Source organism: Leucoraja erinacea, chromosome 1 (genome assembly GCF_028641065.1).
Source record: "Leucoraja erinacea ecotype New England chromosome 1, Leri_hhj_1, whole genome shotgun sequence".
Classification (NCBI taxonomy): domain Eukaryota; kingdom Metazoa; phylum Chordata; class Chondrichthyes; order Rajiformes; family Rajidae; genus Leucoraja; species Leucoraja erinaceus.
Window position 1 is genome coordinate 64,144,772 of NC_073377.1, and position 111,345 is coordinate 64,256,116.

The following is a 111,345-nucleotide window of genomic DNA, read 5'->3' on the forward strand; positions in this document are numbered from 1 at the left end:
TAGCCTGTCCAACCCCTTAAGAATTTTGTAAGTTTCTATAAGATCCCCTCTCAATCTCCTAAATTCTAGAGAGTATAAACCAAGTCTGTCTCGTCTTTCTTCATAAGACAATCCTGACATCCCAGGAATCAGTCTGGTGAACCTTCTCTGCACTCCCTCTATGGCAATAATGTCCTTCCTCAGATTTGGAGACCAAAACTGTACGCAATACTCCAGGTGTGGTCTTACCAAGACCCTGTACAACTGCAGTAGAACCTCCCTGCTCCTATACTCAAATCCTTTTGCTATGAAAGCCAACATACCATTCGCTTTCTTTACTGCCTGCTGCACCTGCATGCCTACCTTCAATGACTGGTGTACCATGACACCCAGGTCTCGCTGCATCTCCCCCTTTCCCAATCGGCCACCATTTAGATAATAGTCTGCTTTCCCGTTTTTGCTTTTGGGAAAGCAGACTATTATCTAAATGATCTAAATATCTTTCCTTTTGGGAGCATCTGTATATCCATGGCCATTTTACGTTTGACTTCAAAGGTAATATCAATGGGAATATGAAAACTCAGTAAACATGTTCACTCCCAACCTCTTACCCCCTCAAGCTGGTTGCTTTCCAGCCCCTTATCCCCCCACCCCACCCCCCCCCCCCCCCCCTCAGGCAATGTGTGATTACACATCATTATATTGAAATAATTCAGTAGTTGAGTAACTGAAAACTAAAAGTCATCTCACCAACAAGACTCTAGGCCTTCCTCCAGATCATCTTCCACATCTTCCATCAGCACATGGATCCAGAGCATTACTTTCCTCAAGCAAAATCAATTTGATTGTGTCGGAATATATTTCTGATGTCATATGATGCATTGTTATAATTGAATGAGGTATGAGGAGCTCGTAATCACAAAGTAAATCGAATATTTTCTCGATTAATACAAAATTTCCTTCACCTTTCTTTCATGATTCCAATATTGAAGGAGAGTACCTGCCCTATTGCAAGATCGCGTTGTGCAAGCATACACGCATACCTATTGAGAATTTAGTCAGATGTCAGATATATTATGAATACGTATTTTTATTTGTTTAAATAGAGCAACATAAATAAAAATGGCTTAGAATTAGGACCATCCTGAATGGAACTCAAACTCTATGACTATCATAAACAGAATATAAGCTCTTTCATTTAGATCGAATGATAAATAAGCAAAATTTTCAGCAGCTCCATTACTTTGGCATGATTTTTTTCTGATTTATTTTGCTCGACAGATTATTAGAGATTTGCTTCAAAATATTTTCAGAGTCTGATTCAATTTGAAATAGACACAATTTAGATTTCTTCTTGTATGGGAATACTGGAACCAGTTTATATCTAATGATATTTGATTTTTAAAAGTAGTAACAGTGCACCATGAATACAATGAGGTTGTGTGTCCTGTTGTTCTCATTCTGCAAGCACCTTTAATGCCAAACAATTGGTTGTGCATCAAGCAATTTTATGAGTTTTATGTTTACTATGCTGGACAGTTAACTGAAAGATAGATCATTTTTCGTCATGCTAATGCCAAATGTGTTCATATTCAACAGCCAGCAATTATCTTTCAGGATTTATATGGAATTTATAATATGGAATTCATGCCATTTCACCGAAAGAGCACAGTAGTGAAAAGAAAGGCTACTCCTTTTTTCCGATGGACATCCTTGATATGGAATTTAAATTTGCTATTTAGCTCCCTAGTTTAAATCAAATATGGGGAGGATTGATGGGTTGGGCACCAAATAAGATCCAGAATCATTTTGAGCTTCTGTACTCATAAACAATTTCTCATTTGGCGATGATCAACAGATAGACGTTAAATCAATAGCTACCACCTTCGGCGCAGAGCCACCAGGTTCTCTGAACAAATGATTTTCTCCAGTACTTTTTTAAAGCCCTACATCCAATCAAACTTTCAATGATTTGCTCCATTTTCTCCTTATGGGACCTGATATCAAGTAACCTGATAATACTCCTGTGAAGTGCCTTGAGTGGTTTTACAAAATTAGAAGTGCCATATACGTAGGAGTTATCTCTAAAGTATAAGATGGTGTTAGTGATCCATCACTGATACAAAAACTTCTCTGATAATCATTTTCATTGAAATTAATCCACTATTATATATTACTAGACTAAGTGGGAGCTGTTGGGTGCCTGTCACGTGGGAGGCCTGGTCCCCCAACGCAACCCGTTCACCAACGCAATATTCTACCACTTACCCATTCCCCCAATGCAACCCATTCCCCCAACGCAATATTCCACCACTCACGTCCATCCCCTCCCCATCAAATCCACCCCTCCCTATCCCCCTCTCTCTGTACTGCCCCCCCTCTATCCCACATTGTCCATCACCCCAGACCCCGTTCTATCCCCCTCCCCACCCCCTGCACTCCACCATCCCTCTACCCCCTCCCTCCTTCTCTCTCCCCCCTCGCTCCCTCATCCCTCTCTCCACTGTCCCTCCCCCCTCCCGTCGTCTTCTCTCCCCCCCCCCCCCCCCCCCCCCCCCGTGCTGTGTCCCGGAACCTGTGGTATCCCACGCCAGCGTGTAGATGGCGGTGCTTGGCACTGTACCCCCCGCCCCCCCCCCATCTCCCTCTCCCTCTACCACCCCATCTCCCTCCTCGCCATTTCTCTCATCCTCCTCACCTCACTCCCATTCCCTTCCCCAGCAACTATCCATGTCGTAGAGCAGTGCCAGGGCCTGGAACTTGTACTCAGCCCGGCCTTAGCTGTAGGCAGCTGAAGCACTCGCGGACCTGGGCCTTGGGCAACAGCGCCACTCCTTCACCATGGCAACCTCCAGCTGATTGACAGCGGACGTAGCTAATGAGTGTGGTGGCGCCCCTTCCCGACTGACAGGTGAGGAGGCCAATCTGCATGATGGGGATTTTTACGATTTTTAAACCTTAGTAATTTTTGCAATATTCCACCGATCGGAACAAAACTTGTTGCACTCATGGCACAGGAGAACGGTTGAGTAAGCTGGTGAAAAATCGTAGCGCTATCACGTTTTTGCGCAAATAGAAAAACCACGCAAACCGGAAGAACACTGAGTTTTAGTTATGTATAGATTTTATTGAGATTGCAAATCTGAAATGTATTTCCTGTTTCTCAGACAAAACGTTCATTGTATTTCAAAAACAATGAGATGCAATGTGCAACAAATTTTTTTGTGATTGCTGAACACTACATTTTAACCAGCGATTTGCTCACATAAGCAAAACATGTCTCACAATTTTTAGTGGTTTTCATTTAGGGAGATTTTATAAAATAGGATATCAGTAGAATTCCTTTTCTTTAGCACTTCTGGTGTAAATGAATAGATTTCCAGTTTAATCAATCTGGTGATGTTAAAAATATATATTTAATAAATGTATTCTGCTGAAATTGTGGCACAGGGTCTTTTTTTTTAAATATTTTATTTTATTAGAAGTAAGTACAGTCATATGGCACCAAAGTGCCTAATATATATTTTCATAATACATTTTATGTACAACTTCTTTTTTTTTTTGTTACATTGAAAAAAGATGAAAATAAGAAAAAGAAGTTAGATAGTAAAGGATAGAAAGATGTGAAATATATAGTGTGTGAAGAAAGAAAACGAGTAAATGAAGAAAGTTGAGAGAGAAAATAGTGAAAAGAAAAGGAGATCATTATTTATAATCTTGACCAACCCTCGTCCAGTCCTGAAACAGTTATTTTTTACAATTGTGTTGCACCATATGATTCCAAAAAAACGACGAATGGAGACCAACTCGTTATGAATTGGTCTGATTTATCCATTAGGAGGAATGGCACAGGGTCTTGACCTGACACAGATATTGTCTGAACTGCTGAGTATTTCCAGCATTTTCCGTTTGTGTTTCAGACTTCCAGCATCTATGATTTTTTTATTTTCAAATAGGTGTTTATTATTGGGCTCTAAATTTGTTAAAATTTAAGAGAGTAAATTGGCATTTTTTTTCAAGGCTGTATTGTCCATTAAGTTACTCCTTCAATTTTGTCTTCACTTACGTACTTTTGCATGAAGTGTACATGGAAAATTGAAATAACTTTATTTTGGGTGAGAAGCTGATGATATGAATTGATTTCCCTGTCTTTCACCGTTTGATATTCTATTTGATATTTCAGCTTAGTTCAAAATTCTTTAAACCCATCTCATCTTGTTATATGCACTGTCTATGACTTCCGCTAGCACTGTCCACAGGGTGCAATTAGAAACAGCCAGTGTTGATAAATAAATACCATTGAGCATTCACCTGATTAAGCTATTTGAAATATTTGACAGCCAGAATCTAATAGCAGGAATGTACTCTCCTTTAAAATGAATACATTCATCCACTGTAAATTTCTCAGCAAGGAACAAAAAGTACTGGAAAATAAATAAAAGTAAACACAGATATACGTATGGACAAATTATAGCACAGTGGCACATCTTTCAAGTTTATTTAATTTGCAGCCTTGGAATATTTTCGAGGATTTTCCGCAAGATGGCAGGGTTTTCACCAGAATAGTGTAATTTTTTAATCAAAATTTAATGTGCTTAATAAAAACTGCAACTGCAACTCTCGAAGCAGAATGGGCTTTCTGGGTTGTTGTTCAGTTCTGGTATTTCTTGTAGCTTCTCATAGATTGTTTTCACCATCTCTCAGCCACACATCTATATGGTCCCACATTTTTGTACATTCCAGCAACAGTTTCACACTGAATTCATTTCTATTCCTGCAGAAAATAATGATTTACAAGAGAATGAAGTGAAACTGCATTTAATATCCAAAATGGGACTATGAGCCTTGAAAATCATAGGTCCTTTTGTTGAAAATTGATAGGTCGCAAACAAGATATCCCATAGTTATCATAAATGAATAGGCATAAATTTGTCGCAAGATTTATAATGTGGGAAAATATGAGCTTATCGACAAGAAGCAAGAATCGTGGATTGCTCATTGTATTGCAAGGCAACAGTTTGCTTGGAGTGCATAATGAGCACAATGTCTGTCTCAACATGTTCCTCTTCTACTGGGGCACGCACTGGAAACATGGCCGTTTCATGTATGCGTTAAATGTAATATTTATTTTATCAAGTCATTATGCAATATCACCTGATAACAGCTTTCTTGTAGAACCAGTTTTTTTTTAGAATGGATCCTACAGAAGTTTAAACTATTTTAGAATCAGTGGAAAATCACAGGGTTTTCTACCTGCTAAATTATCTCTCTCCAGAAGAAGTGCATTCCTTTGAAAAGAGACATCAAATTACAAAGATCAAACCACTAACTACATTGATATTGGATGGCATTTATCAAGATCACATCAATGCAAACTTAACAATGCATCTTCCCTAAATGAGATAAAAACACAATTTTTCCAAAAGCAACGATTCAAAAACTGAATGGTGAATAGGTTAATGAAGTGAACCTTAAATGTCACAGTAACAACGTTCAGAGATGAAGTAATCACCGGCTTTTGATGGTGCCCAATTTACAGCTGTAATACTGAAAAAGAGCACGGCATTTTAAATTCTCAGTTCAATGTTTTTGATGTCTCTGGTGCAATCCTGTTGAATTATCGATATGGTCTTAGCAATAGCAGTTAATTAGAAAACTCTCTCCAAAACACAGCTGATTTGTAATTGAATCAGTATAAGTATTCCAGTCTCTAAGGTAATAAACAGTTGTGTTAACTTGGAAAATAACATAATTGTCCGTAATGTACACCTTCCATCTATATTACTCTTTAATAATGGTTAACAAAAGACAAAGGTGCTGGAGTAACATAATGGATCAGGCAGCATTCTGGAGAACATGGATAGGTAATGCTTTGTGTTGAGACCCTTCTGATTGTGGTGGTGGGGGGGGGGGGGGGGAAGGGGGTGAGAAAGATGGAAGAGAGGATGAGCACAACAAAACCCAATGAGTGATAGGTGGATACATGTGTGGGGGGGGGGGGGGGTAGTTGGGTGGGAGTGGTGTTGATCCAACCATCCCACCAAGACTTTCCTCCATTTCCTGAGACCCATTCCAGTCTGGGCTGTCAGTATAGGACCCTGCAGGCCATGCCACCTTCTTGCTGCTACCATCGGGCAGGAGGGTACAGAAGCTCACTACCTGGTTCAGGAACAACTACATTCCTACAATCATTAGATTCTTGAATTGACTTGCACAACTGTAATTCTATCTCGATATCATGACGTTATGGAGCACCTCCTGCACTACCATTGACTTATTCTCTAATTGTGTTTTTGCACTGGCTTGTTTATTGCACAGACTTTTTCTTTTCACTGAATAGATTCAAGATTCAAGATTCAAGAGAGTTTATTGTCATGTGTCCCAGATAGGACAATGAAATTCTTGCTTTGCTTCAGCACAACAGAATATAGTAGGCATAAATAAATACAGAACAGATCAGTGTGACCATATACCATTTAATATATATATATATATATATATACACCCACATAATAAGCCTGACGCCTGTGGGGAAGTAGCTATTCCTGAATCTGGATGTTGCAGATTTCAGGCTCCTGTACTCTCTACCTGAATGCAGTCGGGAGATGAGTGAGTGGCCGGGATGGTGTGGATCCTTGATGATGCTGGCAGCCTTTTTGAGCCAGTGACTGCGATAGATCCCCTCGATGGTAGGGAGGTCAGAGCCGATGATGGACTGGGCAGTGTGTACAACTTTTTGCAGTCTTTTCCGCTCCTGGGCGCTCAAGTTGCCGAACCAAGCCACGATGCAACCAGCTCAGCATTCTCTCCACTGTGGACCTTTAGAAGTTAGAGAGAGTCCTCCTTGACATACCGACTCCCCGTAATCTTTCCTGGAAGTGGAGGGGATGATGTGCTTTCTTTATAATTGCATCAGTGTTCTCGGACCAAGAGAGATCTTCAGAAGTATGCACGCCCAGGAATTTGAAGCTCTTGACCCTCTCCACCATCGATCCGTTGATATAAACTGGACTATGGGACCCCATCCTACCCCTTCCGAAGTCCACAATCAGTTCCTTGGTTTTGCTGATGTTGAGAGCCAGGTTGTTGTGCTGGCACCATTTGGTCAAACGGTCGATCTGACTTCTATACTCCGACTCATCTCCATCAGTGATACGTCCCACAACAGTGGTGTCATCAGCGAACTTGATGATGGAGTTCACACTATGACCGGTTACGCAATCATGAGTATAGATTGAGTACCGCAGGAGTATAGATTGAGTACGTCACCTTGCTCTTCTTGGGCACCGGTATAATTGAAGCCCTTTTTAAGCAGGTGGGAACCTCAGACCTCAGAAGTGAAAGGTTGAAAATGTCTGTAAAAACTCAAGCCAGTTGGTCTACACAGGTTTTTAGAACACGACCGGGTATACCATCAGGTCCAGGCGCTTTCCGAGTGTTCACCCCTCTGAAGGATTTTCTGAGGTCGACTCTGTGACTGTGACTGACATACCATCACAGCGAATGGGGGCACGAGAAGGCACATCAGTGTTCTCCCTATCATAGCGTGCGTTAAACGCATTGAGCTCATCAGGGAGTGAAGTTTCGCTGAGCTTCCTCCTGATTTCGCATTGTAGGAGATTATTGCATTCGGGTCCCACCACAGCTGTCAAACATCCGTCTCATCCTCCAGCTTGGAGCAGAAGTCCCTTTTGGCCTTTTTGATGGCCTTACTAAGGTCGTATCTGTAATCCTCAGTATCTTCAGACATGAATGCCTGGAGTCTGCCATAGACATGTCACATTTATGTATGTTATATTTTTGTGTGTTGACTGAGTCTCTGTGCCTGTGATGCTGCTTCATTGTACCCGTACCTTACCCTATCTGTGCTTATGACAATAAACTCAAAACCAGACGATCTCCCATCACACAGCCGTATAGATACACTGAAGATTCTCAGCACAACTTGGATATCGATATTGTAGGCACCCACAAGATACAATTCAACATTATCTGATGTCCTTAAATACATAATACAGGTGCACAACCTTTTATCCGAAAGCCTTGGGACCAGACACTTGTCGGATTTCGGACATTTTCGGATTTCCGAATGGAAGATTTTTAGCGTAGATTAGGTAGGTAGCGCGGGCGGCTTGAAAAGTCTGGAGCAGCTGCTTCCTCCCCGGAGACCGGGAGAATCATTGCATAAATGTTAGTCAGTTAGTTTGGAGGGATTTTATGTGGTAGTGGTGGAGTAGGGGTGAAGGGGGAAACTTTAATTCTTAGTCCCCTACCTGGTCGGCGACTCCCAACCTCGCGGAGCTGAGGGCTCCGTCCGGCCGCGGGCGGCGCCGGTTGGAGCTCCGACCCCGGCAACTCTACCCCTGGCTGCGCGGCTCCAAATCCAGCGACGCTCCGCGAACGTTGGGAGTCGGCGGCCACAGCGCTCCGGAGCTTGCCGCACGGCGACCCGGTAAGGCATTGCCCGCTCCCCGCTGGTATCCCAGCGCTGCGACGCCGCCGACTCCCGACATTCATGGAGCTGGGGCGTCCGGCCGCGGGCCGCGCTGGATTTGGAGCGCCTCGCAGCCAGGGGTAGAGTTGCCGGGGTCGGAGCTACAACCGGCGCCGCCCGCAGCCCCACCGGCCACAGCGCTGCGGAGTTTACTGCACGGCGACCCGGTAAGGCATTGACCGCTCCCCGCCTCTCCGACCAGGTAGGGAACTAAGAATTAAAGTTTACCCCTTCACCCCCCCCTTCACATAAAAGCCCTCCAAACTAACTGACTAACATTTAAGCAATGATTTACAGATGTTTAAGCGTTTCCCGGTCTCCGGGGAGGAGGCAGCCGCTGCAGTAGTACGGACCTGGGTTGACCGTGGGTCATTTCGGGTCAAGTTTGGCGCCAAACGCGAGCTTTGGTGCGCAGACGACATCTGGAAAAAATGGCCGGTTTTCTGAGTTTTTCGGTTTCCGGAACACCGGATAAAAAGTTGTGCACCTGTATAATGCAATGGACTACAACCTCTTGCAGGGAAATAATAAGGTGATGAACTTAAAATAACATTTTAATTAAAGTATTTACTGTGGCTTCTTCAGACTGAGAAGGGTCCTGACCCAAAAAGTCATTAGACAATAGACAATAGACAATAGGCGGAGGTGTGGGCCATTCGGTCCAGCACCACCATTCAATGTGATCATGGCTGATCATCCCCACTCAGCACCCTGTTCCTGCCTTCTCCCTATATCCCCCGACTCTGCTATCTTTAAGAGCCCTATCTAGCTCTCTCTTGAAAGTATCCAGAGAACCGGCCTCCACCGCCCTCTGCGGCAGAGAATTCCACAGACTCACAACTCTCTGTGTGAAAAGTTGTTTCCTCATCTCCGTTCTAAATGGCTTACCCCTTATTCTTAAACTGTGGCCCCTGGTTCTGGACTCCCCCAATATTGGGAACATGTTTCCTGCCTCTAGCATGTCGAAACCCTTAATAATCTTATATGTTTCAATAAGATCCCCTCTAATCCTTCTAAATACGAGAGTATATAAGCACTGCTGCCCCATTCTCTCAGCGTATGACAGTCCCACCATCCCGGGAATTAACCTTGTAAACCTACACTGCACTCCCTCAATAACAAGAATGTCCTTCCTCAAATTAGGGGACCAAAATTGCACACAATACTCCAGGTGTGGTCACACTAGGGCCCTGTACAGCTGCAGAAGGACCTCTTTGCTCCGATACTCAACTCCTCTTGTTATGAAGGCCAACATGCCATTCTCTTTAATCACTGCCTGCTGTACCTGCATGCTTACTTCATTGACTGATGAACAAGGACCCCCAGATCCCAATGTACTTCCCTTTTTCCCAACTTGACACCATTTAGATAATAATCTGCCTTCCTGGTTTTCTACCAAAGTGGATAACCTCACGTTTATCCACATTAAAGTGCATTTGCCATGCATCTGCCCACTCACCCAACCTGTCCAAGTCACCCTGCATTCTCATAGCATCCTCCTCACAGTTCGCACTGTCACCCAGCTTTATGTCATCTGCAAATTTGCTAATGTTACTTTGAATCCCTTCATCTAAATCATTGATGTATATTGTAAATAGCTGCAATCCCAGCAGTGAGCCTTGCAGTATCCTACAAGTCATTGCCTGCCATTCTGAAAGGGACCCGTTAATCCCTACTCTTTGCTTCCTGTCTACCAACCAATTTTCTAACCATGTCGGCACTCTTGATTCGATTTGATTTGATTCAATTTATTGTCATTGTCTTCAAGTAAGACACAACAAAATGCTATTTCCCATACAGTCATATGAATAAAAAAAACAATAAAACACAGAACAAAATAGTCCACAACACGACACCCCCACAGCGGCACCAAAGTTCCCCACTGTGAGGGAAGGAACCAAAGTGCAGTCAACCTCACCGATGTTCCCCGATATTCACCCGTGGTCGTGGCCTCCCGAGCCCCCTGTAGTCGCCGCTATGGGCGGCCCGATGTTCAGGCCCTCTCGCTGGGAACGATGGAACCCCCGACGTCGAACGGAAGAACGTCCTCAGCGGCCTGGACCTCTGAATCGGCCACCTCCCACGTCCGCGGTTCCCGAAGTCCACAGGCCGAACTGGGCGGAGATTCAATGCTGGGGGGCCCCGGCAAAGGGTCCCAGGACTCCACGTTGTTAGTCAGCGCAGCCCACGTTGAGAGCTCCTCGAACCACAGCTCCTCGATATCGATGCAGCAGGCCCAACATTCCGGAGCTTCAAGGGGCGATCCCAGGTAAGGCATCGCCCGCTCTGGGATGTTCTAGTACTGCGCCGCCGCTGCTGAAGCTCTGGTCTGGTCCCGGCAGAAAAGGCCGCGCCAATCCAGGTGGTAGGCTGCAAGGAGGGGGGCGAGGGCGCGACTCGTATAATAGTCGCGTCCTCACCAGGAAGTGACTGAAGGACTGAAGGACGGTTTCCCCCTTACCACACCCCCCAATCGCCACATAAAACACATTAAAAAAAACCCAACATACTTAAACATACTAAAAATAAAAAATATAAAAAAGACAAAGTGACTGTAGGCGGAGGCAACCATCAACAGTGCCAACACCCCCAATACCATGTGCCCTAATTTTGCCCCATAATCTCCTATGTGGGACCTTATCAAATGCGTTCTGAAAGTCCAGGTACACAACATTCACTGGCTCTCCCTTGTCCATTTTCCTAGTTACATCCTCAAAAAGTTCCACAAGATTAGTCAAGCATGATTTCTCCTTCGCTGACTCCGATCGATCCTGTTACTGCTATCCAAATGTGTCGCTATTTCATCTTTTATGATTGATGCCAGCATCTTCCCCACCGATGTCAGGCTATAATTCCTATAGCCTGGTCATGGTCTATAATTCCTTGTTTTCTCTCTCCCACTTTTCTTAAAAGTAGGATACCATTAGCAACCCTCCAATCCACAAGAACTGACCCTGAATCTATAGAAGATTGGAAAATGATCACCAATGCATCCACAATTTCTAGAGCCACTTCCTTAAGTACCCTGGGGTGCAGACCATCAGACCCTGGGGATTTATCAACCTTCAGTCCCATCAGTCTACCCAACACCATTTCCTGCCTAATCTGGATTTCCTTCAGTTCCTCTGTCACCTAAGATCCTCTGGCCACTACTATATCAGGAAGATTGTTTGTGTCCTCCTTAGTGAAGATGGATCCAAAGTACCTGTTCAACTCCTCTGCCATTTCCTTGTTCCCCATAATAAAGTCACCTTTTTCCAGTCTTCACGGGTCCAACTTTGGTCTTTAATTTTTTCCCCCTTCATATACCTAAAGAAGCTTTTACTATCCTGCTTTATATTCTTGACTAGCTTACCTTCGTACCTCATCTTTTCTCCCCCTATTGCCTTTTTAGTTAACTTCTGTTGTTCTTGAAACATTACCCAATCCTCTTGCTTCCCGTTCATCTTTGCTACATTGTAAGTCTTCTCTTTTATTTTTATACTGTCCCTGACTTCCCTTGTCAGCCATGGTCACCCCTTACTCCCCCTTGGAATCTTTCTTCCTCTTTGGAATGAACTGATTCTGCACATTCTGTATTATTCTCAGAATTACCTGCCATTGTTGTTCCACTGTCATTCCTGCTAGGGTATCTTTCCAGTCAACTTTGTCCAGCTCCTCCCTTATGGCTCCATAGTCCCCTTTGTTCAACTGTAACACTGACACCTCCGATTTACCCTTCTCCCTCCCAAATTGTAGATTAAGTCACTATACATTTTCTCCAGAGATGCTGCCTGAATTTCTCCAGCATTTTGCGTCTATCTTTGTTATAAACCAGCATCTGCAGTTCCTTTTTATTACCATAACGCTGTCTGGATTAGTGGGTATTCGCTATAGGGAGAGGTTGGACAAAGTTGGATTGTTTTCTCTGGAGGGCAGGGGACTGAGAGGAGACATGATAGATGTTCATAACATTATGAGGCATAGATAGCATAGCCAGAAACCTTTCTGCAAGGTGGAAATTTCAAAGACTAGAGGGCATAGATTTAAGATAAGAATGGGGAAGTTTAAAGGAGATGTGTAGGGCATGTCTTTACACAGAGTGCTTGGAATACACAGCAGGAGAGGTGGTGGAGGCAGATATAATCATGGCGTTTTAAGAGGCTTAGACTTATTTCACGTTTGAGGCTTGGATTTATTTCGTGCAATAGGTAAAGCAAAAGGAAAGAAGCAGAGAGCAAATTATAAACCTCAGTATTATCGCACAACTATTCCATCGTCGAAGTCCAATGACCAAGATGGATTAAATATGAATCAGACTGCACCCGAGCTTATGGAAAGAAGATGCCTTATAACAGAGTGGAAGAAGCTGTTCCTAAACCTGGTAGTACCTGCTTTCAAGCTTTTAGCTTTTAGATTGGCTCGGGAATATGCAGGGAATGGAGGGATATGGATCACATTCAGGCAGGAGGGATTAGTTTAATTTGGCGTCATATTCGACATAGACAGGCTGGAGGGCTGCTGTGTGCTGTACTGTTCTATGTTCTATGATACATATACCCTGAACTCACCAGAGAAGGTTTGGGTCTATCCATCCCAATGGAAATTACTTCTCAGCAGTGTGTGCAGACTTTGTTACTGGCAAACAATGTAATTGTCAATGGAATTAAATTTTAATGTGTGGATCTTCAAATTGTAATTATTGCTGGAAAAGGTAAACAATTTTTTTTAATTGTTTCGCTTCTACCCCATTTATCCCTTCCAATGACATAATTGTTTTCCTCGCATTTTTGCTACTTTTTTGTTCATGATTTGATATTGAATTGGATATTACCTGCTACTCTCAGATTCTGCAATGCATATTAATATTCTTTCGTCAAGTTCAAATGTGTACAGATGAAGAAGGTCATTTTGCTCGCCTCATTCATCCAGTTTGTAATCTGACAGGGCATGTTTGCCTTGTTTCACACATTAGATTTGAGGGTGACAGTGAAGATCATGTTGAATTCTTACATGGAAAAAACGGAGACAGTTTTCATATTAGTATCTTGAGTTGTGAGGTCTATTTAAAGGTCTATTTGAGTTGTTTAAAGGTCTATTTTGTTCTCTATTGGCAGAGCTTTGCTCCGAGTAGTTATAGTTCTTTAATTAGCAGAAGGGAAGCATTTTTATATTTTAGTTTAGTTTAGAGATACAGCTAGGTAACAGGCCCTTTTGCCCATTGAGTACATACCAACTATTAATCATCCCTTCACACTAGTTCTATGTTATCCCACTATTGTCTCCACTCCACTTACATTTGGGGCAATTTTGAGAGGACAATTGACCTCCAAACCTGCACGTCTTTGGGATGTGGAGGAAACCAGAGCACCCGGAGTAAACCCACGTGAAAACTCCACACAGTCAGCACCTGAGGCCAGGATCGAACCCCGATCTGACGCTGTGAGACAGTAGCTCTACCAGCTGCACCACTGTGCTGCTCTGCTTCTTTGCAGATTGGCCCTTGAAAGGGTAACATTTAATCACGAGACTGGAAGTTTGTGTTTCCTTTTCAATTGTGAATTGAAAGACTTAATTAAGGCTTAAATAATTAAAATAAATAAAAAAACAATTACATGTTTTACAATTAAATCAGTGTCATATTAAAATTAACTTATGTATAAACATTAAAATTATTAAAATAAGTAAAGCAACTACCTTTCTCAAAATGTTCAGTGACACTTTGAGGTGAATGGACTTGCTGTTCCATGCTATGGTCCCTAGATTTAAAGCTGTGGGCAGACCATAGACCATAGACCAGTGCAGAACTGGAACAAGCCCTTCAACCCACACTGCCTGTGCTGAACATCTTGCCAACAGCAACTAATCGTATCTGCCAGCACAGAATTCATTTCCCTCCAATTCCCATCATATCAAAGTGTTTATTAAAAAGCCTCTTAAACGCTACGGTCATATCTGCCTCCACCAACACCCCTATTAGTGGTTCCAGGCACGACCCATTCTGTGTGTAAAAAAAGTATACCGTACATCTCCTTCAAACTTTGCCCCTCTCACTCTAAAGCAATGCATAGTGATGCAGCGTGGAAACAGGCCATTCGGCCCAACTTGCCCACACCAACCAATCCATCTGATCTATACTGCCCCACCTGCCTGTGTTTGGTCCATACCCCTCTAAACCGGTCCTATCCATGTACCTGTCTAATTGTTTCTTAAATGTTGCGATAGTCCCAGCTTCAACTACCTCCTCCGGCAGCTTGTTCCATACACCCACCGCCCTTTGCGTGAAAAAGTTATTCCTCAGGTTCCTATTAAATCTTTTCCTCTTCACCTTAAACCTATGTCCTCTGGTTCTCGATTCCCCTACTCTGGGCGAGAGACTCTGCGCGTCTACCCGATCTGTTCCTCTCATGATTTTATACACTCTATAAGATCTCTCCTCATTCTCCTGCGCTCCAAATAATGGAATACCAGCCTACACAACCTTTTCCATCTAGTCTTTGATATTTCCACCTTTGGAAAATTGTTCTGACTATCTACCCTATCTATGCCAAAGAAGCAAAATGCAAGTGGATCCTTTCCACCACATTTCACTGTTCCACCATGGGACACAGTGACGAGTGCAAGGCGGAATGAGCAGCCAAATACATGTCATCTGCTCTTCTGTAGATAACATATGCATGGATGGCAATGCCTTTGGAAATGCTAGTTATCAGACACATTAATGCAAATACATTTATCTTCTGAATCACTCTTGAAGGTGCATGGATGCAACTAATGTGGATCTCTGGTTATTTGCTTAATTTACAATATTTTAAAGCTGGTTATTGGGGCATATGTGAATGCAAGTATAGAGAAAAGAGAAAAGAGAGACACAAAGTGCTGGAGTAAAGAGCCTGTCCCACTTGGGCGTCAGTTGCACGTCATTTACACAACATCATTTATGCATCACGACGCACAACGCATATGACGTGCATTACGCGCATGGCACGTGGTGTAGGCAGTGACGCGTGGTCGCGCGCGGCGCCCCCAAGATTTTGGGATTCACAAAATCCTCGCGAGCCACCTGCGTGACGCACAAATGACACCCAAGTGGAACAGGCCATTAACTCAGTAGGTTAGGCAGCATCTCTGGAGTCATAGGATGGGTAACGTTTCGGGTCAGGACCCGTTTTCAGACTCTTGTTTGTGAGACATGGTGGATAGAGTGTCGGTACCTGTAATCCAGGTTAGGTCCGAACTGGGAGGTCTGGAACCAGAGTTGGAAGCCCCGAAGCACAAGATGGAGGTGCAGGCAAGCACCGTGAAAACACACGTGTCTGTGTTAGCAAGTCCGGGTTAAAACATGGTCGTAGAGTTGGAGGAGAGAAAAGGCAATTCAGTTACATGTGGAGCGAATCGCATGAAAATGTGACAGTATTAAGTACAGGCTCTACATGTTTTACAGATGCTGCATTTTCCCCTTAATTTAAAATTTAGATTTAATTTGGTATATCTGACCTCCTTGGAGAGCATACAAAACAAAACTGAAGAAGGGTTTTGACCAGAAACGTCAACCATTCCTTCTCTCAAGAGATGTTGTCTCGCTGAGCTACTCTAGAATGTTGTGTGTATCTTTTGTTTAAACCAGCATCTGCAGTTCCTTCTTTGGTGTCAACATTGAATTATCCAATTTTAAGTAACCTCTAACAACCCTGAATTTTTGCGCAATTAAAAATTGGTCGGTATGGTTCTTTTGAACTCGTAGTGCAGTGGAGTGGGGTCGCTATGTGGTTATAGGCAGTCGAGGGTAGCCGTAGGCAATATTCTTTGCTGACCGGGCATTTTAATTTGCTCATTGGAGTTTTCAGAACCAAGGAAAACCGACCGGTAATGTTAAATGCCCGCTAAACTTTATTAAGTTGTCTGTAACCTTTATTATAAGCAACCCCCCCCCGTGCTCTATCCCCCCCCCCCCCCACCACCCCTCCGGGCCGCCCCCCCCCCCCCCCCCAAAATATTTACCGTACATTGTGCCAGCCATATTTTACCTTCCTGTTCATTGCGGATGTGAATTTCAGATCCCGCTTTCCCTGCCCCCCCTCCCCCCTCCCCCCTCCCCCCTTTGCGATGTTTGCGATGTGTGTGTGTGTGTGTGTGTGTGTGTGTGCAGACGGTCGATCCAGCTCGAGGTTTTTCAGGCGAGTGCCCTCGAGCTTGAAGGTCGAAGACAGTCGCTGAAAAGTCGCGTTAGTGGGACAGGTCCTCTCATTATCAACTCGCCGAATAAATAAATAGCAGAGATTCAGTCTTTTGTGTGTGCAATTGTTTCTTTACTCCAGACGGCAGCAATGAACCATCATCGAAAATATAGCAGAGATTGAGTTTAAATTGTTATTCTAAACATGGGCAGTTGATTTCAATGAGAAATAAGATTAGGTACATTTAGACCTGAATACTGTTGGTATAACAAGATCGGAGTCAGATCTAACGAGGGCTGGGTAGCTTCGCTTTCAGAAACACTGCGAGCGAGGGAAACTATCTCTAATGAATGAACCTGGAACTGTGAGGGTTCTTCACAGCGATGGGCATTTTCTGATTTGCGGGCGGTTTCGGGGTCTCTTCTTTCATGCAAACCTTCGCGATTATATAATTCATTTGGACAAGTTATGTTGAAGTCGCACAACTCTGCCCTGTGTACTTGGAGCAAGAGCTTGGAGCAGGCGGCCGCTGTGTGTGGAGAGCAGGTGACCCACCAACCACCACAGTGAGTGAGGTGGCTGCACTCACTGACCGCGGAATGAATGCAGGACCGGGAAGATCTGGATGTCGCACAAGTGTTTTCTGAGAACGAATGACATATCCATCTCATCGATGTTTACATGATGCTTGACCTGTTGACGATGACGTGTATGGGATCTGTGGGTTGGTTTAAGGGTCCCTGAGATGCACGGCAATAAAAGTGAGGAGGTGTCTGAGCCGCAGCGACACAGCGCCACCAGCATGAAGCACCCTCACTCCTGCGCCCTTGCACTGGCAATGCATCTCCTCTCCTGGAGCTCACAAGGTACTGCTCTCCCACCCCTCACCGTCTCCCTTCTCCGTTTCTTTGCTTTCCTTGTGCCATTTCACCCATCAGAATGTTTCTTCAATTCCTGTTGACTCCTTTTCTGCTTTTGTTATAACTGCTTCACCTTTTTCGCTCTTGAAAGATTGACGAGGCGTATCTGTAAACCTACTTATTCCGCTGGTAGACACAAAATGCTGGAGTAACTCAGCGGGTCAGGCAGCATCTCTGGAGAGTAGGAATGGGTGACGTTTCGGGTCGAGACCCTTCTTCAGATCCGAAACGTCTCGACCCGAAACGTCGCCCATTCCTTCTCTCCAGAGATGCTGCCTGACCCGCTGAGTTACCCAGCATTTTGTGTCGACCTTCGATTTAAACCAGCATCTGCAGTTCTTTCCTACGTATTCCGCTTTTCGTTTCATTACTTGTTGGTAAAGAAGACGCTTAAATTGCTAATGCTAAAACTAGTAAATTTTCAATTGGTATGGTCCATACAATTGTTTTTGCTTACTTTCTGTTACAACGGAATGGATTATTTCTCTGGAGCTTTGGAGGTTGAGAGGAGACCTGATAGAAATATATACAATTATGAGAAGCATAAATAGTGTAGACAGTCAGAATATTTTTCCCATGGTAGAAATGTCAAATACAAGAGGCAGACAGCTTTATGGTGAGAGGGGTAAAGCTGAAAGAAGTATGAAGAAAGTTCTTTGCAGAGTGTAGTGAGCGACTGGAGGAGTGGTGAAGGCAGGTATAATAAGGGTATTTAAGAGGCTTTTTGATAGACCAACTAGAGAGTTATCATCTACCTCATTGGAGACCCTCAAACTATCTTTAATCAAACTTTATTGGATACGCGGGGAATGGAGAGATATAGATCATATGAAGCCAGAAGTGATTAGTTTATCTTGGCATTATGTCCAGCACAGACATTGTGCATTGGCCTATTCCTGTGCTGTGCTATGTTCTAATGTATTATTTTAGTACATATTTTGAGTTTATTTTGAACTAGACCAAAAACTATTACTTCTTTTTCTGATGTAATGTATTGGATAGATTTAATTTGTACCGCGTTTTATAAATGTGAACTTCTAAATAGACAATGTTTTGGAAGTAACATGAAAAAAATGGTTGAAAAAAGATTTGAGATTTATTTATACAAATATAACCTTTGCACTTAATTATTTAAACTGTTGCAAATATGATGGATGCATTTGCAAAACAGTGCTATACTTTTAGCATTTGTGGTAATCTGCAAAAGTCAGTTTTTGTATTCATTTCAAGGGGGCGGAGCAGGTTTGACACCTTAAACTCTAAATATATATTTTTTTCTCAACATTTAAATTATTGTCCATGTCACTCTGCATAATTTAATATGGATAAGATACTATGCTTTATCTTGATAACAATACACATCCTGTGATGCACTGCTCCAGTCCAGGAAAGTGCTTCTTGCCAAATGACAGAAATTGGCAATTGTTTGCGTTTGAGTTGAGTTTCAGTTTGAGTTTAGTTTATTGTCACATGTACTGAGGTGCAGTGAATAACTTTTGTTGCGTGCTAACCAGTCAGCAGAAATACAATACATGATTACAATCGAGCCATCCACAGAGTACAAATACATGATAAAGGGAATAACATGAATAACGTTTAGTACAAGATAAAGTCCAGTAAAGTCCGATCAAAGATAGTCTGATTGTCTCCAATGAGGTAGATAGTAGCTGGTTGTTGGGAGGATGGTCCAGTTGTCTGATACCACATGTCATAATTGTTATTACTTTATATAGGTTATTTTGGAACATATAACTAAGAGATGTTGAACCAACATTGCAATGCTAACAATGACAGTTTTGAAATTGGAGTCCTTAATATTGAACAATATTCTTTCATAGACTTGCTTTGTTACTTTTTAACAATTTATTACAGACACACATACAATTGTAAAATTATGGGATCAAACCTTTATTGGGTGATCTTGTACTCAAGTTATGTACTATACAAAATCATGTTTAACCTTTAATACCATTTCTCCAAGGCCACAACGTTCCAAGTATACTACCTGTTCCATATGGAATGATAAGTGAGCTAAGCAGAGGAGTGATATGCTAAATATAGTAAACCGTTAATTCATTTTGATAACGGAAAGCCTATTTAATCTCTGTTAATCTACTTGGAACCATAAAAGTATCTTGACTTTTATTGCTATTTTAACTTTTTTTGATGTCGTGGAGAATGCATTTGCCTTGAAACTCTAATAATCTAAATGTGCATGTAAAAAAGTAAGCTCATGATCAGTTTGGTGAATTGTCACTTATCCAGTTGCAGCCATTTTCAAAAATGTTATACGTTGGATTTTAAAATAAAAGCAGATTACTCCTGGAAATGAAATTGTTATATTTCCCTACAGCTCTGCTTCTCCACCCTTCTCCTCGTTAAGGATACAAATAAAAACTGCCTCTCTGTCCAAACTTTTGACAAACTGTATGAATATCTTTTTTCTGTTTATTAACTTTTTCTCTGAATTTATTCCTGTGAACTGCTTCAGAATGACAATTAAATTGACTCTTGACTCTTGACTCTTGAGAATGTTTTATTGCATTACAGGGCATTTTTTAATTATTTAAAAAATCATAAACTAATGAAAGATGTAGAAATTCTTTGAAAAATATTGTTTGTGATTATATAAATGGATAAAATAACTGCACATGGACACAAAGTTGGAGTAACTCAACGCGTCAAACAGCATCTCTGGAGAAAAGGAATAGGTAATGTTTCTGGTTGGAATCCTTCCTCAGACAGGGAGAGGTCTGAGGAAATGTTCCGACCCGAAATGTCACCTTTTCCTTTTCTCCAGAGATGCTGCCTGACTCGCTGAAGTATTCCAGCTTTTTGTGTCCATCTTCAGTTTAGACCAGAATCTGCAGTTCTTTCCTAAACAAATAACTGCACAGCACATTTACATCTTCAGATTTTTATTTCCATTGAATTAATATTTCCTAGTCCATAAGTTTATAATTGATACGAGTAGAATTAGGCCATTTGGCCCATCAAGTATGCTCCGCCATTCAATCATGGCTGATCTATCTCTCCCTCCTGGCCTTATTCTCCTGCCTTCTCCCCATAACCACTGACACATGTACTAATCAAGAATCTAGCTATCTCTGCCTTAAAAATATCCTTTGCCTCCACAGCCTTCTGTGGCAATGAATTCCACAGAATCACCACCCTCTGACTAATTACATTTCTCCTCATCTCCTTCCTAAAGGAATGTCCTTTAATTTTGAAGCCATGACAATGGCTATGAGGCTAGTTACACGTGCGGTTTAAATTAATTCACTGTCAATATTACCAAAGTCCTTAAAAATAAAAATGAAAACATGCTGAATGGAAGTTAATAATGGTTGCTTCATCAACTCATATCCATATGTTTGTTGAAGTATATGAATTTCCTAAATGGTAGTGCACACATTCACAAGTCTGATGTATTTTACAGGTGCTCCAATATCACACGAGAGATTTGTAGAAGTGCAAGGGTTACGTCTATGGACTGAGGTAATCCTAGATAAACTGAATTTGAAGAAAATTATATGCAATAATCTTTTTTTCTGGGTTTAACATAGGGAAAGCAAGGAGAAAAATCATTCTATCTCATGTTAAAGAGTGATTATCTTGGGCATCTGTAAGCAGAGAGGCTATGATTTTCTTGGAATCATTTCCTACATCCTGCTGGAAATGCTAAATTGTGGAATCCCATCAGTATTATAATTATTCACATTTCATCCCTGTATAGAGTCATAGTTAGAAAGTCATTACGCATGGGACCAGGGTCTTCGGCCCAACATCCACCTTCCCGCATTTGGCCTATATCCCTATAAACCATTCCTATCCATGTACCTGTCCAAATGTCTTTTAAACATTGCTATAGTACCTGCTTCTGGCAGCTCGTTCCATACCACCCTTGGTGTGAAAAACATACTCCTCTTGAATTTTTGCCCCTCACCTTAAATCTATGTCCACTGGTTCTTGATTCCATTACTTTGGGTAAAAGACTCTGCATTCACCGAATGCTTTCTTGATGCTCTATCTTACTTGTGACACCACTTTCAAGGAACTTGCAGTCTGGATCCCTCTGCCCTACACCCAGGGCACCTGATTTGACTTTCCAAAAAGCAGCACCCCACACCTATCTGCAGTGTCCCTACTAATTCTTTAGCCCATTTACTTTACTAATCAAGATCCTGTTGTGATTTTTGATAACCATCTTTGCTGTCTTCGATACCACCCACTTTAGTGTCATCTGCAAACTTACTAATGATACCTGCATTCTCCTCCAAATCATTGATGTAAACAGCAAAAGGACCCTGCACTGATCATTGAGGTGCACTACTAGTCACAAGCCTTCAGTCTGAAAAACATTCTTCCACCATCAACCTCTGCTTCCTTCCATCAAGCCAATTCTCTATCCAGTCAGCTAGCTCTTCCTGAATCCCATGCGATCCAACCTTTCAGAACAGCCTACCTTGCAGAATCTTATCAGGTGCCTTGCAGAAGACATAGATAACATCTGCGGTTTTGACCTCATCAAGCATTTTGGTTACTTCTTTAAAAGCACAATCAGATTCGCAAGATACGATCTCCCACTACAAAATCATGCTGACTATCCCTAATCAGCCTCTGTCTTTCCAGTGCATGTATGCGTTATCCCTCAGAATCCTCTCCAGTAACTTCCCCACCACAGATGTTAGGCTCAGCATTTCCCAGCACTGCTGTTTCTCCAGCATTCATCACAAACTTTTTTGTGATTCACTCATTGAAGCAGTTTTGATAGCGATCTTATCACAGTCAGCTTGTAAAAGAATGTTGGGTAGGTGGATGACTTTTAAACATGAGACAGCTAGAGTTCAGAGCCTGCATGTTCCTGCTAGAGTGGCCTGAGTAAGGAACCCCAGACGACAAGAGATATTGAGCATAGACACAAAAAGCTGGAGTAACTCAGCGGGACAGGCAGCAACTCTGGGGAAAAGGAATAGGTGAGGTTTCGGGTCGAGACCCTTCTTCAGACTGAAATGAGAGATATAGATGGTGATGTAGAGAGATTTAGAACAAATGAATGAAAGATATGCAAAAATGTAATGATGATAAAGGAAACAGGTCATTGTTAGCTGTGTGCTAGGTGAGAACGACCAGATGACTTTGAAACTGGTATGACTTGGGTGGGGGAGGGATGGAGCGAGAGGGAATGCAAAGATTACTTGAAGTTAGAGAAATCAAAAGTCATACCACTGAGCTGTAAGCGGCCCAAGTGAAATATGAGGTGCTGTTCCTCCAATTTGTGTTTGGCCTCACCTTGACAATGGAGGAGATCTAGGACAGAGTGGGAATGGGAAGGGGCATTAAAGTGCTTAGCAACTGGCGGAACAGGTAGGTCCAGGCGGACTGGGCAAAGGAGCGTAGGAAGGAACTGTAGATGCTGGTTTGGCTCTGGTCAAGACACTGAAGGAGGCACGTGTCAGGTATAGGCAGCTGGGATCAGGAGTGTTCCTAGAGGATTAGGGGGTGGGGAGTTAGGTGTGAAATCAGGAGGGCAGAAAGGGTCAGAAAGAGATAGAATTGGCAGATAAGGTAAAGGAGGATCCAAAGATATTCTACAAGCAGAGTAATAGGAGGGAGAATATGACTCTTTGAAGGTTGTCTTTGTTTGGAGGCACGTGGGATGGGCGAGCTGTTAAATAAATATATGGGGAGAAGGCAGGAACGGGGTACTGATTGCAGATGATCAGCCATGATCACAGTGAATGGCAGTGCTGGCTTGAAGGGCCGAATTGCCAAATCCTGCACCTATTGTCTATCTCACCTGTATTTGCTGTGGAGAAAGATATGGATGTTGGGAATTTGGCGAAGTTAATAGTGAATGCATGAAAATAGTTGACATAACAAAAGTGAAGGTGCTGGAAGTTTTAAAATGCATTAAGGTAGATAAATCCCTGGGACCTGATCAAATGTATTTTAGGACATTATGGGAAGCTAGGAGGGAAATAGTTGGGACACTGGAAGATTTACCTGTATCATCGATAGCTACAGGTGAGGTGCCAGAAGACAGGATGGTAGCCAATGTTGTACCTCTCTTTCAGGAAGGCTTCAAGAAAAAGCCTTAGAACTACAGAACGATGAGCCGTACATCAATGATGGGAGATGTACTGGAGGGGATTCTGATTCTGTTATATAGGATCCATATGTATTTGAAAAGACAAGGGCTGATAAGGGATTGTCAGCGTCCCTAACTCCTCCAAATAACTTTTGAAAGTTCCTATTTAATAGCATCAACATTTATCTTTCCCCAATTTAGGACTTCAACTTTGGACCAATCCTATCTTTTCCCATAACTATTTATAAAAATGAATAAAATTTTGGTCACTGGTCCCAAAGTGTTCCCCCATTGACATTTCAATCACTTACCCTGCCATATTTCCCAAGAGAAAGTTGAGTTTTCCCTCTTTGCCAGGAGGTCATCTGCATATTAATTGTGAAGTCTAGAAAGTTTATGAAAATTACAGCGAGCACTTTTACACTCCACCCTTTCTTAAAATGATTTATTTTTAGTTACAAAAACACAAGGTGATGCAGATGCTGGAATCTTCTGTAATTCACAAAGTGCTGGAGGATCTCAGCGGGTCAGTCAACATTTGTGGAAGGAATGGAGGTGATATTTTGGGTTGGGTCCCTTCATTAGACTGAAACGTCACCTATTCATTCCCTTCACAGATGCTGCCCGACCAACTGAGTTACTCCAACACTTTGTGTTTCACTCTTTCTAGGTTAGTTCTTTACTATTTCATTGATTCTTTATTGCCATGAGTTTTATTTATAGCGACCAAGTTATTTCTGTAAAAGTTCACATTAAGTGCAATTTACTGTTTCAGAAATACATTAATTTAAAATGATATACTGTATAAAGGAATTTAATATTCTAAGTGTGGAAACTGAATTTTCTCTAGAGACGATCACTTTACATATCAATCAAATGTTTCTGTTATAATATTTATTAATTTGTATAGTATTAATAAAAATTATTGATTAGAATTAAATCAAACAAGCCCTTGCAATGTTTCTTTACCATCTGAATTATCTCTTTCAGATAGATGACCTATGCTCCTTTCTTTCTGCTAATCCTGAGCCACAGGTAAGAACTAAACAATTGTGTTGGGTATTTATGTTGTTTATAGATTTATAAATGATTAAAACAAAATAATTTTTGACAAATTTATATCTTGCTTTACCAGGCAATTAGCACACTTGAAGAACTGTGTTATATGGCCTTGACAATTCTGCAACAGACATGTTTTTCTTTACAACGTGTAGCAGGAATTACATGCAATTAAATGATTTAAACTGGATACATGTTTGTTATTGGTGCTTTATTTTTTTAAATGAAGGAAAATATTGAAAAGCATTTGGACAAGCAATTCATGTCCTGGAACATATAGGATTCTGAATCAAGAGTAGAGAAGTGGGACTAGGGTGATGACATTTTTTAATCATAATCATAATTTGTTAGCCAAGTACATTTTGCAACATACACGGAATTTGATTTGCCATACAGTCATATCAATAGAATGCAACAGAACACACAAAATACATTTTAACATGAACATCCACATTCTGTACATAACATGTGCCTTCTCCACATTCCTCACTGTAATGGAAGGTGAAAAAAAGTTCAATCTCTTCCCTTCTTTGTTTTCCTGCGGTCAGGGGCTTTGAGCCCTCCGTTGATGGGGCGATCTTGGCTCCTGTTATACGGCAGCGTTTGGGCCCTCGCATTGGGGTGATCGAGATCCTGCATCAGAGGGGGAAATCTCAGCTCCCCCGCGCCGGGCAATCGGACCCCGGGTCAGGGTTGGTTAACACCTTCTGCGTAGTTTGGAACTCCCCAGGGTTCAAAGTCAGTCCTGAGCAAGGCCGCCAGCTCCATGATGTTAGGCCACAGAGTGACCGGAGATACGATCTGGAAAACAATCGCATCTCCGGCAAGATGGAGATAGAAAAGAAAGTTTCCCCTGACCCCCCCGCCCACCACCCATATAAAACAAACCAGAGAACATTAACATAAACTTTCAAAACACACTAAAAAGAACAAAAAAAGACAAAAAGACCAACAGACTGTGGCCATCGTGTTGGTCCCAATGAAAGGCCTGCTTCTTAGAAATAAAGTTCCCGGGTTTAGCTCATTACATGGCTATTTGGAAAGCGATCAACATACTTAGCCTCTGCTCTCAAAAAAACTATCCACCCAATATTTAGTCATCTGGACAGCTGTTAGTTTTAGTTTTAATTCATGGCCTATTTGAGAAATTGCTCCTGATTTAAAATACTGACTTTGCTCATTGCCACCCAGTCAAAACAAAACAAACAGAGACTGGGAGCTGGACCCAAGGCTCTCAACTTCTACATGTCCATCAAAATGTTCATCCTTCTCGAAGTATGGGAGCAACCTGTTTATGCTCCTTCCTCCTTTTATACGTTTCCCTGCCTTTAGTTGCTTCTTCACTTTTGAGTTGCTGGAACCTGAGGCAGGATCCATGGTAATGCTGGGAGGGAGGGATTCCACTGTGCTGGGTTCTGCAATTTTGTTGGTCTCATTGTGGAAAAAATCTAGTAGAAATAGATAAAACAAGGCCTTCAGCAAAAGGAAACATCGCAAGTTTGTTAACAATGGGGTAACACAGTGGTGCAGCAGTAGAGTTGCTGCCTTACAGCACCAGAGACCTGAGTGCGAGCCTGCCGTAAAATGATGAATTACTTGATAATTACATTACAATACAATATCATAACTTTGAAAAAATCTGTAACTGGTTTCTAAATGCAAATATAAATTTCACACCATGACTATACATGCATTGTATTTTGGGTCTCATGTAGCTATAGCTGCACATTATCTTTGGCTATAGTTCAATATAAAATTATAATCTCTAATAAGTTGTACAGAGCCCTAGTGAGACCACACCTGGAGTATTGTGTGCAGTTTTGGTCCCCTAATTTGAGGAAGGACATTCTTGCTATTGAATTTGTGCAGCGTAGGTTTACAAGGTTAATTCCGGGGATGGCGGGACTGTCATATGCTGAGAGAATGGAGCAGCTGGGCTTGTACATTCTGGAGTTTAGAAGGATGAGAGGGAATCACATTGAAACATATAAGATTGTTAAGGGCTTGGACACGCTAGAGGCAGGAAATATGTTCCCGATGTTGGGGGAGTCCAGTTTAAGAATAAGGAGTAAGCCATTTAGAACGGAGACGAGGAAACACTTTTTCTCACAGAGAGTGGTGAGTCTGTGGAATTCTCTACCTCAGAGGGTGGTGGAGGCAGGTTCTCTGGATGCTTTCAAGAGAGAGCTAGATAGGGCTCTTAAAGATAGCGGAGTCAGGGGATATGGGGAGAAGGCAGGAGCAGGGTACTGATTGGGGATGATCAGCCATGATCACATTGAATGGCGGTGCTGGCTCGAAGGGCCAAATGGCCTACTCCTGCACCTATTGTCTATTGAAAGCATCTTGATGCAGGAATGAATAATAAAGGCAATAATGTTTTTTTTTTTATCCCTGAGGTTTTGTTTAGTTATATTTTTGGAACTGCTTTACTTTGCTTCTGAATCATGTGCAGTTAAAGAGGTAGAAAAATAATGTTATTTTTAATATGATAAAATACCAAAACATGAGGTATATGACTAAAAACTTGTTGGAAGTTAAAAGTTTAAAGTACACTTTTAAAAAGGAAGGAAAGGTGGAGGTGGAAAGGAAGGAATTGCAAAAGGTAAGGGTCTTTGAACACCAATGTAAAATTAGTTAGAATTGGGGAAGGTCAGGCCAAAATAAAAGGAACATCTGTACCTCAGAGGATTAGAAGAGATGGCAGAAATAGGAAGATGAGATGCCATGGAGTGGAATTCATAAAAAGTTGAACATTTGAAAATAGAAATATTGTTCAAACTGACCGAAGATTGAGACGAGCAATAATGTTTTAGACCTCATCTTTAATCAAAGTAGAAAAGAGAAGGCTGTAGAAGTGTGAAACATGGTCATGTCTAGAGGTATGAATGGATAGAGCTTTCAGTGGTGAGGAGGAAGTGGAAGCAGATTGCAAAAGTAGAAACAGCTCTTCTTTGAAGCTCACCTCAGGTTGAAATATGTGTCACCAATAAGGGCTGGGAAGATAAGTCAGTGGTGCAAGGGATACATCTTGTTACCCTTGGTGCTCAGGAAATTCAGTCATGAACATTAGATAAACCATGGAGCCCGTTGCAGCGATTTTCAGAAAATGTCTAGACTCAGTTTGTAGATGAACAATAGGAGGGGGCCAAGAAGAGGTGCTTAAGTAACACCTGAGGGAATAGTAAAGGGGTGAGCCCACTGCAGGTAATTTTACATCCACAATTGAATAAATAGGCATGAAATTAAGTAAGATCCAATGCAGCTGACAGTAATTCTGTCTTCATGCACAGGCATCCATGACAGTGGAGCAGAAATAGGCCATTCTGCACATCACGTCTACTCCGCCATTCGATCATGGCTTATCTATTTTTCCCTGTAAACCGCATTCTCCTGCCTTCCCCATGTAACCTACTAACACCCTTACTAATTAAGCATCTATCAATCTCTGCTTTAAGAATACCAGCCATCTGTGACAATGAATTCCACAGATTCACCACCCTCTAGCGAAAGAAATTCCACCTCAACTCCATTCTAAAGGTATGTCCTTTTATCCTGAGGCTCTGACCTCTGTTTCTAGACTTGCCAATTACTGCAAGTATCCTTTCCACATCCCCTCATTATCTGGTAGACTTCAATGAGATCCCCCCTCATCTAAACTCCAGCAAGCATAGGCCCAGAGCCTTCAAATTATCCTCATATGTCAACCCAACATCCCCGGGATCATTCTTGTAAACCTCCTCTGGATCCTCTCTGAAGCAAGCACATCCTTCCTCAGATATGGGGCCCAGAACTGCTCACAATATTCCAAAAGTGGCCTCACCAGCACCTGATACAACCTCAGCATTACATCCTTGCTTTTTTTTTGCATTCTTCTCTTATTGCTTTTTTAGTTGCCTTCTGTTGATTTTTAAAAGCTTCTCTATCTTCCCACTAACCTTTGCCATGTTATATGCCTTCTCTTTTGCTTTTGTGCTGTCTTTGACTCCCTTTGTCAACCACAGTGGCCTCATTCTCCCCTTGGTATGTTTCTTCTACTTTGGGATAAAAAGATCCTGGTTCTTCAGTATCACTCCCAGTAATTTTTACCATTGCTGCTCCACCGTTATTCCTGCTGGAGTCTTCTTCCAATCAACTTCAGTCAGCTCCTCCCTCATGCCTCTGTAGTTACCTTTAATCAACAGTAATACTGATACATCCGATTTCAGCTTCTCTCTCTTGAACTGCAGGTTAAATTTGCATATTATGATCACTGCCTTCACCCTCGGCTCCCTCTCAAGTCGGGTTCAATGCAATACACCAAATCCACATTAGCTTTTTCCCTCGTGGTCTCTACCTCAAGCTGCTCTAAGAAGCCGTCTTGTAGATATTCGCCAAACTCTTTCTCTTGAGATCGAGTACAACCTAATTTTGCCCATGACATCGTCTTTCTTACATGCTCTTTTCTATTTCCTGATGCAATTTGTGCCCTACATCCTGACTATTATGTGGAGGCTCTCCATCATGGTCTTTTTACCCGTAAGGTTTCTTAACATTTCTGATCCTCTGGTATTTCTTACTAAGAAATCGATTTCATTCGTCACCAACAGAGTCACCTCTGCCCACCTGCCTGTCTTTTTGATAGGATATGTATCCTTGGATATTCAGCTCCCAAACAAAATCCAAAAACTGACCAAAACTATTTTTAAATTGTAAAAAAATAAATAAGGTTTTCGCCTCTTATTTTACAGGACCTTTTACCTAGAATTTTAATGAATGGAGTAATATTATTTTATTGAATATTTTGCATTAGTTAATACATTTTCTCCATAGCCACCCTTACTTATACTGCACAATCTGTTTACAGGATTCAGAAGACAAAGGTCAAAGCAAAAGGGTAAGCAGCATTTCTTCCAATGCAAGAAAGACAATGATAATCTAAACAGAGGCTTAATTACTTGGCAAATGTTATAGTAAATTACTTCTCAATTTTTTGCACAGTTCTTATTTCATTATTCGAAGACCCATGACACTGGCAATTCTGATTTTATGGTAAGTGGTTTGAAGTTTATTCTAAAATTGTCTGGAAAGTTATCGATTGGTTCCACTCCAGACTTTAATTTTAAATCAGTAAACATTGATTATAGTCCTGATGTTTAAAGTTTATTAGTTCCCTATTCATTGTTGAAACTGTACATCGTATAAAACTTTTTGCTCTGCTAAGTCACTAACAGAGTATCAGCAAAATAAAATACGAAATGCTAGAAATTCTCAGCAGGTGTGAAAAAAGTTTACCTTATTACAATGGGAAAAGTTAGACATCTAGCACATTTTAAAGAAGCACACATGCAAGGGAAAGGGATTTTGGAATGAGAGGAAATAATGAAAATTGGGTGGAAAATGGAGAAATTAAATGACACAAAAAAGTGCAAAGTTAAAATGAAATGGTAACTGAACAAGTAAGAAATGAAAGATTGGTCCAAAGGGGATATCAATAGGAATGGCAGAAATATAACTTACAGCAGTGTAGTGTGAAAATGGGACAGCAGACATGAACTGAAATTGCTGTACTCGATGTAGAAGCCAGAAAATTATGTGTACCTATTCAGAAGCTGAGGTGTTGTTCAACAGTTCATCATAGGAGCAGAATTTAGCCATTCGGCCCATCGAGTCTTCTCCGTCATTCAATCATAGCTGATATATCTTTCACTCTCAACCCCAACCTCCTGCCTTGCCCCCATAACTTTTGACACCCTTATTAATCAAAAATCTATCAATCTCCACTTTAAAAATACCAAATGACTCGGTCTCCACAACGTCCGTGGCAATGAATTCCACAGGTTCACCACCCCATGACTAAAGAAATTCCTTCATTTCCTTTCTAAAGAACAGTGTCTTATAAAGCCCCAGAATTATATCCCTGTTTTTACATTCTAGTCCTCTCGAACGAAATGCTAACATTGCATTTGCCTCCGTACTACTGATTCAACTTTCAAATTAACCTTTTGGAATCCTGTCCTGGACTCCCAAGTCCATTTGCGCCTCTGATTTCTGAATCCTCTCCCCATTTTGAAAATAGTCTACACCTTTATTCCAACCATTTTTTCCATCTAATGTGCATTCATGAACTTTGGGAGTAGGAATAATTGTTCCTTGAGATGTTCAGTTTCAGTGTAGAAAGCCGAGGGCAGTGATGCCAGAACAGAAATGCCAGTGGACCCATTACATAAATGTGGAATTGATCTAAACCCACTAGCCCCATAATTGGCAAGAGGGACAGACGTTGAAGCCAAAGGAAGAAAGATGGTAGATAGATACAAAATGCTGGAGTAACTCAACGGGTGATGCAGCATCTCTGGAGAGAAGGAATGGGCAACGTTTCGGGTCGAGACCCTTCTTCAGACTGATGTTATGGGAGGGGGTGGGACAAAGATAGAATGTAGGCAGAGACAGTAAGACTAATGGGAGAACTGGGAAGGGGAAGGGGATGGTGAGTGAGAGAGATGGGAATGAAAGTTAGTAGCAAACCTGATTGAAGTTTTCATGTTGGGGAAAGAGCAAGATTCAAGTGTAGCTATTGAACAGGATTAAATCAAAAGTTCTCCACAATTCCTGTAAAGGCCCATTATTTTCAGAGGACCAGCTTTTAATTACTTCATCAAATATTAAGTATATGAAGACACATAATTTAACAACAGAAGCTATTACATTATTATTAAGAAACGAGAACTCTGCTTAATTACAAAATATTAAAGCAGCTTTTATTAAAATGAAATGAATGGAGGTAAAGGAGGCACATGCAATGTTGAAATGCATTTAATGAGGCAGAGAAGGAAGGTGGGAGATGAGGGACTGAATAAGTTCTCCAGTGGGTCAACTTATTATATCGAAGAATGGCCAATTAATTTGTCATTGAGCAGTCGTAGAAATTCACAGCTTTTAATTACTTAAACCCAGGTCTGAAAATTAAATGTGATAACACATATCATACGTTGATATGATTCCTACAGTTTTAAAGTTATTACTTTTCTGAAGTTAATGGAATTCTGTCAGTTTTTAAAGCATTGGAAGTAAACAAAGGCTAATGATTTGATTTGATTACGTGATTTGATGTTTTTATTTCATGAGGCAGAGTAAATACAAATAACTTAAGCTCAACACAATTTTACCAATCTGTATGTTTTATATCCACTTCTATCTCTCTGTCTCTCTTCTGTACATACTTGTATGTGTGCTTGCATAAGATTTAAGTGTACTCCATTGCAAATATCAGAATGTTAAAGGAAGGGAAAATACAATACTGGTATTTGGCGGAAACAAGGAACTGCAGATGCTGGTTTAGAAAAAACGGTGGAAAGTGCTGGAGTAACTCAGTGGGTCAGGCAGCATTTCTGGAGAACATGGATAGGTGATGTTTCGGGTCAACACCCTTCTTCAGACTGATTGTGGGAAGGGTGTGGGGAAAGAAACCTGAAAGAGAGGAGGAGCAGGACAAGGCTTAGCAGGTAATAGGTGGATACAGGTGAGGGTTTTTTTTGATTGGCAGATGGTTGGACAAAGGCTAGAGATGTAAAGACAGAAGGTGTGAGGCAGAAAGATTGATGAGCTGCGAATTGTGAAGCTAGAAAAAGCCATATAGGTGGAGGGGGAGGCGAAAAGAGGTGTGAGTCCAGGTGATGCACAAGAGAGAGAGAGAGGGGAAGGAGGGTAGGAAAAGGGGATAGTGAAAGAAGGGAGAGGGGGATCATGTTTACCTAAAATTGGAGAATTCAGACTATATTGAAGCGCAGAGACAAGGCGGGGAACACAGGATTAAATAAGTGCACAATGTCATCTTAAAATCCTGGTGGAACAACAAAACTACTTTTAATCAATTAAAATAAGCTTTGCTTTTATCATTTTAATTTTTTAGAAAAGTATTTTGAACAAAGCATCAGATATAGAAGTATGACATTGTACATTATATTAACTTGTGGAGAAATCAATACTGTTTGTTGGTGATAGACCAAACTTATAGCCACAAACCTTTCATACAGGTTATGCAAGAATCATTTCACTGTTGCTGTTGTGCTCTGTTCCACATTATGTCTATTTAGTTTCCTTTGAGAATGTGTTGTTGTATGGCTTGGTGAGTTGATCATTGTTCCTCATGTCCTCTCAGTCCCCTGTCCTGCACCCTCTGCTACAACTTGTGCCTGAGCTTCATGAGAGAAGAATGAAGAAGGGCAGAGGTGAAGTACGTAACTCTTTCATAATCCTGCCAGCATTGTCCTGTCACATTTAACTTTTCCTTGGATAGTCACAAAAAGCTGGATTAACTCAGTGGGTCAAGCAGGATCTCTGGAGAAAAGGAATAGGCGGCGTTTCGGGCTGAGATCCTTCTTCAGTGAGAGTCAGAGGAAGGGGAAGTGAGAGATAGATTGCATATAGACAGGGCCGGCCTTAGGAGGCGCGGGACCCAATTGGGAACACTTTTCATAGAAATATAAATAAATAATTATAAATGAGTCACGTGTCGTGAGTAATATGACAGTCAGTCGGCTTTAAAAAATCTTAAACCGTGCATGCGCAGATTGTTCTCTCCATAAAAATAAAAAATAACGGCTGTGCAGCAGTTGTTATCCATGTTCATTTTGTAAAAAAATCCGTATGGCAAATGTTTTTTTTTAAATCTTTATTTAACAAAGCGAATTTGTATTTCCATACGAAATACTGAAAATTAGGAGCGGGTCCCAATTGGGAGAAATCGGTCCAATCGGCTATAGGCCGGCCCTGCACATAGAACAAATGAATGAAAGATATGCAAAACACAACGATGATCAAAGGCTTTTTATGTCTATTTTTGGTTTAAACCTTCACTTGCAGTTCCTCCCTATATTAACTTTTCCTTGTTTTTCAGAAGATTAAATAGCTGTTTGATCCTTTATGCTGATTGAGATGACTGAAGATTGTTTGCAAAACTTAAGTCCATGTTTGGGTCATCCAAATTTGGCACTGCAGTATTCTTCTTAGGATTGCAAAGGAACTCATTAAAATGTTTGAAACTTGCTGTTTACAAACTATAGAATTTTAAAATGCTCATGAACTTTGACTTCATGACCTCCTTCAATATTTTCTCTTTGTGCCCTGCTTAAATTGATTCCCAGGCTACAGCTAAACTCCAATTGTTAAATGCAGACCAACCCAATCCTCTTAACAATAAGGAAATGGTTAATGCTGAGCCTCTGACATGAAATACGGAGGCTGTCGGTGTGTTCTCCTATCAGGAAGTGTGTTCAAAGATTAGATTCCTGTTTTCCCTTATTTTCTAAATGGAATGGACACAAAGAGCTGCCTGAGCCCATTGCAGCTCCTCGAGATTACAGAATTGAGGGAGGCTAGTCCTTAACACTTAACAAAGATTAAAGTCTCAACAAAATACTTGATTAGGTATCTATATTCCTCTAGGTTAAAATATTACTGTGAGATCAAGGAATGTTAACATTAATATTGCTTCCGCACTTTCCGCATTTTGGATATTCCAAAGATGTGAAAAGTATCATGTAATACATTGACTTTTATTTTTTCTTTCCATTGCAAATAATTGTTGAGACTTTTAAACTTGAAAATATGTCAGATAAATGTTACTGCAGGGACAAATTAAGGATGGTCTGAACTATTAATCCCTTCAATTCACTTAAGCACCATATTATTCTGGAGATTTTACACTGCAGAATAATGGATTAGTATTGGGCATGTTCAGGAAGGCAATTTTGAAGTGAATAATCCTTTCCTGCAAGGATCACAATTAATTTTTTCACAGTACAGGTGCACAACCTTTTATCCGAAAGCCTTGGGACCAGACACTTTTCATAATTCGGAATTCTTCGGCCTTCGGAATGTAAGATTTTTAGCGTAGATTTTAACGGCTGGCTCAGTGGTAGACTGATCGGCTCATATCCGCAAGGTCGCGAGTTTGCGCCTCGATCCCGGCAGTTACTCGGTCGCGAGTTTGAGTCTTCAATGTAGTTTTTTCTTGCAGAATAAATGGTTGTATGAAATGCAGTGTAGGAGAGGTGTACTGACTGTGTGGGCAGAACTTTGGAAGTGATTGCCCACCAGTCTCAAAAGCCGCTGTGTCTCCCTGTCCCTGGGATAGCAGGGGGCAATCAAACAGCACAATACCCCCCTCCCCCTCCAACTCCAGAGGAATCCGCTCCCCAATGGGCCGCTACGGCGACAAGTGGCAGTTCGCCCACAGCCCGAGCTGCGCCACCCCAAGAACAAGACGTACCATCAGCACACCATCAGCTTCTGCCCCTACGTGTTCCGTGTTCCTCTGGAGTTGGAGCGGGGCTGGGCTGGAGTTGCTGATCTGGGATCTCCGTGCTTGCAGTGGGCCTGGGGGTCGGTGTCCCGATGAGGGGGCGCAGCTCGGGCTGTGGGCGAACTGCCACTTGTCGCCGTAGTGGCCCATCGGGGAGCGGCTTCTGGTGGTCCTGACGTCTCCGGCCAGTTTGCAGTTTTCCTCTGGAGTTGGAATGGGGCTGGGCTGCTGCTGGCTGTGGGTCTCTGGGATCTGCGTGCTTGCAGTGGGCCTGGGGGTCGGTGTCCCGTTGGTCCTGACGTCTCCGGTGACTGGCACTGACCTGCTGGCATCGCCGACGTGAAGACAGTGTAAAGCCCCCGCGCCGGTGCAATGGGCGGGGAGCTGGAGAGGGGAGGGAAGGGGTCACACACATGGCCAGGAAGCAGAGGGGTGTAGGTGGGGTGAAACTGAAGGAAGTGACAATCTGCTGCTGCCTGCCCACTGAGTTAAAAAGTTCCCACGCAAGACTCACGATACACTGTGTATCGTGAGTCTACCGTGGGAACTTTTTAACTCAGCGGGCAGACAGCGGCATATTGTCAATTATTAACCCTCCCGCGCAATACACCCTCACCTTCTCTTTTATGAATGGGGATTTAGTTCCCCTATCTTCGAGGACCGACCGGAGGTTCCGCTGTCACCTCTGCGGGCCAACCTCGGTGAACGTCTTCAAGGACCTTTCTTCAAGGACCGAAAAAATGTCCGCTATTCAGAGCTTTTCGTTATTTGAAACTTCGGATTAAAGGTTGTGCACCTGTATGTTGAACTGTTGCCTCGCCTAACCAATTGATGGTTACAGTGCATTCAGAAAGTATTCAGACCTCTTCACTTTTTCCACATTTTGTTCCGTTACAGACTTATTCTAAAATGTATTAAATTCATTTTTTAAAATCGTAAATCTACACACAATAACCCATAATAAAAAAGCAAATACAGGTGTTTAGAAATTATTGCAAAGTAATTAAAATGAAATAACTGAAATATCACATTTACACAAGTATTCAGACCCGTTACTCGGTACTTTGTTGAGGCACCTTTGGCTTGGCGCACCTGTATTTGGGTAATTTCTCCCATTCTTTTCTGCAGATCCTCTCAAGCTCTTTCAGGTTGGATGTAGAGCATCGATTCACAGCTATTTTCAGGTTCCTCCAGAGATGTTCGATCGGGTTCAAGTACGGGCTCTGGCTGGGCCACTCAAGGACATTCACAGACTTGTCTGTGTTGTCTTGGCTATGTGTTTAGGGTCGTTGTCGTGTTGGAAGGTGAACCTCCGCCCCAGTCTGAGGTCCAGAATGCTCTGGAGCAGGTTTTCTTCTGTACTTTGCTTCGTTCATCTTTCCCTCAATCCTGACTAGTCTCCCAGGTCTTGCCACTGAAAAACATCCCCACAGCATGATGTTGCCACCACCATGCTTCACTGTAGGTTTGGTATTGGCCAGGTGATGAGCGGTGCCTGGTTTCCTCCAGATGTAACGCTTGGCATTCAGGCCAAAGAGTTCAATCTTGGTTTCATCAGACCAGAGAATCTTGTTTCTCATGGTCTAAGTGCCCTTTAGGTGTCTTTTGGCAAACTTCAAGTGGGCTGTCATGTGCCTTATACTGAGGAATTGCTTCCGTCTGACCACACTACCATAAAGGCCTGATTGGTGGAGTGCTGCAGATATAGTTGTCCTCCTGGAAGTTTCTCCCATCTCCACAGAGGAACTCTGGATCTCTGTCAGAGTGACCATCAAGTTCTTGGTCACCTCCCTGACCAAGGCGCTTCTCCCCCGATTGCTCAGTTTGGCCGGGCGGCCAGCTCTGTGAAGAGTCCTGGTGGTTCCAAAGTTCTTCGATTTAAGAATGACGGAGGCCAGTGTGCTCTTTGGGACCTGCAATGCTGCAGAAATTGTTTTAATTTACTAATAATTAATAATAAATACTTTATTGATCCCCTCAGGGAAATTCAGATGTCCAGAAGCCCCCAACCAACAAATCCACAGATTCAAAATGAACGCAGACAGAAAATACATAGAATACACTGTGGACACTACCTGAGAGCAATAAATACAGTAAGATCTGTATTTTATGAGGAGTTGCGATGATGGATTACGTGAAGAACCCACCCAGTGCGCAGGCGCGGCATACTTCCAAGCAGCGGTGTGGAATCACAGGTAGACACAATATTTGAAGTGAAGATAGTAAAGATTAAGGAGACATCAGTTTTCTAGTTTGATCCATATAATGAGGGTGGGAGCGGAGGGCACGTAATTCCTCATCGTAACTCCTCATAAAATACAGATCAAACTTCGTACTGGTAAGTACTCGTTTAATCTTACTATTTTATTTCGGAGTCACGTGAGTGACTACGTGAAGATTTCAAAGGTCTGTGATTTCAAACCGTGTAACAGCTATATCACTCGCTGCCGAAGTTTTTGAGGGAGGAGGTGGTATCTAATGACCAACGAATCTGTTTGTTTTTTAAAAACAAAAATGTTTATTAATAATAACAAAATTCAAAAATAGCTCCCCCGGGCTTAAATTATAAATTTGCAGTTTGTAAGATTTTTTCTGCAAATAGGTCTGGTTTCATCAGCGGTTTATTGTAAAATTTGCGGAATGTCGACTCCCTTGACCATCCTGCCGTATTTAGGATGTGGTCTATTGGGACATCCATCCGTTCCGCCGCTGATGTTGATGCTGCCCTGGTGGAATGGGATTTAAAAACGTTAGTATTAATTCCCGCAGCTTTCAGGACCTGTTTTAGCCACCTTGATATGGTTTGGCTGGTTACCCGTCCAAAAGGTTTCCTGTGGCTGACCCATAAGGCTTTCTCACTCCCTCTAAGTTCATGGGTTGTGTCTACATAGTTCTGGAGATGGGTCACAACACATAGCCTAGGTTCTGGAGGGTAGGCCCGGAAGATAATTGGTGAGTTGGGCATACCTGGCCTACTTTGTTTTACTAGACCTGGCATGACAAATGTGATGCAGTCTGGGGTAGTTACCATGTTGTCCAGTCGTAGCTTGTGTAACGACTGGACCCTTTGAGCAGATACGAGCGCCATGAGCATAAGTGTCTTAAGAGTAGATTCCTCTAGACTGAGGGATCCTGCTGGTGGCCATCCTCTGAGATGTGATAATACGACACTAATATCCCATACATGGGTATATCTGGGTGTTGGGGGTTTGTCGTTATAAATCCCCTTGAGGAGCTTTATCACTAGCGGGTGGGACCCTATGCTCTGGTGTCCTGTTGGTCTAAGGTAAGCAGACAGGGCGCTTCGTGCTGCATTCACGGCACTGTAGCTCATCTTCTGATCATGGTATAAGTGGGCCAGGAACTCCAACACGTCAGTGATTGAGGCTTTGTCATACGACGTCCCTGCGTCCAAGCAGTATTTTTCCCATTTCTTGACGTACGTCAGGTACTGCTTCTTTGTTTCTCCCGCAGGGCTGCCGACATGGTGGTGATTGTTCTTTCTGATAGCCCCAGTCCCTGGTAAGGTCTGGTTAGAACCTACAACCCAGGAGTTTAATATTTTGATGGCATGGATGACTCATGCCGGATAGTGGGTGAGTCAGCAGTTGTGGGTCGCTATGGAAGACCATTGGTGACTCGACCACCATGTCGTGAAGGACTGGGAACCATGGTTGGGTAGGCCAGTCGGGTACAACCAAAATTCCAGAAGCAGAGTCAGTCTGAATTTTCCGGAGTACCCGACTGATGAGGCAGAAGAGAGGGAAAGCATAGAAGAAGAAATTTCCCCAATCCAGCGTGAAGGCATCTACCGCTGCTGCCTCAGGATCTGGTTCCCAAGCCACATACATGGGTAACTGGTAATTCAATCTAGATGCAAACAAATCGATATCTGGCGTTCCATATTGCTTGATAATCTTCGCAAAAATGTTTGGATCTAACATCCATTCGATGTTATCATTGAATTTTCGTGACCTGGTGTCTGCCACTGTGTTTAGCTTACCTGGTAGATAGGCAGCTGATAACCAAATATGTCTCTTGACACACCATAGCCAGATTGCATTAGCCAATTTGTCGCATGATAATGATTTTATGCCACCCATGTGGTTAATGTAAACCACCACCGTTGTATTGTCGATCTGTAACCTAACATGCACGTGCTGCATTTTAGATGCATATGCTTTTAGCCCATGGTAGGCGGCCAGCATTTCCAAATAGTTTATGCCCAGTGAGTGTAGTAGCGATGACTCTGAGTTAGTCCATCTGCCACCTGTGCTGGATATAGAGTTAGTTGCTCCGCAGCCTAAAGCACTGGCATCTGTTCTGATAACTAAGTTAGGATTAGTGATGACAATGGGACTGAAACTGTGCCAAACATTGTCTGACCACCACTGTAGTTCTGATATAACTTCAGTGGGTAAATACATTTTTCAGTCATAATGACCCCAACATTGATGTAGTGCATGTACCTTTGCTCTTTGAAGATTTTGATAGTGCAAAGGTCCGAATTGTGTAGCTGGAATTGCTGCTACAATAATTCCAATTACTCTGGCAACTTGTCGGATTGTTGGTCGTTTGTTGACTATTAAATTGTTGCATGATTGTGCTAATGCAACCTTTTTATCCCTTGGCAGAGTAACAGTCATATAAATTGAATCAATAGTGAAGCCTAAATAGTCCATGTTAGTTGATGGCTTCAATTTTGATTTATCTGGGTGTAGGACAAACCCCAACGTTTTAAGGAGCTGTTTAGTAGCTGAAACTGCTGCCACAGCTAATTCCTTGGTTCTTCCCAATACGAGAATATCGTCCAGATATGCCATGACTATATGTTTTTGTTCTCTTAGTATTTTCATGGCTACTTTTAGAATTTTGGTAAATAATCTGGGGGCTGAGGTTAGGTCATTGGGCAATGCTTTATACTGCCATAGTTGCCCCATCCAGATAAATTTTAGGTATCTATAATGATCCTTATGTATGGGTACTAAATAGTAAGCATCTTTGATATCTATGCTTGCCATGAAGTATCCTTTTGAGATCAGTTGTCTGGCAGTGACAAATGTCTCCATTTAAAAGTGTATATACTCAACAGATTTATTTAGTGATGTTAGATCAATGATGATGCGACATCCACCATCTTTTTTGGTTTTGGTAAATATGTTTGATACAAATTCCAATGGCTCATGTCTGGTCTTTTCAATGACTCCTTTTGACATGAGCCTTTCTAGTTCAGCTTGTCCTTCCCGCTTTTCTTTCTCAGAGGGAAGAAATACCCTTTGGGGTATATGCTGAACCGGCGGTATTATGCCTGTTTTAAATTCAATTTTGTATCCACTAATACTGTTGAGTATGTATTTGTTGTTAGTGACAGTACCCCAAACTTTTTTGAACAAGTGTAGTCGCCCTCCTGTTAATAGAGCACCCTTGTTCAGCGTATGTTGACAGGAACCAGACCCACCTACCTCCAAGTTCATTCTTATTTTTGGGGCCGTCTTCTTTTGTAGGCTTGGGTCGGTGGTACTGTTAACGGTGCTGTCATAGGGCGGCGCATCTTCCCACGGCTCCGCTCTGGGCCCCTGTCTAAAAAAGAACTATGGGGGTAATGAGAAGCGGTCGCCAGGCTTTCACCAGTCCTTGGTCGATATTTGCTGGTGGATGCCGAGGGGTGCTGCCAACTGGGTGTTTTAGTCCTGCTCGGTCCTGGGCCTGCCCTCATGAGGCCCACAGGTTTGGCTGCCTCTTCCAGTTCTTTTAGCCTTTTGGCTAGGTCGGCCCCAAACAGCAGTGCCTCTTTTTCTGGCGCAGGGGCTTTGCATAGCCCCGCATATTTGGGGTTGAGGGCAGGTCTGATGTTCTCCCGCCTCAGATTGTTCATCTCATACTGGGTGTTGCACATGAGTGCCAGTACGTCCTGTTGACAGGTGGTGAGGTCGGTGTTTTCAGTGGACCGAGCAAAGGCGGTGATGGCCGCTGTGTGGAGCTTTAAGATGCGCTGCATCTTCAGCTCTTGGCCACGGATATGTTGTCCGAGCTGGCTCCAAATTTGTCCATTGACTGTTTTGACTCGCAGCGCCTCGCAGTTTTCAGGTGCTGTGTAGGTTCCAAGTGCCTCTAGAATCACCTTCTCCTGCAGGGCTTTGTTTGAGAGTTTGTTTATGCTGGCTGCCATCCTTGGTTCCAGCATTCTCCCTGCCCTTGGAGGTGTCGCATAGCGGTCAACAACACCCAGCAGCTCTTTGTGCTCCTGCTCCCCTGGCATGCTAGCGTAGTCGTCCGCCTGCCCATGGGTTAAGCCAGCCCAGCCCTGGCCTCCCTTGCTAACCTCGAATAAAGAGGGAGCAGAGGGGTGTGGTGACAGTTTTGAGGTGGCATAAGCCCGTCCTCCATAGGGATGCTTCTCTCGCATCTCCTGATCGAGCATCTGCTCGAGGAGCTGCCTCATGCAGCTCAGGCGGCTGTCTCTCCGCTTCCTAGGGGGAGACTCATCCTGTTCCTCCGATGAATCGGAGACCACCGGCCGGTCCGTTTTTCGAGTGGACTTCCTCCCTGTGCGCGGTGTAGAAGTCGGCGGCACAGGGAGCGGCTCGGGTTCAGGTGTTGGGGAGCGCTCGAACAGCTGTCCCGCCGCCAGTGGCTGCCGCCCAGATATCGAACCCTCCTCGGGGGGAGTCGGGCAGGCAGTTCTTTTTGCTAGTCGCTTTCTCGTAGCCATACTAACGACTGCTTTTTCCAATACAACGAAAACACACTTACCTGAGGTCTTGTTTTATCCTGCAGCTGGAGAGCCTGACTCCAGCTGCCGCCGCTGTTGCACTGCTGGCGTAATGCCGCGCCTGCGCACTGGGTGGGTTCTTCACGTAGTCACTCACGTGACTCCGAAGTAAAATTAACAATTAAAAATTAAAAATTGCAAAAATGCATCCCCCTACAGCCTAGCGACCAATTGGTGAAGGATCTCCTGAACCGCTCCGTTATACCCTTCCCCAGATCTGTATCTCGACACAATCTAGTCTCAGAGGTCTATAGACATTTCCTTCATCTTCATGGCTTGGTTTTTGCTCTGACAAGCACTGTCAACTGTAGGACCTTATATAGACACATGTGTGTCTTTCCAAATCAAAGCTCACGTTTGAGTGTCATAGCAAAGGGTCTGAATACTTATGTAAATGTGACATTTCAGTTATTTATTTTTAATTACTTTGCAAAAATTTCCAAACACCTGTTTTTACTTCTTCATTCTGGGGTATTGTATCTAGATTGATGATAAAAAAAAAAAATTTTAATTCATTTTAAAATAAGGCTGTAGCGTAACACAATGTGGAAAAAGTGAAGGGGTCTGAATACTTTCTGAATACACTACATTAATATTACCTTAATATTTTCATATTGAGTGTTTTAAACAAAACGGTGAAATATACCTATGTTTGGAATAGATTGTGGTGAAACTGGAAAAGTAAGTATGGAAAGGAAGTATTTGCATAATTTTGTAGTAGTACATAAATATTTTGTAAGTGAATATTCATGGTAAATTGACCACGGATGATATGGATTCCATTTGTCCTCTTATAAAGGCATTCGTGTCATTGAATTTAGGAGAATATCTAATTCAGCCCAAGATATATAATGATGATATTGCTACAACCATGTCCTCAGAAATCTTTTGTCATTCTCATTCACATTTAACTGAACTTTTTTTTCATTCATTATATTGTTTACAGTGTACTATGTTTACATATTCTGATGTGCTGCTGCAAGTAAGAATTTCATAACTCTATCGGGGACATATGACAATAAAACTCTCTTGGCGCTTGATTATCAGATGAAATAAAACCAGCGAAGGCAGAAAATATTCAGCAGGGCAGTAGCATCTATGGAGAGAAAATAAATGACCTTTCAAGTCAATGAGTTTTCATCAGAACTGTGCAAGATTAGAAATTAAATGGGTTTTAAGTTACTGAATAGGCGGTGAAGAGTAGAGTGAACTAAAGGGGACGGATGAAGAGAGATAGAATACTGCAAGTGTTGTGGTGCCAAATTAAATGTATCTCTGGGAAAAGTGAAAAATAAGAGGAGACAAATGACCTGAAATATCAGAAGGGCAGAGAGGAACAAAGATAATGCCAGAAATATGACTACAAATCAATATTGAGTCCTTAAGGTTGTAATATTCCATGTCAGAAGATGGGTGTGGCCACAGGGGAAGATGGCAGCCCTACCGGTAGTCTGTTGTCTTTTCATTCTTTTTGCTATTTTTTTTTTTTTTTTTTTAGTTTGTTCTAAGTTTGTTTTATTGTTCTTTGGTGTGTTTTATGTGGGGAGGAGGGGAGTGGGGGAAACTTTTTTCATGTTCTTACCTTCCCGGAGATGTGATCAATTTTCAGATCACATTCTCCGGGTGCTGCGGCCTACAATCGCTGGAGCTGGAAGCCTCCTCGGACTGTCGTGAGCCCCACCCCAGGGCGCGGATTTAACATCGGAGCGGGTCGCTTGCCTGGGATCGCTCCCACCGTGACCACCGCAGACTTTAACATCAAGGGCTCGTGGGCTCGCAGTCTCGGGTGAGGACGAGTTGGGTGCTCCAACGCCGCGGAGGGCTCGACCAGCCCCGACGTGAGATATGACCGCCCGGCGCGGGGGAGCTGACATCCCCCCGATGCGGGAGTGGAGCGCCTCGATGTGGAGGGCCTGAACGCCGGCTACGGGAGTCAAGATCGTCCCGTCAACGGGGGCTCACGACCGAGGAAGAGTTAGGGGAAGGACTTGAACTTTATTTTGACTTCCACCGCTGTGAGGAGTGTGTAGGAGTCACTATGGTGGATGTTCAATGTTAAAATGTGTCTTGATTGTTCCGTTTCCAAGATGGCTGCCGGAAGGGAGAGTGAACGCTGGCGCGATTAGCTGCCGCTGCTCTCTCTGAATTGAGTATTGTTGATGTCCTTATTATTTATTTTTTGTTGTTATATTTTTTTTGTTTTGTTTCATTCCGCTTACATGTTTTGTAGGCAAGGCAAGGCAAGGCAACTTTATTTATATAACACATTTCATACACGAGGCAGACTCAAAGTGCTTCACATAAAAACATGTCATACAATAAAATGAAATAATAAAATGAAATAAAATAGAACTAAAAGAAAAGAAAAATTAAAAATGCATTATAGAAAGTGCAAAAGTTAAAAGTGCAATGTAGTTAAGATTTAGCTGAAAGCTAAAGTAAACATAAACGTTTTCAGTCTTGTTTTAAAAGTGGTCAAAGTTGAGGCAAGTCTTAAATCTTCAGGAAGTTTATTCCAGCTATTTGGTGCATAGTAACTAAATCCTGCTTTCCAATGTTTTGTATTTACTCTGGGAATCACTAACAGATTGGTTTCAGAAGATCTTAGCGGTCTAGAAGGCTTATATAGTGGAAGCATGTCAGTGATATACTTTGGTCGTAAACCATGTAGTGATTTATAGGTGAGCAGCAGGATTTGAAAATCAATTCTCTGCTTACTAAATTTTACTGCTGTAATCTGCTTACTAAATTTTGTAAGGTGTCCTTGAGAGTCCTTGAAAGGCGCCCATAAGTATAATGTATTATTATTATTATTAGAAGATGAGGTGCTCTTCCTTGGGCTTCTGTTGTGCTCCATTGGAAAAAGTGTTAGAAGCCAAAATGTAAAGGTCAGAATGGGAGGAGATAGAGAGTTGAAGTGACAGGTGACTGGAAGATCAGGGTCCGTCTTGTGAACTAAAACAAAGGGTTCTGCAAAGTGGTCACCCAATATGCATTTAGTTTGGCCAGCATTAAAAGAGACACCTTGGGAGCACAGTATACCATAGACTAAACTGGAAGAAACATTTGTGAATTACAGCCTCATGTGGAGTAAATTATTGTGTCCCTGAACAACTGAAGGAGAAGAGGTAAACGGCAGTTCTTCCAGGCCCTACCATTAAATTCAACATTTCATCTCAACCTTTTTAGTCTTGTCTCTCACTTTTCCAGTATTGTTTTATTTTCATCCCCTCCTAGTTATGACATAACGTACCCATCCTATTTCAGCTGGCATGACCGCCACTTGTGTTATTCAATCTCTCCTGCTCTCTATCAGATTCCCTTTTGTGTAAGAATTAACTGCAGATGCTGGTTCACACCGAAGATAGACACAAAATGCTGGAGTAACTCAGTGGGACGGACAGCATCTCTGGAGAGAAGGAATAGGTGACGTATCGGGTTGAGACCCTTCTTCAGAGTATCTCTCCAGAGATATTGACTGTCCCACTGAGTTACCCCATCACTTCGTGCCGACTTTCTGTTTTGTGCTCCCTATCCATCCTATACACCATAAAACCTGTGCCCTTTCTAGCTCTCTATTTCTGATGAGAGATCCTCGACACGAAATATTAATTCTCTCCGCAGATGCTACCCACCCGATTGCTGAATATTTCCAGCATTTCCTGTTTTTATTAGGGAAACGCATCATGCGCAAATGTAATCTGTGTGTTGCAGGTGACAGTCTTCCATTCCATAAGAAGAGTTCTCATCATCAGCATTGTTACACGACTCAGTAAAATAAAGCAACGATAGCAATTAAGTTGTATTATTTTAATAATTGCAAAAATATAGGCATTTTTGTACATGATGTGGTTTAATAATACTTTTGCTTATTTTTGCTTTAGGAAGAATATCGAGGACCAGGTTTAATTCCGAGTAGAGGCTATTTTCTGTTTCGGGTATGTGTCAAAATTTGGAAACTTACACTCAAATAGCATTTCTGAACAACACTTAGATTTTGTTCCCGGGTTTAGATAACTATTCTTTGGAATATCAGTGGGAGGTATTCAGTGTTGAGGGTGGCGAGAAGACAGGGCTGCAACAGAGCACTAGAAATTTATAATTAAAAAAATAACAGAATTATTATATGGGCTGATAGAAGCCAAGAGATCAAATGATGTGTGATACATTTTTTGCTAATTCTAGTATAGTGGATCTTGTTGAAGGGAGACTATGAGCATTGATGTTAACTGGTTAGTAGATTATTTAATACAGTGTATTTACAGAAGAAGATGAATCTTGTCATCAGCCAGCGCTTTGTTAAAAGACTTTGACGCACTGATATTGTTGAATAGTTACAATCAGAGTTCTCTTATTTTCTTTCCTCCAGCCACGAAATGGAAGGAGCTCGTCTACTTTTCGCTAACAGGTATTTCAATATTTCAATTTCATGAACCAGTTAATCAGGTGACAGTTATCTTGTTTCAATATCATAGACACAATCACCAAGTTATGATGAGCTATCACCAACAACAGACAGCCAACCATGTCATCTCTGGGTGCCCGCTCTACCACCCACCAAATGGAGCTCAGGGCCTGGCAGACATTGAAGCAGAGACAACAACCTGGCTGCTCAACACCCGGCTTAACTAACTATTCCTTTGGTTTATGTTTCATTCGCAAGAAGAAGAAGACCAAGTTATTTTGAATGTCATTCTGAAATGCTAATTATTGACTAATTTTCCATCAATCGGTTATTCGGATACGAGTTGTGTTTTAATTACAAAAACAAAATATTGCAAATTATAACTTAATTTTGGTCCATGACTAAGTGCATTTTAACTATTGTTTGACAATTTTATTTTGCCATTATAGCATTTAGGTGATGAGTCTTTTAACTATTTCATTTTGCAGGAGCGTGAATATCTATAGGAATGGTACACACTGATGCTGAAAACGATTTACGTTCTTTAATCTATAATATGCATGATAACTTAAAGTACATGACTATTGATTGCTGTTTTCGTAACACATTTACCACTGAAATCACGTAACACATTTACCACTGTAAAATGTTTCATTAGTAAAAAAAATGTAATTTATGGCTGGTGTGTAAATATAATTGTCAGGCTAAACTGTGAACAGAATGCATGTTACTAAGTTCTCTTTTTGCATTCCTTGCTTATAATGGTGTTAGCAAATGCACAAATTAAAATAAAACTCTTTTTAAAGAATATCCGTTTGCTTTTGTTTAAGAACCTTTTCTCAAAAAAAACACAGACAGTTGCCGTAGGATTTTAACATATTTGCCTTTAACATATGCAGCAAAATAGTTCAGGCTACCAATTTTCTTGCTCAGTGATCTATGGCTATCATTCTGCAGAGTCAATAGATGACAACACACCCTTAAGGTTTTGAGAGGAGTCATAGAAACATAGAAAAATATGTGCAGGAATAGGCCATTCGGCCCTTTGAGCCAGCATCACCATTCAATATGATCATGGCTGATCATCTAAGATCAGTATCTCGTTCCTGCTTTTTCCCCAATATCCCTAACCCTAAGAGCTAAATGTGCTCATTGCCAACCCCAATTAACACTGTATCTGATGTGCTGTTTCTCAAACCATTGTAGGAGGGGTTTTTCTACTATTCTATTAACTGCACCTCACTACCTGTGGACATTCATCTCATTTTGGATGATTAAATGATAATATTTTTGCAAGTCTTGGATAGATTGGAAGTTAAGTATGTTGCAATGAAATGTTCCTGTTAAACTCCCCACTTTTCTTTCAAAATACAGAGAAGACTGGTCCATACCAGCCAACATTGTTCAAAATGGTTGTATTGGTTTTACCTATGGAGATTAACCAGACAACAATCCTCACTGTACTTGTCTAGGAGTGAATCATTCAGTTCATGGTTTGACCGGTGGCATTGTTCCAGGTCCCAAAACAAAATAAATTAAGCACACTGTATACTTATACAGACAAATTCACAAAGATCCACCTCAATACTATAATTATCATGTCTTTAATATCATTAATAGGAATGGATCATCATCATTATAAATTACAGCACTCTAAATGTTATTCAATGCAGAATACCTATTGGATGGTGGAGAAGGAGAATAATTGATAATCAAGATCAAAGCAGGATGCAAACAGTGGTTATGAATACATTGTTGTCGAATTTTGCAGCAATTATTCATATGATACTTATTTCTTTTAGGCTCTCAAAATATTTCCATGACATGACCGATTTCATATCTCCCAATATCATGAGCTTCAACAACCTTTTATACCTCAATCCCTAAACATAGATAATTGCATTACCAGGAAATAGCAAATGTATTAAATGGAAAGTTAAGAGAGACAGTTCAGGATGACTGTTGGAGCACCTTCATGAGAATATTGTATGGGAAAAAATGTCAGTGTGCAATTTTAAGACTGAAGAAGGAGCAGACATTGTTCACTATACTGTCCAGACATTGAGATGTGCCATTTGTGGTTGTTTAACCATATAACCATATAACAATAACAGCACGGAAACAGGCCATCTCGGCCCTACAAGTCCATGCCGAACAAATTTTTTTCCCCTTAGTCCCACCTGCCTGCACTCGTACCATAACCCTCCATTCCCTTCTCATCCATATGCCTATCCAATTTATTTTTAAATGATACCAATGAACCTGCCTCCACCACTTCCACTGGGAGCTCATTCCACACCGCCACCACTCTCTGCGTAAAGAAGTTCCCCCTCATATTACCCCTAAACTTCTGTCCCTTAATTCTGAAGTCATGTCCTCTTGTTTGAATCTTCCCTATTCTCAAAGGGAAAAGCTTGTCCACATCAACTCTGTCTATCCCTCTCATCATTTTAAAGACCTCTATCAGGTCCCCCCTTAACCTTCTGCGCTCCAGAGAATAAAGACCTAACTTATTCAACCTATCTCTGTAACTTAGTTGTTGAAACCCAGGCAACATTCTAGTAAATCTCCTCTGTACTCTCTCTGTTTATTTCACATTTCTATAGGACACTCGTTTCTGGTGGTAATAAGGTGGTATGAACTATGTAGTGCAGACCAGATAGCTAAGTTGCCTTCTCTGAATGACTTTAAAATAATCTTCATAATTATGGCACCTTAAATGATCTCAAGTACCAATAAGGTACTTTTGAAATGTTATTCCCAGTTGAATGTGGCAAAGTTGTGAATTCATTTGCTTTTATTAATGGAAGTTGAAGAGATCTTCTGGTAATTATTTATTACCGTACTAGCCAATCTGCTTTTTTTTTTTAAACCATATTTACCAAATTCGGTTTCACAATGACGGCACAGTTGGCAGAGTAGCTGCCTCACAGTGCCAGAGACCCGGATTCAATCTGGACCTCGGATGCTGTCTGTGTGGAGTTTACACGTTCTCCCTATACTGTAACTGCATTGGTTTCTCCCAGGTGCTCTGGTTTCCGCTCACAGCCCAAAGACGTTCATTTTGTAGGTTAATTGGCCTCTGTAAATTGCCCTTAGTATGTAGATAGTGGAGAAAGTGGGATAACATAGATCTAGTGTGAACGGGTGATAGATTGTCAGTGTGGAGTCAATGGGACGAAGGGCCTGTTGCAACTCCCTGGTTAACTCATCCCTTCCCACCAAAACTTTTCCTGCAAATGCAGGAGATGCAACGCCTGTCCCTATACCTCCTCCCTCGACTGTCCAGGGACCCTAACAGTCCTTTCAGGTTAGGCAGAGGTTCACTTGCACCTCTTCCAAACTTCCCATTCCCATACTGACTTTTCTGTCCTGGGCCACCTCCATTGTCAGTGTGAGGCTAAATGCAAATTGGAGGAACAGCACCTCATATTTTGCTTGGGCAGCTGACAACCCAGCCTCTATTATGGCGAAAACGGTATACACCCCTCATAACTGTATAGCTCAACCAGATCCTACCTTAACATCCTTTGCTCTAAAGAAACCAAATCCAGCTTATCCCATCTCTCCTTGTAATATCTCAGGGAACATCCTTGTGAACCTCCTCTGCATCTTATCCATTCAAATCGCATCCTTCCTGTAAGATGGCGACCAGAATGGCATGTGGTACTCAAGCTGTGGCCTAATTAATGTTTTACAAAGTTGAACCACAGTGTCCTTGCCCATATATTCTAAGTCCAGGCTATTGAAACCAAGAATCCTGTACACTTTCTGCACCCACCTTATCGACCTACGCTACCACCCTTAAGAATCATTAGACTAAGACACTGATGTACCTACTTAGTAAAATTTCTACCATTCATTATGCACGTCTCACCCTTGTTAGTCCCCCAAAGTGCATCTCCTCACTGTTTCAGTTTAGTTTAGTGTCACGTGTGCTGAGGTACAGTGAAAACCTTGTTGTTGTGTGTTAACCAGTAAGCAGAAACACAATACATGATTACAATCGATCCATTTACAGATAAGGGAATAATGTTTAGTGCAAGGTAAAGCCAGCAAAGTCCGATCAAGAATAGTCCGAGGGACATCAGATGTAGATAGTAATTCAGCATTGCTCTCTGGTTGTGGTAAGGATGGTTCAGTTGCCTGATAACGGCTGGGAAGAACTATATACAAATCTGGTGGTCTGCGTTTTCACACTTCTATATCTTTTTCCTGATGGAAGAGGGGAGAAGAGGGAGTGGCCAGTGTGCGACGCATACTGGATTATGTTGCTGGCCTTGCTGAGGCAACGTGAGGTATAAATGGAATCAATAGAAGGGAGATTGGTTTGTGTGATGGTCAGGGCTGTCTGTGTCCACAATTTGCTATAATTATTTGCGGTCATGGAGGAGCTGTCCCCAAACCAAGCCGTGAAGCATCCTGATAAAATGCGTTCTATGGTGCATCTGTAGTAGTTGGGAAGAGTTGTAGGGGACATGCCAAACTCCCTAAGACTTCTAAGGAATTAGAGGCATTTGTGTGCTATCAGTTTCAGTATTAAATTACTTTTGCCATTATAATGCTCATTTTAACATCTGATTATTATCTTCCTGTAATCCCAAGACAACCCCCCTCACTATCAGCAACAACCTCAAGTGCCAGAGTTATGGGCAAGTAGGTAACAAAATACCAACATTAAATACTATGGTTATAACATGCCCAGGCTAATCAGTTTAATGTTGGTGGGAAGAAAAATAATAATATCCCTATTAATCAGAATCAGAATCATACTTTATTCACCAAGTATGCTTTGCAACAGACAAGGAATTTCATTGGACAGTTCATCATCCAATTAAAAGTAACAGACCACGCAAAAATATTTAACATGAACATCCACCACAGTAACTCCTACACATTCCTCACTAAACATAAAGTTCAAGTCCTTCGCTTAGTTCTTCCTCGGTCGTGGGCCTCGAGCCCCCGTTGACGGGATGATCTTGACTCCCGTAGCTGGCGGCGTTCAGGCCCGCCGCGTTGAGGTGATCTGCTCCTGCATCGGGGGGGACGTCAGCCCCCCCGCGCCAGGCGATCAAACCTCGTGTCGGGGCTGGTCGAGTCTTCGGCGGCGTTGGAGTTCACGACTCGGCCTCTCCCGAGACTGCGAGCTCTTGATGTTAAAGTCCGCGGTGGGAGCGATCCCAGACAAGGGATCAGCTCCGATGTTAAGTCCGGCCCCCGCGGTGGGGCTCAAGACAGTCCAAGGAGGCTCCCAGCTCCAGCGATGGTGGGCCGCAGAGCCCGGAGAATGTGATCTGAAAATTGATCACATCTCCCGGAATGTAGGAACTTGACAAAAAGTTTCCCCTGACCCCGACACCCTCCCCCCCACATAAAGCAAACATTAAAACAAAAACTTTTAACAAATTAAAAAATAACAAAAAGAGTGAAAAGACAAACAGACTGCCGGCAGGGCAGCCATCTCCCTGGCGCCCCTGGTGGTCTAAAGGAGAGAAAAGAAGAATATATATAGAGACAAAATGTATACTGATGAACAATGTGACAATACAAAATCTAAAACTAATGTCCATTACATATAGCATTTACTACACACAGGAAACAATAAACAATGGGTATCCAGGGAGAAACATTTTTTTTCAAGAGAACATTCAAGGAATGTGGACTAAATGGACAGCTCTTTCCCAGAAAGGGCATAATTATGTGAGATTCAAATTCACAAATGCTCAGAGACAGTCAGAGAAACAAGTTTATCTCATTTATTACATTTCTGCGCAGAAAAGGGTGTCTCTCCTCTATCGCCCTCTAGAGACACACCGAGGATGGAGATGCTTTCTATTTTGATACATTTCATTTTACTATTGTCACACCCTCATCCCTCCCCATTGAGCTTCTTCCAATCATAACATAAAGCCCAGATTCCCACGAAAACGTCCTGGAACGCCCACCCAACGTCAAAGACACCTCCCCTATCATGCATCGCATGTGCATTTAAATTAGGCATCTTGTCATAGTGGGCGTGAGTTCATATTCATGTAATCTCATTAGGCATGCGTAGTTGTTCTTAACCCCTCGCCCTTCTGAACTCTGCCCTACTTCTCTTAAAACTCCTACTGAAGTATTTCTATTTGCTACTTTATCTAGAATTTCTCTCTGTTCTGTATATTATTACTTTATCTCCTACCAGCAGTCTGGCTTCTGCTGACATCTTATTTCTTTCTAAGTTATATTTCAGAGTTCTACTATAAATCAACCATCTCTATTAACCCTTTTCTCACAATTATGATGGATGATGACTCCTTCTGCATTGTAAGATGTCATCTGTTGTTGTGGAGAGAGTGTCCAACTTTAAGTTTCTGGGCACTCAAATTTCAGAGGACCTCACATGGTCCACCAACACCACTGCGCTGGTCAAGAAGGCACAGCAATGACTATTCTTCCTGAGGACATTAAAAAAAGACTGGTGTGAGATTCAAAAATCACAAATGCTCTTGAGACAAATTCAGACAAAGAAGTGTTTTTATTAATTTCATATTCTGCAGAATAGGTGCCCCTCCTCTGAGGTCCACTAGAGGCACAAAGAAGATGGAGATGCTTTCTATCTTTATACAGTTCATTTCATTATTATCACATTCTCATCCCTCCCCATTGAGCTTCTTCCAATCATAACATAAAGCCCTGTTTCCCACGAGAACGTCTGGGAACGCCCACCTAACGTCAAAGACACCTCCCATATCATGCATCGCATGTGCATTTAAATTAGGCATCTTGTCATAGTGGGTGTGCATACATATTCATGTAATCTCATCAAGCATGCGTAGTTGAGCGTGACTTCGTGTCCCTTTCCCCTTCGTTCTAATTTCTTTACTATCTCCTGCTGAAGTCTTTCTCTGTTACTTTTTATCTAGAATTTCTTTCTGTTCTTATATCGTTACTTTCTAATCTACTAGCAGTCTGGTTTCTGCCTTATTTCTTTCTAAGTTATTTTTCTATCCCTAGTCTAAATCAACTATGCCTGTTAACTCTTTCCTCACAATCCATCCTTTTCTTTTTGCTACGCACCCTTGATTTATACTATCTCCTCCTTTTCTAATGCTAGCAGAAGGTTCTTCACCTCCCTATCTTCCTCTCGTAGGTCATACTGTGTTCTGAGGGCCATTATGGTGGCTGCACTGTTCTTCGTCAGGGCTGTTTCTATCAATCGCTGAGCCAATCCCCGTACGCAGGGAATGATACAACATCCGAACAAACACAGTAACCCCACCATGACTATCACTGATGTTAGGGCAGATGTAAAGATGTGCTTCCATTTTCCAAACCAGGAGTCTAGAAACCTGGTCCAGGAGGTGTCAACTCCAGAGTTCTCAGCCAATTCGATAGACAGAGAGGTGAGCCCTGCTAGGGCTCTTGACACTGACCCATCCGGAGCAGTGTTGTTGGGGATGAATGTGCAACATTGTTCGCCAAACATTACACACACCCCTCCCTTCTCAGCCAGTAGCATGTCCAAGGCTATGCGATTTTGCCAGGCCATTTGGCTGGTAGCTGTCAGTTGTTCCGCTAATCCTTCAACTGCATCTCGAGTGTAATTTATAAAGCGTTGTTGATTGTAGTATAAGTAGTTGATCCAGTCCACATTTTTATTAATTGTGGACCACCAGAAGAGCATGGACTCAAAGCCCGCAGCTATCTGATTTCTGGCTTTAAATTTATCGGGTACCCCTCTTGGCACCCCTATCGCATCTATATAGATGTGTGTGTCGAATGATCCTTTCACCTCTCTCTTTTGTCGTCGGCTTCCTTTATTGAGTTCTACAGCATGTTCTACTGCTATGGTGAAGGGCATCATCAGTTGTATGAGGGTACAGGTTCCCGTCCATGACCCTGGTAACCGGGGCCACAGGGTATTCTCCCCGCACCACCACCAGACATCGGCTCTACTGACTATCTGCTTTTTCAGCCAGGAGCTATTGAACATTGGCCCCTGTTCCTCAGCCGTTATGTTATACGTCTGATTGCAGTTGAGCACCTCCCCCATGTCCTGTCCCTCTGGGTTATTTCTTGTATAGCACTCAAACCACTCCTCCCCAAAAGGAATGGTAAATGGAGGAGGTCGAGGATCTTCCCTTCGGCCCTTCGTATTGTTGTTGCTGGCCGGAAATAGGTAATGATAACTCTGGCATATCGCATTTTTTGGTAAGAGGGGATTCGTGAATAGCTGTAGTATACATGTCATAGCCCTAGGTGTTCTATCCCAATTCAGGGGAAATGGTACTGGGACCAGCTGAGGCCTAGCTCCAGCGCAGGCGTAACAATTGGTTCGTTGCATACTTCTGGCTGTGTACATCATCCAGGCAAGCCAGGTGTTGGCTCCTTTTCCCCCTGTTGGTATTCCCTTCTCATATAACTGCCTTAATCCTGTTTCTCCTGCTACTATCATTATCTTCAGCTTCTTAGACTCATTTTCCCTGGTGACATTGCTGACTACTGGTGGTACAGGTGTTGCCCTGGGATCCCTATTCTGACTGTCATCTATCTTGAACACCTCTCCCCTATCCTCGTATATTACCATCTTCCCATCTCGCTTGACTTCTATTTCAAACTTCAGACATGCGTCCTTCCCTGTTTTATCTGCACATATCCAATACCTACCACTTTCCTGTATCTGAACACTCTGTATGCTCACATATACGCGTCCTGGCAATTTCTCGTTTGGGTTTTGATATACTCTCCACCTATCAGTTTGATAGGTGGTCCGATGCCACCCATATTTTGATGAAGTAAACACCGCGTGCCAATCTTTACAGGGATGGGTGCATACATACATTCTATAGCCGCACCACCTTTTTCCTTTACATACATTAAATGGGATGGTGGTGGACCTTCTATTTTGTGGTATTGTGATTTTTATGCATGTTACATTACTTACAAGTTGGGTAACCACCCAACACACGACCCACCAACACGAAATCTTCATTTTTCCTGCGGGTTCTTGGTAAATATTAAAGTCAATGGTTCTTCTCCTTTGCGCACTGTCCACGGGCTGATATCGTCTGGTGGGGCCTCCACAGGACCCTTAACTCGACTTGCGTGTGTCCACCCTTTCTCTTTTGTTCGTACTGCTGTCTCGGTGATTAGTAACACCAGGTAGGGTCCAGTCCACTTAGGTTGCAGCTTTTCTTCTTTCCACGTTTTTATTAATACCCAGTCTCCAGCCTTGACTGAGTGAATTGGAAAGTCCAGTGGTGGGCTCTGGGCCAGCAATCCTTTAATTTTTAGTTCTGCAAGAGATTGGGACACTGCCAGTAAATAGTTCCTCAGGAACACATCGTTCCCTTGTATTGTTGGGACTCCTTCTATCTTCCCTAAGTATGGGAGCCCGAATAGCATTTCATATGGTGATATCCCTATGTCTTTTCGAGGTGCCGTTCGGATTCTCAACAGGGCTATCGGGAGGCACTTAGTCCAGGGGAGTCTCGTTTCCTCTATCAACTTGGTAATTTGTGTCTTTAAGGTGCCATTCATTCTTTCCACCTTTCCTGAGCTCTGGGGATGCCATGGTGTATGCAATTTCCATTCTATTCCCAGTGCTTCACATATCATTTCATGTGTCTTTGAGGCAAAATGGGTCCCTCTATCTGAGTCTATTGTTTCCACAATCCCATATCTGGGTATAATTTGTTCTAATAATATCTTGGCTACCACCTGTGTGGTGGCAGTTGCCGTGGGGAATGCCTCTACCCATCTGGTGAAATGGTCCACTACCACTAACAGGTACTTCCATGTTCGTACCCGGGGCAGCTCGGTAAAATCTATCTGTATTCTTTGGAAGGGCCTAACTGCTAATGGTTGTCCTCCTCCTGGGACTGCTCTCATGATTTTCTTATTAATTCGCTGACATATTACACAGCCCCTTATGACCTGTTTGGCCATGGTAAACATCCCACAGCAAGCGTAGGTTCTGAGGAGGGTGTCACAGAGGGCTTGTGTTCCCCAATGGCTTTGTCCATGTAATCTCCCTAATAACTCCCTCATTATTTCTTTGTTCAATAGCTGCTTTCCATTTGGTGTCCACCATTTCCCATTTGAAGTACGCTGAGCCCCCATTTCTTTCATGTTTTCCTGTTCTTTCTCACTAAAGATAGGTATCTTTTCCTCTGGTTCCCTTAACGGTATTAGTGACTTCATTTCTACCATCTGTTCTGTGGCTGCTCTTTTTGCAACCTCATCCACTGCCCTATTTCCTCTGGCCTCCAGGGTGTTACCCTTCTGATGCCCTGCCACATGTGCTATGGCTATTCGTTCTGGTTTTTGCAATGCTTCCAGTGTCTGTCCTATCAATTGCTCATGTGCTAGTTCTTTACCTCGAGTTGTTATCATTCCTCGCTCTTTCCAGATCTTCCCAAAGGTGTGTACTACTCCAAAAGCGTATTTTGAATCGGTATATACTGTTCCTTCCTTCCCCTCCAATAATTCCAAAGCTCTCATTAATGCATATAATTCACAAGATTGAGCTGACCAACTACCAGGCAGCCTGCCGCTTTCAATTTCCTCCATAGTTTCCCCGTTCACTATACCGTACCCACTATGTCTTTTTCCATCTATGCACCTGGTGGATCCATCTATGAACCACCGGCTGCCCTCAGCCAGAGGTTGCTCTTCTAAGTCTTCTCTACTTTTTGTCTGTAAATCTATTATTTCACTACAGCAGTGTACTGGGCCCTCTTCCTTGTCACCCTGTTTCTCTGCTGGATACAGGAATTGGGACGGGTTAAGGTTCTTATCCGTAATTATCATCAAATCGTCTTTTTCCATCAGGATGGCCTCATACTTTAAAAGTCTGGAGTCTGTTAACCATCTGTTGGATTTCTGAGTGAGTATGGTTCTTACTGTGTGTGGTGTAGAAACAACCAGAGTGCCTCCAAAGGTTAATTTCCTACTCTCTTCCACCAATATTGCGGTAGCTGCTACCGCTTGTATGCATCCCGGCCATCCCCTGCAGACTGGATCTAATATTTTTGAGAGGAAGGCCACTGGCTGTCGATTTCCCCCTCTTTTCTGGGTGAGTACCCCTAGTGCCACCCCCTTGTCTGAATTTACAAACAGGTGGAAAGGTTGTTCTACTGAGGGCAGAGCCAACACGGGAGCAGTAATCAAACTGTTCTTTAATTTCCCAAATTTCACCTCCTGTTCTGGAGTCCACTGAACTTTGTCTTTTTCTTCTCCCAATTTATCATACAGGAATTTTACTTGTCTGGAGTAATCATCTATCCACAGTCGACAGTATCCTATCAATCCCAGGAATTTTCGGATCTCTTTCTTATTCTTTGGTAGTGGTACTCTCGTGATCCCAGCTATCCTTTCGGGGTTTATTCGTCTCTTTCCTCCACTTATCAGATGTCCCAGATATTTTACCTCTTGTTTCACAAATTGAAGCTTGTTACGGGACACTCTTAACCCCTTCCTTCCCAAGAAGTTTAACAGGCTTATTGTGGCATCCCTCACTTCCATTTCTCTTGCTCCTGACAAAAGGAGGTCATCCACATACTGTAATAGTTGCGTTTCCCCGTGACCTGGGAAATCCTCCAATACCTGCTCTAAAATTTGGCCGAATAAATACATACACCTTGTCTTCAGGTTTAAAGGGTCCTTCCTCCTGGTCCATCTCCGACAGCTTTTACTTTACCTGTTCATAAATAGACTTGTATATCATTATTAACTGTTTCATATACTTTTTAAATTCTATCTGTAACTGTTCCAAACTCGGTCCCTTGCAGGAACTTCTCCATTGTGTCACCTGCTGGTTAGTTTGCATGCAACATTTCTTCAGTGCCAATGGCAGAGCATTACACAAATCTTATTTATTTTAACCTTCAATGTTCCATTTATTCTTTTCATCAAATGAAAACAATCCGTTGTCAAAGCTGATTTCTGTGGGTTTACCAAACCTCTTAATTACCTTATTCAGCATAAACGACACTACAGTGCTCATACCTAAATCGATTCAGACTTACCCTGGACATCTCTTCCAGATGCTGTTTCAGCTGCTTTGTCTGCATTTTAATTTAACTTCTTTGACATGTACTTTTTCCATTTCACCATACAATTTCAAAATTTCCAATCTAGTCTGAACTATATCCTGCCTTTCCCAAGGTCATCATCTGCTGTCTTATATTCTGAAGTATTTCTCTCTCTTCACTTGTGGAACAAACCAACAAATTGTCCACATCAGCAAATACTTTCTAAGGGTATACCATATAACCATATATCGAACCTGCCTCCACCACCCTTCACTGGAGGCTCATTCCACACAGCTACCACTCTCTGAGTAAAGCTGTCTGGCTCTCTCTCTCTCTGTCTGTATCTCTGTGTCTGGCTCTCTCTCTCTCTGCCTGTATCTCTGTGTCTGGCTTTCTCTCTCTGTCCGTATCTCTGTGTCTGGCTCTCTCTCTCTCTCTATCTGTATCTCTGTGTCTGGCTCTCTCTCTCTCTGCCTGTATCTCTGTGTCTGGCTCTCTCTCTCTATCTGTATCTCTGTGTCTGGCTCTCTCTGTCCGTATCTCTGTGTCTGTCTCTCTCTCTCTCTCTGTGTATCTCTGTGTCTGGCTCTCTCTCTCTGTCTGTATCTCTGTGTCTGGCTCTCTCTCTCTCTGCCTGTATCTCTGTGTCTGGCTCTCTCTCTCTCTCTCTGTCTGTATCTCTGTGTCTGGCTCTCTCTCTCTGCCTGTATCTCTGTGTCTGGCTCTCTCTCTCTCTGCCTGTATCTCTGTGTCTGGCTCTCTCTCTCTCTCTGTCTGTATCTCTGTGTCTCCGGCCTTTGCCGTCTTCTTATCTGCTACTTTCGGGAGTAACTCCCTCATCATCCTGTCTCTCTCTGTTCCTTATTTGCTGTTTTTCTACTGCCTGCAACATAATCTTTACTACTTGTTTTTCACTTCTGTGAAAAGGAATTGATCTAACTGTTCTTGTCAGACCTAAAGGATCTTCAAGGAGGCTATTTAACAAACCCCCTTCCCCCTCAGGGTCCTCTCCTAGGTACCTCCCTCGGGGGTCTAATTTCAACCAAACTTATCTTCCCCTTCTGCCCTTTGACTCCCCGTCCTGTTGGCCGGGTGATCTTCGTCCACCCCGGCCCCTGTCTTCTCTTTCCTTTGGGTATTTTGGCCCCCTCCGGCTCTGCATTTGTCCCAACGGACTATACCTTATCATGTTGGCTCCTCCAACCCCTGGGTATTTCCTGCCCTCCAGGGTCCAGCATTTGCCCCAACGGACTATTGGGCAGAATGCGGGGATTTGGCCCACAGCCTTTTCCCCTCCCTTTTTCTAAACACCGTGTTTAATTACCTTATTTATCATAATCATATTCTTAATACCATGTTCATCATATTCTCAATACAGTGTTCATCATATCTGCCTTGCCCGTACAAGGTCTTAAATTCTACAGAACTTCTTATCTTCCCCTCCCTTCTTACAGCCTTGCAGCCCCCTGAATGCTTCAGGGCGTCAACCACAAGGTCTTTCCACAATCGCCCAGGAAGTACTTTATTAGTCATTGTTCCTACCTGGGTTCTGTACACAGAAATTGCTCGATTGATTTTTCACGATTTCCAACTACTCCCACTTCTTTGCCGAGTCTCTGTGTGGTCCGGATACTACTGCTTAAACAGCTGTTGGCAAGCAAGGAGTCCGAGACTGCTGAACTCAGCAGGGTGCACCTTCCCTTCGTCCGTCTACTCCCGTCAGCTGTCTAGAGTATTGGATCCCGGACGAGCCCCCAAGTTGTGAGATTCAAAAATCACAAATGCTCTTGAGACAAATTCAGACAAAGAAGTGTTTTTATTAATTTCATATTCTGCAGAATAGGTGCCCCTCCTCTGAGGTCCACTAGAGGCACAAAGAAGATGGAGATGCTTTCTATCTTTATACAGTTCATTTCATTATTATCACATTCTCATCCCTCCCCATTGAGCTTCTTCCAATCATAACATAAAGCCCTGTTTCCCACGAGAACGTCTGGGAACGCCCACCTAACGTCAAAGACACCTCCCATATCATGCATCGCATGTGCATTTAAATTAGGCATCTTGTCATAGTGGGTGTGCATACATATTCATGTAATCTCATCAAGCATGCGTAGTTGAGCGTGACTTCGTGTCCCTTTCCCCTTCGTTCTAATTTCTTTACTATCTCCTGCTGAAGTCTTTCTCTGTTACTTTTTATCTAGAATTTCTTTCTGTTCTTATATCGTTACTTTCTAATCTACTAGCAGTCTGGTTTCTGCCTTATTTCTTTCTAAGTTATTTTTCTATCCCTAGTCTAAATCAACTATGCCTGTTAACTCTTTCCTCACACTGGTCTGCCCTAACAGCTGCAGACAACCTACCACTGCACCACAGAGAGCATATCAACGTATATGGCATCTCTGTGTGGTATCTCAGCTGCACAGAGACGGAGAGGAGAGCTCTTCAGCGCGTCGTCCACAGGGCGCAGAGGATTATTGGGACACAGCTTGGAGGGCATCTACCACACACGGTGCCTCAGGAAGGCCGTCAGCATCCATAAAGACTCCTCACACCCTTGTAATGGACTGTTCGAACTACTTCCCTCCGGCAGACGTAACAAGGCCTTCTACGCCCGAACCTCCAGACTCAGAAGCAGCTTTATTCCCAGAGCTATAGCAGCTCTGAACCGGCCCTGCTGAGTGGCCCCCAACCCCCCTGGACTGTCTCCCTCAGATGGTCACGTCACACAGTTTATTTTTTTTTTTTTTTGACACTGGTTGGAAGCTGCATACTAAATCTCATTGCACTGATGTGCAATGACAATAAAATATATTATTATTATTATTATGAATGATCTGGTGAATTATTCATCAGAGGGGTTGTTTCATCATAACAATGGAAACGGGTAAAACATTGTGGCATCACTGTATGAATGTATACATTTAAACTTGGATTGCTGCGATCACAGAGTTCTATCATTGAACCATTGTGTAATTGTGATGCATCATATTTATTTACAATTATTGGGCAGTTACCTGGTAACATTAGCTTTGGTGAAAAGGATTCAGTAGCTCTGCTGAAGTCTTAAATCATCTCAAGTATGATAGTTTTCCTGCTTTTGGATTTCTTTATATTTTGATGTGGGTTGTATTTTAGTTAAAAGAGCATTTCCAAATCTAGACAAAGGAAATAAGCCTTAAACTTTCCCTTTCGCTCCCGAGTAATTTTCCACTGTGCATGAATCTTTCAGGAGGAAAAAAAGAAAGGAAACATGCAGGTAACAAAGCATTTTTAGATTTTCTAACATATATTCGGAGGCGTTGGCATGATGCATTGGAACGCAAGACCTTTCTTTGACCTCTTCAACCTGAGTTTGGATGTCTCTTAGACCATCAGGATGAAAAGCATCCTCTTCAAGTATGTATTGTAAATTGAATGAATTTGGATCTACAGCCAGAGAGGAGGCTAAGTGTAACATTGGATTGACAATTAATTGAGAAATGTCCGATGGATGCCATAGGAAATGTGAAGTCCACCCTCATGGAGAGGTTGAGAAGAAAAAAAGGCCAAACATTTTGTGGAAGCTGGCTTACTGGTAGCTTTAGCAGAAGGATATATTTTACTGGGTTCCAAAAAGATAATTGAGGTTGCTTGTTTTCCTCTCACCCTGACCGTGAGCTGTGAGGTTTTCCAAAATATTCTCCAAACTAGTTTTGTGAACACTATTGCATTTTAGTGCTCCCAATGTGGCCTCCTCTACATTGGCAAGACATTTCGGGTTGAGACCCTTCTTGATACTCGACTGAAGAAAGGCCTCGAGCCAAAAAGTCACCTATTCTTTTTCTCCAGAGATGCTGTCTGACGAGCTGAGTTACTCCAGCTTTTTGTGTCTATCATTTTAAACCAGTATCTGCAGTTCCTTCCTACCAACCATAGATGAGGTGACCAATTTGTTGAACACTTACTCCATCTATCTCCCCAACAAACCCATTCCTCCTTTCACCTGTATCTACCTATCACTTGCCAGGTTATGTCCAACTCCACCTCTCTTTTCCGGCCACTCCAATCAGCCTGAAAGATCCGTCCCAAAACATTGTCAGTCCATTCCGTCTGCAGGTGCTGCCTGAGCTGCTGAGTTCCTTCAGCATTTTGTCCATTACTTTTGCGTAACTTTCTGTGACCACTCCTGACCTCCCACTACCAAACATGATGTTTCTCCCCATCAGTAGGCTGCTGCTTCTCACAAGGAGGCTGATGAATTCTTTGCCCGCCCCGGGTCACGACAGAAAGTCTTGTCATATGTTAAAATCTGAACCATAAGAACCTATTTAGGCAGTATTGAAATAGTTCATGTTATCATAGAAATATAGAAAATTGTTGCAGTAGTAGGCCATTCGTCCCTTCGAGCTTATGATCATGGCTGATCATCCAACTCAGTATCCTGTACCTGCCTTCTCTCCATACCCCCCGATCCCTTTAGCCACAAAGGCCACATCTAACTCCCTCTTAAATATAGCCAATGAACTGGCCTCAACTATCTTCTGTGGCAGTGAATTCCACAGATTCACCACTCTCCGAGTGAAAAATGTTTTTCTCATCTTGGTCCTAAAAGATTTTCCCCGTATCCTTAAACTGTGACCCCTTGTTCTGGACTTCCACAACATCGGGAATAATCTTCCTGCATCTAGCCTGTCCAACCTCTTAAGAATTTTGCAAGTTTCTATAAGATCCCCCCTCAATCTTCTAATTTCTAGCGAGTACAAGCCGAGTCTATCCAGTCTTTCTTCATATGAAAGTCCTGACATCCCATTATCCTCAATGGTTTACAGAATTGGGCAGGTGACATTTGTTCTGCACCCAACTCGTTGAGGTCATTTGAACCAACATTATTTGATGCTGAGAATAGCTGCTGTGAAAGGAATACATTGCTTTCATGAGCATCAACATTCCAAATATTGATCAAGTGTAAATAGAAATGGCAGACAGACAGCGAATGGCTTTCTGCTGCAGATAAAAATGGCTACTGCAGATAAAACTGGTAAAGCAGAATTACATCTCAACAAGCAAATGAATGAATATTCCGTTAAATGGGACTTGCTTAGATGGGGCATCTTGGTCAACATGGGCGAGTTGAGCCAAACAGCCTGTTTCCACGCTGTGTAACTCTATGTAACTTCTTGTAAGGAAGGTCTTTTCATTTCCATGTTTATCAACGTGTTTTTGACACTTGTGCATTTCTAGAGAAAACTGGAGTGGGACATAGGGGATCCAGAGGGGGTGGGGGTAGATGATAAGCAGAAGGAGATGGTGTAATGAGGGGAAGTGGTGCCACTGGTAAATTGGAACATACAGCTGAGGTGACAATCAAATAAGCTGTGGTATTCATTAATGGCTGAATAGGATAGAGGGGTTGAGTGGCCTACCCATGCTTAAAATTCATACGCATGATTGTTTATGAAATTTAGGAATGTTTTTCTATATCTTCTTTGTACAACGATGTAACCTTATTGTCTAAGCAATGATTGTTACTTTGAAACAGAAATCAGAACTTTTCTTTCCTATAGGATCCCAACGAAGACACTGAATGGAATGATGCCTTACGAAGTTTCGGCATTATCCCTCCAAAAGAACAACCGAGGGATGAAGTTGAAGAAATGGTTTTACGTTTACAAGAGGAAGCGAAAGGTGATAGCTTACTTTCACCTAACGGAGTGTATCAAGGCGCAACGTTTTCAGAAACATGACGAGGGAGAAACCGTTACTTTAGTGAAGTCAAGAGTATTCAATTGCCATATGATCTGGGAACAGAACAGTGAAACTCTTACTTTTGATGTAGCTTTTACAAGCACGTTAGTACAATTACACGACACATATACAATACACAATAATACTATAAATTATCAATTGTACTAGCTAACCAGACCATAATAGTGCAAGCAAAGTATGTGGTACAATCCTTTTGCAAAGTCCAGAGTAGATCAGAGCTGAAGTAAGGTTATGGTTAGAGGTGGTAGGTTTGCGGTTAGGGGTTTTCTGCATGCAGTAAAACCACTGTTAAGATTTAACGTAATATGTTCTTTAAACAAAATGCAACATTAGTTGCAGCTCTAATGAATCTTGTAAAGAAGATGCCTTTGTGAAAAGTACCCACATAAAAGAAGATGATGGTATACTGTGAAAGTATGTATTCCCTAAAAATATGTAGATAAAATGCAAGCAATTTCATTGCAGCACTTAGAAATGCATTAAAGAAGAGAAAATTGCACTACTTTTCATTGTTATTGAAGAAGCAAATCTATCATGATTGTACAACCTTCTGTGGATCATTAGTTAGCATTGTACCTTTATGCATGCTAATTGAGATAGCCCTAAACCTACATGTGATGTAGCCCCTAGCCACACACTGATTCAAATAGTTCTAAATCTACATTACTTAGCGTAATAATCTAATAATAAAACTTTTTGCAAGTTGACCTAGACATTTTATGTAAACATGTTATGTGATTTAACTGTGAGGCATGGAGAGTCTTAGATATATGTTGATATTTTATTTGATAATGTGAATATTCAAAGCAATTGCTATTATTAGAATTACATTCACATAAGTGTTTTTTGCATACCATTGCAATAATCAGCACACCATGTTTCTCCACTTCCAAAGATGGTACAATATCTTTCTTCTGCATTTCATTCTCCAGACGGTTTTTCTGAATCTGATTGTTGTATCAATCTTTGCATCTCATTTCCAATCTGTTCTAAAATGGAAAGGAAACAGATATTTCAAGACAATTATTATGATATTTTTCATTCAGTGAGACATCAGAATAATTTATTATTATTTATAATGTATGGGAATACATTATTAGAATTACTTATTAGAATTCTACTAATGGAAGTTTCATAGCCTCTTCTTTAAAAAAAAGTGCACACATGAATATGGTATGCTTCAAATCATAGTATTAAGACAATTCTTATTTCGGTCATTTTGCAGAAAGTAGATCAAAATCAGGAAGTATGAGCCAATTTTGCCCCAATATCTGACTAATTCATGAACACTTTATCCGATAATCTACCAAATTGAAGCAGGAGGAAAGGAACAGCATTATTCAATATATCATATTACTGCAAAGCCAAAAATTAACAACCTTACCACTTGATAATTTTTCTGATCAAATTGATAAATATTCCACTCATCAAACATAATTGATCCTACAGTGTTATTAACCAATGTTAAATTTACACTACAACTCTATTCAGCTAAAACAACTTTTTATATTAATTCTTTATTCCAAGCACTGAATTGTTTTGCATTGGCCCAGTGGTGCTGCAATAGCATTGGAACACACACAAAGTCATATTATAATATTTATTTGGAGCAATAAAAAAAATCCTAAGAAAGTACGCATTGTCAACAGATTTAGACTTTAGAGATTCAGTGCGGAAACAGGCCCCTCGGCCAACCGAGTCCACGCTGACCAGCGATCACACTGTACATTAATATTATCCTACACACTAGGGACAATTTAAAATGTTATACCAAAGCCAATAAATCTACAAACCTGTATATCTTTGGAGTGTGGGAGGAAACCGGAGCACCCGTAGAAAACCTACAAAGTCACAGGGAGAACGTTCAAATGCCATACAGGCAGCATCCATAGTCAAGATCAAACCCAGGTTACTGGTACTGTAAGGCAACTCTATCATCGCGCCATTGTGCCACCCCAGAGTTATTTCAGAAATTTAAACTAAAGGAGAAAATACTGGCAACAGCAGGCAGGCTACCTTTGTGGGAAGAGAAACAGAATTCATGTTTTGGGTCAGAGGCCCTTCGTCAGAACACTTTTCTGTTTTTATATTACATATCCAGCAACTGCAGTTTTTTTATTTACATCAGAAATTTGTACATCAGATGTTTTCCAAAATGATAGCTTTTTTAGTTACAGTAATGATAGTAAATAATTTTGGGTGTATGTTTGTTAACAACAGTTGAGGCTTCCTACTGGAAACATGGTTGGAACTATTTCTCTACTCTCTTACAATAAGTTTGTAAGTTGCAGTGGAACCATCACTCACACTACAAATGGCTTTCTATCTTATTTCTGGCAACATTTTTGTAACAGAACTGGAAGCACTCTGAACAATGCCCTGAACCCATATGTTGTAAAATACTGTTGACACCCAATGTCAAAACAAAATCATTCAGTCATTATGCACACTGATGTATTAATTCCCAACATCTGCTTCTCACAGTTAAGCCCTATGAACGGATGAATCTTGCAGAGCTAAAGGAAGCAGAGGATGAGTTTGATGAGGAGGATGAAAATGCTATTGAATTGTACAGGTCAGCATGATGAATTTTAAATAGCGGCCACACGGAAGAGATCTCTTTTGATCTAAACACTGTATATGCGGATAAAGTACTATTAATATATCTCACTTTCTTTTGCAATATATGCATACATTTGAAAGGATCAAAGAGAATGTTGAGGATTAGGAGTATGCCAGCCAATGTGAAATATGAAAACATATTTTGCATCAACTTTAAAAGTTTGGAAGGAACTTTACTTGTTGGAATGTAGACAAAAATGCTGGAGAAACTCAGCGGGTGAGGCAGCATCTCTGGAGCAAAGGAAATAGTCAACGTTTCGGCCCAAAACCCTTCTTCAGACGGGTGGGGGGGGGGGTGGGGGGGGGGGGGGGGGGTGGAGGAAGAAGAAAGGAAGAGGAGGAGCCAGTGGGCTGAGGGAGAGCTGAGAAGGGGAGGAGAAAGAAAGTACCTGAGATTAGAGAAGTTGATGTTCATATACCACTGTGGTGCAAACTGCCCGAGCGAAATATGAGGTGCTGCTCCTCCAATTTACGATGGTCCTCATATCAATGCAGTGGGATCCATTTGTTCAGGTGCATAAAATGAACGATTTGAAAGAATATGGGGAAAGAGAGGAAAATGGGAACTGCAATTATGATTTATTTTGCAATTCATAGATATGAGTACCACACTGAAAATAGTTCACATTTATATTTTAGATGCCAGAGAGTGGCAGAATGGCACGCTGTACAGAAAAAAAGCAGATTTGGTGAGTTGGCTGAACTGCAAGGAGATGAGTACGTAAAACAAGTTACGTATGCAGGAGAAGATGTATGGGTCATTCTTCATCTTTATAGACCTGGGTACGTAGTCAATCAGACCCCAGATGTTTCAGTCAGTTGTGCTAACAATTTATGAAGTTTCAACAGGCAACAACAGGATAACTAATTCTACACACTGTAATGTCCCACATCATATGCGTTATTATTAAATGAAACAGGAATATTTTTGTTCATTCAAGATAAAATCACCAATATTTTTTACAATGCTTCAAATTACAAAATATTAGTGCACAATCAAGAATAATGTTTAGATGGTAAATATTTACCTACGTGAAGGTCTATCACAAAGCTCTGTGATTTTACGCCGGTTACAAATCTAGGCGTCACACACTGAATGGATTGACCATGGATGCGTGTAATCATTAAAGCATTCAGACATTACGTAGTTAAGTAAAGACACTGATGCTTTAAATGAAAGAAAAGTTTTTTTAAAAGTTACCCCTCCCAACCTTGGGGGGAAACTAAGGGACAGAACTTAAAATGGTACGTGCAAACACCCCCAGTCCGGTTATGGGTTTGTTATAAAACCGGTGGACTGTTATTTCATTTGTCCATCCTGCAGCCACTAGGATGTCGTCAAGGGGCACGTTCATAGCTCTTGATGCCGACGTAGATGCAGCCCTGGTGGAGTGAGGTTTAACCACATAAATGTATAAATGTTTACTCCTGCTACCGCCATTACCTCTTTTGACCATCTGGAGATGGTTTGAGTTGACACCTTGGTGTGGCTTTTTATGGCTGATGAGGACCAATTGTTCTGAGCCTCTGAGGTTCTCCGTAACTCTCAGATAGTGGTGTTGGTATGTTACCACACACACAACCATCGGTCCTCTGGATATGCCAAGAACTGGATCTCCATCCCTGGCATTCCTGGCCTGCTCTGTTTTATCATGTTCCTGATTAGGAATGTTATGTTGTTCATATTGGTGGTCATGTGGTCCAACCGTAGCTTTTGCAGTGTCTGGACGCTTTGTCAGCATACCACCTTCAGGGTTAGTTATAGGCGGTCCCCACTGTAAAAATAGGGTTAGTACCACGCTCACATCCCATGTGTCCATGTACCTTGGCCTTGGAGGTCTTAAATTGTAAATTCCCTTCATGAATTTTGTTGTAAAGGGGTACGTTCCTATCGAACCGTGCCCTGCTTCCGGCATCAGATAGGTGGAGAGTGCGCCTCTGGCACTATAGATTGCACTATAACTTTGTTTATAGTTATTGTACAGAGTTGATAGGAACTCCAAGACATCCGTTATCCGAACTGTGTTGTATTTGTTCGGACAGTCCTATGCCTTGAAATGGCCTCCTCAGAATCTGCAAACCAACAAGTTAATACGTTCATGTAGTGGATGATTACTCCCTGTAACTGGGTTCACTAGGAGGTCCCTGCTCTTGGGTACAGCCATAACTGGCTGGACTATAATTCCCAACATTTTTGGGGACCAGGCTTGAATAGGCCAATCTGGCACTACCAATACGCCTGTGGCTTAGTCTTGCTTGATTTTTGTCAAGCATTGGTTTGTGAGGCAAATTGGCGGAAAGCATACATAAACAATCCTCCCCAATTGAGGGAGAAAGAATCCACTGCCTTTGCTCCTGGATCCAGCTCGCAGGACATATATCTGGGTAACTGATGGTTTAGTCTAGATGCAAACGGATCAACATCTGGTATGCCAAATCGGGTAGTTATTTCGTTAAATACTGTCTGATTCAACATCCATTCTGTGTTGTTATTAAACATTCGTGATCCAGCATCTGTCACCATGTTATATCTACCTCGTAGATTACCCAAATATTCCTCTTGATACACCAGTGCCAAATGAGGTTCGACAATCTGTCGTAAGATACAGATTTTACACCACCCTTGTTAATGGATATGTGCCACCGCAGTGGTGTTATCAATCTGAATTTGAACAAGCATCAGTTGCATATCGCTACAGAGAACCTTGAGTCCATATTGTGCCCCCAACAATTCTGGGTAATTCATTCCATGTGTTAGGGAATTACAGACTCCTGCTCATTCCATCTGCCCCCACAGCTCTAGACTGTGTTGGTGGCTCCCCATCCTTAGCCACTTGCATAGGTCTGAAGAACCCCCAATGGCTTTCGAGCAAAATTTCCCTTGAGCTGTCTCCCATTCGTTATCCACCATAGTTATTCAACAAAGGCATCTGCTGGCAATCCATAGTTTGCCAATTCTGCCTGCATGTAATCTGAGTGTTCGTTCCTTTGCTTGCTGTAAATTCTGGTAATGCAAAGGCCCATGACGTACTGCTGGGAATGCAGCTACTATTTGCCAATTACACTCGCTGTTTGCCTGATAGATGGCTAGTATTTGACTATCAGGTCATAGCAGGCTTAATTAATATTGTCGTTTGCCCCTAGGCAAAGTCACCAACATATTTACTGTTTTTGATAGTAAATTCTAGGTAATCAATTACCCTTGTAGGTGTCAATTTTGATTTAACAGGATGGATGAGGTAACCAATTCTTTCAAACAGGGTTTTGGTTTGCTTTGACTGATGCTTCTGCCAATTCTTGGTGACTCCAAAAATGAAAATGTCCTCCAAATATGCCATTACTATGTGGTCTTGAGACCTTTGTAGTCCCAGAATTGGTTTCCGTAGTTCAGTCAATAGTCTAGGAGCTGATGTCAACCCATTTAGCAGAGCCATGCCATCCAGTTAAACTTCAAATATCTCCTGTTCTTAGTGAATAGACACCGAATAGTATGCATCTTTGAGGTCGATGCATGCCATGTGACCATTTTATAGGATGCCCCTATAAAACAATAGTTAGACCATAACAAAATATTGCTGTTTCTGAAAGTCTGTACTGCACAAATGAGTTAAACCTGGATGAAGTGACATCCTCCATCTGTCACCTGTCCTGGAAGGCAATCCTGCCCAAAATACTGGGCCTGCCTTGAAGACAACTCCGGTCTGAGTTCCAAGTCTGCTTGGAACCTATGTATGTTGTGCAGTAAAAAATAATCACATGTTATCTGTTTTTTTAAATCAGATCTGAAATTCATGTTATTGTCATTTTGAAGAAAAACACAAGAGTAAAATTACCAACATGTAACTGGTCCACAATCCCTTGTTTCAGTAAACCCAGACCCACCTACCTCCATGGCTATCAGTGATCTTGTGGTAAGCCCAAAGGCCCCTGATGCGGGTTCCTTTTCTCTCCTTGATTGGGAGTAGGACTGGTAGGGAGTGTGGATTCCATGTTTCTCCTGACCTCTGCTTGGATCTTGGTCTGAAAATCTCATCATACTGAGCCTGCCTTGTCGGACAATTCTGGCCATAATTCTGAGTCTGCCTTGAAAGACGACTGATCATATTTCCGTGCCCAGCTTTCAAGCTACCACCGGCTTCAGTGAACTGCTTACCCCCTATGGAGGTGTGGGGTATGTTGTCACCTACTGATGAAGTTTTGCTTGTCGTTGGTATCTTGATTGGTCCGACAGCTTTTGCTTCCTTCTTCTGGTCTTACCAGAAGAGAGGATTCGGCGGCTGGTTTCTCCAAAGTCATCCTGATAGCGCTGTTCCCTTGCCGGCATTTGTGCGGATATTCTGCCAACTGCTGTCTCTTGAGGCCATATACATGTGCTTCAGTATGTTCATACTTTAATTCGAGATCAGTTACCTACTGATCACTCACACTCCCCTCCACTGAGAGTGAGATTAGTAGGCAGCCCTGAAAACAGGTGCTGCCACAGGCCCTTGAGGATACCTGCGCTGACATGGCCCCTCAAGCGGGCCTAAATGAGATTCTTGCTTTGGGTCAGACTGAAACTGACCGTGAATGCTCCTCTCCTCAGAGCAGGAGACATTTGCTAGATCTCTATCCAGGGAAGCACCCAGTGGAACCTGGATGATTGCAGAAGTATTTCTTTTCTTTTGTGCTTATCATTTATTTTATATAAAGCACTATGGTGTCAATGCAAGTTAACTTAAACAGTGCTATATAAGTAAAAGTTACTTACTTACTTCCTTTCTTCTGCTGTTCAAGGAGGAACTGCAGATGCTGGAAGATCGAAGGTACACAAAAATGCTGGAGAAACTCAGCAGGTGCAGCAGCATCTATGGAGCGAAGGAAATGGGTGACGTTTCGGGCTGAAACCCTTCTTCGGACTGATGGGGGGTGGGGGGAGAAGGAAGGAAAAAGGGAGGAGGAGGAGCCCGAGGGCGGGGGGGGATGGGAGGAGACAGCTCGAGGGTTAAGGAAGTGGGAGGAGACAGCAAGGACTAGCAAAATTGGGAGAATTCAATGTTCATGCCAGCCGGACGCAAGCAGCCCAGGCGGAATATGAGGTGCTGTTCCTCTAATTTACGGTGTTTCTCACTCTGGCAATGGAGGAGACATTGTCACGTTGGAGGTGGCGGAAATGGCGGAGGATTATTTGTTGTATTTTCCGGCTGGTGGGGTGAAAGGTGAGGACTAGGGGAACTCTGCCCTTGTTGCGAGTGTGGGGATGGGAGGAGAGAGAGCAATATTGTGGGGTATGGAAGAGACCCTGGTGCGAGCCTCATCTATGGTGGAGGAGGGGAATCCCGGGGCATCGGAAATGTCCTCACTCTTCCATACCCTGCAACACTGCTCTCTATCCCCATCCCCGCACTCGCAACAAGGGCATGGTCCCCCTAGTCCTCACCTTTCACCCCACCAGCCGGCAAATACAACAAATAATCCTCCGCCATTTCTGCCACCTCCAACGTGACCCCACCACTCGCCACATCTTCCCATCGCCCCCCATGTCTGCCTTCCGCAAAGACCGCTCCCTCCGCAACTCCCTTGTCAATTCTTCCCTTCCCTCCCGTACCACCCCCTCCCCGGGCACTTTTCGTTGCAACCGCAAGAAATGCAACACCTGTTCCTTCACCTCCCCCCTCGATTCCATTCAAGGATCCAAGCAGTCGTTCCAGGTGCGCAGAGGTTCACCTGTATCTCCTCCAACCTCATCTACTGCATCTGCTGCTCTAGATGTCAGCTGATTTACATTGGTGAGACTAAGCGGAGGTTGGGCGATCGTTTCGCTGAACACCTCCGCTCAGTCCGCAATAACCTACCTGAACTCCTGGTGGCTCAGCACTTCAACTCCCCCTCCCATTCCCAATCCGACCTCTCTGTCCTGGGTCTCCTCCATTGCCAGAGTGAGCAACACCGGAAATTGGAGGAACAGCACCTCATATTCCGCCTGGGTTGCTTGCGTCCAGTTGGGATGAACATTGAATTCTCCCAATTTTGCTAGCCCTTGCTGTCTCATCCCCTTCCTTAACCCTCGCGCTGTCTCCTCCCATCCCCCTGCCCTCAGGTTCCTCCTCCTCCCTTTTTCCTTCCTTCTCCCCCCACTCTCCATCAGTATTAAGAAGGGTTTCAGCCCTAAACGTCACCCATTTCCTTCACTCCATAGATGCTGCTGCACCCGCTGAGTTTCTCCAGCATTTTTATGTACCTTCCTTTCTTCTGCTTATCCCGGGGAAGGTTTCCCCCCTCATGCTTTTGTACTCTGATTCAGAGTGGTTTCTCCCATATGTACTTCCCCCTCCAATGGGGATGACATTGGGCTGCCCCATGTGTGAGGCTCCCAGTACTGCCTGCTGTAGGCCCCGGGCTGACACAGCTCCCTCCTTTAGAGCAGGCCATTGTTGGAGCAACTTCTCCAAAATGTTGCTCCATGTGGGAGAGTCGTCCTCAGACGCTCTCCGTTGAGGGAGGGTATCCCTTTTCCCCCCAGACTCACCCGAGTCAACAGGTTTGTTTGACTTGCGGGTGGTTTTACGTACTGCAGGACCACCAACAGAGCTCCTCCTCCTGCAACAAGTCTCCTGCCGGTTCTGCTGTCGGCGCTATGTCGGGAAACAAGACCGTCGCCCGCTACTGGGAATGCTGCTGACTTCGGCAGCCGACTTCCTCGCGGACCGTCTCCTCGACATCTGGGCCCTGAAACTACGAAAAGCTTCAAGCCCGAAAGAACGCAGGTAAGTAATTCAACTTCCCTTACCTGCCCATCCCGACAGACTGGGAGGACACAGTGCCTCTGCCAGTCCATCACGCGCGTTGCGTTCAGATGTAATGATGCGCGCACAGACGGACAGCCTTTCATGTAGTCACTCACGTGACTCCGAAGTAAAATGATACTTGGGGCTCACTTGCAGAAGATGTTCCACTAATCAGTTTTCAAATTTGTATTTGGTCTTCCCAATGAATAGCAGGTCACAATATGAGGAAGGGAGCAAGTTTTTATTATTATTTTTCATTTGTTTTTCAGAGTCTGGGCATTTATTGTCCATCCATAATTGGCTTTTGAAAAGTGATGGAGATCAGATTTCTTGAACTGCTCATCCTTCTAGTGAGGGCACTCCCACAGTGGTGTTGGGGAGGGGGAGGTCCATGAAAATGAAGGACCTGCAATATACTTTCAAGTCAGAATAGTGCATATTGGAGGCAAATTCCCATGCACCTGGCTACGCTAGTCCTTTTTGGTGTTAAAGGTTGCAAGTTTCGAAGTGTTCAAATGGTGGAGGGAAGGAACATTTAGAGTACCATTCAAACATGCTGCTTTACGCTGGATGGGTTTTAGCTGCTAGAGCAGGATTCACCCAGCCACATGGAGAGCATTCCATCAGACTCCTGAACTGCCTTCCAGATGTAGGAAAGAAGATGGCATATCAGGAGATAATAACTCACTGCAGGATACCCAGTATTTGACCTGGTCTTGTAAGCATAGTATTTATGATGTTAGTCCAGCTTAGTTTCTGGTCAATGATGATCCTAATAATATTAATGGTGAGGGACTTGGCTATAGTAATGCTATTGTATGTCAAGGATATGTTAGATCCTCCCTTGTTGGCATGGTCATTGGTACTTTTATGGAATATCTGGTGAACTAACGATTAACTTGCTTGAATTAGATCCATTGGATGCCAAAACCCAATTATTGATTGGAACAGTGTGTCCTGCAAAATAGAATAAATGTTGACATAGCACGTTAGTATGATTAGCAAAGCTTAAGAGACTTCTATCCGCCAAAGCAGTAGCAATAGGTTTGCAAAAAGTTTAATCTGCCCTTATTTTTTAAACATTTTAAAATACAATAAAACATATTGGCGACACAGAGGCGTAGCGGTAAAGTTGCTGCCTCATACGCCAGAGACACGAGTTTGATCCTGATATGGGTACGGGTTGTATGGAGTTTGTACATGCTCTTTATGACCGTGTAGGTTTTCTCCAATGTTCCGGTTTCCTCTCACATTCCAAATTATTTTGCTTTGTAATTTTGTCCCTAGTGTGTAAGATAGAGGTAAATTGTCCCTAGTGCGCCGATGATCACTGGTCAGCATGGACTTGGGCCAAAGCCCCCGTTTCTATACTGTATCGTTAAACTAAAATATTCATTGTCAATAATTACGTAAGTACGTTTCAGTTACCAGTTTTTCATGCAGATTTTTGTTTCAAGTATTTGAATAGCACATGCATTCAAATGCAACCCTTAATTTGGACATTGTTCCATTTTCCCTATTCCATTGCTGTTTGTTCCCACAAGTTTATTGTTATATATTGTCTCACATTAATAAAACAAACCAACACAGGAACTTCATTTTTATCATGCTTTGGAGAGATAATATTTGAACATTTTCTCTTCCTAATTTCAAGATAAAAACAAGGTTTCAAAGGCATCCTGCTATTACTATCTCACATTTCATTTTGAGAGTAAACTTATTTGAGCGAAAGATTGCAGGTATAAATAATGCTGTTCCAGCAGATGGCTATAAGTAAGGTACCTAATGCTTTAACTATTCACAGAACAAAAAATGTAGTTATGAATCTAATTTTCCAATCCCAGCAAAATCTTTCAAACCAGTATGTAAAAATGGAATTTACTTTAGGTGGTCACTCTAAACTTATAAATACAAATGCAAAAAGTGAATTCCAAAATACTGATAGGTTCTATGATTTTCTATAATATGATGATCTTTAAAATTTCAGAGAATATTAATTTCATCTACTTCAATCAAACTCCATCATTAGATGCCAAAGTGGTACAGGCTGTCACTTGAGAACACTAAGAAACTTGTATTTGAGCAAGTTTTTCCCAATTCCCTTATGTTTAATATTAAAATCACCTACTTCAAAACTACTAAGGATAAATAAGAAGTGAAAGATGACAGGTATTTTTTAGACCAGAGATATTGCCTGCAACATAACAAATCTCTTAAAGCACACCACAAGAAACGCAGCAGAATAATTGGAGGAGTGACTGAATGCATGAAGAGATGTGTTTTGAAGAAAGATCTGAAAATAGGGAGATAGATATAAATGCTGGGAGGTTTCAGTTTTTTGTAGCTACAAAAGAAAGGAGCTACAAACGAAACAAGATAACATGATGCTCTGGCACGTGGGAAGAGTGAGTAAAAGTTGGCATTAATAATTAGAAAATAAAAAGAGGATTCTTGTTTAAAGTGTAATGCAACAAAGTATTTATGGAATATCCACAGATAGAAAGCAAGCACGAAGGTATCAAATGTAAAAGTGGAGCTTGCATTATTCCTTTCTTTGCTAAAATCTATTTATTTGTGACACATCTGTAATATGTTAATGAAGATATTAATTGGATATTTTTTTAAACCAGAAACCATTTATGGTAAGCATATAGTGAAGTGGGTGATTTCTATTAATTGAATTTCCATGGGGGTTCTTTTGATTATATAACTTCAGGGGGAAAAAAACAAACTAGAAACAACATAAAAACAATTTACATCACTTACCTGGAGTTTTTGCAACTTTCCCTCTTAAGTTAAGATGGATAAGCCAAAAAATCTCTTTTAGTGGTTTATTCTCATTGTTTATATATCTTTGCAAATAGAGATTCAAATATTAAGGCAAACAAAACTGTATAATCTTTTTTTGTTACTATTGTTACTGCAGCATACCAATGTGCATTTTCCTCAATCATCACTTGGGTAATCTAGCTAAGAAATATCCCGAAACAAAATGCATGAAGGCTATTGCAAACATTTGTATTCCTAACTATCCAGACAAATATTTGCCAACAATATTTGTGTATTTTGAGGGTCAAATGAAGGCAAGATTCATTGGATTGGAATGTGGAGTACCAGATATGAAGTTAGAAGGTAATGTGTTTTAATTTTTGGTTAATAGTTGAAATGTTTCTGTCCTAAATGATGTAAGAACATTGCTCTCAATTGTCTTCTACCTTTCTCTACTTCTCCTGAAACAGTGACAACTTGTTGGAATATGATTTTACTGATGGTGATAAATTTCTAATTTTTCATTCTGAAGCCTCCATGTTAAAGATTGTAAAGGTGCATCATCAACCCGAGGTCTTCATCACAAGCTATTTCTTTACCAAATATAATATAATCCACAAAGTTTATGGTGCTATTTCCTTTGCAAGGTTCTTTATAAACACTGGAAAGAGTGATGATGTTACAATTGACCCTTGGGAAACACCAGTCAGCAGTTTGTTTTTCAAAGCACCAAAATGCCCATGTTCAGAAACGTGTTGCTTTGTGGACATGCCATTACTAACAGCAGAAGCAGATACGCTAAAAGTCTAAATTTGAAATGTTAGAAGAAATATTGCAGTGAATTGTTGACTTCTTAATCAGTAATGCATAGTTCTGTTTTTTAAATAAAGGACACTAAGTTCAAATAATCAATTTTTCCTGAAGATAATGCTGGAGTAACTCAGCGGGACAGGCAACATCTCTAGATAGAAGGATTGGGTGACGTTTTAGGTCAAGACCATTCTTCATTCTTCCTGATGCAGGGTTTCAGCATGAAATGCCAACTATTCCTTTCCCCCAACAGATTCCAGAGTTCCTCTGCAGATTTCATGTTTTCCCTATAGACGCTCCACTGGTCATATCAAACCAAATTGGTGGTAGGGTCCTGCTTCTAATGTGTGAATATTTACATTGAACATAGAACAGTACAGCTCAGGAACAGGCCCTTCGGCCCACAATGATTATGCTGCACATGATGACAATTTAAACTAGTTTCCTTTGCCTGCACATGATCCATAAACTAATTCACTGCATATCCATGTGCCTATCTAAAAGCCTCTTAAATGCCACTATCGTATCTGCCTCGACCGTCACCCCTGGCAGCACGTTCCAGACATCCATCATGCTCTATGTGAAAATCTTGTCCTGCGCATCACTTAAAAACTTTTGCCCACCTCATCTTAAAGCCATGCCCATATGCTGCTTCTGGCCAGAGACCTAAAGGGAATCAATCCCACGAGGACTCTGCACTTACCACAGCAATTTAACTACTGCTGTTGCCAGCTGACCAGAAGGAACTTTGAGAGTGTCTCAAAGAAGCAAAGACCATCCTGAAAGAGGTTGTTCTTCTGCAAGAGTCTGCAAACTTCCTTCTGCAGCTCTGTCCTGCTCCAGAGATTTGCCTCTGGAGAAATATATACATCACTTAAAAATCTATATATATATATATATATATATACATTTGCCCACCTCATCTTAAAGCCATGCCCATATGCTGCTTCTGGCCAGAGACCTAAAGGGAATCAATCCCACGAGGACTCTGCACTTACCACAGCAATTTAACTACTGCTGTTGCCAGCTGACCAGAAGGAACTTTGAGAGGTCTCAAAGAAGCAAAAGAGCCTACATCCTGAAAGAGGACTGCTTGTGCCATTCCTTCTGCAGAAGGTCGCGACCCGAAACTTCACCCGTTCCTTTTCTCCAGAGATGTTGCCTGACCCACTGCAGCATCTGCAGTTCCCTCCTGCACATGTAAACATAGTACTCTGTAAACAATATAATAAATATATTTATCTTCTTATATTTATATATATATATACACACACACATATATATACACACACATATATATATATATATATATATATATATATATATATATATATATATATATATATATATATATATATATATATATATATATATATATATATATAAACATATATATATATACACACATATATATATATATATATATATATATATATATATATATAAATATATATATATATATATATATATATATATATATATATATATATATATATATATATATATATATATATATATATATATATATATATACATATATATATATATACACATATATATATATACACATATATATATATACATACACACATATATACACATATATATATATACATATATATATATATATACACACACACACATACACATATATATATATATATACACACACATATATATATATACATAACATATACACACAAACATATCATAAATATATAACAATATAATAAACAAATAAACAAACAATAATAGAGCAAAAAGACAAAACCAATGCCCCCACTTCCATGTAGTTTGGAGCTTATTTGGCGATTGTAGTGTTTAATAGTAAGATTAAACGAGAACTTACCAGTTTGAAGTTTGATCTTTATTTTATGAGGAGTTACGATGAGGGATTACGTTAAGAACCCCGTCCAGCCGCACGTACGTCAATCTTCAAAGCAGCGGTGTGAAATCACAGGTAACAACAGTCGAAGTAACATAGTAAGACTCAAAAGATTAGAACTACCAGATGACCTTTGTGATATGAGGGCCCGGAGCGGTCGGCATGTAATCGCTCACCGTAACTCCTCATAAAATAAAGATCAAACTACGAACTGGTAAGCTCTCGTTTAATCTTACTATTTTACTTCGGAGTCACGCGAGTGATTCTGTGAAGATTTCAAAGCTCTGTGATTTCATGCCGTAGATGCAAGTCCATACGACCCACTGCCTCAGTTGACACAGGATGAATAAATAATGTATTCAACATAATTCAAATTATACATGTTAATGTTTTAATAAACAAAAGAAACAATAACGACCCCTCTCTCCCAGGGGGAAGTTATAAAACAGAACTCAAAATAGAATGCCCAAATACTTCCGGCGTGAGGACAGGTTTATTATAAAACCGTTGAAATGTCCCTTCATTGGACCATCCTGTGGCCCCGAGGATTTGGTCTAAAGGGACGTCCAGTGCCCTCGCTGCCGATGTTGATGCCGCCCTGGTGGAGTGAGATTTAAAAACATCAGTGTCCACTCCGGCATAATCCAACACTTGTTTCAGCCACCTAGAAATGGTCTGTACCGACACCTTCTTATGAGTTTTTTTGTGACTGATGAGCATCGTAATTTCGGAGCCTCTAAGGCTCTTAGTGACCTCGATATACTGTCCGAGATGTGTAACTACACATAGCCGTAGATCAATGGGATATGCCATAAAGCTCAGTTTAATCCCAGACGTCCCTGGCCTGCTCTGCTTGATTAAATCATAACCATAAAATGTAATGTTATTTACAGAAGAAACCATGCTGTCCAGTCATAGTTTTTGCAACGTCTGGACACGTTGCGCTGAAACGAGCGCCATGAGCATGACTACTTTAAGAGTGAGTCTTTGCAAAGACAGAGATGTAATTGAAGCCCATTGATGAAGTAGTGCGAGAACTACGCTCACATCCCAGATTTCCTTATACCTAGGCTTAGGAGGATTACAGTTAAAAATACCCTTCATGAACCGGGATACTAATGGATGAGACCCAACAGAATGGTGTTCCAATCCCTGCCATAAATAGGACGATAAGGCACTCCTGGCACTATTGATGGAACTATAACTCAGTTGCTCATCAAAATAACGTGGCAAGGAACTCCAATACATCAGGTATGCTTGCAGTGTGATGAGATATATTTGATTGCAAGCAGAACATCTCCCATTTCTTGATATGAGATACGTATTGTTTCTTAGTACTATCCCTCCAGGCCGCAGTAATCACATCCACCGTAAATAGTTTAGGAGCTGAGGTTAATCCAATAGGCAATACTTTAAACTGCCACAGTTGTCTCATCCAGCTAAATTTCAAATATCTCTGGTGATCGTAATGAATTGGTACTGAATAATACGCATCTTTCAGATCTATACATGCCATATAATATCCTTTGGAAACCAATTGTTTAGCAGTAACAAAAGTTTCTATTTTGAAATGTTTATACTGGACATAGGAATTAAGTCGAGTTAGATCAAGAATGATCCGACACCCACCATCCTTCTTTTGTCTAGGAAATATATTAGACACAAATTGATGAGATTGATGAACCGACTTCTCAATTACCCCTTTTTTAAGTAACGTTTCAATTTCAGCGTTTACCTGTAAAGATTCTGATTGTGAAAACACCAATGTCCGACTCGGTGTATGTTGTGTGGGTGGTCGCAATTTTAAAATGAACTCAATTCGAACCCCTGAATACTCTCCTGTATAAACTAATCTGATGTTATGCAGCACCATTCATTGAAGAACAACTGCAATCTACCCCCAACTTGTGACTGATCCGTATATGACATGTCCTGAACAGAACCAAATCCACCTACCTCCATAATCGCTGGTGGATACCTTTGCCTCCAAGCTCTGGAGGGAAAAAGTGTTGGGATACGCCAATTGCGCACAGATGGCAGAGCCCGGCTTGGTCCTTGACCCGAACCAGCCTCAGTGAACCGTCTATAGGGATGCAATCGGCAAAACTGAATTTTACCGGTCGGTTGTGCTTTAATGAGACCGACCGTCTTTGCCTCGTCATCCAGTTCTCTGACCTGTTTCGACAGATCCTCACCGAACAGCGGGTTCTGCAGCTGCACATTGGTTGTTTTGCACAAAGCTGCAAACTTTGGGTTGAGAGTTGGTCTTATTGCACTCTTCCGCAGACAGTTTATTTCAAAATGTGCATTGCACATAAGGGCCAAAGCATCCTGCTGTACACCAGACAGGGGCGCCCCATCGACTGATCTTGCAAAGGCAGTAATGCTTGACCCAAGCAGCTTTAAGGTCTTTTGGAGCCTTAACTCCTGGGCTCTGATGCTTGCACCCATGTGCCCCCAGATGGCATGGTTAACAATAGGCACTTTGATTGAGGCACAGTTGGCAGGTGTCTCATATTTTTTCGTCGTTTCTTCCATCGTTAAATCCTGTAACTGATGGGAAGCCATATAATAGTAAGATTAAACGAGAACTTACCAGTTTGAAGTTTGATCTTTATTTTATGAGGAGTTACGATGAGGGATTATGTGAAGAAGCCCCGCCAGTTCGCATGCGCGTCAATCTTCAAAACAGCGGTGTGAAATCACAGATAACAATAATTGAAGTGACATAGTAAGATTAGAGAAGACTAGAACTACCAGATTACCTGTATGAGGGTTGGGAGCGGAGGGCACCTAATCCCTCATCGTAACTCCTCATAATATAAAGATCAAACTTCAAACTGGTAAGTTCTTGTTTAATCTTACTATTTTAACTTCGGAGTCACTTGAGTGACTACGTGAAGATTTCAAAGCTCTGTGCTTTCATGCCGTGAGAAACGAGTCTACACAACCGCAACTGCTTCATTGACAAAAGAGGGAAACATTCATAATGCATACAGTCATGACATAGATTTAATCCATGCTGATGCTGTTCAATGAAGTAATAATAATAGTATCACCTCTCCTCCGGGTGGAAACTATAAACAAAAAATAAAATAGAGTTGACAAATACCCCTGGTCTGGCAACGGGCTATTATAAAATGTTTGGAAAATAATTTGTTTGACCATGCTGCAGCCGTTAGGATGTGGTCCAGTTGAACGTAAATAACCCTTGCTGCTGACGTTGTAGCAGCCCTGGTGCAGCGAGATCTGGAATCAGTATCTACTCCTGCATAAATCAACCCCGTTTTATCACATAGAAATGGTCTAACCGGATACGTTTTATGAAGTTTTGTACTAACAAGCATTGCAAGTTCAGAGCCTTGAAGGCTCTTGGTGACCTTGACGTATTGTTGTATATGTGTGCCCTCACATAGCCAAAGGTCCCTGGGTATGAACTAATTTGAGACCCGACACCCCTTCTGCTGTGCTTAAGTAATTATAAACATAAAATATTATATATATTATTACAGGTGTAATCATCCTGTCCCTTCGCAATATGTAGTGACTGAACCTGTTGCGCTAAACCAGCGCCAGTAGGATAACTACCTTATGAGAGCCGGCCAAAACTAAGGATGTAACTGGAGCCCCCTTGTGAAATAGTGTTAACACAATGTCAATATCCCATACTGCATTGTACTTGTCCTGGGGGAACTTGTGTTAAATATATCTTTTACAACGCGATATCTAGGAACCCCCCTTGTGCAGCAAATATAGTGTTAAGCACAATGTCAAGTATCCCCTATACTGCATTATTAGTACTTGTCCTTAGGGGAACAGGAGTGTTAAATTCGATCTTTTATAACTCGCCATTCATATGATCATGGCTGAACATCCAACAGAGTGGGTCCCTGTTCTCTCCATACCCCCTGATCCCCTTAGCCACGGGCCACATCTAACTCCCTCTTAAATATAGCCAATGAACTGGCCTCAACTACCCTCTGTGGCAGAGAGTTCCAGAGATTCTCCACTCTCTGTGTGAAAAAAGTTCTTCTCATCTCGGTTTTAAAGGATTTCCCCCTTATCCTTAAGCTGCGACCCCTTGTCCTGGACTTCCCCAACATCGGGAACAATCTTCCTGCATCTAGCCTGTCCAACCCCTTAAGAATTTTGTAAGTTTCTATAAGATCCCCTCTCAATCTCCTAAATTCTAGAGAGTATAAACCAAGTCTATCCAGTCTTTCTTCATATAGTCAAGAGACCATTTAAAATGAACTCCAAGACGTCAGTAATCTGTACCGTTTTAAATGTAACATTAGCATTAACCAACACTTCCCATCTCCTGAAAAAGAAATGTACTGCTTTTTCCTTTTTTGGTGCTATCTCAGCAGTCTGGGGGGAACACATACCAGGATAAGTGTGACAACCCAAGCAGTCTATTCAGAATCTGCAGAGCATAAATTGATTTTATCATGCAACGGCTGATTTTCACTGAGCCACAGCCTGAACCAGCAAAAAAATTTACATTTAGAACAACCGTATAAGGTTATATTATTATTCCCGACAAATCGGGAATCTAAGCTGCATAGACCAATCAGACAGTAGGAAAAACCCAAAGCGGGATCTTGATGACTTTATTTGAAGACCCGACTGTTGAAGCAAAATGGAGGAAGACATAAAAGACCATTCCTCCTCCTTGTAGCGAAAATGTATCTTTCGCCACTGTTATGCCACATATTTTTGCAACCTGTGAATAAGCAAGTTTGAATAAGTAATGTTGAGTAAGTTAGGTCTTTATTCTCTGGAGCGCAGAAGGTTAAGGGGAGACTTGATAGAGGTCTTTAAAATGATGAGAGGGATAGACAGAGTTGATGTGGACAAGCTTTTCCCTTTGAGAATAGGGAAGATTCAAACAAGAGGACATGACTTCAGAATTAAGGGACAGAGGTTTAGGGGTAACACGAGGGGGAACTTCTTTACTCAGAGAGTGGTAGCGGTGTGGAATGAGCTTCCAGTGGAAGTGGTGGAGGCAGGTTCGTTGGTATCATTTAAAAATAAATTGTATAGGCATATGGATGAGAAGGGAATGGAGGGTTATGGTATGAGTGCAGGCAGGTGGGACTAAGGGGAAATAATTGTTCGGCATGGACTTGTAGGGCCGAGATGGCCTGTTTCCGTGCTGTAATTGTGATATGGTTATATGGTTATAAGCATGAAAGTAACATATCGATATTCGGTGTTCCATTGAACCTGAAATTCATAAATACTGTGTGATCCAACACCCATTCTGTGTTGGCATTGATCTGTATTTGATGATACACCAGTGGCAAATGAGATTAGGTAAACTATTACCGGATACTTTTACTTGATTGCACCCATGTGACTAACATATGCCACCATCATAGAAACATAGAAAATAGGTCCAGGAGTAGGCCATTCGGCCCTTCGAGCCTGCACCGCCATTCAATATGATCATGGCTGATCATCCAACTCAGTATCCTGTACCTGCCCTCTCTCCATACCCCCTGATCACTTTAGCCACAAGGGCCACATCTAACTCCCTCTTAAATATAGCCAATGAACTGGCCTCAACTACCTTCTGTGGCAGGGAGTTCCAGAGATTCACCATTCTCTGTGTGAAAAATGTTTTTCTCGTAGTATTTTCATCATAATGTATCCACCTGAAGTTGAGCATGCAGATTACGCATATTTGCTCAATCACTCTTTAACCCATAGCATGCACGTAGGGTCTATAGATAGTTGATACCAATAACTGAAGAATTGGTCATTCATGCAAATCTCCTCCACCTCCAAACTGGAGATGACCTTTGCAATTTCCCACGTTAGGGCCATTATCATTATTTTGCAATAAAACTGCAATATTTACTGACCAACTGCTGGAACAATGCTGAATACTGTTTGTCCATCATAGTGACTTTAGTAGCTTCAGCTAATAATAGGAAGATTAAACGAGAACTTACCAGTTTGAAGTTTGATCTTTATTTTATGAGGAGTTACGATGAGTGATTACCTGAAGAGCCCGCCAGCATGCATGCGCGTCATTCAATCAATCAATCAATCAACCAATCAACCTATTGTCATCTTGCAAGCAACAGTTGTACAGTGCAAAATGAGAAGACGTTTCCCAGGGAATAGCGGAGCATCGCACATGAAATTTAAAATGTTTCACACATAATAACACAAAAAAAAATCCAGTCCCTGATGGAACAGTATAAATAAATAGTTAAAAGCAGGTAAAACACAACGTTAAAATACAAGAAACCAATCATAAAAATGTCCGGGGCAGCTGATTTGAGTGGCCAGTGCCAGTTATTAAAGTGTCCGTGCCAGCTGCAGAATCAAGTGACTGTGAGTACAGAGTGACAGTTTAGCAGCCTCACAGCCTGTGGTAGGAAGCTGTTTAGCAGTCTTGTAGTCCGGGCTTTGATGCTTCGGTATCTCTTGCCTGATGGCAGGAGATCCAGGTGTATGTGGAGGGGGTGCAGTTTGTCCTTGGCAATTCTCTGTGCTTTCTTCAGACAGCTGCTCTGGAACAATTCTTGTACCGAGGGTAGGGAGACGCCAATGATCCTCTCTGCTCCCCTCACTACCCTCTGCAGAGCCTTCCTGTCCGAGCAGTTGCAGTTGGAGTACCACGTATTTATGCAGTACGTGAGTACAGACTCCACCGTACCCCTGTAGAAAGTCCTGAGGATGTTGGTGGGGAGTGAGGCCCGTTTTAGTTTCCTCAGGAAGTGCAGTCGCTGATGGGCCCGTTTGACGGTCCCAGTGGTGTTCCTGGACCAGGTGAGGCTGTCTGTAATTTGCACACCGAGGAACTTAATGCTCTCCACTCTCTCCACTGCAGTGCCACTGATGTTGAGGGGTGTATGCTTTGGCTGCGCCCTCTTGAAGTCGACAACCATCTCCTTCGTTTTGTCAACATTTAATTCTAGATTATTTTTGCCGCACCAGTCCACTAGTTGTTTTACTTCCTCCCTGTACATTGATTCGTCATCTCCGCTGATCTTCTTCTTCTTTTGTGTGGCATGCACAGCTTAAAGTTGTAGGACAACTTGTTCTATTTGATCTTCTGTTTGTGCACGTCTAGTTGATTGCATTAGTCAAAACAGGGCGGACCACGTGAAGGTTGCAATCTTCCACCCCATCTCCGCTGATGAGTCCCACCACTGTTGTGTCATCCGCAAATTTTATGATCTTATTGTCCCTGAATCTGGCAGCACAGTCATGTGTGAGCAGTGTGAACAACAGCGGGCTGAGCACACAGCCTTGAGGGGAGCCGGTGCTCAGCGTGATCGAGCCTGAAGTGTTCTTGCCAACACGGACTGACTGCGGTCTCTCTGTCAGAAAGTCCAAGATCCAGTGACACAGGGTGGTGTTGAGGCCCAGCAGGGTTAGTTTCTCCACAAGTCTCTGTGGGATGATGGTGTTAAACGCTGAGCTGAAGTCAATGTACAGGATTCTGGCGTATGTGTTATTGTTTTCCAGATGCGCGAGTACTGTGCGCAGCTTGGTTGAGATGGCATCCTCTGTAGAACGGTTGGGGCGATAGGCAAACTGTAGGGGGTCTAACGATGAGGGGAGGCTGGCAGTAATGTGGGGTTTCACCAGGCGTTCAAAACACTTCATTATTATTGGGGTCAGGGCGACAGGGCGGTAGTCATTTAGGCAGGCAACCACTGGTTTCTTCGCTATGGGGATTATTGTGGAAGTTTTGAGGCATGTGGGGACAATGGCTTGACTAAGGGAGATGTTAAAGATGTCTGTTAGCGCATCTGCTAACTCCTCAGCACATTCCTTGAGCACACGTCCTGGGATGTTGTCGGGTCCGACTGCTTTCCACGGGTTGACCTTAGACAGGATTCTCCGTGTGTCCATTGAGTCTATGGTCAGGACTGGCTGGTCGGTTTGTAAGCAGGGGCTGGCTCTCCTCTTGGGTGTGGCGTTTGCTGCATCAAAACGTGCAAAGAAGTTGTTCAATTCATCTGGGAGAGAAGTGTCCGTGTTGGTTACCTGCTGCCTTGCGTTGTACCCCGTCAGTCATTCTTCAAAGCAGCGGTTTGAAGTCACAGACAGAAAACATTGACCTGAGAATAGTAAGATTCGAGAAACTAGAACTACCAGCTGAGTTTTATGAGGAGGGGTTGGGAGCGGAGGGCACGTAATCCCTCATTGTAACTCCTCATAAAATAAAGATCAAACTTCAAACTGGTAAGTTCTCGTTTAATCTTACTATTTTACTTTGGAGTCACGTGAGTGACTACGTGAAGATTTTAAAGCTCTGTGACTTCATGCCGTGGAACGAGTCCATGCGTCACACACTACATCAATTGACCAACGATGAGTAAACATAATCATGCATTCAGACATGTTATAGATGTAGACATGCTGATGCTCTTCTATGAACCAATAATCACAATAGTAACCCCTGTATCCAGGAGGAACTATAGACCGAACTAATTGAGTTGGCAAATACCCCCAGTCTGGCAATGGGTTTGTATAATGTATTGAAAGATCGCTCATTTGGCCACACTGGAGACACTAGGATGTGGTACCGTAGAACGTCCATACCCCTACCGCTGAACTGTTACAGCCGTGGTGGACTGAGATTCAAAAGTCAGTCACTCCTGCATAAGCCAGAACCCGTTAACCTGGAGATGGTCTATACTGATACCTTCTACGAGGTTCATGTAACTGACAAACATTGCTAGATCCATGCCCCTAAGGCTCTAAGTGACCCAACGTATAGTAGTAGATGACCACACATAACCGAAGGTCCATAGGGTATGCCCAAACTGTAGTTAGACCTGATGCCCCTGGTCTACTCTGTTTGACTAAGCCATAAACATAAATAGTTATTTGCCTGCAGCTGTAACCATGCTGACCAGTCACGCTATGCATTGACTGGACCCATTGCGCTGAACCAGTGCCATGAGCATAACCACTTGTAAGTGAGTTTGACCAAGGACAGGGATGTAGCTGGAGCCCACCAGGGAAGCGACGTCAGCACAATGTTAACATCCCATATCTCTGCGTGTCTAGCCTGTGAGGTTAGAGTGAAGATACCCTCCATGAATCTGGATATCAGAGGGTGAGACCCAACAGAGTGGGTCCCGCTTCTAGCAGAATTATGATGAGAAGGCACATTTGGCACAGATAATAGTACTATAACTAATTATGTCAAAGACCCATTCGAAAATGAACTCCAGGTCGTCAGTTATCCGTGCCGTATATATGTTAACTAATTGATTATCGTGCATAGGATGGTTTCCCGAGTCACGGCTGAACCAGCAATACTATGTTAGAATTAATCATATAAGGTTCTTATATGATTCCCAGCATCAGCAGGAACCATGACTGCACAGGACCGTCACTACAAAATGCCTGAAGTGGATTCACGGAATATTTGCAAGACCCGACCACCAAGTCAAAATGGAGGAAGACAAACCTCCACCGAGTAGCGAGAGTGCATCTATCGCCACTGCCATGCCACATATATATATATATTTTGATGACTTCTGGAACACTAAGTTTGAGATGTTCCATCCAGGCTCAATCACCAGTAGATAGATAGATATAGATATAATATCTATATTACTAAAACTCTGTTCTTGACCGGTTTTGGCTTTCTGTGCTGTGGTTTCTGAGAGTACGCCGCCACCTGCGGCCGTCATTTTTGGCCATCTCACTCAGAGCCCCCCTCCGCCGCATGTGTGCCGAGGATTTTTCCTGTTGATAAAAATTGACAGAGATATTAATGTTTTTACAACATTCCCCCATTCTCTCTGCTGCCCCTGCTGGAGGGAGAAGGAGGGAATATAAAACCAGGAAGTGGTGTGCCTCAATCAGTCTCTGCAAGTGGTGTGCCTCAATCGGTCTCTGCAAGTGGTGTGCCTCAATCAGAGCTTTGAATGACACCGACAAATGTCTACAGCACTGTGAGTACCCTTAATTTGGTTTGAAAAGGAAAATATGGTTAGAGGTAAAAAAAGCACTGCCTGCAAATGGTTGTTTGGGTTTGGGGTTGAAGTAAAAAGCACACTCTCTCTCCCCCCCTCATTCTTCTCATCTCCCCCCTCCCTCTCCTCTCCCCCCCCCTCTCCTCCTCTCCCCCACTCTCCCTCCCTAAACCCCCTCCCCTCCACAAACCCCTCTCCCCCTCCCCACCTCTCCGCCCTCATCTCACCCCCCCCACACTAGTTCTCCTGCCCATGCCCCCCCCCCCCCACAACCGCACGTGGTTTTGGCCCAACTGTGCTGTGACTTGGTCTAGTAGATATATTACTAAAAGCCCCTTCTTGACCGTCATTTTTGGCCATCTGTGCTGCATTTCCGAGAGAACCCCCCCTCCGCCGTATTTTTGGCCACCTTGTGCCGAGGATTTTTCCCGTTGCTGAAAAATGACAAGAGATATTAATGTTTTTACAAATTTCCCCATTCTCTCTGCTGCCCCTGCTGGCGGCAGGGGGGAGGGACTATAAAACCAGGAAGTGGTGTGCCTCAGTCTCTTCAAGATGGAAGAAGGCAGAGGGTCACGTTTCTCTGAGCTGTGAATAACACTGAACACATGTCTACTCAAATGTAAGTGTCCTTAGTGGTTCTAAAACACTTGCAGAATGTGTCTATTGGTTCTAAAATGTTTGCAAAAAGTGTCTATAGGTTCTAAAATGTTTGCAAAAAGTGTCTCTTTTGGTTCTACAATGCTTACAGAATGTGTCTTTTTTGGTTCTAAAATGTTTTTTAGGTTCTCCCCCCTCTCCTCTTCCCCCCCACTCTCCTCTCCCTCCTCCTCTTCCCCCCCCTCCCTTTCCCCTCTTTTTCTCCCCTCCGTCCTCTCCCCCACCATTCCTCCCCTAAACCACCCTCCCCTCCACACACCCCTACCCCCTTCCCTCCCCCCCCTCTCCTCTCTCCCCAACTCTCCCTCCCCAACTCCCCCCTCCCCGTCCCTCCCCCCCCCCCCTCCCCACCTCCCATATCTCTCCCCCCCCTCCTCCCCCTCCCCCTCCCCTCCCTCTCCCCTCTCCCTCTCCCTCCCTTCCCCTCTCCCTCCCCCCCCCCCCCTCCCCTCCCCCCCCCCCCCCCACCATTCCTCCCCCCTAAACCAGCCTCCCCTCCACACACCCCTACCCCCCTACCCTCTTCCCTCCTCCCTCCCCTGCTCCCCACCTCCCCTCTCAGCACACCCCCCCCCTCCTCCCCCTCCCTCCTCTCCCCCCTCCTCTCCCTCCCTCCCTCCCTCCTCCTCCCCACCCCTCTCCCCCCTCTCCCCTGAACCCCCTCCGTCCCCTCCCCCACCATTCCCCCCCCTATCCTCTTCCCTCCCCTCCCCCTCCTACCTACCTCCTCCCTCCCTCCCCCTCTCCCCCTCCCTCTCTCCTCCCCTCCTCCCCCCCTCCCTCCCTCCCTCCCTCACCCCCTCTCTCCCACTCCCCACCTCCCTCCCCCTGTTCCCCTCCCCTCTCCACCCCCCTCTCTCCTCTTCCCCCTCTCTGTCCTCCCCCTCCCTCTGTCCCCTGCTCCCCCTCTCTCTCCTCTCCCCCCCTCACCCTCTCTCTCTCCCTCGCCCCCACCCCCCTCTTCTCCTCCTCTCTAGGTGTGACTGCCCTAAGTTGGGGGCTATGCGTCCGTAGATAGGGTGTTTATGGGGTAAAAGGAGCAAATTAATAATATTAATATAATATCAAGGGGGGTAATTAGCGCGAGTGCCGGGGGGGGGGGGGGTTAGTTAGTGTGTGTGATGCTGCATGCCCCCCGCCCCCCCCCCCCCCCCAACCGCACGTTGGGGGAACAGACCCAACGGGTCTGCACTTGGTCTAGTATATAATATATTTCTACTGATGATTGAGCCTGGATGGAACATCTCGATCTTAGTGTTCCATAAGTCATCAAAATGCTAGTGATCCATCATCCATTCTGTTTTGACATAGATTTAACATGATGCCAAAAGAGGTTAGGTAAGGTAAGCCATCCCTGGCTACTTAGACTTGATTCCACCCAAGTGATTAACCTATGACACCACCAAAGCGTACGAACTTGGACTTGAACATGCTGATTTATGCATATTCGCACAACCCTTAACCCATAGCATGCACCTAGTGTTTAAAGGTAGCCGATACCATAGAACTGAAGAACAGATAATTCATGCAAATTCCCATCACCTCTGTGAGTAGAGATGGTATTAGTAATTTCTCATCTTAAACCCTTGCATCTGTTTGTAATATAACTGAAGATTTGCTGACAAAATTATGTGGAGCAATGCTGAATACTGTTCGTCCACCATGGTGACTTTCATGGAGGTAAATAACGAGACCTACTTACCAGCGTCTCTAACTCCAGGTCCCTTACCTTACTGGAGTTCTAGCGAAATTTCATTCGCAGGCTCTGTCCATGTTGTCATTCCCATTAGATCGCTGATGCTGCTGGCCAAACTTCTCTTCTAGTGGCTAGTCCGTCACCAACAGGAGCAGCAATTGTAGAGGCAAAGCACCATTTTCTCTCATGCTACCATCGTGCATTATGCATTAAGCATGGGATCCCGGCACAGTCATATTCCGCTCCTGTTTGGAGTCAATCCATACTCACCTTAGGCACCCTTATAGAGTGGAAGTAATTTCACCTGAATCAGTTGTCACCATCTGCCTCCTCAACTTGTCTGTGCATGCCTCTGTACACACCATGTTTTGCGACTCCATCTCCCATGGTCTTATAATAAATATGGCTCCATCTTCACCCTTTATACATCCGATTAGGAGGACATATGCGGTGAACGAGGTGTGCCTCAGGCATGTGTGCATATATTTTAGCACCATCTCCATCACTGCGCTCAACCCAGTGGGAGGAATGCCAACTCTGAACCAGGCGTTGCTTCAGGCACATGTGCATAGTCCTGTAGCACTCTCTCTACCACTCCGTCCTTTGACTGGGAGGAACTTGCAACCCTGAACCAGTAGCTGCTGCCTGACATGCCTTTAGATGGAGCGTTCTTTCACTGCGCCGAATCCCAATCTCGCCTGACATAGATGCCCAAGCCCTGGCACTCACTCCGAGTTGGGTTTGTTTGGTTGCTTCCTTCAGCAGCCGCCAGGACTAGCTGTGCAAATCGATGCTCTGTTGGTAACCTCATTCCCCAAACAGGCTGCACGTGCTAGTGACTCCGAATCCTGCTCCTTTCCGATGCTAACGTAGTTTACAGAGAAGGACTGGAGCGCCTCTGGCCCCCGTACGTCAGACATAGTGGGAGAAATGCTGGACACAAACCTGCCAGTTATTTGTCATGGGCAAAGACGTTTACCTGAATGAGGACGCCCCTCCCAGTTAACAAGGGATTTGATTACTTAATTGATATTGGCAATTTGGGGAAGAATCTTCCAGTCCCTTAATGAGCGGAATTACCACAATGCCACCATGTATAGCTCACACAGGTGACTGATAGTTAAAGCTCAACAAGGCTTTCCAACCAGTGATTAAGACTGCCATGGCAGGTCCAATTTTACTACACAATTAATTGGTGTAAGTGAAAATAATTCTCTCTTGGTATGATAGTCACGACGTGACCTAGTGGCAATTAAATAAATGCCCACCCTGATAGCCATACTTAAGAAGAATACACTATAACTAGACCACACAACCCATTTTACGGAACCCAGACTCGCGTACCTGCGTAGATACCGGTGGTCTTGAGGTAACCCCAAAGGCCCGTGATGGAGGTCTCATTCCCGTCCTTGATTTGGAGGGTAGAACCGCCGAGGTGTATGGATAGTATATTTCCCCTGAAGGCCAGCTTGGGCCTAGGCCTGAAACCTCTGCCCACAGAATCAGTTCCCTGGCTGCTACCAGCTTTAGAAAACTACCGCCATAGGAGACTTAAGGGTGATATAGTCGTTAGTAACGTGAGGGGGTCTCCGGTCTGGTCTGGTCTCTCCACCCCTCATTACATACCTCGGGAGTTGCTCCCGCGGCCCAAAACTAAATACCTCGGGAGTCGCTGACCGCACTGTCAGCGACTCGAGCAGCAAACCCAACGGCCACCCGCATCCCCGCGGTGCAATTGGTTACCCCGCGGTCCGACCGGGTTACCGTTGTAATATCCCACGTGAAACTCTGCGAGAAGAGTTTCCTGGAACAAAGGACAACCTAAGAAGTAAGTTTAAAACTTACCTGTAGGCTTTCAAACTTACCGGTGCAGGAGCCGCGCGCCTGTCCAACCGTTCGCTGCGTCATGCGTTAGACGTAATGATGCGCATGCGTGCTGGCAGGCTCTTCATGTAGTCACTCACGTGACTCCAAAGTAAAATAGCATCGGTGTATTAACAATGACCTACATAGCACTTTAGAGTTTGCCATTTAGCATGATGTCAATTCTCCCACTTGCACAGCTGAATCACAGCTATTATTTTGCCAATTAGTCTTAATGAATAGAGGCTGATTATAACCGCAAGGCTGTTACAGGTTTCTATTAACTGCAATCTGTGGCCCAGGGCGGCATCATAGGCCAATTAATAGCTAAAGGTAAATCCCAATGACCAACAAGTCTATTTGGTAACAATTTAGTTTAACTGTATAGAGGAGCCCAATTTCTTAAATATAGTTTGAGACTGACACTGTGGATTTTAGCAAAATTTCAGCATTAAAATATCATCCAGACAAGGCATAACAGTGTTTTTGAACTCCGCTAAGTCCGCTTTGAATGCTTATTGTCATCATACTGTTATTATTGCCTCATCATAGCAATTGCCTCCTCCTCCGTGCCTCTGGCCTGATCTCCAAGCCTGCAAGCCAATCCTGGCCATAATACAATTCTGGCCCCAATTCTGGACCTGCCTTGAAAAAACAACTGCCCATTTTCCCGAGCCTGTTTCAAAGGCAATCCTGGCCAAAAATAATGAGCCTGCCTCAAAACACAATTTTGGCCCAATTCCAACCTACTTGAAATGCTATTATTGTCCAGTTTTTACATGGTTTGATGCCTCTAAGGAGATGATAATGTCTTAATCATTTGTGTATTGTGCAACCAAGTGTAAATCTTACCAACTTGTAAGTGGTCCTTAGTTATAGAGGAGAACTGGCAGAGTGTGTGGAGCCTCTGGCCAGCTTTCATGCTGGCACCAGATTCAGTGAACCGCTTACCGCCGATGAAGACATGGGGTGCGTTGTCGCCGAAACGATGAAGCTTTGCTCGTTGTTGGCCTTGATTGGTCCAACAGCTTGTGCTGCGTCCTCCTGATTTTCCCTGTTGAATAGGTCTTACCTGAATAGAAGATTCGGCGTCTGGCTCTAATGTCCCCCTGAGCAGTTGGGATGGCAAACCTTGCTGCCAGGAATGGTACTTCTGACTCGTGCCCTTCATCCCTTGGGGTATGCTCCACAACTGTACCCTCCGTCTCAGCGTCAGATTTATACTGACCCGGCATGCTTCCTCCTCCAAAAAAGGAAGGCATTAAGCAGCCCGGTTGCCAGGCGCTGCTGGCGCGGACTTTCCCATAGGCTGGTGCTGCCATAGGCTAGGCATCAACCTGAAGCAGCCCTGTCCAAGGCGCTGCTCTGCCATGGGCCGGCCCTGCCATAGACTAGGCATCCACATGAAGCAGCCCTGTCCTAAGCGCTGCTGGCGCGGGCTCTCCCGTAGACCCGGCACTGCCACAGACTTGGCATAAACATGAAGCAGCCCTGTCCAAGGCGCTGCTGGCGCGGGCTCTCCCATAAGCCCGCGCTGACACAAGTCCTGCTAGTGTATCTAGATGGAGCATACTCTCCATAAGGAGCTCCATCCTGGCCACCCTCCAAATTTTTATTTTTTATCGGAGGGGAACCGTACCAAATGCATTAGGGCTGGCCATTTTTCGGTTTTACCCCCATACCCTGGGGACCACTGGGGTTTTTTAACGCCCCATTACTGCTGGATTTTTTACCCTCTTTTCTCCCCAGCCGTCTGTTACGTACCTCTGTGTGGCCTACCTCCCGGCACTAGGGTTGACCTCTGTGGTCCGTTTTTTTACCCCATATCCTGGGGACTACAGCTTCGCCGGCGGTGCGATCTGGGACACCACATGGAGCGGGCGATGCCTTACCGGATCGCCTTGCCCTAAGCTCTGGGCACCCCAGCAGCCTGTATGCCTTACATCGTTGAGGCGGCTACCCGTCCCGGCACTAGGGTTAGGTATGTTTTACAAAACCTACGGAGAATCGGATCCGAGATCGCCAGGAATCTGCCCTCAGCCCGGCCCGCGATTTTGTGCTGTTTGGACATTGCAGTCTTGGGGAAAAACGGCCGATTCAGTTTACTAGGCTGTAGGATAATCGCACATGTTCAGCCTAGTAAATCCATTTAACGAAAAATCGCCTGAAAGACCCGGTCGCAAAAGGTATTATATAGTTTTATAGGCCTTGATAATATGAGTTCTAGAACTAGATTTTAAATTACTCACAGTGAATTCTGCTCTCGCAACCTTTCGCAGTTGATTTCTAGGGTACTGTTCTGTGTATAGAGCTTTTTCTCTTTTTTGTTTTGTATGTACCTTGACATTTTTCTGTTTAAATGGTTTATATATATAAAGCCTATGGTTCAAATTATCTTGTAACGAAAAGCTCATTTTAAACTTTTTATATCCCGCAGTATTTTTCCCGGCATTTGAGGGCACTAATCCAGCGCTATGTCAACGTTCTAAACCGGCGCGTTCCACATGAACCCACTAGAAAGCCGATTTAAATGGGCATTTATTTACAGCAATGGAACACTAAATTCCTTCCATTTGGCCTATAATTAATGTAAATTAGATATAAAAATCATGTTACCCTGTGAATTATTTGTGAATAATTTTGGACACTTAGGCTATTTACTGCTGTTATCTTTCCCTTAAGAAATGGGCGTTTGATTATCCCACAGCGTTTTTTTGTAATACCATTGAAAAGAATAGGGAACAAGCTGCTAATTTCCGAGTATGAAAATTGTCATAGCTTTTTTTAATACTTGAGATATGAAAGTGAATTTGGTGTCAAATTACTTATTGTTATGCTTTATCTGATGGGATAAATTGCAGACTTGATTTTTTAAATCTCAAAATTTTGTAACATTGCTACTAGGGTTGACCTCTCTGGTCCGTTTTTTACCCCATATCCTGGGGACCACTGCGGTCTGGGCGCCGCTTTGCTGCAGGATTTCCCCAGCGTTTGGAAGTCACTGACCGTGTTGTCAATGACTAAAAATCACGAACCCGGCTCCAGCTACCCACTTCCGCGGTCGGAACCGGGTTCTCCCCACAGCCCGTAGCTGGTTCCCTCGTCAGCTTCGCGAACTACCGACAGGAAAGCTCTGTAAAAAGAGGTTCCTGCACGGAATCAAACACAGCTAAGAAATAGAAAACTTACCTTTTTAGTTTAAACTCACCGCTGGCAGGCAGCGACGTGCCTGCCAGTCCGGTGCTTCGCCATGCGAGTGACGATAATGACGTGCATGCAAACTGGCGGGGCTTCTTCATGTAGTCACCAACGTGACTCCGAAGTAAAATTAATGGTCTGGCCAGGTCATCTTCTAACGGCTCACCCGTTCCCGTTGGTATGGCGAATTTGGATGCCATGTCTGGCACCCCTGGTTCTTGGCTCTCATGCCTTGGGGTATGCTGCTCCGCAATACCTCCAACCTCAGGGTCAGAACAAAACTGCCCTGGTAAGCTCACCTCCTCCATGAGGGAGACATTATGCAGCCTATCTACAGGTACTGCTCCCATGGGCCCCCAAGAAGACCCGCGGATATAAGGCTCCTCTTCACGGAGCAGATCTTCCCTATATAGCCCTCTAGTAGAGGCTGCTGCCATGGGCCCATGCGGTGACCCACGGATATAAAGTTCCTCCTGGAACATATCGTGTTGGAGCATCCTCTCCATCAGGTGCTCCATCTTTGCTAGACGTCCACAGACGTCACTCATAGTGGGAGGAGAATCCTCCTGGCCCGACACATCAGAGTCCACGGGCCTTACTGATTTTTTGGTGCCTTTTCTCCCCACAGGAGTAGCCATGGTGCTCTCAAACGGCACCTGAATAGCTGCCACTGGCCGCGCTCCCGGCGGCTCAGAAGGCGAAATGGGCGCCCGCCCGCTGCCCGCACTCCAGTCGTCTCCAGCTGTTTTCCCGGCGGCGCGCCTCGGCCTTCCTTTCAACGTCTTCTCCATAGTCCTGCTAGCTCCTGTAAACCAGACCCCAAAAGACGACCACAATGAGTTCTAAAAAACCAACCTGCGGGTTTTAACTTACCGCTGGTGGAGCTGCGCCCTGCCAGCCCGTCGTCGCACCATGCGTCAGATGTAATGACGCGCATGCGGATGGGCGGGGCTTCTTCACGGAATCGCTCGCGTGACTCCGAAGTAAAATAGCCTGATGACTGTTGGGAAGTAACTATTCCTGAACCTGGATATTACAGTTTCCAGGCTCCTAGATCTTCTTCCCAATGGCAGGTGTGAAATGAGTATGTGGCCAGTATGGCGTGAGTGTCTGATGCTGTCAGCTCACCTTTTGAGGCAGCGACGCCTGCAAATCCCTTCAATGGCGGGGAGGTCAGTACCGGGGACTGGGCAGTGTTCACCACTTTTTGCAGTCTTCTTCGCTCCGAGGCATTCAAGTTGCCGAACCAGGCGTGATGCAACCAGTCAATATGCTCTCTACTGTACACCTTGAATATTTTTGCTACTTTCCTGAGACAGTGTAAAGTGTACATGGAGTAGAGTGTACATGGGCATTTCGGCAGTATTGATGCTGAATGGGGCATGTACACCACCTTGTTGCCTGAAGTCAACAACTATCTCCTTCATCCTGATGAAATTGAAGGAGATTGTTGGCTTGACATCATGTTACTAAGCTCTCTAGAGTTGCGCAGCTTTGATTGGGAAAGAGGTGTGAGCAACAAAGAGGGAGAATGCGGGACAATGTAGGAGAGATGGGGCCCGAGTTCAGACAATGCATATCAAAATATGAGTGAGACCGTTGCCATGTCTGCTATTGTGAAGGAATTAAATACATTGGTGCATGTTGTTTGCTGTATTATAAACAGCCATTTGTTGCTTTGGCAATTTGCTTTGTAAATCTTGTTCCAAGTCAAGTCAAGAGAGTTTTATTGTCATGTCCCAGATAGGACAATGAAATTCATGATTGCTGCAGCACAACAGAATAAAGTTCCTCCTGGAACATATCGTGTTGGAGCATCCTCTCCATCAGGTGCTCCATCTTTGCTAGACGTCCACAGGCGTCGCTCATAGTGGGAGGAGAATCCACCTGGCCTGACTCATCAGAGTCCACGGGCCTTACTGATTTTTTGGTGCCTTTTCTCCCCACAGGAGTAGCCATGGTGCTCTCAAACGGCACCTGAATAGCTGCCACTGGCCGCGCTATCGGCGGCTCAGAAGGCGAAATGGGCGCCCGCCCGCTGCCCGCACTCCAGTCGTCTCCAGCTGTTTTCCCGGCGGCGCGCCTCGGCCTTCCTTTCAACGTCTTCTCCATAGTCCTGCTAGCTCCTGTAAACCAGACCCCAAAAGACGACCACAGTGAGTTCTAAAAAACCAACCTGCGAGTTTTAACTTACCGCTGGTGGAGCTGCGCCCTGCCAGCCCGTCGTTGCACCATGCGTCAGATGTAATGACGCGCATGCGGATGGGCGGGGCTTCTTCACGGAATCGCTCGCGTGACTCCGAAGTAAAATAGCCTGATGACTGTTGGGAAGTAACTATTCCTGAACCTGGATATTACAGTTTCCAGGCTCCTAGATCTTCTTCCCAATGGCAGGTGTGAAATGAGTATGTGGCCAGTATGGCGTGAGTGTCTGATGCTGTCAGCTCACCTTTTGAGGCAGCGACGCCTGCAAATCCCTTCAATGGCGGGGGAGGTCAGTACCGGGGACTGGGCAGTGTTCACCACTTTTTGCAGTCTTCTTCGCTCCGAGGCATTCAAGTTGCCGAACCAGGCGTGATGCAACCAGTCAATATGCTCTCTACTGTACACCTTGAATATTTTTGCTACTTTCCTGAGACAGTGTAAAGTGTACATGGAGTAGAGTGTACATGGGCATTTCGGCAGTATTGATGCTGAATGGGGCATGTACACCACCTTGTTGCCTGAAGTCAACAACTATCTCCTTCATCCTGATGAAATTGAAGGAGATTGTTGGCTTGACATCATGTTACTAAGCTCTCTAGAGTTGCGCAGCTTTGATTGGGAAAGAGGTGTGAGCAACAAAGAGGGAGAATGCGGGACAATGTAGGAGAGATGGGGCCCGAGTTCAGACAATGCATATCAAAATATGAGTGAGACCGTTACCATGTCTGCTATTGTGAAGGAATTAAATACATTGGTGCATGTTGCTTGCTGTATTATAAACAGCCATTTGTTGCTTTGGCAATTTGCTTTGTAAATCTTGTTCCAAGTCAAGTCAAGAGAGTTTTATTGTCATGTCCCAGATAGGACAATGAAATTCATGATTGCTGCAGCACAACAGAATATGTAAACATAATACAGAACAGGAGATAAAACGTTCAGTGTGTTTATATACCATAGACCATATATATACACAATAAATAAACAGATAAAGTGCAATAGGCTGTTATTGTTCAGAGTTTGTTTGATGGCGAGTTTAATAGCCTGATGGCTGTGGGGAATAAGCTGTTCCTGAACCTGGATGTTCCAGATTTCAAGCTCCTGTACCTTACCTTCTTCCCGATGGCAACGGAGAGATGAGTGTATGGCCAGGATAGTGTGGGTCTTTGATGATGTTGGCAGACTCTGAGGCAGTGACTGCGATAGATCCCTTTGATGTTGGGGAGATCAGAGCCAATGATGGACTGGGTAGCAAAATAGCAAAAGGATAACGAGGGATAAAATTGGTCCATTGGAGAGACAGAGTGGACAGTTATCTGCAGAGCCAAAAGAGATGGGGGAGATATTGAATAATTGTTTTTCTTCGGTATTCACCAAGGAGAAGGATATTGAATTATGTGAGGTAAGGGAAACTAGTAGAGTAGCTATGGATACTATGAGGTTCAAAGTAAAAGAAGTACTGACACTTTTGAAAAATATAAAAGTGGATAAGTCTCCAGGTCCTGACAGGATATTCCCTAGGACATTGAGGGAAGTTAGTGTAGAAATAGCCGGGGCTATGACAGAAATATTTCAAATGTCATTAGAAACGGGAATAGTCCCCGAGGATTGGCGTACTGCGCATGTTGTTCCATTGTTTAAAAAGGGTTCTAAGAGTAAACCTAGCAATTATAGACCTGTTAGTTTGACTTCAGTGGTGGGCAAATTAATGGAAAAGATACTTAGAAATAATATATATAAGCATCTAGATAAACAGGGTCTGATTAGGAACAGTCAACATGGATTTGTGCCTGGAAGGTCATGTTTGACTAATCTTCTTGAATTTTTTGAAGAGGTTACTAGGGAAATTGACGAGGGTAAGGCAGTGGATGTTGTCTATATGGACTTCAGTAAGGCCTTTGACAAGGCTCCTCATGGAAGGTTGGTTAAGAAGGTTCAACTGTTGGGTATAAATGCAGGAATAGCAAGATGGATTCAACAGTGGCTGAATGGGAGAAGCCAGAGGGTAATGGTGGATGGCTGTTTATCGGGTTGGAGGCAGGTGACTAGTGGGGTGCCTCAGGGATCTGTGTTGGGTCCTTTGTTGTTTGTCATGTACATCAATGATCTGGATGAAGGTGTGGTAAATTGGATTAGTAAGTATGCAGATGATACCAAGATAGGGGGTGTTGTGGATAATGAAGAGGATTTCCAAAGTCTACAGAGTGATTTAGGCCATTTGGAAAAATGGACTGTAAGATGGCAGATGGAGTTTAATGCTGATAAATGTGAGGTGCTACACCTTGGCAGGACAAATCAAAATAGGACGTACATGGTAAATGGTAGGGAATTGAAGAATGCAGTTGAACAGAGGGATCTGGGTATAACTGTGCATAGTTCCTTGAAGGTGGAATCTCATATAGATAGGGTGGTAAAGAAAGCTTTTGGTATGCTAGCCTTTATAAATCAGAGCATTGAGTATAGAAGCTGGGATGTAATGTTAAAATTGTACAAGGCATTGGTGAGACCAAATCTGGAGTATGGTGTACAATTTTGGTCGCCCAATTATAGGAAGGATGTCAACAAAATAGAGAGAGTACAGAGGAGATTTACTGGAATGGTGCCTGGGTTTCAACAACTAAGTTACAGAGATAGGTTGAATAAGTTAGGTCTTTATTCTCTGGAGCGCAGAAGGTTGAGGGGGGACTTGATAGAGGTCTTTAAAATGATGAGAGGGATAGACAGAGTTGATGTGGACAAGCTTTTCCCTTTGAGAATAGGGAAGATTCAAACAAGAGGACATGACTTCAGAATTAAGGGACAGAAGTTTAGGAGTAATATGAGGGGGAACTTCTTTACTCAGAGAGTGGTAGCGGTGTGGAATGAGCTTCCAGTGGAAGTGGTGGAGGCAGGTTTGTTCGGCACGGACTTGTAGGGCCGAGATGGCCTGTTTCCGTGCTGTAATTGTTATATGGTTATATGGTTATATGGGTAGTGGTCACAACTTTTAGCAATCTTTTCGCCACCTGGACGTTCAAGTTACCATATCAAGCCATGATGCAACTGGTCAGCATACTGTGCACCTGTAGAAGTTCGTGAGAGTCCTCCTTGACATACCGACTCTCCGTAATCTTCTCAGGAAGTAGAGGCGCTGATGTGCCTTCTTTATGATTGCATCAGTGTGCTGGGACCAGGAAAGATCTTTGGAAATATGCACACCCAGGAATTTGAAGTTCTTGACCCTTTCCACCATCGTCCTGTAGATATAAACAGGATTGTGGGTCCCTATCCTACCCCTTCCAAAGTCCACAATCAGTTCCTTGGTTTTGCTGGTGTTGAGAGCCAGGTTATTGTGCTGGCACCATTTGGTCAATCGGTCGATCTCACTTCTATACTCTGACTCATCACCATCAGAACTTGATGATGGAGTTCAAACTATGTCCAGCTAGGCAGTCATGAGTATAGAGCGAGTACAGCAGGGGGCTGAGCTTTGAGGTGCTCCCATGCTGATTGGTAACGAGGATGACACATTTGAACCAATACGGACAGGTCTGTGGTTGAGGAAGTCGAGGATCCAATTGCAGAGGGACGCGCAGGGACCCACATCTGAGAGCTTGGTAACCAGCTTGGAGGGGATGATGGTATTAAACGCCGAGCTGTAGTCTGACATATGTTTTTTCTTGTCCAAGTGGTCCCATATGTTTTTTCTTGTCCTTGAGCACCGATATTATCGATGCCCTTTTAAAGCAGGTGGGAACCTCAGAAGTGAGAGGTTGAAAATTTCCGTAAAAACTCCAGCCGGTTGGGCCACGATTTTTAAAACACGTATACCATCAGGTCCAGGCGCGATGGTATACGCAAAATAGGTTGACGCCTCATTACGCGCGATGTCGCGCGCAAATCACACGTCATCATGCCGTCCGGTGTGCGTGATGCCCTTAGAGTATCCTGCGCCGCGCGGTGATGCACGGTTACGCACGGTGACGTAACTATGCTTCACCACGCGATACACGTGAGGCGTCGGGACGCAGTGTGCGACGCCAATGCGTCAGCGTGCGTACCCAACGGTACCCAATTGGGTACGCACGCTGACGCATAACGAAATCCTGTGAGCGCCACTCGAGACCACGCGCAACTCCACACTCCTCTCCATGAGCCCGTCCCGCGCTACCCACACGCTACCAATGTGCCACAAAGCGTCGACCTATTTTACATATGACGCGTAAATGACGGCCAAGTGGGACAAGCCCTTAAGTAGAACGCATTGAGCTTGTCAGGGAGTGATGCTTCGCTGACATTTAAGCTTCTCCTTGATTTCGCCTTATAGGAGGTGATGGCATTCAAGCCCCGCCACAGTTGCCGAACATCTGTCGCATCCTCCAGCTTGGAGCAGAAGTCCCTTTTGCCCTTTTTGATTGCCTTACCAAGGTCATATCTGGACTTCTTGTAGACCTCTGTATCTCCAGACCTGAATGCCCAGGATCTGGTCTTCAGAAGAATGTGGATCTAGGATGCAGTCCTCCACACATTTCTTTATGAAGTCTGTAACGACTGTGGCATATTCATTCAGGTCTGTTGCCGAGTCCCTGAACATTGCCCAGTCTACAGACTCAAACAGTCCTGGAGTTGTTTCTCCCCCCCCCCCCTGCCCAGCTTTGTGCTGCAGTCCTCACCTCTGGAGGTGCGCTCTTCAGTTGCTGCCTGTAGGCAGGAAGAAGCAGCACCGCGGTATGGTCTGATTTACCGAAGTGAGGGCGAGGGATTGAACGATAGGCATCCTTGATGGTTGTGTAGCAGTGGTCAAGGGTGTTTGGTCCTCTGGTGCAGCAGGAGACATGTTGGTGGAAGTTAAGGAGCGATTTCTTAATGTTGGCTTTGTTGAAGTTCCCGGCTATGGTGGTAAATGCCTCGGGGTAAGACATCTGGTGTTTGTTGACCATGGCGTGCAGCTCCTCCAGTGCGAGACGGACGCCTGCCTGGGGTGGGATGTAGACCGCAGTCAGGATGATGGAGGAGAATTCCCTCGGTAGGTAGAAGGGGCGGCACTTCACCGCCAGTTGTTCCAGGTGCGGAGAGCAAGAGTTGGACAGGACTGCCGCATCTGAGCACCATAAAGAGTTGACCATGAGGCAGACGCCCCATCCTCTCCCTTCCCTTGATGCCTGCGTACGGTCCATATGGTGGATGGAGAACCCTTCAGGCTGGACCGCCGAGTCTGGGGAGCTGGGGGTGAACCATGTCTCTGTGAAACAGAACACAGAGGATTCCCTCAGCTCCCTTTGGTAAAGCGGCCTTGCCCTTAAGTCCTCCACTTTGTTTTCTAGTGACTGTACGTTAGCTAGCAGGATGGTAGGTAGAGGGAGCCAAAGTCCCCTGTGCTTCAGTCTTACTTGTTGTGCTGCCCGACGGCCAAGTTTCCGTACTCCAAGGAGCCCTCCTCTGTGTTTACAGGTACAGCACTTACGAGTCTCCGCGAGGTCGGGGATTCCCCTGAGATCGGGGTTTCCCTTACAGTCGGCACCTTCAGCTCCGTAGCATCAGCACATAACTTTTTAACTAAGACTAGCCAGTATTTTTCATTGTAGTACCTTGCCTGACAAAAACAATTGCATACTAGGGTGAGAAAATGTGTCTTGTCTTTAATTAGCAGTAGACCCACAATAGTTTCTGTGCCTCAGTGAGAAGGTTAAATTAAAAGGTGACCTGATCAACAAAATACACCTCCAGCCATAGAAAATACAAGCCATACAAAATACACCTCCATGCGGGAGACACTGCCTGATAAATATGTGACATGATCGGCTCCTCATAAAATGAAGGGTCAGGATTTTTGATGATAGTGATAGAAACATCAACAATTATAGACTGTAGGCAATAGACAATATGTGCAGGAGTAGGCCATTTGGCCCTTCAACCCACCACCGCCATTCAACATGATCATGGCTGATCATCCCCAATCAGTACCCCGTTCCTGCCTTCTCACCATATCCCCTGACTCTGCTATCTTTAAGAGCCCTATCTAGCGCTCTCTTGAAAGTATCCAGAGAACCGGCCTCCACCACCCTCTGAGGCAGACAATTCCACACTCACAACTCTCTGTGTGAAAAAAGTGTTTCCTCATCTCCGTTCTAAATGGCTTATCCCTTATTCTTAAACTGTGGCCCCTGGTTCTGGACTCCCCAACATCGGGAACATGTTTCCTGCCACTAGCGTGTTCAAACCCTTAATAATCTTATATGTTTCAATAAGATCCGCTCTCATCCTTCTAAACTCCAGAGTATCCAAGCCCAGCCACTCCATTCTCTCAGCATATGACAGTCCCACCATCCCGGGAATTAACCTTGTAAACCTACTCCCTCAATAGCAATAATATCCTTCCTCAAATTAGGGGACCAAAACTGCACACAATACTCCAGGTGTGGTCTCACTAGAGCCCTATACAACTGCAGAAGGACCTCTTTGCTCCTATACTCAACTCTTGTTATGAAGGCCAACTTTATTCACTTTCTTCATTCCCTGCTGTACCTGCATGGTTACTTTAATTGACTGATGAACGAGGACCCCCCAGATCCCGTTTGTACTGCCCCTTTTCCAAACTTGACACCATTTAGATAATCATCTGCCTTCCTGATTTTGCTACCAAAGTGGATAACCTCATATGTATCCACACTAAACTGCATTTGCCATGCATCTGCCCACTCACTCATCCTGTCCAAGTCACCCTGCATTCTTTACAATTACCAGACTAAAGTATTAAATATGGATTCTGAATTCACTCATAGAATTCTTTGGGTCTTCCATTTACCTTCTGAATTTGGAAGAAATGCTCCCAGTAAAACAAAACTCCAAAGCAAAGAATATAGAGATATACATATTTCTTCATGCTAGCAATTCAAGTAACTTGTCATGAAACCATTAAACAAGGCGGAAAGGAGAACAGGTAAAAGTGATGATTTGAATGACTTTGATGAGAAACTCAACGTTTGCTTCCAAATTTACAATGAGAAGCTACGGGATTTGACCCCAGTAATAAAGCAGGTGGCGGAAGAGGAGGAAGAATTGATCAAAATTGATGAGATCTGGGATGCTCTGACTGACCACTACATAACACTTTCACTCACCCACATTATGTAAGAATTACTGTCTTCTTCTTGTTTCTTGGCAAGTGTTTTGACAGTGCTAACTTCCACACCAGTGCTTCCAATACATCGTCCTTATTGCTCAACCTAGGATTAACATTCACCATAAATGACATACCTTAATAGTATCACTTCCTGTATTTTTGTCCATTAATTTTCTCCCAGAGCAACAAGATTACTGTTGCCTCAACTTTCACCTTACCAACCTCCACTTTCAACAGATCATTAGGTGGAGACTTGGTGGACCATCAAGGTTCCTCTCAGAATCCCATTGGGACTATTCCAGTCTGCTAATATTCGGCTCCAATCTCCAATCACCCTCAATGATTGCTTTCTTTATCATTTCATTTTCCCATGTAAATCTTTGCAATACTCTCCGAGTGTCCACCTTTCAGGATGCGAAGACAGTGCTTCTTTCATTTGAATGCACCAATTTCAGCGCTGACAATGAGATCTATTTTCTATTGTCTGCACTACAGTAAGTCTAAACAATAATGTGCTGTGCATTATTAGATGTTTTGATTTACAATCTCAAGTGAAATGGCATTAATCGTGACTAATTAATGTACACAACTGTAATTTTCTTTTTTTTTCGCAGAGCTGGAACGGAAACTGGCAAAGACAGGTGCAATAAAGGCAGATTTAGAAGAGAAACACAAAAAGACTGTGGACATGAAGGCATCAACAAAAAAAGAATGCTCTATTCGACATTCTAATGAAAGTGACCAAGAAGATGATGCGTGATACTGACAGCAAATATTACCAGATCATTAGTATTGATTAAATAATATGTTACATCAACGAATTCGGATCCTTTTTTATTTTGTAATAAATTCACATGCTTGTTAGTTTTGCGAGCTGACTTTGCTATGTCTGAGTACCAGATGAATTAAAAAAATCTCTCTCCAAACTTCTGAACTCAGCAGAATTTACTAATTTTAATCATCACAGGTGGGCAGTATTTGTGAACCAGTTTTCCATTTGAGAAGCCTTTGAGAAGATGAGTTGAACGGGTACTTTGGATAAGTCTTCACTAAGGAGGACACAAACAATCTTCCTGATATACTAGTAGCCAGAGGATCTGGGGTGATGGAGGAACTGAAGGAAATCCACATTAGGCAGGAAATGGTGTTGGGTAGACTGATGGGATTGAAGGTTGATAAATTCCCAGGGCCTGATGGTCTGCATCCCAGGGTACTTAAGGAAGTGCCTCTAGAAATTGTGGATGCATTGGTGATCATTTTCCAATCTTCTATAGATTCAGGATCAGATCCTGTGGATTGGAGGGTAGCTAATGTTATCCCACTTTTTAAGAAAGGCAGGAGAGAGAAAACAGGGAATTATACACCAGTTAGCCTGGCATCGATGGTGGAGAAAATGCTGGAGTCAATCATAAAAGATGAAATAGCTGCATATTTGGATAGCAGTAACAGGATTGGTCTGAGTCAGCATGGATTTACGATGGGGAAATCATGCTTGACTAATCTGGAATTTTTTGAGGATGTAACTAGGAAAATGGACATGGGAGAGCCAGTGGATGTAGTGTACCTGGACTTACAGAAAGCATTTGATAAGGTCCCACATAGGAGATTAGTGTACATAATTAGGGTACATGAAATTGGGGGAAGAGTGCTGACATGAATAGAAAATTGGTTGGCAGACAGGAAATATAGAGTAGGGACTAACGGGTCCCTTTCAGAATGGCAGGCAGTGACGTGGGGTACCGCAAGGCTCGGTGCTGGGACCGCAGCCATTTACAATGTACATCAATGATGAAGGGATTCAAAGTAACATTAGCAAATTTGCAGATGACACAAAGCTGGGTGGCAGTGTGAACCGAGAGGACGATGCTATGAGAATGCAGGGTGACTTGGACAGGTTGGGGGAGTGGGAAAATTAGAACCAAAATTGGATTGCACCTCATCTTGCTGCCACCTTCTGCTAAGCCTCCTTGCTGAAACTTCATGAGCCAAAGCCTTAGCACTTACCCATAAACAAAGCACTTGCACCTCAATGCACAGCATCTCCCAACACATCCATTCCCAATCAGCCGTTTTGCTAGTGCCCACCTTTATTTGATGTACCACTATGAGTACTCACCCGTTTGAATTTCCCATGAATTTCCTCCTTTAAGTTGCTCACTCGCAAGTGAAACTTTTATTTTAAAAGACCTGAAGTGCTGGAGTAACTCAACGGGTCAGGCATCACCTCTGGAGGACATGGACAGGCAACGTTTTGGGTTGGGACCCTGCTTCCCAACCTGAAATGTTGTCTGTCCATATTCTTTAGAGGTGCTGCCTGACCCACTGAGCCACTACAGCACTTTTGTGGCTTTTCTTATAACCCAGCATCTGCAGTGCCTTGTGCATAAACTTTAATTTTACTTTGTTTGTAGAAGGCATCCAAATGAAAATGCTAGATGCGCAGTATTTATTAGTCACCTCTGGCTGTTTGGCGAGTACATTTAAAATCAAACACACCCTGTGGGAAAGGAATTAGAAGTAGGCCAGAAAACTGGGTGTGAGCAGATTTATTTCTCCGAGCAACATGAGCCAACCCATTGACGTTTCACACTGGATGTTTTCATTATCTTTTGTCGCCTACAAAAATGTCAGATTGGGTTTGTTTCAAACCCTACCCAAATCCTTGAAATCTACCGCCTAGAACAAATGCTGTTGTCAATCTGCAAGGATGCATCCAAATCACACGTGCCCCCAATTTGTAAACTAGAATGCTATTCCTTTGTAGAATTGCAGATGATAGTTTGCACAAAAGGACTTTGAGTGTAGGAGCAACTCAGCAGCTCAGGCAGCATCTCTGGAAAACCTGGATAGGTGACATTTTAGGTCGGGACCCTTCTGCAGACTGGAATAGTCCCGACCCCAAAACGTCATTGATCCATGTACTCCAGAGATGTGGCCTGTCCCATGAGCATGCGATTCGATGCGGCAAGCACGACCTAAAGGGCCGGTCCCACCAGCATGAACCTGCATGCAGCAAGCGCGACCCAACCTGGTCGCTTGAGCCGTATGGCCTCGCGGGGCCGGTCCCACTTCGATCGCTGGAGCCGTATAGAGTTGTGCAGAGCAGGTCCCGACATCACGCGGGGCTCCGAAAAATTGACTGTTTAAAAATTCCACGCGGCAACAGCCTGCAGCCGCCTCGACGCCGTGTCACTCACTCGATTCCGCGCGGCTCCCGCTTCTGGTTTGGTCGCGCTTGCCGCATGCAGGTCGCGTGCTGGTGGGACCGGCCCTTTAGGTCGCGCTTGCCGCATGCAGGTCGCATGCTGGTGGGACAGGCCCTTTATTCCAGCACTTTACGTCCTTTAATTCTATTATTTTATTGTAGTGAGTGGACGTTTGGTAACTTCCTATCTCGTGACACTGTGGAAGTTTATGATTGGACCAGTGGCAATTTACCATCAGCTTCTCAAGGACAATTATGGATGGGCAAACTATGTAACTAAAAGCCTCGCCCTTTGCATTCTCACCTCCTCCCACCACCCCTACCTGTCCTAAGAAACCACAACGATTTATTGGCCTTTGTACCGCTTTGTTGCTGCTCAGGTTTGAATACTTATGCGCAATTCATATGAAAGTCTTCAATGAACTTGCTGTCATTACTTCTTGCTGAACCATAAACTTAGCAATTACATTGGCCCCACAGATGGCCGTATTATCTTTCCATTGACTCAACGCTCCCTCTAGTGGAGATAGACACAAAGTGCTGGAGTAACTCAGTGGTTTCTTTAGTGGTTTCTCCTTATAAACTCAAAGCAACGTAGCTACTTCGACCTGTTACTTCTAACACCTTGGTTACATTCTGAACCTTTATGGTTTTCTCATAAACTGGTTTAAACTTCACTGTGGTAATTCTGAGATCAGTCAAAACCCCCAAAAGACTTTAACACAAAATAATCCCAGAAAACATTTTAATAGTGCCAGACAGTATTGAAATTGGCTCACTGAGACAACACCAAAAATCAAACACACATCCCACAATACTACACTAGTCCCACTTAATTCTCCCCAGGGTCCCATCAACTACCCCCATGGCTCACCCACACTGGGGGTGATTTGGAGGCCAATCAACCTACCAAGCAGCACATTTGTTTGTGACGTAGGAGGAAATTAGACTACCTGATACAAGCTTAAGATAGACACAAACATGCTGGAGTAATTCAGCGGGACAGGAAACATAGAAACATAGAAATTAGGTGCAGGAGTAGGCCATTCGGCCCTTCGAGCCTGCACCGCCATTCAATATGATCATGGCTGATCATCCAACTCAGTATCCCGTACCTGCCTTCTCTCCATACCCCCTGATCCCCTTAGCCACAAGGGCCACATCTAACTCCCTCTTAAATATAGCCAATGAACTGGCCTCAACTACCCTCTGTGGCAGAGAGTTCCAGAGATTCACCACTCTGTGTGAAAAAAGTTCTGCTCATCTCGGTTTTAAAGGATTTCCCCTTTATCCTTAAGCTGTGACCCCTTGTCCTGGACTTCCCTAACATCGGGAACAATCTTCCTGCATCTAGCCTGTCCAACCCCTTAAGAATTTTGTAAGTTTCTATAAGATCCCCTCTCAATCTTCTAAATTCTAAAGAGTATAAACCAAGTCTATCCAGTCTTTCTTCATAAGACAGTCCTGACATCCCAGGAAACAGTCTGGTGAACAGTCTCTGCACTCCCTCTATGGCAATAATGTCCTTCCTCAGATTTGGAGACCAAAACTGTACGCAATACTCCAGGTGTGGTCTCACCAAGACCCTGTACAACTGCAGTAGAACCTCTCTGCTCCTATACTCAAATCCTTTTGCAATGAAAGCTAACATACCATTCGCTTTCTTTACTGCCTGCTGCACCTGCATGCCTACCTTCACTGACTGGTGTACCATGACACCCAGGTCTCGCTGCATCTCCCCCTTTCCCAATCGGCCACCATTTAGATAATAGTCTGCTTTCCTGTTTTTGCCACCAAAATGGATAACCTCACATTTATCCACATTATACTGCATCTGCCAAACATTTGCCCACTCACCCAGCTTATCCAAGTCACACTGCAGTCTCCTAGCATCCTCCTCACAGCTAACACTGCCCCCCAGCTTAGTGTCATCCGCAAACTTGGAGATATTGCCTTCAATTCCCTCATCCAGATCATTAATATATATTGTAAATAGCTGGGGTCCCAGTACTGAGCCTTGCGGTACGCCACTAGTCACTGCCTGCCATTGTGAAAAGGACCCGTTTACTCCTACTCTTTGCTTCCTGTTTGCCAACCAGTTCTCTATCCACATCAATACTGAACCCCCAATGCCTTGTGCTTTAAGTTTGTATACTAATCTCTTATGTGGGACCTTGTCGAAAGCCTTCTGGAAGTCCAGATACACCACATCCACTGGTTCTCCCCTATCCACGCTACTAGTTACATCCTCGAAAAATTCTATAAGATTCGTCAGACATGATTTACCTTTCGTAAATCCATGCTGACTTTGTCCAATGATTTTCACCACTTTCCAAATGTGCTGCTATCCCATCTTTAATAACTGACTCTAGCAGTTTCCCCACTATCGATGTTAGACTAACTGGTCTGTAATTCCCCATTTTCCTCTCTCCCTCCCTTCTTAAAAAGTGGGGTTACGTTTGCTACCCGCCAATCTTCAGGAACTACTCCAGAATCTAAAGAGTTTTGAAAGATTATTACTAATGCATCCACTATTTCTGGAGCTACTTCCTTAAGTACTCTGGGATGCAGCCTATCTGGCCCTGGGGATTAATCGGCCTTTAATCCATTCAATTTACCCAACACCACTTCCCGGCTAACCTGGATTTCACTCAATTCCTCCAACTCCTTTGACCCGCGGT

The 111,345-nt window shown here is 43.3% G+C and overlaps 3 protein-coding genes across 4 annotated transcripts; 2 read left to right on the forward strand and 1 right to left on the reverse strand.

The window, feature by feature from the left end:
- The first annotated feature begins 16,878 nt into the window (after window positions 1-16,878).
- On the forward strand, window positions 16,879-46,996 carry nmu (neuromedin U). Of its 2 annotated transcripts, XM_055635952.1 has the most exons (9): window positions 16,879-17,495; window positions 20,989-21,047; window positions 24,631-24,675; window positions 29,546-29,575; window positions 29,680-29,730; window positions 32,840-32,914; window positions 45,641-45,694; window positions 46,126-46,164; window positions 46,650-46,996. In XM_055635952.1, exons 1-8 carry the CDS (start codon window positions 17,375-17,377, stop codon window positions 46,159-46,161), a joined length of 471 nt encoding a protein of 156 aa, XP_055491927.1. In that variant the 5' UTR covers window positions 16,879-17,374; the 3' UTR covers window positions 46,162-46,164; window positions 46,650-46,996. The 2 variants fall into 2 exon arrangements, with proteins under 2 accessions (XP_055491927.1, XP_055491938.1); XM_055635963.1 differs by lacking the exon at window positions 32,840-32,914 and having other exon boundaries at window positions 16,881-17,495.
- A 5,646-nt stretch (window positions 46,997-52,642) lies between these two features.
- On the reverse strand, window positions 52,643-59,819 carry LOC129697430 (protein NYNRIN-like). The gene has a single exon (XM_055635974.1). It carries the CDS (start codon window positions 57,778-57,780, stop codon window positions 55,132-55,134), a length of 2,649 nt encoding a protein of 882 aa, XP_055491949.1. The 5' UTR covers window positions 57,781-59,819; the 3' UTR covers window positions 52,643-55,131.
- Window positions 59,820-60,957: 1,138 nt separating this feature from the next.
- On the forward strand, window positions 60,958-108,547 carry LOC129697435 (phosducin-like protein 2). The gene is made up of 6 exons (XM_055635990.1): window positions 60,958-61,437; window positions 63,725-63,845; window positions 66,411-66,501; window positions 67,188-67,331; window positions 76,242-76,447; window positions 106,074-108,547. Exons 1-6 carry the CDS (start codon window positions 61,432-61,434, stop codon window positions 106,217-106,219), a joined length of 714 nt encoding a protein of 237 aa, XP_055491965.1. The 5' UTR covers window positions 60,958-61,431; the 3' UTR covers window positions 106,220-108,547.
- The last annotated feature ends 2,798 nt before the right edge of the window (window positions 108,548-111,345 follow it).

Excerpts from the sequence above, each read along its gene's own strand:
- nmu (XM_055635952.1), top strand. The coding sequence starts at position 17,375 with ATGCACGGCAATAAAAGTGAGGAGGTGTCTGAGCCGCAGCGACACAGC. Across the intron at positions 24,676-29,545 it reads CTGCTAATCCTGAGCCACAG|GATTCAGAAGACAAAGGTCA; the intron begins GTAAGAACTAAA and ends ATCTGTTTACAG. Across the intron at positions 29,731-32,839 it reads CTGGCAATTCTGATTTTATG|TCCCCTGTCCTGCACCCTCT; the intron begins GTAAGTGGTTTG and ends ATGTCCTCTCAG.
- LOC129697430 (XM_055635974.1), bottom strand. The coding sequence starts at position 57,780 with ATGTATTTATTCGGCCAAATTTTAGAGCAGGTATTGGAGGATTTCCCA.
- LOC129697435 (XM_055635990.1), top strand. Across the intron at positions 67,332-76,241 it reads CTTCATCTTTATAGACCTGG|CATACCAATGTGCATTTTCC; the intron begins GTACGTAGTCAA and ends TTGTTACTGCAG. Across the intron at positions 76,448-106,073 it reads ACCAGATATGAAGTTAGAAG|AGCTGGAACGGAAACTGGCA; the intron begins GTAATGTGTTTT and ends TTTTTTTCGCAG.